The sequence below is a fragment of the Papio anubis genome, chromosome 13 (assembly GCF_008728515.1).
Source record: "Papio anubis isolate 15944 chromosome 13, Panubis1.0, whole genome shotgun sequence".
In the NCBI taxonomy this organism is placed as follows: Eukaryota; Metazoa; Chordata; class Mammalia; order Primates; family Cercopithecidae; genus Papio; species Papio anubis.
This window is the reverse complement of record NC_044988.1, coordinates 66632176-66735195: the sequence shown is the minus strand read 5'-3', so window position 1 is coordinate 66735195 and position 103020 is coordinate 66632176. Positions and strand designations below refer to the sequence as shown.

General features: G+C 40.7%; 2 protein-coding genes and 1 long non-coding RNA gene across 4 annotated transcripts; 2 read left to right on the top strand and 1 right to left on the bottom strand.

The window, feature by feature from the left end:
* The first annotated feature begins 284 nt into the window (after positions 1–284).
* On the top strand, positions 285–8385 carry LOC116270047. The gene is made up of 3 exons (XR_004177937.1): positions 285–359; positions 2584–2697; positions 8316–8385. It is a non-coding gene; the product is annotated as an uncharacterized LOC116270047 (long non-coding RNA).
* On the bottom strand, positions 369–81968 carry TDRD7 (tudor domain containing 7). Of its 2 annotated transcripts, XM_003911472.3 has the most exons (17): positions 81755–81968; positions 67480–67692; positions 65146–65287; positions 63981–64194; positions 56880–56953; positions 54318–54535; positions 35468–36054; positions 31455–31641; positions 25201–25312; positions 23341–23543; positions 22210–22344; positions 19913–19999; positions 16807–16941; positions 14453–14563; positions 12035–12537; positions 7947–8107; positions 369–831 (listed from the first exon to the last, which is right to left on the bottom strand). In XM_003911472.3, the coding sequence occupies exons 2-17, from the start codon at positions 67684–67686 to the stop codon at positions 611–613; spliced, it is 3297 nt and encodes a 1098-aa protein (XP_003911521.1). In that variant the 5' UTR covers positions 67687–67692; positions 81755–81968; the 3' UTR covers positions 369–610. The 2 variants fall into 2 exon arrangements, with proteins under 2 accessions (XP_003911521.1, XP_003911522.1); XM_003911473.4 differs by lacking the exon at positions 67480–67692 and having other exon boundaries at positions 81755–81893.
* Positions 81598–102794, top strand: LOC110741488 (translation initiation factor IF-2-like). Its single transcript, XM_031654766.1, has 6 exons — positions 81598–82135; positions 91846–91924; positions 94579–94693; positions 96777–97538; positions 102162–102329; positions 102542–102794. Exons 1-4 carry the CDS (start codon positions 81598–81600, stop codon positions 96786–96788), a joined length of 744 nt encoding a protein of 247 aa, XP_031510626.1. The 3' UTR covers positions 96789–97538; positions 102162–102329; positions 102542–102794.
* The last annotated feature ends 226 nt before the right edge of the window (positions 102795–103020 follow it).

The window sequence follows — 103020 nt, the reverse complement described above, 5'->3', positions numbered from 1 at the left end:
TGACCAAATAAAGGTACAGTGTGGCAGGGAGTGGTAGATAAGGAGGTTGGGTAGGAAGACTGTGGAAAGCCTGGGTCCTAGCCGGACTCTGTGGGCAACGAGAAGAGAAGCCACTCAGGATTCAGGCTGAGGGTCACGCTGGTTTGCCTGGGCTGCTCCTCTAGAAATGCTGATGTGTTAAGACTCAGGATAAGTCCTCACATGCTTTGGGGATCACTTGCTTTGAGATACACTACTACATCAGGGTAGAGTTCAGTCATAATAGTCTCAGCTGAACTGGAGAAGAACCCAGCTCTGCAAGGAAGACAACATGAAATGGAAGCTTTCATCTTAAGATCATTAAGCCTAGAAATTACAAGGTAGTCAGCTTTTATATTGATAAACATTTTTATTCTAATATTATAGTAATAATTCAAGTACAATTTTCTTCGAAAAGTCAACTCTGTTAAAACAAAACTTGTTAAATATCTTTCATCAAACATAAGCATATTCTTTTCAATCCCCCACAGCAGTCAGAGCCATGTAGCAGAGATAAGATTTTTTTTAAGCCTACTACATTTTGTTATTGCTAACAAATTTGAATTAGTTGTCAAGGTTTCAGAAGCAGTCATTAATTAACTTTTGAAAGCTCTATCAGATACTCTGACATAAAATCATGAATCCAGATATCGGTGTCTGGCAACGATGTGTCCACTAAATAGACCACTACTTTCCGGTCCCAAGGGTTAGCATTTTCAATGACTGTCTGCACCAGTGCCACCAGAGGTTTCTTCTCCACATGATTTCGAAACACCATCGAAGCCTCCTCAGACCACTGGTTGCACTTCACTCCTAGGAGGAAGACAGCAAGAGGGGGCAGTGAGGAGTCAAAGGAGCTTTTCTTTGATCCATTATGATGGAAAATTATTTAGTCAATCCAAAGCAGCTTAAGCATCCCAGGTTAGACTTGCCTCAACTGAAAAACGGTTACTGAACGATCTTAAACCACTCCAGCTTATAGTTTTTCTACTCTGAATGGAGTCACTCTGGAAACCTTTAACTAAAAAACAAGTTTCATTTGAGACTTAACATTGTATTATAAAATGAGGTAATAATGACTACTGCACAACCCCCATACATAAAGTATATGCATATTTAAACTAATAACAGTCAGCATAAAATGTATCATATTAAATGACATTTCTCTCATTAAAATTTTTTGTCTGATGGACCAAGTATCGTAAAAAAGAAAAAAGAATTATTGTATAATTCATTTACAGTATAGTTATTTAAAATTATACACAGCATCGTGGGAACTGAAAGTCAAGAGACTCAGTTACTATTTCCAGCTCTTCCTCTATCGGGTGGTGTGGTCTTGGGCAAATCAGCTGATCTCTCAGGCCTCACCTACGATAAAAGAACCTGGTTGGATCAGATCATGAGAAATCAAGTTAGAGAATTCTAAATTAGATTTTAAAACAAAGTTGGGACAAGAAAGTATATATTGGCCAGGCACAGTGGCTCATACCTGTAATCCCAGCACTTTGGGAAGCCAAGGCGGGTAGATATCTTGAGCTCAGGAGCTCAAGACCAGCCTGAGCAACATAGCCCCAGTCCTGTCTCTACAAAAATACAAAAGTTAGCCACGTGTGATGGCCTGTGCCTATAGTCCCAGCCACTCAGGAGGCTAAGGGAGGAGGATCGCTTGAGCCTGGGAGGTCAGGGCTGCAGTGAGCCGTGATTGTGTCACTGCACTCCAGCCTGGGTGACAAAGTGAGACTCTGTCTCAAAAAAAAAAAAAGTATATATCTTTTAAGAAACACAATTAAAATTAAGTCCACATATACTGGATTACATAAACTGTAAATTATGCCCCAAAGTAATGAAGGTATGGAAGTTTCAGACATAATTTTGTAAGACTGTAAGACTTGCTATCTGTATAGCAAATGGGCTAAATTCTTTGATTATTAATCTCCCACAAGAGAAGCCTAGAAATTTCATTTTATCTGCAGCAGCCCTGACAATCTTTGAGCCATGTTATTTAAAAAGAAAAAAGTAACCCATTGGTAAGGTAATAGATGATTCCACAGTATGGCTCCCTTTTAGGATTCAGAAAATTTTATGCACAGCCATGGTGCACTGATGCAAAGAATGCCCATGTCAAGGACAGATGTAATGAAGTAACAGCTCACTGGGAACCTTGAGAGGGTGGGCATCCAGTGCTCCCATTTGTAAGTGGGTAAGGGGTAATCCCAAGGTCCCTGGAGAATCCTTAAAGCATTCCAATTTAAACACTCAGGACATTCCCATGGGTTCCACTTAGATTCCACAGAGCTCCTTTGCATCTAGAGATATTCCTAAATATGTCAAAGGGCTTGGCTAGGTGTGAACCAAGTCTACCAAAGTGATGACTCCAATGGCCATGTCACGACCGGTGACTTCCATGAAACTTTTAGTCTATGTCACTTCTCTCTAGTGGATGCCTATGTTGGCCCAAGAGAGAGATACTCTTTACCACACATAGTTTAATAGTTCTGGTACATATGATTTCAATTAATTATAAAATGGAGGTCCTCCCTTCAAAATGGATAATGTTATGCCCAGGAAGACTTTGTGATTTAGGAGCAAGTCACTAGGAAGAAAGAAGGCTTGGCAGAGGTGAGCCTAGAAAAGGAATTGAGGACATGGATGGGACCCAACAGCAACGCTGTTTCAGATGTAAGTAGACAAAGAAACTTTCATGCATTTGGACTATGTGTTTTAGTTCACAAGGCAATTTCATATTCACTTTTTCACCTGATCCACATATTAGTTCAGTCACACAGGCAGGATAAGGATTTACTGGTAATTTTATAAATAATCATGGGGTAGGTTTAGAAGTTAAATGACTTGAATCTCGGCCTTTTGACTTCAAAAATCACACTTTTCATGGAGAAGGAAGTATACAGTGAAGAAAGGCACACACTGAAGGGGCAGAGTGCTGAGTTTAACGCTGTGGGATCTTGGACAAGATATTTAACTTCACTAAGCTGCTGTTCCCTGATGTGTATAATAGTTACAGTAACAGTACTTAAGCCTCCCAGCATGGGGAGAGTTCAATGAAATAAAGCAGTTGGTAGAACTCCTGCCTAACGATCTGGCATGTAAAAGCTTAGAAGTTGCTACTGCCTCTTTACAAGAAACAAAAAGCTGAACAAACAGAATATCAATAACTATTGCTAGGTCCATCAGAGAAGGAAGGTCACAAGGCAATTCACTGTCCCCAAAACCAGAGAGACAGACAGGAAGATACTGAGCATCAAAGCACACTACAGCAGAAACCAATGAGCAGAGGCCTGGAAGCCAGAGGAAGGAAACCTAAACTGTAATTGACAAATTGCTGGGGGTACATGTAAATAAGTCTGAGAGTTAAAAACTCCTGGGGAACCAGTTATAGGGTTCTGACTCTCACAGTGAATATCAGAGAAAAATCACCTCATGCTTCCAGTTGGGGGAGGAGAAAAGGAACATTCTGAAATGCACCAGAGCTTTTCTGTTTTTCTTAACAAGCCCTGTCCTCAGAAGAAACTATTTTACCAGAGCCTGACCTGCCAGGGTTTTATAGAGCTTAACCTTCCTGGGGGAAGGGAAATACCCAACTCCACTCCCCTCTAGCCATCCTGCTCCACCTAAGCTGGGGGGAAAAACCCTGAGGAGAAGTGGTGAAGTTCCCAGTCCAGGGGCACAGGCTCAACAAAAGACTGAGACCTAATCACAGGACGACAGAACATTCCTCACACCCTAGACACACATTACTGCTGCTACATTACAAAAGTCTTATTTACCCAGATTTCCTTTTACCCAATGTATCATGTCCACCTTTCAACAAAGAACTACAAGTGATATGGAAGGGAAAAAACACAGTTTGAAGAGACTGAGCAAGCATCAGAATCAGAGTCAGATATGGCAGGAACGCTGGAAATAATCAGACCAGGAATTTAAAACAACTATGATTAATATGTACCAGTGTTAATGGAAAAGCAGACGAAATTTAAGAACAGATGGAAAAGGGAAGCAGAAAGATAGAAATTCTAAGAAACAATAAAAAAGAAATGTGGGCTGGGTGCGGTGGCTCACACCTGTAATCCCAGCACTTTGGGAGGCCAAGGCGGGAAGATCACCAAAGTGGGCGGATCACGAGGTCAGGAGTTTGAGAACAGTCTCGTCAACATGGTGAAAAGCCTGTCTCCACTAAAAATACAAAAATTAGCCGGGTGTGGTGGCGCGCGCCTATAGTCCCAGCTGCTCAGGAGGCTGAGGCAGAAGAATTGCTTGAACTTGGGAGGCGAAGGTTGCACTGAGCCAAGATTGTGCCACTGCACTCTAGTGTGGGTGACAGAGCGAGACTCTGTCTCAAACAAACAAACAAACAAACAAACAAAACCAAAAAGAAATGCTAGAGGTCAGAAACACTATAAAAGAAAATAAGAATGTCTTGGGCTTCTTAGTAGATTGGACTTGGCTGAGGGAAGATCTCTGAGTTCAAGGATATGACAACAGAAACTTTCAAAACTGAAAAGTAAAGAGAAAAAAGACTGAAAAAAAAAACAGAACAAAAATCTAAGATCTATCAAAGGTGTAACAAATGCATAATGAGAATTTCAGAAGGAGGGAAAGGAAGAGAAACATTTGAAACAATAGTGACTGAGAATTTCTCCAAATTAATGTCACACACTAAATCATAGATCCAGGAAGCTCAGAGAACACCAAGCAAGATAAATGCCCCCACCCAAAATATATCTAGGCATATCACATTCAAACTTTAGAAAATCAAAGATAAACAAAAATCTTGAAAGAGGCCAGAAGTAAAAAAACGACCTTATCCATAGAAGAACAAAGATTCTTATCTTTGTTCTGACTTCTCAGAGAAGCATCTGACTTCTCCGAAATTATGCAGCAAGAAGAGACTAGAGTGTTGAAAGGAAAAAACCTACCAGCTAGAGTTCTGTACCTTATGAAATTATTCTTCAAAAGTAAAGGAGAAATATAGACTCTCAGACAAACAAAAATTGGGAGAATTTGTTGCCAGCAGACCTGCCTTGGAAGAAATATTAAAGAAGTTCTTCAGCAAAGGAAAATAATATAGGTCAGAAATTTAGATTGACGCAAAGAAAATCAGAGAATGAATAAGTGAAGGTAAAGTAAAACTTTTAAATTTCTTTTTCTTAATTCACCTATTAGATAGGGTTTATTCAAAATAATAGCAAAAATGTATTTGGTTCTGTATGCGTGTGTGTGTGTGTGCATGTGTGTGCATATGTGCTTATATGTAAGTGAAGTAAATGACTGCAATGATACGGGAGCCTGGAGGAAGGAATTAAGATTATTTTGTTATTATACAGTACTCAGTACTTGCACTGTCTACGAAACACTGTAATGTCACATGAAAGTGGACTTGGATTAGTTCTAACTGTATATAGCAAACTCTAGCGCACCCACTAAGAAAAGGAAAAAATAGAGGTATAATTGATATCCTAATAAAGGAGAGAAAGTGGCATTACTTAAAATTCTCAATTAAAATCACAAAAAGCAGAAAAAGTGTAGAAGACAAAAATAAGCAAAGAACAAGGAAAACAAATAGAAAACAGTAACAAATATGGTCGATGTTAATCCGACTATAATAATAATCACTTTAAATGTCAATAGTTTAAATACACCAATTAAAAGACAGAGACTGTCAGAGTAAATTAAAAAATAAGAACCAACTACATATTATCTACAAGAAGACTACTTTAACTACAAAGACACATATAGAGTAAAAGTAAAGGGATGGAGAAAGATATACCACGTTAACACTAATTGAAAGAAAGCAGGAGTAGGTATATTCCTTTCAAGCAGAGCACATTTCAGTGCAAGAAAAGTTACCAGGGATTAAGAGGGGCATTACATAACAGTAGAGGGGTCAATTCTCCAAGAAGACATACCAATCCTTAATGTACATGCACCTAACAACAAAGCATCAAAATACATGAGGTAAAAACAGATAGATCTGCAAGGAGAAATGAAAGAATCCACTCTCATAGGTAGAGATTTTAAAACCCCTTTATCAGAAATGGACAGATCCAGAAGGCATAAATGTTAAGTAAGGACATAGTTGAACTCAACAGCATCATAAGTCAACTGGATGTAATTAACATCCATAGACTACTTCATCCAAAAACAGCAGATTATACATTCTTCTCAAGCTCACATGGAACATTCACCAAGACAAACCACATTTTGGGAAATAAAACACACATTAACAATTTAAAAATAATACAATGTTTTCTCTTAGACCACAATGGAATCAAATTAGAAATCAGTAACAGAAAGATAGCTGGAAAATCCCCAAATACTTAGAGATTAAGCACAATTCTAAATAACACATGGGTCAAAGGATACATTTCAAGAGAAATTAAAAAGTATTTTGAGCTAAATGAAAATACAGCACATCAAAATTTGTGGGATGCAGTCAAAGCCGTACTTAGAGGGAAATTTGTAGCACCAAATGCATATATTAAACAGGAAGAAAGCTCTAAAGTGACTGGTAGGTCGCTTAGCATAAGCACCAATAACTCTTAGCCACAATGCTGGTGATGGGGATGATGGTGCCATGCACTCATTCTTCACAGAGAAGCCTTCTCTGGGGAGTATAACTGTCATGTTTAATAAAACATGTTGTTAGGAAAATCTGAACATTAGAAAGTGAAAATGAAAAAAAAAACCACATTAAATCTGAAGAAGGTTTGAGTCTAAAGCAGACTAACTGGTGGTCATGCTACATGAAAGTGTTATTTTTTCTTTATATCCAATTACCATGGGCATTTCCTTTGAATTCTAGTAGGAAGACACAGAGAAGCTGGCAAATATTTCAAAATAAGGCAATATATAGCCTTCCAATAAAAGCTGGTCAATAAGTAAAAGAAGAACCTATATATACAATTTCTTTCACTGCTGACATCACATCACTTCGGTCACTGTGTTCCACATATGCGGCAAGGTGCTGAGGACTGTGAGCAGCAGCAAAGGTATCAGGGAGGCACCCCTCAGCAATTTGGGCCTCAAAACCCTCTGCTAATGCTACAGGCCTCTGGGCTGAGCTTCATCCAGCTGCTCATGCTACATAATGGTAGGGTGCTCACAGGGGAGCCATCAACAGTTGCACTGCTTTCCCAAAAGGTAAAAGGGAAGTCTCATTAGACCACATTACAAAGAGGTGTCATTGTATGCCTGTTAAATTGGTTACTCACATTTTAATGATAATCAAGAGGCTGATGTGAATGTGGTGAAATTGCTCACTTGTATGCTGTTAGTTGTGCTGCAGACTGGAAACTCACTTGGTCATGAAAATGGTCATATATTCCATGACTCACGAATGTTTTAAGATTGCATAATACTCTATCATGTATTATAATTTATGCAATAATAATAAAGTATGATCCTCCTATTGGTTATTATAATAGGTTGTTTCTATTGTTTTTTGGTTCATTTTAGCTAGTATAAAGATACAGGGTTTTTCTTGATATTACAATAAAAATGTTCATCAAAAGGGAAGTATTGATTAAATAGAATTTTTGCATCCATTAAAAATAAGTAGGAAAACCATAAAATCACCCAGAAAGTCATTAGAAAACAATACTAGATGAAGAAAAGCAGAATGCAGTATTATACCTGTACTAAGATTACAGCTTTAGAAATATACTCATGCTTGAAACCAGAGACTGAAGGAGTAGGGAAAAGAGAAACAGCAGATATAATGATAGAGCATGACTGACTGTAAGAAATCATTAAAATTATCTCCATTATGGTTGCAATATTATTAGTACAAAAAAACAAAAACCCAACATATCTAAACTCAAGAGGCCAATGATTCAGTACATGCTAAGTACCCAGGACAAAATGACAATATTGCATTGTTGTAGCATGAGTTCAGATTCCACAGAAATTACCTGCAAGTTGAGCTGTGACTGCTTGGAAGGGCAGCTTTCGGAACATGTCCACTAGGGGCTGTACTTTTCTTATATTGACTAATTCGTGTTTGCCATAATCCAGCTCATACACAGACACCAGTCCATTGGTCAGGATTCCTTTTAAAAGCACCCTGTGCCACCTAGATATACATTAGATTAAAAAGGAAGAGAAAACACATAAACTCAATACCTGCTTTAAGGGCAAGAAATATTTTATAAAAAGAAAAATTAATGCAAATTATGTTTATCAAAATTTAAAACTATATTGTCAAAAAAGTTTTAAAAGCATTTCCTGCTCCTTTTTCCAAAGCTTACTATTCTCTGCTTTGCCACTGTCTTATTTGATAGAATTTGCTCATTCAAGAGACTTTTACGGGCCTCATGGAGTTAGTGAAGGAAACAGACACATGAACTGCCAACCATCACTAAGTAGAATGAAACAAACGCCATGGAGGATGACCAGGACAAAGCCAGGGGATCCCTTCACTGAAGCAGGGTGGACAGAAGATGGCCACATGTTTGGATATGGTACATGCTTGGAAGATGGAAAGAGAGAGGCAAGCAGGACCAGCTGGGGATGAAGAAATGCTTGAGAAGAAAAGCACAGAGGACTGGAGAGGGCATGGTGTTTTGGAGCAGAGCAAACCTTCCAGTATAGTTAGAGAGTGGAATGCATGGAAGAATAGAAAAGAAGTCAGACTAGGAAGGCAGGCTGGGGACAAATCAAATAGGTTTTGGACAAAAAAAGTTTGCAATTTTAATTATGCCAAGTAAGGACATTAAAAAAAGAACATAACACAGGATTCAACCCACCACCTAAAATAAAGAACCTGGAAAAGGTAGAGGAGTATGAAGGAAGTGGAGTATGGCTTCAGATCTGGAGCTCAAGGCACCAGAAGGAAATCCACAGGAATCTACTTAACCCTGCTGAAACTACATCAACATCATTAAAATGAGAAAAACCCAGACTTCAAGGTTAATATATGAAAGATCATTTTAAAGTCCTACCTACATCAACATCATTAAAATGAGAAAAACCCTAAACTTCAAGGTTAATAGATGAAAGATCATTTTAAAGTCCTATAGTCTCAAATACATGATTAAAAAGCATTACTACACGAAGGAAAGGAAGATTGTTCCTAACAGCTAAAAGAAAGTGTCTGTGGAGGTGGTCTCTGCTGCTAAATGGCGTCAATTGGCCTCTAGTTGAGGTGGCATGGTCAGTCATTCTCTGGAACAGGTTTACTAACCATAAGCCAGAAGCCCACCAGAACAGCAAGCCCTGTACCACAACACACTTCTGGACTGGGGTTGGCTGGAATGGACTTTTTCTCCAGCGCGTAAACCCCTAGTATAGGAAATCCATGCAGCTGCTATAGGATGAACTACAGAGAAGCCCCAAAACAAAAAGGTCAGCTTTCAACACTGTGACTGGGGGCTTCTGAGGGAACTCCAGAAACTTTCAGACAGGCTCAAAGTGAAGCAAGCAATACTCCATGGGTCCCAGAGACAATTGGGACACAGAAAGGATACATAATATGTACATGAGTTTTGGGGGCCAAACAGACCTGAATTAGAGTCCCATCTGGGCCATTTTCTAGTTGTGTCACCTTGGCTCTTTATTTAAGCTCTGAGCCTCGATCATCTCATGTTTAATATTTAATGTAAACTCACTTACAGAAATAATATATGGAAAGTGCCTGGGACATTACTTGGCTAATAATAGGCACTCGGCAAATGGTAGTTATCATCATTATTATTAAAACGAAGACAAGGTACTATAAATAAGAACTTGAGATCAAACTGAAGAGAAATTTTCACATGTGGAAACACTTTTGGTATAGGTTGCTAATTTGTGTAAGCACAAAAGGAGGTAAAAACACTTGGTTTCCACCAATAGCATCATCTTAATATTGTACAGGGCAAATTGGTGGTGGTCTGTGTTTTTAGTCTATAAATAAGTGGTATAGAGCAGTGAAGAGAGAGTCACCAGCAAACTGATGTGTTGTGTTTCTATTTAGTTTTCAACTTTCAAAACTAATGGCGTAAGTGAAGACTTCAGTTTTGACTAGTTTACTAAATTTCCGTACCAGCATCACCTGGAATTTGTTAAAAACAGATTCTGGAGCTCCACCTGCAGAGATTCTGATTCAGAATGCCTGGGGTAAGGAAGAATAATCTGCATTTTTAATAGGTTTTCCAAGTTGTTCTTATGCTGAGATAGATTTGGAAACCGCTATAATAAAAATATATATCTAAAATTCCTCAGTCTTAACTTACCATAGTTGGGAACAAGGTTTAGTAAATAGTCCTGAGTCTTAAGAAAAACAGAAGCTCTAAACATTTTATACTGATTCAGTTCATGAAGTTTTTAAAAAAATCAGATGATCTGTTTTTATATACAAAACATCCCTGGATTAACTGGGGCAAATTAACTAAAATCCAAGAGTCCTGGGGCAGAATGGTTCAAAGACATGGAGGGCAGAGTGGGGATTGTGAGGGCCCATCCAGTTGATGTGTTCTCCTTCCTACCCAAACCCTTTCCTCCAAGGAGGATCTCCTCACCTGTAATCATCATTAATCTGCACCCCCAGTAAATGATGAACATTAGTTTGGTTTTTAACTGTGATTGAATTATCTTACAAAGAGTTCTGATTGAGGCAAACCTACACAAACTGAATTAAACCTATTTATGTTTGTGGTCATAAATAACACAACAGTAGAAATGGCTTTTTAAAGAAGAAAAGCTTATGACATACAAGTGGTATGTTTTTCAAAATGAGAGCTATTATACTCTTCACTTTGAGAGTTAAAAATTAGTTTTTTTCTTCCATGAAAATGACAAAACTTTATACATGCCTATGTTTGCTATCTTAAAGAATTAAAACATTTCATATAAAAAAAGCAGTTTGACCTTTTAAACAGAGTTTTGGGGTGTGTGTGTGTGTGTTGGGGAGGGGTGACTGTTCTTTGTGTTCAGCATCAACAAATAAGCTTGTTCATTTCTCCTAAGCAAGCTGGCAAAGGAACAGGATGGGCATTGTGCCATTTCCCAGGGCTTCATGGCCTGAGTGGAGAGTGGAGAGTGGGGTGTCTGGGCTTCACTTGGAGGAAACCAGCACATCCTGCAGGGCTTTGGGGAGCAGGGGTGTGGACCCAAATGTGAAAATATTAGAAAAAAGAGTGAAGTGCTAAAGAAATGTAAGAGAAAGTATGTTCTCAAAGCCCCAAGGTGAAAGAGTAGTGAAATAAGCATTGTTGTTCCTTATGAAAGATGGCACAGATGCCAGGATGCAGCTGACAACATAAAGCAAGAGTCTTGCCATCTTCCAACAAGTGATTTTTCTTCTAGGAATCTCTCCCATAAATAAATAATCAGAAATGCAAAGATTTACATTCACTATTATTTATAATAGTGAAAAATATAAGGAAAAAACCTTACATAACAAAATAGAATGGTAAGTAAATTATGATTTCATTGGGAGAAGGGAATTCTGCATATCATAATTAAAATAGCCATTATAAAGGTTCCTGAAGAAATTTTATCACATGGAAAAATGTTTACAACATAATGTTAGGTGAAAAAAGCAGGTACAAAATTATATATACTAATAATATACCAACTATATAAATATGCACATATAAAATTAGAGGAAATACATAAGTAGTTTAACAAGTGTTATGTGTGGGTGGTTGATTTTAATTTCTTATGCTTTTTTATATTTTAAAAATTTTCCACAATATTTTTATTTTTAAAATAAAAAGTCATTAAATGAAAAAAACCTGGTTATTTTCCGAATAAAAATATTTTTCTAATAGAAAAATAGAAAAACATTTAAACATTCATTTTAGATATATAATTGGGTTTTAACAGGAATATGGCCAATAGATTTTTTGATAAATGACATCATTTTAAATACTAGAAAATCGCGAAAATTACTTGGTTTGTTTGACATTCAAAATTCCCATTAGTACAGTTCAAAGTCCCCCTGCCTAGATTAAGACTCTGGCATCATTTTACACATTTTTCTTAGGAGTAGAATAAAATGCTTTGTCCAAGGACCTACTTATTTTCCACTTTTGCAGCATACACTTGGTCTTTCTCCACTGCTATGTGGCGCTCTTCAGACACACTGTAATATAGAATCATCTCTTCCATCAGAACTTCCAACTTATGTATCTCCTGCCAAGGCTGGATGACAAAGTAGCCTGGGTGACAGGCCACAGGCACGTACACATCCATGTGTTCCCCTGGCTTTGATAAGTGGACAGGAGGTGGCAGTTCCTCCGTGGAGAAAGAGCTCGTGTGGTCCACCATGGACTTTTTGATGACATCTGTTAGGTTCTTTCTGAAATTCTCTCCAGCGTTGCCCAACATGGGCATGTTGCCATTTTTGCTGTCAGGAGAGCCAGCCCCACTGGATATGGCACTCAAAAACACATCCTTCTGATGCTTCCACAAGTCTGCATTTGTAATCTGGCGATTAATACTGCGATGAGGATCAGGGAAGTTCTTAGGGGTAAATAAATAAACATGTGCGATCCCTCTGGTTTCATCCACTTTTGTAACCTTTGGAAAACACAAAAAACAATATTAGAAATACAAGTTCACATTAAATTTTGAGAGGCAGTTATAGTAACCGTAATCATTAAAACACAGTATTTTGCCAAAAACCTTGCTAAAATCCATTTTATTTAAGGAAAGATAAATGATCACAGCTTGGCAATGAATGGACTCTGAAGTCAAAATAGTCTAGGAAACAGTGCAGCCTTATGGAAATAAAAAATTTACTAATCTTTAAAAAGTCTGAGAAAACTTTATAACTTGCTACAGGTCATTATCATTGAGAGGAAGGGATTCTATGTATCATGATTAAAATAGTTTAATGACATTTCAAAATACTTAAAGTAGAAATTATAAGTATGACGAACCCCCACCCCCCACGTACTCATCACCCAGCATCAATAATAAAAAACAATCACAATGATGGCAAAATGATTCATAAGCGTTCTGCTTAAGGCTGGTGTGTCCTCAAGACTGGGAAGGGAAGGAGAAAGCTCTGACATCCACCACATCTGTAAGCACCCCTCTATCAGATTCCTTGTCTGGTCCTAGTATATGTTCTCACACCCTTCCCCATCTCCAATTACATGGGAGGAGATGGACCTGGGGAGAAAAAGAGGAAGCAAGTTCCACAGAACAGGTCAAAATCAGTTTTACACTTTTTGTCCAGGAGACCTTCTGACTACCTAACCAACTTTGCTCTTTCGGCCAGAGGTGTGTTTGTATGGAAATACCACACATTAATAATTGGGATTGTACTGCTGTATGTCCCAGGGAGCTAGGTGACTGTTGGCTATTCTCATCAGCAACTCTGGTTTATCTTAGTAATGATAAAAATAAGATACTAGCCACATCTATCTTTTACCAAATAGGGCTAGAAATGAAAGGCAGGTACACAGAACTGAAGAGAGGGAGATGACAGCAAGGCAACCCATCTACAGTAATTTACTTAAAATGTTTTTTTTTCTCCAACAAGATGCCTCTATTACATTCATCTTCTGAAGTACTAATCAAATACTGACTGCAAATTCATTTTGATATTTATAATACAGAAGTACAGTTTTAAAAATTAACAAAAAGTATTTTTATTGAGTAACCATCCAATATTCTGGCTTTAGGAGCTTAAAGAGTAGCTGAGAAAACAGTGTTATCATGTGACAATTGCAGAATATGAAATAGTACATAATTAAGCATGTAATTGTACACTATAAACCCCAGAAGAATACAAAGACAGAAAAATCAGTGCTAGCTAGAATAATTTAGAGGTCTTCATGAAGACATTTTTCAAGGACATTTCATTTTAAATGTTTATATACAACAGTCATACAATTTTCATCAGTTAACAGAGAAAAATTATCTTCTTGAATTTGTATTCTTGGGTATGTGAGCAATGTTTTTGATTCAAAGATGCAAAAGTACAGAAAAAGAAACAAGAGCTAGTGAAATAAGTACAGCAGATTAAATAAACTTTAGGAAAAAGAGGCTAAAAACCACAATCATAAACAAATGATTTGTTTATAATCTATGCTACTTTATGAATAAAAAAGAAATAGAGGACTTATTTAAATGATCTTTAGAAACATTCATCAAGAGATCTGTGGTCCCCTGTTGGGGACTTAATTCCTTATCATGAAGCAAAATAGAAATGGAGAACCATCTCTTCTACATTAATAATGGGAAAAACTATAAGAAGGGTTTAAAAATAATACTGGAGACATAGGATAACTTCTTAAATAAAAAAGAATTAAGCCATAAAATATCTTACAGCTACACTTGTAGCCAATTTCCTGAACATAAAAAATGTGTTGGATGTGGAAGCATCCATTTTACAGTGAGATAAAATTCCTTCACAAAAACTAAATGAGCCCTGACAGCTGCCGGCTCCCTTTCTAAATGTATCAGGCCCAATAAGATAACTAACCTTAATGCTACAGTCCGAGCAATTCAAAACAGAATCTCTTAACCAAAGCACTGCATCTGGTGTCCACATGCCAATAGATTGTGGAAGATCTGCTAAACAGCACTTAATGGCCTGAAAAGAAAATATGATGGAAAAGTAAATACACCATGTTAAAATATCTAGTTATGTGTAACGTTAATATTATTTTCCTACAAATCAAATGTTACCAAGATAGACAGCAAGCAACAACAGCTAATAATGACAATTACAGCTCTTGGTTTGAGCATCTGCTATGTTCCCAACTCTATTTATATAACTACTATTGTCTTTACTCCTTTATGAGCCAGGGCTTACCCCCAGCACTCCATATACTTCCCACCATACAATACTTCTGCATGACAGGTGTTGCAGCCCCATTTCACAGCTGGGGAAATGGACTCAGAAAGACTGCATAAGATACCAAAGTCGCAAAGACAGGGTTGGAACTTTTATCAAGGTCTACCCTCTACCTCAACTTAAAAAAAAACAAAAAAAACTGTCATTTGGAGGAAATCTGACTCCTGCTGCTTCATTCAGCACTTCCTGAGTACCTCGTGGATACCGGGCACATTTGTTTGCCCTTTGAAGGAGGCTGTAATGAGAATTAAGGAGGGTGAGAAAAACTGAAATCCACAGGTCCCTAAAAGCCTCATTTTCCCCAGTGTTTTTTAACTCCTACTGTCATTATACAAGCATCTGTAGAATGGCTACAGCAGAGGCTAAAAAGTGACCTCAGGGATTTCCTTCAGCTTCAAGCAAACCCTTGAATCAATGGAAGCAATTTTGTGAAGGGGATGAAACTCAGTTCCAGGATTCCTTTTCCTCTCTGAGCCCCTTCCTGTCTTCCTGCTTTCCTCCCTCAGGAGCTCTAAGTCTCTCGCTCTGCTGGCTGGATGTGGTACCTTTCTTGTTGGAGAGGAGGTCACTCAGAGCAGAGACAGCACACTTGAATATCTGCAGGGGCTGGGCAGGCAACGACGAGTGAGGCAGGCCCAATGGGGCCAGCAGAGGAGAAGGCCCCAAGCTCCTTAGGAGCACTGCCCCACAAGAAGAGTGCTCAGCAGAGTCAGATTTTCCAATTTGTCAAGAGAGAAGCTAGAAGCAGGATTTTTTGTGTGAAATTTTCTAATTTTAAAATGCTGGCAACCAATTCACATTTTTAAAATACTATAAGAGCCAAGAGCCAAAACTCCGTATTTAAGGGTTGGCTTTGGCTGACAGTCCATTGGTCTGGTACTCTGATTTAGACACTTGGAGAGATGCTGTGAGCCAGAGGCTTGGGCTAGCTGGTTTTTAAGGTTCTCCCAATCAGCAGTCTTCATATTTGTCAAATAATAAACCTAGATAAGGTTATGAAAAAAAAGTTTAGTGATTGCTAATGCCGTAGCATACAGGTGGTACTGTTGCGGACTTTCAGACAGTCGCAGTGGTGGGGCAGATTCCCAACTGCCCTCCAGCCCAGGGGATCTTTTCCAGGTAAGGCTGGCCCTGCATGGCTGTTCCAACAAGAGGTATTATTAAGTCAGAGTAGCACTTAAAGGCCTATCAATTTCCAGAACTATGGCTGAGTAATGGACAGTAAAAATGATTTTGAAAAAAGCTTCTCTGTAATAGTCACAGCTAGAAAAAGCAATGGCGATGGGAGGGAGAGATATGTCAAAAGCCATGCTAATTATGGACAATGTTTTATTCACTGAGTTTGATGGCAGAAGATGTCTTCTTGAAAATATTAGTAAATGGGCATCTTGAAGTTGTAGAATACTGAATAGTTTTATTTTTTAAAAGACATTAATTTGTGCACAAAACCCTCTACTTCTCTTAAAGGTAGGGAGTAGTTCTAAAAAATTCAAAATATTCAAAATCCTTATCATCTGAACGTTCACGAATAAAGAAAGGATTGACTGAAGTTAATCTTTTAATTAAAATGTATGGTGGGGAAGTCACTAAGAAAATGATTATGTCTAAACAGATTTCCGAAGAAAATGGTTACCTAAACTAAAAACTCTAAAAATAAACATTTATATACAATATTCTGGAACTGTATATAAGTCAGTACTGGCATCTAATTATCAAAATGGAACCTGTAACTGGACAACACAGCTTAATGACTAGATGTTCTTGAAAACAAACATTTCTCAAACAACAGTCTGTAAATATGACTGGTCTTGTCTAAGTCAGCCACGTTTTACTTCTGAAAACTAGTAGACAACTACATTTGGACAATTTCCAATTTTCTTAAAAATTAATGAGACCAAAACTGAGAAGGCATCTTACAATAAGATTATGAACACATCCAAATCTGTTCCAGCAAATCTCCCAGGCTGGTAACATAGTACCTGAGGTGGTATTGCAATCATTTCTTGTAGGAACCGAGGTGGAATTTCCCTGAGCTCTGACACTTTCACAGATGTCACAGTGCCAGAGTCCAGGAACTGAACATCAAGAGCTCGGCTGCTGTGAACGTTTGTGATCTGAAATGAGATAAGTGTTGGCTAATTTATTAGCATATTCAAAAGACCAAAATGCTTCTGTGCAATTACATTTTGTACAATCCTGAATTGCATATTAAAAGCAACAGACTAACAATGTTAAAATTTTCCCTTAATGTAAAATGTATTCACTTATTATTATTATTATTATTATTTATTATTATTTTGAGACGGAGTCTTGTTCTGTCGCCCAGGCTGGAGTGCAGTGCTGCAATCTTGGCTTGCTGCAACCTCCGACTCCCGGGTTCAAGTGATTCTCCTGCCTCCGCCTCCTGAGTAGCTGGGATTACAGGTGCCCACCACCCACCCAGCTAATTTTTTTGTATTTTTTAGTAGAGATGGGGTTTCACCATGTTGGCCAGGCTGGTCTCAAACTCCTGACCTCAAAAGATCCACCCATCTTGGCCTCCCAAAGTGCTGGGATTACAGGTGTGAGCCACTGCACCCAGCCTACTAAATACTGTTTTAGAGTAGAATTGCTTTCAACACCTAGTTAATCAGTAATAATCAGCAAACTGATAATAAACTGTAAAATAAGTATAGTAATATTTATTATTTCTCCAATTCTAGGACATGATTTATTATAAAATGATTTGATACATTATTATATACTGCTGATTATAAGATAAAGTCTGTTCTCCAAAATATTACAATATAAAGGAAAAACTATTGTTTTGGGGTCAAAACAATAATTACCTTTGCAATTATTTGTATAACTATCAAGAATAAATACATGATTAAACATAGGATCTGCTTTTCACTAATTATTTTTCCTTCCCTGACTTTCCACACATCACTAAGAGAATGAGTACTCAAACCTTTTGTCTACCTTGAAGGTAGACAATATACAATTTGAGAGTAACAAAAATAATACTAGATATTTATCTTAAGTATTTGGACATACACGAAGAAGGCTTCTTTTTGCCAAAAATGCATAACCAAAATTTAAACATGAAGATACTCAAATTGAGAGATACTTTACAACATAAAACTATTCTTCAAAAAGTCAGGAACGGCAAAGAAAGCCTGAGTAACTGCCAGACTGGAGTATACTAAGAAGGCATGACAACTAAAGACAATGTGGGATCCAGATTGGATGCTGGAGCAGAAAAAGGACTTTGTGGGACAATTTGGGAAATGTATGTTCTGTGGATTAACTAACGGTTTTGTATTAATGTCAATTTCCTGGCTTTGAAAATTGTGCAATGGTTATATAGATATTAACATTTGCAGAAGGTAAAAGGCCAATGAGACCTCTTTGTGCTATTTTTGCAACTTGTAAAAAAGGAAAATTATTTCAAAATAAAAAGTTTAAAAAGTTGGTATGCATACACTTATATATTTTAAACTAAATCACACAGAACTTTAAGATCTGAAGAATGCCATGATCTTTTCAACGAGTCATGTTTTTGAAGCTTATACCTAGGCACATATCCCTTGGTCATATGACCCGAGATTTCAGTCTTCTGACATACATTCACATTAATAGCAATAATTACTTCAAAACTGCTACTCTCATTAAAGTAGACATGACCAAGTTTTATTTAAATAATGAAAAAAATCAATTCAAGTTTTCAATATGTTGCTGCGTAGCATTTAAAAAATTCATTAAAGCAATGATTCTTACCTTTTGGGGGTTGATTTGAGAATCTTACAAAATTATGCATACTTTTCCCCCAAAATATATAATACAAGCACACAAACAATTTGCATACAATTCCAGGAGGGTTGAGGGACCCCCTGAAAGTTGAGGTCCTTGCATCTAGGTTAAGAACCTCTGTATCAAAGGAAAAAAAGAAAAAAAAAATCAAGCCAATGTTTTTCCTTAATTTTTTTTTTTCAGTTTTTTTTTTTTTTCTCTTTGGTTTTGTAGAGATGGTATCTCAGTATTGTGCACAAGCTGGTTTCAAACTCCTGACATCAAGTCATCCTCCTGCCTTGGCCTCCCAAAGTGCTGGTATTACAGGTGTGTGCCACCTCAAACTAGATGAAAAGAGACAGAGGGAGGGAAAGCAACCACAAAAATCCAAAACCTGCGTTTTTAAAAACATACAGAAACACAGGATAAACCATAACAAAATGCCTTTCAAGTGCATAACTGAGCTTGCAAGAAAATAAGACAATTGTTAGTGACTAGACATAGAAGAGTATGTGAACATTAAAGCCAAAATAGTCCTAGGCAGGAGACATGGCCTTAGATCCAGGCAGGAGGGAGGGAGGATCTGACACTGCCCCATGAAGCCATAGTTCTTAAAGGGATATACTCTCAATGGAAGGACAACTTTGGACAGCAAATAAGCAAGATCTAGTAAAACTGAAGATATGCATTCCCAATACCTAGAAACTCCATTCCTATGTATGTACCCTGGAAGACACGGACAGGAAGGTTCAAAAAATTAGGAACGACCTAAATATCCATCATCAGGAAGATGGAGTGATAACGTTGGCATATTCATAGTGTTGAATCATACAGCAGTAAAAATAGATAAACTAGAGCTACACACATCAACATGAATGAATCTCACAAACATAATGAATGAAAAAGCATGACCAATACCTCTTACTACTTATATAAAGTTTGAAAATATTTATTCATTTATATTTATTCATTTACCTTTATATTCCATACACATATTCATTAATATATTTCCACTATTTATATATAAAAATATACAGTAAAAGTGTGTATCTACAAGTACAAATACAGTAAGAATACAAATAAGTAAGAATGAGAAAAAACAAATGAAACTGGGGTGGAGGCAGAAGAAAGGAGATGTAAACTTTCTTTGACCATAACTTCGACCAGGAAACTTCAACCATACTGGTCATGTTTTATTTCATAAACTGGTGATGAGTCTGTGAGTATTTATTCCATTTTTTAAAAAAACCTATGTGTATATTTCAAATATTTCACAATAAGTTAAGATTAAAAAGCCAAGTGACTGATTTTTACCTCTACTCGTAACCATTTTCCTTTGCAATGGAAGAGGCAGATTTTCCCACAGAAGGGTAACGAAACAAAGCACTCGGAGGTCATGTGCTACAAAACAGAAATGCATGATACTCTTATTACTCTTAGCAAAGAGCATATTGCTACACCATTAGAAAAACAGATTGCTGTGGCACTGGCAGACTTAACCGACATGTAATCAGACTTCCTGTGAGCCCTTTCCCTGCAGGAAGCACGCTGCAATGGATGCAGCAAATACACAGGGTTATAATTTGTTGACATCAGTAGTTTACTCTCCCTACATGCACATGGCTCATAAATCAGCATTGTTAACATTTCTAAAAACATTAGCATAAGATCATTATGATTCACTTAGGTACTGGCTCCATCAGTTACACATGAAGAGAGGTGTTGAATCTGACAAAAAGGAGAGCAGCATGGATGAAAAGTGAGGAGGGTGCGCGAGCTGTCTGTAGGCCTATTCTTTTCATCTCTTCACATTTAGATGCAAAGATAACAGTTTTATAAATTAAATGTTCTCTCTTTTTTTTTTTTCTTTTTTTTGAGACGGAGTCTCGCTCTGTCGCCCAGGCTGGAGGGCAGTGGCCGGATCTCCGCTCACTGCAAGCTCTGCCTCCCGGGTTCACGCCATTCTCCCGCCTCAGCCTCCCGAGTAGCTGAGACTACAGGCGCCCGCCACCACGCCCGGCTAGTTTTTTGTATTTTTAGTAGAGACGGGGTTTCACCATGTTAGCCAGGATGGTCTCGATCTCCTGACCTCGTGATCCACCCGCCTCGGCCTCCCAAAGTGCTGGGATTACAGGCTTGAGCCACCGCGCCCGGCCTTTTGTATTTTTTAGTAGAGACGGGGTTTCACTGTGTTAGCCAGGATGGTCTCGATCTCCTGACCTTGTGATCCGCCCGTCTCGGCCTCCCAAAGTGCTGGGATTACAGGCTTGAGCCCCTGTGCCCGGCCCTAAATTAAACAAATTCTAAAAACAAAGAAATGTTATCAATAAAAATATGTATGTCAGTGCCAGTTAAATACCAACAAATCACAGCTGTAAAGATGAAGTCTCCTCTTCCGCTGTAGTTTGAAGTTGGGGGTACATGCCCATGGTCTCTTTCTGTTCAGGGTGTGTGTTTCTACTCTCCCCAAAGGCAATGTCTCACTTAGGTTACGAGTGCAGTAGGAAATATTGAGTCCTTTTCACCACCATAGGTTATAAGGACAACGTCCATACAAATGAGTCACTGGAGTCAGCCAAGCTGGGGGTTTCAGATTTTTCAAAGATAGACTTAAAATTAAACCTCTGTAACACAGAACAAGATAAAGCTATAGGAATGTCAGTTCCAGACTGTACTTTGAACGCGGTAAGTTTAAACTGATTCAGTGCATATTTTGGCTTACCTAATCTACATAAGACACTAGATTAGGTAGTGTAAGGGATACAGAAAATTGGTAAGGTACAGTCTATGCCCTCAAGAAGCATACACTCTAGAAAGGCAAATAAGTACCCAGATAGCTAACATGCAAACTGAACATGAATGCCCTGAGGGGCCTGATGTGCTTTGTGGGTTAGAGGGAAGGGTTCACTTCCAGGGACGAGGGGGTAAGGGCAGAAGTGGCAGTAGGGTTCAGTGATTTGGAAACCACAGCATATTCTGAAATACGACCATAATGTCCTAATGGAGGTAAGGAAACCATTTTAGAAACTTAAAGCACAATAAAACCTCTGCAGAGCTTGATTCAGAAAAAAATACTATAATTAAAGGATATGGAGCTTATTAATACAATTTGGACTGCAGAACCACATTTATCAGGTGGCAGGTTCTCAGGTCCATAAAGAGCTCAAGGAGTGATGTCTGAGGAGGAAGATGAAGGCAGAATTGAGGAGGAAAGTTTTATTATCCTCCTAAATTCCAAGGTTTCTCCTTGCCTGAGGCAGAAGAGTCAGCTGGCTCTAGCAGACGACTAGTCACAGGCAGCTGCACTGTGGCATCATCAACTGCATGTTATAAATAACACATCTACTGATTGCTGAGCACTTACTACATGACAGGCACAGTGTCCTCAGGACAATCCTATAGGGTACACACTATTGCTATCTTCGTTTTACAATGCGGAAACCAGTGTTGTGTTTTTCTTTTAAAACTCTGAAGTCTGGAGCTCTTTACCTACTATTCTAGAGATTCCATTTCGGACTACTAAAAAATTGTTCATACTTATGCAATTTAGTAAATTACTCTTGTCTGTAATTTTAGGGCTAATTTTAGAAGTAGAAGAGGTTCTGCTATACCTTGCAATGGAAGTAGTCCTCTATCTTATGTAGAAGGTCATTGAGCTTGTTCAGACCCTTACAAGGCACCTGGCAGTAGAGTGTCCCATCAGAGCAAATATTAGTTACTTTGACATTTGTGTACATGGCGTCAACCTATAACAGACAAAGGATACCTCGTGAATGCTTGAGAGCAGAATGCAGCTCTTACCTACCTAAAGGGTATCTACCTAAACATCCCATTACAAGTCTTTGCATTTTAAAATCTTTAAGTTAGAGTATATGTAAGATGAAATGCAATTTATAGCTTAAATGTACAAAACTAATCTAGATTCTTTTCTTTTTTAAAAGAAATGTCTAATATCATTTATGTCAAGCACAAAATAGACATTGTGCATACATTCCCACACTCCATTGTCTGGAAGGCCAAGACTATCTTTAACGTTGGTTTATTTTCTTATGATTTATTTAGAAAAAGAATTACATAAACCATGTTTTGCAACATTAACAGAAGTGAAAATAAACTCTCACAAAATCAAATCCTTTATCAGCCTACTTTCTAACCCGTGTCCTGAGGCCACATGAATTTGGGTAATTTTAAAAAACCATAATCAAAATTAATATTCAATTTTACCCATTTTTAGTCAAACCATAATAAAGACATTCATAGTGGTTCTACTTATTAAAACAGAAGTTTCCCATTGTTTCTATGAAGTCTTTAAAATGACCATTTTTAACATCTCATCCTATTCTCCTGAGTAGATATTCTATAATTTATTTAAAGGCTTCCTTCTTTTGGGGCATTTATGTTCTTCACATTAAAAAAATGTTAAAGCTAATAATAAACATCTTCATGGACCCAATTTTCCCTTCTTTTGTGTTATTTTTCCTTATTATCTTTACAAAATAATCTCATATAAAATCAACAGATGCTCTTTGTAGGAAATGGAAAATAAAAAATCTAGTTCCTAACAAACAATTACTCTGAACATTTTGGTATTTTTTTCCCTTCCAGCCCCACTCCCTCCTTTTTCCCCCTCAATGTAGATGTAATCTGTCTCTATCAATTGTTAGCCTAAAATATGTAATATTCTGGTGATTTTTCTCTCATACAAAATGTGTAACAAGTAACAACAGTGATCACAGTGGTACCTGCAGGTGAACCTCTAGTGACTTGTCACATATAGCCTTCAAGCAGGTGGCATTGATATTGATATCATCTTCTCCTGAGGTATCGTATAGAACAACAAGTGGAATGTCAGCTTTGTCAAGTATTTCCACTGCAAAGATCTTTCCACAAGTTAAAGACTCAACCACCTTCACTAGATCAGGGTCATCACTTAGGACTTCCAAGCCTGAAAAATATTGAATCTTTTAATTTCTACTTAATTAGCAAAATCATTTCAAGATGAATAGATGGATTGTGTCTGTTTTGACCATTATTAAAATTATAAGCCTACTGCAAAATTATTAAATTTTATATGAAAGCTTTGTCTTATAATCTTTCTCTTACCTCTTAGGTTTTAAAAAAATATAATGTAAATGCCCTTTTGAATGATACACTAAGGCAGGCAATCTTAAAACAGAGAAAAACGGATAATCAATCAATTTCCACCTTGGGAGAAACAGTCTTCACTTTATACAGGAACACATATTTAAAACCAAAAACCTAATACTTATGAGAAGCCATCAATCATGTCTTCCAGTCATATGCTTGTAATGCACTTCCTACATACATACAATTATTTTTCTTATAAAATGAACATTTATTGGAAATTGAGACAACCATATTATTTCTTTTTTACTGACCCTTAGGATACCAAAGAATCTTCTGATTTATCAAAGAGAGATTAAGTAGTGTTTAACATAACACAGGTATTAGGTGAATTTTGTTGTAGTCCAACTACTCTTTAAATTCTTAGAAAACTGTAGTTCCACATAATATATATGACAATTCTAAGTTACTGTATTAAATGAATTAAAACTAGCTCATATTTTCCCCAATGGTACTATAATGCCTATTTCCATATTTTCCTACTTTAAATCCACAAGCTAAAATTCAGACTCCTCCTGAGTTTTTTCTTTTTCTTGTTCTGTTCTCCAGACATAGAACTTTGAACTTTTCTCAAACATTTAATTTCAACACCCTAAATCCTGTTCTATGCTCTCGATACATTCTTTCCAACACCAACTTCTACAAGTTGTTAACAAGTTTTTAAAATTTCTTCAGGTTTATCTCACAGACAGATAAGAGTCAAACCCAGCTCCTGTGACATAAGAATTCATCCCGCTGAGGAGGAGGCATTTTTTCAGAGTACTCATTTTCATGAAATAATTATGATCATTTTCTGCATTTGGCTCAAGTCCCCCTGGCATGGTGCATATTTCAATGCCTTTCCTTATCATGAACATGACCAATGTGTCCTCTGTCCTTTAAGTTTATCCCTACACGGCACTCTCATACATGTGGATTCCTCTGTTTCCTTTAGGAGGAAGGAAAAGAACAATGATACATCTACTATGCCAGAAACTGCAAGTGACCTGTGATCAAACTCATGCTTGGGCATATGAGGGTGTGTCAGTCACACCCTCACAGCATCACCACAGTCCATCTCAGCAGGAAAGGGGCTGAGAGTCACCTCACAACATGCTGAACAACGTATTGAAACTGATCAAATGTCATGAAACAGCGCCTCCATCAATTGTTACTAGGGCAGTTAGAACAAGAAAAATCCCTTTAAGATGGCTAATAGACATTTTTATAAGAAACTATAATACGTTTTTATATATAACATAAAATATAAAAACATTACAACATTTTATAATGGTATCTTATAAAGAACACATTCGACATGAATTTAAACTTTTCAAGAAGTAACATATTATAACACGAGATACTTAGTCCATTTTAGGATTCAACCATCCAAATATATAACCATCCAAATATACCTTAAAAAAAATAGGTAATAACCTATTGAAAAGGAGAGAGTTTTTTAAAAAAGTTCCTCTTACCTGCAAGCTTACATTTTGTAGCTTGAAATGAGAGTGAACAAAACTTCGGGTTTAATTTGTATGCTTTGTTTTTTTCAACATTTTCACTAAAACCATAGTCAACATAGCATACCTAATGATTAAAAAAACACAATGTTTAGTTCTTTATCCTCTAACAAATCCATTTGATACATTTAATTGGCTCAATCCTATTCCATAATCAGCAAGCTGAGTGGCACAGTGGCACCTGGAAAAAGCTGGGGAGGTGCCCCTGACTTACCACAGAAGAGAAAGACTGGAGCTGAGACCAAGGAAACCAGAGCTCCTGGTTCCAGGCCCCAGTCTTCTACCTCACCCTCCCGCTTCAAAGGGAAGAACAAGACTCCTCAGCCCCGCTACCTTGCTGTTGCCAGTCTCTTAGCAGCCTATCTACCTGATTCTGCCAACTCTGCTCCCCTTCCCTTCGGTACTTTCATTATAATGCCTGCATCAGCTTATTCTTTTTTAAGTTACATATTTCCACCTGTTCCCTGGACAGCAGTGTTTGTTTCTATGGCAGGCATCATCCTTGTAGTATTTATCAGATTCTAAATCCCCAAAGCAGCATTTGTGATGCTTGCTCTCAGCTACAGTGCTTCCAGGGACCGAGATGCTTCATCAATGACAACAATGGTATCACTGCTGAACAGCATGGAATTCTAAACTGGAAAACAGGTGTACCTACTTTTTTCAAGGGCGTGAAGCTGGGTTAGGCCTTCTTTCAGCTCAGCAAAAGGCCCTAGGTCTGCTGAACAGAGGTCTGTGTTTGCAGAAACCTGCACAACTTTTCCTCACCATTAGCCCAGATTGTTAAGAGCCTGGATATTATTTTTAAGAATATTTATAGAATCTTCAGTTTAAAAGGATTATATAAACACAAAGCCTTTTTTTGAGAAAAATAAAAATCTAGAAACATTAAGCTATGGTTTAGAATAACCAAGACTCTAAGGGAAAATGTTGAAAACCTAATATGCATCTCTAATTAAAGCAGATGATGGTTATCAAAAGAAACAAAGCAGACAAAACAACAACAAAAACCAGGGCAAAGTCTTGGCCTTAATACCAAGTAACATGAGGTGGGCTCCTTTCACTGCCTCCCTGAAAATAAAGTCCACAGGCCAGCTTCTTAGTACCTAGATTATGGTACTAAACACACGAAACAAAAACCTTCCCCAGCAGAGAATCTAAGGGAAAAAAGCAGAAGACACCATTAACTCCGTGTCCTGGCCATGTGATAAGCGGGCCTGTGGGGCCTGTCTACCTTGTATCAGAAAGATCATCTCTTAGAATCCACATCTGACTCAACACTGACTTAGGCCTAGATCGCTGGCAGGGCTGCATGTCAGGCAGCTGGCCATTTAAGTGCACAAGTCTATTTCTCCAATCCCAAATTAGCACCTGTTTTTGCTTCTCATAGGCCTCAGGAGTCAGGCAGCTCTCATTTCCCTTAATAGCTATCGCCACCTACAACTGAGATTCTGTTCTTCCCAGGCCCAAAATGGAGATAACGTGGTCTGACAATAGGACATAGCATGTGAAATCATGACTCCTGGGAAATTCAGAACATATTCTTAGCACAAGAACAGATTAAAGAATAACTGCTCCAAAGCTTCAAAGTGTTTCTGAACTGTTTGTAGCTTCTTTTCTTGTTTTTAATCATACATGTTTGTATGGCAACTGCAGTTTATAAAACACTTGTCCATGCATTGTCCAGTGTGACTCTCACCACACCCTGCCCTGTGTCCTTTGCTCTGTGAGGGCTCAGTAGCCTCTCTCTCTCTCTCTCTCTCTCTCTCTCTCTCTCTCTCTCTCTAATGTCCTGGGATCAGGGTCAGTAGTCACATAATCCCGGCATAAGGCCCCAGTCCATTCCTGGTTCTCTAGCACCATCAAGTGGCCAAAGGTCTCCCAGCACTACCTATCACCCAGCAGACTGCCCTGGGAAAAGGGCCTGGGTCAGGCCAAACTGGCGCCAGCCTCAGCGGGTGACCACATCTCCTGTTTCTCCTATTCACCAAGGATCTGACAGGGAAAGCAAGGAGGGAATCAGTACTTACCACCAGACAAAGTTCAATTCAAGCGAAGCAAGACTGGTGCTAAGTAGCTGGGGTTTCTCCAAATAAAGGGAGAAATCGTCTCTGTCAGCTTCATGGGGATGTGGGGAAAAAGTTTAGGCCTGGATTGCTACAATCACTGCTGTCCCAAGAGCTTGCTGCCACACAAGATACCAAACTACCTTTTTCATTCTTTGCATCCAGCCCATAATTCTCAGCAGCAATGACGAGGCTGGTCACTCCCTTCGTCATGAGATGCTTTCTTTTTCTGGCTTCTGTGACACCACTCTCTTGGTTTTTCTTCTTTGGCCATCTTTACAGGCTTCTCTGCTCCCCTTATGCCTCCATGTAAATACTGAAAGGTATCAGGACCTGGTCCCAGGCCCCTTCTCCTCTCTACGTGTATTCCCTCTCGAGGTGATCTCACTTCACCCTGTGATTTCACACAGCACCTATATGTACGTGTATTCTCTCTCTAGGTGATCTCACCTCGCCCTGTGATTTCACACGGCACCTATATGTACGTGTATTCTCTCTCTAGGTGATCTCACCTCGCCCTGTGATTTCACACAGCATCTATATGTACGTGTATTCTCTCTCTAGGTGATGTCACCTCGCCCTGTGATTTCACACGGCACCTATATGTACGTGTATTCTCTCTCTAGGTGATGTCACCTCGCCCTGTGATTTCACACGGCACCTATATGTACATATAGTCTCTCTCTAGGTGATCTCATCTCGCCCTGTGATTTCACACAGCACCTATATGCTGATGCTTCCCAACCTGACACATCTCGAGTCCTAACTGCTCCCTGAGCTCCAAACTCATCCATGTGACATCTGATAGCTATTCTCAAACCTAGCAGGTCCTATGAAATTCTCAATTGTTCTCCACAACGGTTTTTCTGATGTCCCAGTTTCAACAAATGGCACCAATATCCAATTGCTCAAGCCCCAAACCCAGTAGCTATCTTGAATCTTCTCTTCTGCTTACCATCCACTTCCAACAAGTCAGTGTCCTGTCAGTTCTATCTCCAAATATATCCTGAATCTCTTCCACTACCACCATCTTCACTAATCCAGGTTACAAGGTAGCTGGCTATTACAACAGCCACCTAACCAGTATTACTTTTCTTCTGTGCCCTACAATCCATTCCCCACAACAGTCCTAGAATGATTTCTGAAGCATCTAAACGAGATCACATCACTCTGCCTATCTCTTGCTTCAGAGTTATTTTCTATCATAGTGCCTTGGTTATTTCCTTCATTGTACTAAAATTGTTTTGTGTGTTTACTGTATACTTGTCATCACTCTTTTCTCACTAGAATGTAAGCTTCTTGAGAACAAGGACTTGTATGTTTTGTTCTTGGCTCCAGGAAAAAGTGAAAAAGTGTATCAGGCAGATACAACATGATGAGAGTATCTGAATTTACAGATAAGCAATGAGGGAAGTTAAATAACTTTCCTAAGGCCACGCAGCTAGAAATGGCAGAGCTGAGACTCAGTTCTATCTGACATGAGAGCTTGAATTCCTGAAGTAGAAGGAGGGAGGGAGGGAAGAAAGTGATTGCCCTATAGACTTCAGACTGGGAAATATCCTTGTGGAATATCTGCATTATTTATCGGAAATATTGCTACACTGTTAATGTGTCACTAGGATTTACATATGATTCTTCTCTTCATAAGAAATCTCTGTGCCTTAAAATAGCTTAGCTTTTGTTGAACTTCCTAAGGGCCAGGGGAGTGAAATGGCCAGGAAATAGTTTATCTAGCAACGTTTAGGGATATTATCTCCTATCAACTAGAGACCCAGAGGAATGGAGGGACTTGACCAAAGGCACACACCCAGATACAGGCAGACTCAGGACTAGTGTCCAAGTCCTGTGTTCTCCATTGGCCCAGTGATCATCGTGGTCCTTAGCTTCTTCCAGGTATCAAACTTTATCTAAGTATAATTTATAATTAAACGAAAGATAAATTCAAGCATAATACAGTTTGATGGGCTTTGACCAATGTATATATCCATATAATCATCAAAATAATCAACATATAGACCATTTACACCACTCCAACAGTTTCCTCTTGCCCTTTGCAATTAGCTCCCCTCCACCTCCTGTCCCAGGCAACCACTGATCTGATTTCTATCACTGCAGATGAATTTTACCTGCCTTTTTTTTTTTTTTTTTTTTTTTTGAGATTTGAGTCTCAGCTTCTTGGCTCACCTGGCTGGAGTGTGGCCGGATCTCAGCTCTCACTGCAAAGTTCACCCCGGTTCACTTATTCTCCTGCCTCAGCCTCCCGAAAGAAGGCTGGGATCACAGGCTACCGCACTGCCTGGGCAGTTTTGTATTTTTAGTAGAGACGGGTTTCACTGTGTTAGCCAGGATGGTCTCGATCTCCTGATCTCGGATCTGCCTGCCTCGGCCTCCCAAAGTGCTGGGATTACAGGCTTGAGCCACCGTGCCCGGCTTACCTGCTCTTAGACATCATTTACACGAAATCATACACATTACTCTCTTGTGCCTGGCTTCTTTTGCTCAGCACAAAATCTGTGAGGTTTGTCCATGAAACTGCTTATATCAGTAGTAAATTCCTTTGTATTGTTGAACAGTGTTCCACTATATGAATAAACTATAATTTGTTTTTATGATTCACCTGTTGGTGAACATTTGGGCTGTGTCCAGTTTGGGGCTATTAATAATAATGCTACAACACACATGTATGTACAAGACACCTTGTGGGCCTTAGGGGTCATATGGTAAGCGTTCATAAGAAACTGGCAAACTATTTTCCAATTTTCAGATTTTTAAAGTCAGTCAAATTACTTAGAATTCGTGCCTCTGTAGATTCAGCTAGGAAATTTCCTAAATGCCTCTGCAGATGGGAAAGGGTGGCTGGGTGGTTGGGTGAGCTTACTTCTGGAGAGGGTCAGGGCCTCTCCTATTGAGCAATCTGCTAAGAAACAGCAGTATCCCTTTCTGACCTCCTAACTCCCACTTGTAGCGGAGGGGTTCAGTGGCCAGTAACTGAGGTACTTAAGCCTGGGTTCAGGGACTGGTCATTTGCACTCAGTGACACATATAGGATTACCAGCTGGCAGCTGATAGTGGCACACGGAATAAGGTTTTGTATTATGGAACAGAGGCTGTAGAAATAGAAACATATTTCCCTGCTTGCAAAATCTAGAGAAAACCAAAAGATCTTAGGTACATTCCCCTCACAGTCTAAGAGTCCTCTGTATAAATACAAGGGACTATAGAAGTGGGGAACGAGGGTCACCCTTCTACACAGTGTCCTTCCTATCATGAAGGGCAGAAATGAACCCAAGTCTTAAAAAGTATTTCCCTTTAGGGAAGGGAGACATCTTAACACTCGAGAAAGAAAAGACTTTTTCTCCCTCCAAATTCTCTATCAAGTAGCAGGCCCATGATTCAAAGGATAAATTCCAAACAGACATACAGCTTCCACCCAGATAGAAAGAAGTGACACATTAAAAATACACTAGTACAACTGACCACACAGCACATGGAGCTAATATATAATTTCTCTGCATGTTATTTGGGTGTTCCAAGGCCCTGAGACACTACCCTCAGGGAAACTGTGCTTCTTGGTCTCTGCATTGACAGTATGAAGAGGTAAAGGGCAGAGGCTGATATCCACAAATGGAGTCAAGCCCAGAAGAGTCTGCTGGGAAGAGAGTGGCAAACGGGCCCACTGGCCTTTTCAAGAGGGTGGAGAAGGCTACGCCGGGAGCAGCTGTGGAGAAGGACCTGTGTCTTGGCTACAGAAGAGGGAGAAGAAGAATTGTCTCCTTTGGTGTGTATGGCTTCCATCACTCCAAAGTACTGGCCTTGATAAGAAGCCCACAGAGTTCTGGTCAGTATTCATTATACATCCCCCGGGAATAGGAAGTACCCTTCCCTGATTGGATAATGGGTTATGAATACTCCCATGGGGAATTTATTTTTTTTAACTAAAACTCTTGAGATAATATGACTACCACAAATTTAAAGGCTGACAGGGATAACCTTTTACAGATATTATCTTTTTAACTTCCATTGAAAACTACATATAGTTATAGGATACAACATTTAAATTTGAAAAATGTAAAAAATATCTACATTTGGAAAATAATAAGGTATTTGTATCCATAATGCTATGACAAAGTAAACAGTGCTTGCCTTTATTTTGTTCTCTTCTGTTGAGATGACCTGTGCTCGTAACCAGGCGTCCTCCTCGGCATTTACGGCCAGCAACTGCCCAACATTCACGGCCTGGACTGGTATGACCTTAGGATTCTTACTGTAATATTCCTTCATCTCATCTTCCATTAATTCCTGAGCAGCAGAATAGTCTTTGCCCACATACCTGAATCAGTTAAAAGAAGAGAACGCAAATGAAGTAACCTAGAAGAAGAAAAGCAATAGGAATTTGTTTATGTCCTTCTGTTTTCTCTGCTGCCGTCTTTGGTTCCAGCCTCAGACTTGCTTATATCAACAGGGAGGAGAATGTGTATTCAGTGAAATACTTATCTCTTGAAAAAGAAGATAAGGGGGCTGGGCACAGTGGCTCACACCTGTAATCCCAGCACTTTGGGAGGCCGAGGCGGGTGGATTACAAGGTCAGGAGTTTGAGACCAGCCTGGCCAATATGGTGAAATCCCATCTCTACTAAAAATACAAAAATTAGCTGGTGTGGAGGCGGGTGCCTGTAGTCCCAGCTACTTGGGGGGCTGAGGCAGGAGATTTGCTTGAACCCGGGAGGTGGAGGTTGCAGGTTGCAGCGAGCCAAGATCACACCACTACACTCCAGCCTGGACGACAGAGTGAGACTCCCTCTCACCCTCTCAGATAAGGGATAATGGAGATTGCACAAAACACACACCAAACAACACAGCAAACGTTTGGTCCAACATATCCCACAACAAAAAAAAAACATGGAGCAATCCAGACAACGAGAGGGCATAACAGGAAGCAGTGATAGTATCCTCAGGAAGGACAAAGCTGAGAGAAGAGTCAGGAAGGGGAGAGAGGAGGAGACATGGAAAATGGAGACACCAAGGGAGGCCTGGAGGCCAGAGAAGCGAGGGTCGACGCTGGATCTTGACTAAGGCTGCTGGAAATCTTTACAGATTACTAAGAAGAGAATCTAGAACACAGTTTTGCCCTGACAAGGGCTGGGTCAAGCTTTGAAACTGCAATGAAATTTTACTAGAGAAAAAACAAAGCTTTACGTACACTAAACACAACAATGTGACACCCCCTCCAAACTTATTAAAGAATTTGAACACATTACAACAAAATGTTGACTTCTGATACCCTTAAAAGAGGTACCATATTCTAGTCAAATGTCTCTAAAATTGTATGCTTGTTGAGAAACATTTATTTTTCAGGATTATGTCCTTATTTCCTTCTACAATTTTCTACTGTTGACAACTGTGGTCACCTTGTTCCAGTTCATGTTATCAAAACAGGCTACTGTTTTCTTGCGCTTTAGTCCTCAGAGATGATTTCATCCAGGGTCTCCTTCTAGGGTGTAAAACCTGGCATATCAAGTTTGGGTCATGTAACAGAAGCTGTTCCAGTCATAGGATCAAGGCCTTTTTAGCTGGAAGGCTATACCCTTAACAGCACCAGCATCACTTGGCCCAGGAGATGGGGGAGATGCCACAAGAATCTTGTTCTTTGTATTGTTCCAGGTTTTACCCAGGCTCCAAGTGGGCCTGTAGAGCTCTAAGAAATGGTTCCTTTAGGACTAATTCTATGTATTCTTGGTAATTATCACCAGGGCAGAAGATGCCATAGTCAAGCTATTCATTACAAGGGGCTGGGGGGGTGGGGAACACCTCAGAAAGTCCTATACAAAATGGAAACCATGTGCAATGGCTATTCTAAAATGAAATATTATATGCATATTATTGGCTTCAGAAATAACTGCAGAAGCTTTACCATACTCTTATAGTTTAAATTTATTTATTTATTTATTTTTTTGAGACAGGGTTTCACTGCTATGCTACCTAGGTTGGACTCCTGGGCTCAAGCAATCCTCCCACCTCAGTCTGCTGAGTAGTTGGGAGGATGTTGTATGTGCCACTGAGCCAGCTACTATCATTTAAATGTATTCAGCTTTGCAAATACTAAGGCATTGCCTGGAATGCAGTTGCACTCTTGGCTCTGAAGTCCTCCAGAAGGTCTGCAACTGCATCCAAGTGCCCATTTGCTGGGACCTAGAGTCTCACTGGGCCTCCTCCTAGCTCTGCTACGTAGCCCTGGGTGCTCAACTGGCAGAGGCCTGGGCTGCAGCCCTGATGTGGTGGCCTGCCAAACACAGGCTCCTGCCAGAGGGGAGGATGGTGACGAGAAATGGCTTGGGATCTGCAGGCAGCTTCTCTTCTCTTAAGCAGCCAGGAGAGAAGGAGGGCTGCACAGATAGAGGGAAGAGGGAGGGTGTTGGATGAGGCAGAGTACAGGACTGACATTACAGGTGTATGAGAGTGAGTAATGACGAGAATGAGGTCATATATTATCCTCAAATTACCTGAGCGAGGGGGGAAAAGAATGATGGATAGGTCAGTTTAGGGATGCCCTAAATATGAAGTTTTACAAAGTTAATTTTTGAGACAAGGGATTCCCATATTTGAGATGAGTGTTCTGCCATAGTACCCTCCAGGCGCTAATGAGCCAGAGATTCAGCTTCCAGTGCCTACTGCCTGCCTGGGTGAAGATGAGGGTACAGAACAGGGTTCAGTCTGGTGGAGGTTTGCAAAGTCTTGTGGGGAGGGCAGAAACCAATAACCTAGGGTCAGTCTAATGGCAGACATTACCCATCTTGCTTGCTGGTTGCCAGCCACTCTGCTGAACACATAAAATGCTGACACCAGGATTTAAATTCCTACTGGGAAAAGGTATTTAAATAATCTGAAGACCCTGGATACAATCATCCTGGAATAGATTAGAACCTTTCTACTAAAGTCTTAGAATTGATCCAGACTCCTGACAAACCTTGGTGTGAACAACAGAAACCATGTGATTGGTCCGGCCCGGTGCTTGGTCTCTGACTATGGCACCAACAATTACTGGTTAACAGATACCAAAAGATCCTGCCATGGAAGTTTCTTTATAGTATAGTTAAATGGTGAAAGGTGGCAATGTGGCCTTCAATATCTGTCCTTTCCTTCAATACAATAGTGAAACATATTGGGACCTCTAACCCTTAGCAACCTATTTATATCTTCAGGCCACACATCTTAGAATAAAAGCTTTATCCTCTCTAAACTTTCTGGAGGTTCTTCTAGTTTGAGCATCTGAAGATACTAGGTTCACTTTATTATCTCCTCAGATTTCATTTGTTCAAATGGAAGAGCTTTAAATTTTTGAGCTCTTCTTTCATTGAAGGATTCTGATTATTTTTTGTGGTTCTTCTTTGGGCCTTTCCATTTCAGTTAGGGTCTCTGGAGGAGTGACAGCCCAAACCAAAGGATCACTTGGTTGAAGGAGACCAGATTCTGTTTGCTTCAGCATTTTTCTGATCTGCCCAGACATGGCCACACCCTGGACTGGTGCCTCCAGGGGTTCAGCTACATAGATTCCCATTATTTTTCCCAAATGGAGACTGCAAATTATAGTCTGTCTGTATTTGCCATGTATTCTGCATTTTCTCCAAAAGTCCAAGACAGGTGCCTGGAGCTGGACTGTTTTTTGTTATTCTAGTTATTGTCAGCTACTTAGGCAATGATGTCTCCTCTCAGGCAACGATACTGAAAGACTCAAACAACAGATCCCCTTTGGGTCCAAGGTCTAATCTGATGTATTATACAAGGAAAGCAGCTCTGAGCTATTTTTACTTTTAGGAAATACTACATAGTCCCAGATTAAATAGTATTATGTAGCGTGTGGGGCACTTGCTTTTTCTGCGAACTAGGTATTGCTTTTGACATAATATAGTTACCATCAAGTTTTTGAAATAAATCTTTTTTCAAGTTCATATTATCATTCCAATTTTTAAAGTTATTAGTAATCTTAGGATAGTTGTATATTTTGAACATTTAACAAATATTAATACATTATTAAGCCTCACTATAACTCTACAGAACTAAGAATATATTATTTTTCCTTTAACCCTCAGCATCCATGTGAAGAATAGTCAAGTGACAACAGTATATCAGAATCCTAAAGAATTAGAAAATGAAACTTGCCTGATAACCACTTCATTTGTGTTGCTCAGTTCAACCACCAACACAGATGGTGATGCTTCAGTTGGAATCATTAAAGGAGGAACTGTTATGTCCTCCATAAAGGTATTAGCGCTTTCAGCAATGTTTTCTTCTATCTGCAAATACTCTTGTTCAACCATAGCCTTGATATCATGATCACCATGTGCTTGCCCTGCATCCGTTTGGATTTTGTCAGTGGGCAATGGAAGTTTAGCATAGAGAATGGCCTTCTGAGGATTTCCAGAAATGTAGTCTATGGTGCATACATCAGAAAGTGAGGAAAGATTTTTTAAGGCATCCTCAGGGAATTTCACTTTGTACATTTCCTCAAATGCTTTTGGGAGTGCACTGGCCCAAAGGCCACTTGTGTATTTCACCAGCAGCTCTGCCACTTTTTCTTTAAAGTCTCCTGCCACAACTGTTGGACACCCTTTCAATGGTGGTGTTTGTTTGGGAGCAGGTAGTGGGGATGGAGGTACTTTCTCAGTGTCCAGTTCACTTCTCAAAAGCTGCTTTCTCTTAGCTGGATAAAGAAGTAAATCTTGGCCACCACTGCAAGGTTTCTCCACCTGAAATTTTTAAATAAAGCAAATGACAGATATTTCAGTGACTATAAACAACCCACAAGCACATTAATGTATTTTAAATTTGAGAGTCGTGCTGTTTTCAAATTAATCAAGTGTACATTTTACTCTTTTCAATTGCTAGGAATTTAATGCATTATCTTCACCTGCAAATAACACGAGCCACATTTCAGAAATAAACAGGAAAATAAAATAGTATTAAATTCACTTGTGCGGCATCGGGACTCCAGCTGCCCTAGAAAATCACGAGTGCTCGGCCCTGCAACGCGTACTCTCATTTAGTTGTCTCTGCCAAATCCAAAACAATAGCTTACAAAACTGACTGAAAATAAGTTGTGAAAAGGTATTAAAACTGTCAGGAATAAACCGCTGGGAAGAAAACTAGAAAATATTTAGACAAAATAGGAGTGCCATCTCTCTTCTTCCTGCAATAGCCTGAGAAAACCCTTGTCTTTCCATTATTTAGAAAAAGATGCTCCAGAGATAAAGTACAGTTTTAAAACCACCACAGCAGAAAGTTGAGCTGCAAGTGTTGTCACCCTAACGAACAAATATTAAAAACACCTGGCACTTGTATATCATCCAATCTTGAATTTTTGTTTGCATGCCATTCCTGAGAGGCACAGCTTGATGACATATTTTTATGTAAGAGAAGAAAGAGAAGAGAAACCGATGTATGGCATCATTTTTATCCCTGAGTTTTAAGCCTTTCTACTACTAGAGCAGGGGTCAGCTCTACTATTAGAGCATGGCCCAATGCAGTTCATGGCTCATGAGCTAAAGAATGATTTTTATACTTTCAAATGCTTGAAAAAAATTCAAATAATTATTTCATAACTTGTAAAAATTACATGAAACTCAATATACATAAAGTTTTATTGGAACATAGTCATGCTCCTTTATTTACATATTCTCTCTGGCTGCTTTTGCTCTACAGTGGCACAGTTGAATAACTGTGATGGACTGCATCTGTCAGTTGCAGCTCTTGGCCTGCAGAGCCTACACATTTACCATGGACCTTTACAAAAGCAGTTTCTTGAACCCTGTACGAGACCATTAGACTGAAGTTAAAATTCCCTGCCTTCCAAAATGTTTCTATTTTGTTAGATCCTATTTTACCTACTCCTTAGCTGCAACTTAAATCCTTAGGGTGATAATTACAAGTTTACAGGAACCATGGTCCACCTAGAAGAACAGAATATTAAAGTATGCTGGTTAGGGAGCTTATTAGTAAAGAACACTGACTTTTTACTTCACTCTCCTCTTCATTCCTTTGCCAATGTATGCTTAAATTTCGAGGACTGAGGAAAACTTCTACACCTGGAAAGCCTAAAGCATCACTGAAAGTAGAGGTCTTATGGCACCTCCTGTAATCTGTGATGGTCTCCTGCTGGCACTCTGTGATCCCTCTAAGCGGCATGTTATATGATTGACACAGTTTATGTCCCTTATTTTAAGCCATAGGGACACAAATAGTTGGAGCATTCCACATCTTTCTCTTGATGGTTAGTCTACTTCTCTAGAGACCCATTATGCACATAATCTGAAATCTTAAAATGCCAATCTTCGCTGCGCTTTATGACACTCAATAAGATACAAGAATACAGATTAGGTATCCAGAGGTTTGAAACGCATACTTTTGGAGTCAATGGAAAAAGAAAACAGCATTATAAGTGAGTGATTAACTTGTCATATAAAACCCCAATTAGTGTAGTCAGTCATGCATCACTTAATGATGGGAATACATTCTCAGAAACGTGTTGTCCGTTTGTTGTGCAAACATCATAGCGTGTACTTATACAAACCTAAATGGTATAGTCTACTCCATGATACAGGTGCATTATAATCTTTTTTTCCTTCTTAAAAAAATGGGATAAATGTGCAAAACGTGCAGGTTTGTTACACAGGTATACATTTGCCATAGTGGTTTGCTACACTTATCAACCTGCCCTCTAACTTCCCTCCCCTCAACCACTACCCCCTAACAGGCCCTGGTATGTGTCGTTCCCCTCTCTGTATCCATGTGTTCTCAATGTTCAACTCCCACTTAGGAGTGAGAACATGTGGTGTTTGGTTTTCTGTTCCTGTGTGAGTTTGCTGAGGATGATGGCTTCCAGTTTCATCCATGTCCCCACAAAGGACATGATCTCATTCCTTTCTATTGCTGCACAGTATTCCATAGTGTGTATGCACCATTTTCTTTATCCAGGCTATCACTGACGGGCATTTCGGTTGGTTCCATGTCTTTGCTATTGTAAAGAGCACTGCAATACACATACTTTGTGGCCGGGCGCGGTGGCTCACGCCTGTAATCCCAGCACTTTGGGAGGCCAAGGCGGGCAGATCATGAGGTCAGGAGTTCGAGACCAGCCTGACCAACATAGTGAAACCCTGTCTCCACTAAAAATGCAAAATATTAGCTGGGTGTGGTGGCAGGTGCCTGTAATCCCAACTACTTGGGAGGCTGCAAGAGAATCACTTGAACCTGGGAGGCGGAGGTTGCAGTGAGCAGAGATCATGCCATTGCATGCCAGCCCAGGTGACAGTGCGAGATTCTGTCTCTCTCTCTCTATATGTGTGTGTGTGTGTTTATAGTAGAATGATTTATATTCCTTTGGGTATATACCCAGTAATGGAACTGCTGGGTCAAATGTATTTCTGATTCTAGATCCTTGAGGAATCGCTGCCATAATGTCTTCCATAATGGTTGAACTAACTTTCATTCCTATCAACAGTGTAAAAGTGTTCCTATTTCTCCACAGTCTCACTAGCATTGTTTCTTGACTGTTTAATAATTGCCATTCTGACTGGCATGAGATGGTGTCTCATTATGGTTGGTTTTGATTAGCATTTCTCTGATGATCAGTGATGTTGAGCTTTTTTCATGTTTGTTGGCTGTGTAAATGTCTTCTTTTGAGAAGTGTCTGTTCATATCCTTTGCCCACTTTTTGATGGGGTTGTTTTTTTTCTTGAACGTCTGTTTAAATTCCTTGTAAATTTTAGATAATTATTAGACCTTTGTCAGATGGGTAGTTTGCAAAAATTTTCTCCCACTCTGTAGGCTTCCTGTTCACTCTGATGATAGCTTCTTTTGCTGTGCAGAAGCTCTTTAGTTTAACACCATTTATGAATTTTGGCTTTTGCTGCAATTGCTTTTGGTGTTTTTGTCATGAAGTTTTTGCCCAGGCCTATGTCCTGAATGGTGTTGCATAGGTTTTCTTCTAGGGTTTTTAAGGTTTGGGGTTTTACATTTACGTCTTTAATTCATTCTGAGTTATTTTTTGTATCATGTGTAAGGAAGGGGTCCAGTTTCAGTTTTCTGAATATGGCTAGCCAGTTTTCCCAGCATCATTTACTGAATAGGAGATCCCTTCCCCATTGCTTTTGTCAGGTTTGTTGAAGATCAGATGGCTGTAGATGTGTGGTGTTATTTCTGAGGTCTCTGTTTTGCTCCATTGGTCTATATGTCTGTTTTGGTACCAGTACCATGTTGTTTTGGTTACTATAGCCTTCTAGTATAGTCTGAAGTCAGATCGTGTAATGCCTCCAGCTTTGTTCTTTTTGCTTAGGATCGTCTTGGCTCTATGGGGTCTTCTTTGTTTCCATATGAAATTTAAAATAGTTTTTTCTAATTCTGTGAAGAATGTCAATGGTAGTTTGATGAGAATAGCACTTAATCTATAAATCACTTTGGGTAGTATGGCCATTTTCATGATATTGATTCTTCCTCTCCATGAGGATGGAATGTTTTTCCATTTGTTTGTATCCTCTCTTATTTCCTTGAGCAGTGGTTTGTAGTTCTCTTTGAAGAGGTCCTTCATGTCCCTTGTTAGATGTATTCCTAGGTATTTTATTCTCTTTGTAGCAGTTGTGAATGGGAGTTCATTCATGATTTGGCTCGCTGCTTATCTATTGTTGGTGTAAAGGAATGCCTGTAATTTTTGCATGCTGATTTTGTATCCTAAGACTTTGCTGAAGTTGCTTATCAGTTCAAGAAGCTTTTGGGCTAAGATAATGGGGTTTTCTAAATATAAAATCATGTCGTCTGCAAAGAGAGACAACTCAGCTCCCTCTCTTCCTATTTGAATACTCTTTCTTTCTTTCTTTTGCCTGATTGCCCTGGCCAGAACTTCCAATACTATGTTGAAAAGGAGTGGTGAGAGAGGGCATCCTCATCTTGTACCAGTTTTCAAAGGGAATGCCTCCAGCTTTTGTACATTCAATATGATACTGGCTGTGATTTGTCATGAATAGTTCTTATTATTTTGAAATATGTTCCATCAATACATAGTTTATTCAGAGTTTTTAACATGGAGGGATACTGAATTTTATCAAAGGCCTTTTCGGCATCTATTGAGATAATCATGTGGTTTTTGTCTTTGGTTCTGTTTATGTGATGGATTACATTTACTGATTTGCATATGTTGAACCAGGCTTGCAACCCAGGGATGAAGCTGACTTGATAGTGGTGGATAAGTTTTTTGATGTGCTGCTGGATTCAGTTTGCCAGTATTTTCTTGAGGATTTTTGCATTGATGTTCATCAGGGATATTGGCCTGAAGTTTTTTTGTTGTTGTTGCATCTCTTCTCAGTTTTGGTATCAGGATGACACTTGCTTCATAAAACGAGTTAGGGCAAAATCCCTCCTTTTCAATTGTTTGGAATAGTTTCAGAAAGAAGTATATCAGTTCCTCTTTGTATTTCTGGTAGAATTCAGCTGTGAATCCATTTGGACCCGGGTTTTTTTGGTTGGCAGGCTATTAATTACTACCTCAATTTCAGAGCTCAATATTGGTCTATTAGGGGATTCGACTTCGTCCTGGTTTAGTCTTGGTAGCGTGTATGCATCCAGGAATGTATTCATTTCTTCTAGATTTTCTAGTTTATTTGTGTGGCGGTGTTTATACTATTCTCTGATGGTAGTCTGTATTTCTGTGGGGTCAGTGGTGATATCCCCTTTATTGTTTTTTATTGTGTCTATTTGATTCTTCTCTCTCTTCTTATTAGTCTATCTAGCAGTCTATCTATTTTGTTAATCTTTAAAAACAAAAACAAAAACAAAAACCAGCTCCTGGATTTGTTGATATTTTGAAGGGTTTTTCGTGTCTCCACCTCCTTCAATTCTTCTCTGATCTTAGTTATTTCTTGACTTCTGCTAGCTTTTGGATTAGTTTGCCCTTGCCCGTCTAGCTCTTTTGTGATGTTAGGGTGTCAATTTGAGATCAAAGTTTTCTGATGTGGGCATGCAGACTATACATTTTCCTCTTAACACTGCATTAGCTGTGTCTCAGAGATTCTGGTACATTGTCTCTTTGTTCTCAATGGTTTTAAAGAACTTCTTGATTTCTGTCTTAATTTCATTATTTACCCAGGAGTCATTCAGGAGCAGGTTGTTCAATTTCCATGAAATTTCCATAAAACGGTTTTGAGAGAGTTTCTTAATCCTGAGTTCTAATCTAATTGCACAGTGGTCTCTCTTTTTTTGTGAGGGAGTCTCCCTCTGTCCCCTAGGCTGGAGTGCAGTGGCACGATCTCGGCTCATTGCAAGCTCTGCCTCCCCGGTGCATACCATTTCTCCTGCCTCAGCCTTCTGAGTAGCCAGGACTACACATGCCTGCCACCACACCCAGCTAATTTTCTGTATTTTTAGTAGACACAGGGTTTCACCGTGTTAGTCAGGATGATCTCGATCTCCTGACCTCGTGATCCACCCACCTTGGCCTTCCAAAGTGCTGGGATTACAGGCGTGAGCCACCACGCCCGGCCGAGACTGTTTTTTATAATTTCAGTTCTTTTGCATTTGCCGAACAGCATTTTACTTCCAATCATGTGGTCAATTTCAGAATAAGTGCCATGTGGTGCTGCAAAGAATGTATATTCTGTTGATTTGCGGTAGAGAGTTCTGTAAATGTCTATTAGGTCCACTTGATCCAGAGCTGAGTTCAAGTCCTGAATATCATTGTTAATTTTCTGTCTCGTTGGTCTAATATTGACAGCGGGGTGTTAACAGTCTTCCACTATTATTGTGTGGGAGTCTAAGTCTCTGTAGGTCTCTAAGAACTTGTTTCATGAACCTGCGGGCTCTGGTATTGAGTGCATATATATTTAGAATAGTTAGCTCTTCTTGTTGAATTGTTCCCTTTACCACTATGTAATGCCCTTCTTTGTCTTTTTTTAATCTCTGTTGGTTTAAAGTCTGTTTTGTCAGAGACTAGGATTGCAACCCCTGCTTTTATATTTTTTTGCTTTCCATTTGCTTGATAAATTTTCCTCCATCCCTTTGTTTTGAGCCTGTGTGTGTCTCTGCACATAAGATGGGTCTCCAGAATATGCACACTGATGGGTCTTGACTGCATATCCAATTTCCCAGTCTGTGTCTTTTAATGCATTCAGCCCATTTACATTTAAGATTAGTATTGTTATGTGTGAATCTGAGCCTGTCATCATGATGCTACTTGGTTATTTTGCACATTAGTTGAGGAGTTTCTTCATAGTGTCATTGGTCTCTATATTTTGGTATATTTTTGCAGTGGCTGGTATCAGTTTTTCCTCTCCATATTTAGTGCTTCTTTCAGGAGCTCTTGCAGGTCCTGCCCTGGTGGTAACGAAATCCCTCAGCATTTGCTTGTCTGGAAAGGATTTTATTTCTCCTTCGCTTATGGAGCTTAGTTTGGCTGGATATGAAATTCTGGGTTGAACCTCTAACCTTTTATCAAGGTTCTTAGCTTCTTTGTGTTGGGTTAGAACATGCTCCTTTAGCTCAGCATAGTTTTTTATTACCCATCATCTAAAGCCTACTTCTGCCAATTTGTCCATCTGATCCTCCACCCAGTTCTGCGCCCCTGATGGAGAGATGCTGTGATCATTTGGAGGAGAAGAGGCACTTTAGCCTTTTGGGTTTTCAGCATTTTTTCATTGATTCTCATCTTGGTGAGTTTGTCTAGTTTTGGTCTTTGAGGTTGCTGACCCTTGGATGGGGTTTTTGTGGGGGCCTTTTTTGTTGTTGATGCAGTTGCTGTCACTTTCTGCTTGTTTGTTTTTCTTTCAGGTCCCTCTTCTGTAGGGCTGCTGCAGTTTGCTGGGGCTTCACTTCAGGTACTATTCATCTGATTTGCTCCCGTGCCTGGAGATGTCACTCGAGGAGGCTGGAGAACAGTGAAGATGGGTGCCTGTTCCTTCTTCAGGGACCTCTGACCTCAAGGGCACCAACCTGATGCCAGTAGGATTGCTCCTGTATAGGGTGTCTGACAACCCCTGTTGGAGGGTCTCATCCAGTTGGGTGGCACAGGGAACAGGACCCGTTCAACGAAGCCCTTGTCCCTTGGTGGAGAGGGTGTGCTTTGCTGGGGGGAAACTCATTTGTCTTGGCTGCCTGGATTCCTCAGAACTACCAGGAGGAGAGGCTAAGTCTGCTGGTCTGCAGAGACTGTGGCCACCCCTCCCACTAGGGGCTCAGGCCCAGGAAGATCTGAATCCTGTCTGCCTCTGGCTGGAGTTACTGGAGATCCTGCAGGGAAGCCCCACCCAATGAGGAAGCATGGGTCAGTTTAGGCCTGAAGAGGAACTCTGACCGAAGACTGCCCCAGCCACTGTGTTGGGCTGTGGGGACAAGTCTTGGGACCAAGCCATCCAGCCTTCCTGGCTCCAGCAGGGGAAAAATCGCAGCCTGGAGCTATAGAAATGGGTGCCGTCCTTCCCCCACCCAGGAAGCTTAGCATGTTAGGCAGTTTCGAGTCCCAGTGTCGGCTGTTGCCCCTCCCAGTGCTGGCTGTTGCCCCTCCCTCAAGGAGCTCCAGCAGCTTAGACAGCAGGCAGCTGCAGTCAGTGCTGGTCGCCCCGCCCCTCAGTTGTTTGGTGGGCTTAAGCAGATTCCAGCTGAGAGGCTGTAAGAATCTGCGTGATCCGGCGTTGGGACGGTAGGCCCCAGTGGCGTGAGTTCACGGGTGGGATCTTCCGATCTGTAGGTTGCACAGTTCTATGGAAAAAGCACATTTTCCCCCGGCTGGGTAGCACACTCACTCACTCCCTCCCTTGGCTGGGGGGAGAGGGTTCCCCTTCCCCGTGTGGCTCTCAGATGGGCTGCCATACCATACTGTTCTTGCTTCTCTCTGTGAGTCACGCCAGCCTTCTAGTCTACTTTGATGAGAGAACCTGGATACCCTGGCTGCCAATGAAGGATTCACACACTTATTATGGTTTTTTGATGGGAGCCTCCAAAAGCCGCTGCTTCTAGTTAGCTATCTTGCCCCCCGCCCCCGCCCCCAGCTCCATTATAATCTTATGAAACCACCATGGTGTATACATACAGTTCGTCATCGACCAAAATGTTGTTATGCAGCACTTGTCTAATTTTAGATTTAGATGTGGTGGTTCTCTGCTGCCAAACCCAGAGGAGCCTGTAGAGCCCACCTTAAAACTTTTCTTCAGTTTTCACATATCAATCTCAATACTTTCTCTGAAGTGGGTGGTAGAAACTAATTTCAGTGGACGATAAACCATCTTATCTAAAATAACTTTCTAAGCCCCATCCCCTCACTGTCCATATAGCTTCTTCTAACCCAAAAGAGGGTTCTTCGGCTTTATTATCTTTTTCTTTCCAAGGAGTGTATTGAGAATCTGGGATACTTCAATGCTTAGTCTCCCCTCTCCCAGTCCCAAAACTGCCACTCTATCTGTGCCTTAGATGTGATTAGTGCCAATTACCTAATAACATACCTATCAAACCTCTAACAATGAGCTCTGACACGACCAGCACAAGTTCTTCCAAATAGGAATTGCTGTCTTAACTGAAGTTAGGGACATTATGTCCACTTTAGTCCAGGGCAAGAGCAGAATTCCCATTTTTCTGGCTTTTATTCCAGAAGAATACTTAAAGATCATCTGGAGATACTAAGCTTCCAGGGCTGTGTCTGCAGCATTTAAGTCAAACTTTGCCAGTCAGCCTATAAAGTGAATTTTTGACCAATAAGCCTGAATTTACCCAAAGTACAAACCATAGCCAAATAATCCTCTGAATTAGAAGACAGATTTTTTCCCTCAGCAGTTTTGTCATTTTTATTGTTTAAATCAGATAACCATATCCCACTCTAATGACTAGTTCCTTGAATTGTAAGCACTTTCCAGTCTTTAATAGCTTCTTCTTTTATCTCAAAATGGTTGCTTCTGTGCCTACATTCCACTTGTTCTCCAATGATCTGGCTTCCATACATTCAAATAAACACTTACTAAGATTAAACATAGGCCTAACAGGGAACCGAACCTGACTCTACCTGGAGTTGATTCAGATATTCTTCAACCCTTTAGGCAAATATTCACAGATAAATTTAGTGATATGGAAGATATGCCTGGTCCACATACTTCATTCCAATCTTTGGGGTTTGGTTTCTTTTTCTCTCTTTTTTTTTAAGGCTGGGTCTTGTTCTGTTGCCCAGGCTAGAGTGCAGTGGCGCAATCTCGACTCACTGCAACCTCCACCTCCTGGGCTCAAGCAATCCTCCTGCCTCAGCCTTCTAAGTAGTTGGGATTACAAGCATGAGCCACCATGCCAGGCCAGCTGAGGGGTTTCTCAATTCAAAGGCAACAATTCATGAAACTCCTTTTAAAGTTAAAAATATATATATAATTTAAAGCAAATATAATTCTTTTTCAGTTATGAGTATGGAAAACACAAACATGTTTTCCTATTTTCTCATTCAGCAACAATCATCAACACAAAAGACTTGTGTGACCAAATGAGTGGGGGTCTCCCCACTCCAATCAAGCAATCAACTCTGCATTGGATATCAGCTGAATTCCACCAATTCAATTCTGACACTATCTACCCGGAGACAGCGTCAGATCCCACAGGTTGAGGGCTCAGTCCCACAAGACTGTCTCCTCTTCAGACACCAGTTACAAGCCTAGGGCTCTGGAACTTCTAACCAACTGGATCAAGCTGCGGTTCCCAAGAGCCTCTCTTTAGTTTTAATTTGCTACAGTGGCTCACAGAAATCAGGGAAACATGTTTACTGGTTTACTATAAAGGATATGGCTGGGTGCAGCAGCTTACGCCTATAATCCCAGCACTTTGGGAGCCTGGGGCAGGAGGATCACTCACTTGATGCTAATAGTTGAAGACTAGCCTGGGTAACATAGTGAGAATCTCAACAAAAAAATTTAAAAAATTAGCTGGATGTGATAGTGTGCACCTATAATCCCAGCACTTTGGAAGGCTGGGGTGGGAGGACTGCTCGAGCCCAGGATGTCCAGGCTCCAGTGAGTTATGATGGTGCCACTGCACTCCAGCCTAAGGGACAGAGCAAAACCGGTCTCTAAAAAAATACACGTGTGTGTGTGGCAGATATATGTATAAATTAAAGGATATTACAAAAAATACCAAAGAAGAGATGCTTAGTGTGAGGTATGCCGGAAGGGGTATGCAGCTTCCGTGCCCTCTCTGCTACCCTACAGGAAGCTCCATATGTTCTGCTATCTGGAAGCTTTCTTCCTGCTTTGGGTTTTTATGGAGGCATCATTCCACAGGCATGATGATTAAGTCATTGGCCACTGGTGATCAACCTAATCTGTAGGCCTTCTACCCTCCCCAGAGGTTGGTTGGGGTTGAAAGTCTCAATCCTCTAATCATGCCTTGGTCTTTCCGGTGACTGGCCCCATCCTAAAGCTACTAGGGGTTGCCAGTCGTCACTCATTAGTTTAAACAAAAAAAAAAGACATTACTTTGAAGAGTCATTTTGGATTTTAGGAATGGTATGCCAGAGAACAGGGAAGGCCAAATATATATTTTACAATATCACCCAGCTCAAACTCTCTAAATTTTCATATGAATAGAAATTTGCTTTTCCTGGGCATTCTACTGTGATCACCATCTGTCATCTACAAAAAGTGCCACCTCTTTTTAATTTTCTGGCAAATGGGTTTAGGAAAGTGACCTACTACTATATCTATCCCACAAGAACCTTGCTAAAGATAAAGAATTGCTATAATGTGAGTTACGGTGTGGTGTCCATTATTTACTGGGCTCTGGTGCATCTGACAAGACTTACAAGTTCATCTCCTGCGTCATCTCCCAGGACAGAACAGCCATCTTATGGTCTTCACAAATGACCAAGGCAAGCCAACATCTACTTGAAACATGACTTTTATTATTTCCTTAGTGTGATAATCTACTGCTAACCATTTCAGGTAGATCTCTCAAAAGGGAACTTTTACGCATCTAGTTCCTTTAGTCCACTTGATTCAGGCACATACCTGAGGAGGGAGTCAGAAGGCTTCCTCTACTGTGGGGGAAGACTCAGGACCATACTCCTATCCTTGTCCTTCATGTTTTCTTTGTTTTGTGGCTCTGTATTTTTTTCTTTGGTTCTGAATGTCCACCCAAAAAATCCATCAGTCCAATGACTGAGAACTAGCATGACTTGTAACTTCACAGAACATGTGTACACTCCCACCCCCACCTCCAACAGGAGAGACAGGGAACATAAAAGATGAACTCCCTACACCATGGAGTCAAGCCCCTTCCTCTGCTGATCATCAGAAGATGCTGTACCTAATATGCCTTAAACTTTCTATTCCTGTAAGTTCATTATAATCAGCTTGATTTCTGCCACATTTGGAATCACAATTTGAATGAGACACTTCCCTCACACCATTCTGGGTTTCTGTAAGTTTGGAGCAGCTATACTAGGCTTGGCAGATGTGAGGCTGTGATACCGTGAAATATATATTTGGTCTTCCTTCCCAGTTTCCTAAATACAATTCCTAAAATCCTTGGAATCTCCAAAGAGCTTATCTTTTTGTATGCTAATACTGACTGAGAGCTTCAGGGTGGGGCTGCTTACCAGAAAGACCAAGGCAGGATTAGAGGGTTGAAACTTTTGGCCCCACCATTCAACTTCCAGGGAGGGAAGAGGCACTGAAGGTCAAGCTGATCACCAATGGCCAACGGTTTAATCAATCATGCCTGCGTAATGAAGCCTCCATAAAAACCCAAGAGGACGGTTTGGAGAGCTGCCTGGAGGGTGGCAGGCCCAAGGAGGGCATAGAGGCTCCATGCTGCTTCCTCCACTTACGCATTTCTTCATCTGCATTCTCGGTAATATCCTTTGAAATAAACCAGTAAATAGAACTGTTTGCCTGAGCTCTGCAAGCCACGCCAGCAAATTAATCAAACCCAAAGAGGAGGTTTTGGGAACCCCAATTTGAAGCTGGTCAGTCAGAAGTTCTGGAGGCCTGGATCTGCGCAACTAGTGTATGTGCAGAGGAGCAGCAATTTTGGGGACTGAGCCTTTACCCTGTGGGATCTGATGCTATCTCCAGGTAGACAGTGTTGGTATTAAATTAGAGGGCACCCAGCTGGTGTCCACTGCTTGGTTTGTGGGGAAAACGCCCACACTTGGTCACAGAAGCCTTCTGTGTTGATTGTTGTGGTGTGAGAGCAGAGGAAAAACATGGTTTCAGTGTTTTTCCAAAACAGGCCCAAAAACTTAAAATATTAATTTCTTCAGGAGTCTGTTTGTTCAGACAAATGAAAGTCTTCATCCTATATGCCTAGAAACTTGCTTCTTCTTAACTCTAAGGGTCTTTCTTTCTTTCTAGTTTTACCTGTGCTGTAAACTTAAAAGTTCTTGAAGCCAAACTCCTTTGAGTCTATGAAGGCTTACCTGCTAATTCTTTAGCATGGGCCTCTGAGGTAAGCTTACTCTTTCTTCTAAATTAGAATATTCTTTAGGGTTCTATAACAGAATTGGTATTGTCCAATTAAATCAAGCTTTCCACAGCATTTGTATGGGCACAGTTTTGTTTCTACAGGGTAGTAGTCCTTTTTGTTGAAGCTTTAAATTAAGTTCTAAATTTCATTTTATATGGTCACCACCCCATACAAACCTGAGAGTACAACAAAATCACATTTACCTAGAGACCTGCTTTCTAGCACTCCAAGCATTAATAATGGTTATGAGCTCAAAACAAACCAAAAACAAAGAAAAACAAAACAAAAAATAATCCCATTTTAAAACTTGACTTCAGTAGTGAATAAAAGATCCCTGAGTGCCTAGCAACAACTAAAACATTGAAGTCACTGCCCAGAAGCTTGTACCCTATGATCAGCCAGTTCACAGAAAGGTTGACCAGCTGATGACTTAAGAAGTGGCCTTTTTATGCTAAAGCTGGAAAAATCAGACAACTGAGAAAAGAGATAGGGAAATGATCCCCAATGGCATCACTGTGTCACAATGCAGATGCACTGATCAGGACAGATATGAAGCATGTAAGGGCAGCCGGTGTGGTGTACCTTGTATGCAGGAGCTAAACCCATTCAATCCACTGTTCCCTATCACTTACAACCACAACCATCTCTGCCAGAATGTACTGAGGCTAGTGATGATAAGTCCAAGATATTCAGAAATGGTTACAGTTTTTCAGTCAATTCTCTTTGAGAAAGTTAAGGTTTTGTAACATATTCCACAAAGACTTAATCAAAGATAAAGGTAAAAAGATCCTTGTAGAGGGTAACCCTTGACTGCTGACAAACCATCTACTCAGAGAAACTCTTCTCCGCCATCGTAGATGAGTCATTTAATAGACTCTATGTACTTCAAGGTCAACACTTCCACTTACTCCCACCCCTTTAACTAGGAAAGACCTTTCACCAATGCTGTCTTTAGACACACATTGCAATTATTTATATTAGGATAAATTTCAAGTCATCTTCCTTTAGCATGGCCTGAGGGTAGGCCTCTTGCTCATGTTCCTTCAGGAAGATAATGGAGTCTTCTCCTAGTTGAACATGTGCAGAACTTTTTGGAATTGCTACTTGCCAGTGGCTGTGGCTTTCAATGTGCATTGGACACGTTCCTTGCTCTCATTACCTCTGGCAGGAGTTGGGGCAGGTGCAGGGAGGGTAGGGGGACTGGAATCCATTCATGGACTGTTAAAACATCAGGAAACATCTCTTTAGCTTGGCGTTTATTTTGACTTCATTTCCTCCACTGCTCTTTATTTCTTCTCAAGTTAAAGTTTTGTGTTTCCCTCCTTAGCTTTTCCTCTGTTTGTATTCAGCTCCTTTGTAGAGCTTGCTGGGCATGTCTCTGACTGAGCAGTGGGTTTTGGCCTGCTTTAGGCTGGGGTACCTCTCAAAAATTAACAGCAGTTGCCTTTTACTAAACACCTATTATGTTTCTGATATGACATTAATAGCTGCTTTATATATTTTATCTAATTCTCACAACCACCCTATGACATGGGTAGAATTAGTGACATTTTAGAGCAGGTTGTGGCGCTGAGAGGATGGTCTATATGCTGAAAGGTATACAGCTAAGAAATGACAAGGTAAAAATCTACCTCAAAGCCCAAACTCCTTCTAGTGTACTATGGGGCCTTATGGGTAGTTTCTGTTTCAAGTTCCAGAACAGCAACTTCTCATTATTCCTCAACTTCGCTACTCTGATTTTACAACAGTGCTATTTTATCTTTTTTCTACTCAGACGTTCACTGAATTTAAATGTAAAAATTGTTCCAATCATGTGTTCATTACATATTTATTTTCACTGGTGAAAAAATGGAAAATAAGTTAGATTCCACTTAAAAAATATTATGATTATACTTCCAAGTCTTCAGTTTACCTCTTCACTTCTGCTTCTGCTGGCATTGCTATTTAGAATATATTCAACACATAGAGTATATTCAATACCATTAAGCCTGAGGATATTGATTGTTGTTTATATTCCAGTTCCTTAGAAATCCAAGTTGTTTGTTTTTACCCCAGAAGTTCCAGGCTTTTTAAAAAGGCAATTCATTTTACATGGGCTAAAAGGTGCTTTATTATGTCATACAACTAATTACCATAATTAAAGTTAAGTTAGATTCCTGAACATCCCAAAATATAAAAACATCTCTAAGTGACAGAAATTCTTGCCTCCTTTGATATTAGAGAAACTGCTATACTGATGCAACTCAGAATTTTAAGAATTTTTAAGAGTCTGCAGGATTAGATATGAAATAACTTAAAGCTCAGTGATTTCTAATGAATAGGAAAATGATATATAATAAAAACATTAAGAGTAAAACATCCTTGTAGAAGCTATGAATAATTAGTGTAATTAGGCAATTTTTCCTCATTCACAACATTTTATATTCTATAATTTTGTTGTTCACAAAATGTTATGTTTTAGAATTAAGGCTTGGTTTGCCTCCAGCCCAACTTAGAATAGCTACCTGCTGGTTGCCTATCAGTAGGTCTTGGGGCTACTGACAGAAATTCTCCTTAGCTGAGTGCATCTAGTTCTGCCCACCAGTGAGCCCCTCAGCTCTCTAACAGCTTCAGGCAAGACATGGGAGAAAGATATTGTGGCTAATGTAAGAATGGAGAGGTTTCTTTATCAGTTTCAGAGAGTAGAAATTTTCAACAAAATCTCTGGTGTTCAGCAGTCATTGTTGCAAGATTTGGAATTTAAGACAGGTTTCATGCTGTCACCCAGGCTGGAGTGCAGCGGTGCCATCATAGCTCTGCAACCTTGAATTTCTGGGCTCCAGCAATCTTCCCACCTCAGCCTCCTGAGTAGATGGAACTACAAGCATGCATCACCATACACAGCTAATTTTTTTAAATTTATATTTTGTAGAGACAGAGCCTTGATATGTTGCCCAGGCTGGTCTCAAACTTCTCACCTCAAGCAATTCTCCTGCCTTGACCTCCCAAAGTGCTGGGATTACAGGCATGAGCCAATGTGCCCGACCAAGTTTTGTAATTTTTCTAGAAATCAAAGTTAGCCAGAGGCCATGGATCCTGGGTGACCTCAAGGCTGAGACCTGCTGTTTCCACCAAACGATGACTCAGTGAAGTGACCTGGCCTCTGCTTGCCTCATCAGCTTCTTCATGAGCAACTCTCCTCTTACTGAATTTCTTTCAGCTTCCTGAAAATACTATGCTTTTCTATCCCAGGGCTTTGGTGCAATCTGTTTCTTTTGTCTGAGGTGCTTTTCTCCTCCCTCTTTACCTAACTCACACTAACCCATCTGTCAGGTTTCAGTTTAACAGCCACCTCCTCTGGAAGCTTTACTTGACTCATCACACTATGCAGAGTTTCCTGTTTAGACATTCCCTCAGCATCCTGTACTTCTCCTTCATAACCATTGCAGGCTTATCATTATTTGTTCAATGTTTATTTTCTCCATTGGACAGAAAGTTCCATAAGGGCAAGGACCATGTCTGTCTTGTTTACTGTTTTATCCCTAACACCCAGGTCAGTGGCTAGCACACAGAAGCATTTTATAAATACTAGTCAAATACAACAGTTAAACAAGAGCACTATTAACAAGACCACTGCTCTAGAACAGCCAAGAGGTGTTGCTGTCCTCCTAGGACCCAATGGGAACTCTTAGAGTGCAGTGTCCTTGATCTGTAGGCTTACTGTCTTGGAATCTTTGCCTTTTCAAGACAGCTTCTGCACAATTTCCACTTCCCTCACAAGTTGTCTAGGAATACCTTGGAGCTGGCTCATCATTGTGAATAACTCTGTGTTCTCCCTAGCTTTGAAAACTCTCAGTACACATTTCACTACTGGACAGACCCAAAAGGTTAAGGACAACAGATTCAAAGCATCCTTCCACCTGCATCAAAATGTTTTCCAATATCCATGTGAAGTGGCTTACAGCATACTAATTAGAACCTCCCTGAAGATAAAATTTAAAAGCTGCTATTTGGTTCCTAAAGCTGATGCTGTGCATTCTGATATTCAAATGGAAATTCCTGTAAGTAGTACTCTGGATGGTAGCATGATGGGTGATTTTTATTTCTTTTATAACTTTATTTTTCAATCTTTTAATATATTTTATATGATTGGAGGAAAAAACGCTTAAAAAAATGCACTGCACTTAGATTTCTCCTTCAGTTACATGACAAGCCATGCAGAGAGACAAGCCATATAGAGCGATACCCATTACCAACTTCTGTCTTATCCTAAACTTTGTGCACTGCCTTGAGACTATCTAACCTTGCTTGTAGTAACATCTGTCCTAGGCATGGTATCAGTGTTTCTGCTTTGTAGCAAGGTGAAAAAAAGGAGTTATAAGAAGAGGGAAAATAACCGTTGTGTAAGTGTTTAAAGTTGTTTAAAAACAACCATGGTTTAACTGTCTAAAACTGTTTAACGACAGTCTGTTAAAAAATATTCAGAGGTTAAACAGTTTTGAAAGGTATCAATAGACATCAATATGATTAGTGTTTTCTGGCATCCCACTTCACTAAGCAAATTACCATAACCTAATACTTGGTATTGATTACATCTGAACAAAGGTAATAGACACAGTATATAGACAGGAAAGTTATATTGTGTTTCTGCTTTTGACCCTCATTGTTTGGATGGAATATAGTGATACACTGCCCAATAGGCTTGGGGGCCAAAATATATGTTAAAGAAATAAAAGCCCTCTACCAAAGCATACATAATCCTCATGCATATTTAATTCTACAAGCCTAGAAGCATCGAGTAGCTGTTAATGTGACCATTTAAAACAGTTATATTTTAAATATATTTTATGTAAGCAAAAACATTAAGAAACATCTAAAAGTTAGTTATTTTGGTGTAAGAATCCAGCTGTCTCTATCTCTGGCTGAACGAATATCTTTAATAAACTATGCTGATCCATAATCTTATAGTCACAGACTCTGAAGTAGGAATAGAAATGGAAATTGATAAACCATTTTTAATTTTTTTCTTTTTTCTAATTTCCAATTTTCTCTCTAAAGATGGCTTGTAAAAATTTTAATGTAAACACTATATAATTTCAAAATAAAAATTAAGAACTCTATATATAATTAGTCAAAATAACTAAAATTTGCTCAGCTAAAAGTCTTTAAAAATGCTCAAGAGTAAGCAAATAAAATTTGAGGCTAATAAAACAATTCTTCCCAATAAGTTCAGGTTATTAAAATGGCAAAGTTATCAGTGTTTACTGGTAACAGTTCAATCATTATAAAATGATTTACATATTATCACATATTAAATGCATTTTAAAAATGACATAAAACAAAATACATAAAAATAGCAATTACAACGTAGGCGAGCCTTCAACTTTGACATACTTCTATAAATAAGAACTGACATACGTTAATCTTAAGAGTTAAAGATTAATGAGGTAACATATGTAAAGTGCTTTGTGTTCCGGGGATAAAAGCGATATGACTAATAACTCAAGATCTCAAAGTTGGGCAGGGAGGAGGTATCAGAAGGGAGGAATAAGGAAAAACGTACCGTGCAAATATGAGGCCAGTGTTCAAACTGTTGTAAAATTCCTTGATTAAGGTCTTCTTTATATAACTCTTTGTAAAAATGTGGAAGCTTAGATATCCAAATGCCATTGTTATGCTTGTTTAGTATTTCCTTTATGCGGTTTTGAACCTCATCCATTTTATAAGTGTAAGAGGCAGGAGGCGTGACATTGGGTTTTTCAACAGTCTGATTTAAATTATCTTTAAATTAAAAAAATAATAGAATTAACCAAAATGCTTAACATTTTAGATTATCCCCATTACTTAATATTTGCATCTTCAGGTTTTGCTATAGTGTGGGCTTGTGGTAGCCAAAGGACTTAGAAGGGAGCAGGATTAGGCAGAGCAGCACCATGACAACCTCATTCTAAGTTTTAACCCTGAAATAACCAGCAGTGTTTCTTGTGGGTCAAGAAACACCCAAAGAAGGAACCTAGTCCCTTTATTTTACAAGGATGCTTCATAGTTTAAACATCAAGATGATCTTGCTATGTAAAGAATAATCAAATTATTTAACCAACTGTTTTCTACCTGCTGAGGAAGATTACATTTTATATATTAGTTTACAGGCAATACTGAATTTAAAGCTATATTCCACAGAACATAGGAATAATGCCTTAACAGATCAAATAACTTTTGATCTTATACAAGTTTTGTAGAAGATTAAAAACTGCCTGAGTTTGAATATTATGATCAATATGCACCTTTATTAATGGAAAACAAATAATTTAGCAATACACAAAAGTTAAAAAATTGATCCATCTACAATAATCATCATCCTAGCCTCAGTTTATAAATATAAATAAAAGGTTTGAAACCCACAGATAACTTTTATTTCCCCAATATCAATCATTTATCTTTCATAAGTGTGTATTTATAAAGTTTTGGCTTTATAGCTCTTTTACATTTCATTTTTACTTAAAACTTAGAATGTGAGAGTTAATATCCCCAGACAATAAAGAAATCTGAGTGTTTACTATAGCTGACAGTCCTGGAATTTTAAGAACTATGAAATTTATTCCAAACCTCTAGGAAATTACACTGAGATATAGATCTGAGTATATTAAATATTACCATCTATATGCAAAATATCTGCATATTTTAACCAGATAGTATCTCTGCTGGGATTCAGTAATTTTTATTTTAATTTGCAGGTAGAGACACTGTGATTTGGGGATGCTGCCTCTGAGAATGCCAGGAAGCCCAGAGTGAGCTATTCCTTGAAGACACTTGGATGCTGACTCTGCTCTTCCACCAAAGGGCAAGATCTGGCCTTGCTAAGTCTTCGATTGGCACACAGAAAAGAAGGCTCCAGGATATCCACATATATTTCCTATTAAGGGTATAGCTAATTTATTTAAGTTCTTCCCAAATAATGATATAAAAGGACTTGGAAGGAGGAAAAGATTAAGTTTCTCATAACTGGCCAGACCCTCCCATAATGAGAGTGTGTTAGCAGCTGCCCCACAGTTGTGTCTGCAAACGCACTTGCTCTGTGGGGCCACTGGGGCCATCTAAGTCCCTGCACCTTTTGTTAAACAAATTAAAGTAGTAATGGAGGTGTCCATCATGTAGGAGAGGTTGTGTACACATGTGTGCATATCAGCTCTGCCGGGTGAACTGCAATCCTCCTGAAGTAAGTTCTCTTGTTTCTGTAGAAATAGTTTATACTAATTTAAGCTTCTAAAAGGATATTCAACTTTACCATGTAGTCATGTTTCAGAAAATGCCTATGTAAAAATAATTCATGTAAACAAAAATATTGTTCAATTAATTTCCATTAAGAAATACTGGAGATGTGTTATTATAAAAAAAAAAAAAAAGGATTTCAACTAAGAAAGAATCACACTTAAACCAGCAAATAATGTAAAATCACACTTACATTGCACACACCATAAGCACTGATACGAAAACACTGTCTCCCTGGGTGGGTCTATGAGCAGGGGATTTACACATTGGTTGGAGAAGAAAAGGTAACCAGTGGTTGCATTTCTAACCTTCAGATTCTTTGACTTATACTATGTCTCCTATTGTTTTCTTAACAGCCTGCCTGGATTCTATAACCCAAAGAATTATTTATATTCATATTTAGATGATTAGTGGTAACTGCACACAGTTTAGGGTGCTAGCTTTTAAGTGGTAGAGTATCTGAAACTCTTTTATAAATTTAAGTACCATATTTATGCACTTTTGATCTACAGCAGATGTTTCCTTTATGTGAGGACTCAGCCTCCAAAGTCTCAGGGGTGCACCCCCTAAGAGGTGACAGGGTAAGGGACACAAGCATCTTTGCAGGCCACACATGGAGGTGACACAGAGTAGGGCTGGGGCAAGGAAGGCCTCAAGTCAGTATAATAATGATATCTTTGGGAGGCACCATTTTCTCTTAAGATCACTGCGATTCATGATGTAAAGAAATTAGGAAAAAGGGGAGGAAAGATATATTCCAAACAGCAGAAGGTGAGAGCAAATGTCAAAAGCCACCACCAGATGTTTCTTGGCTCCAGAAGCCAATACATATCTCAAAAATGTTTAGAAAACATACCACTCATTTCCTTAGTAGAGGTTCTTGAGAGATGAATCTGCAAAGGTGGCTGAAGGGACGCCTTTGGGCTAAACCTAAGGTATTAAAAAAAAAAATTGGTAAAATAAATGTAAATAGCAAAGTCTAAACCAAGTTTTAAACTCTATACTTTTCACTTAAAGTCTTAGTGGCATTTAACAGCAAAACAAGTCATTAAAATAATTTAAAATCAGAAAAAATAAAAATAAAACCTGGCATCATCTTTCATGTTTCATATTCACTCAGAGAAAAGTATGTTAAAAGCTAAATTTAAACTAGGTCTTTGAAAGCCTCTTTCAAAACTTGGATGTCAGAATTCCAATTAATCACTTATAAAAAACTGGTAAAACAGAATAAAGAAGACCATGCAAAAATAAACAGTTGGAAACAAAGAACATTTTGGAATATAACCAAAAAATGAAGGACTTGCATCACCAGATATTGAAATGCATTATGAAGTTACAACACTTAAATGAGCTGTACAGATACGTAAAATGGTAGAGAACTTAGAAACATGCAATTTGCATTATATCTTGGAACATAATGAAAGTGGCATTTCAAAACAGACAGGTGAGGGACTGGTCAAATAACTATTTGAAAAAAAGAAACAGATCCCTACCTCATACCCATAAAAATACATTTTATATAAATTGTACTGGATATATGTAGGAAGATTTTTCCAAATATGAAGACAAAGAAATAAATCACACACACACCATTTATATTCATGTCTGTTTCCCACACTAGACTCTAAGTGTCTTAATTGTTTGTGTTCTCAAGTGCCTGGGGCAGTGCTTGATACATGCAAGGCAAATGAATATTATAAGAATGACTGAATGAATAAATGACTACAACCTGCCCAGCAGTGGGTACGGGACTATAGTGGGTGATAGTGACACAGTACACATAGCTGCCAGTTTTTGAATAGTATGGAACAGTCTAAAAATTAGATCAATTCCTTGAAATGAAGCACATTTTCTTATAGTATTTTAATTCTAAAAGAAATGATTAGATTCTAGGCTACCAATAAAAGCTTACCTGGATATGCAATTATAAGACCATCCTATTTGTGTATTAAATATATCTGTGTAATAGCAGAAGATGCTAAAAACATTTCCAACTCCTACTTTTGCAGAACTGGTAGGGAGACAGTACTACTTCCCGCGCACCAGCCCAAAACATGTAAACTGGAAGCTTCCCCTGCTTTAAGTAAGCATTGAAGGCTCCAGTAGAAGGTAGAGGGATATGAGCAAAGAGTGAGAGTACACAGAAACTATGGAAGGGACTGCTATGGTTCAATCATCACCAGGTCTGCCGGAGAGGAAAGAAAAAAAGTGTATATAGCAAAAGGAAGCTCTTCAAAGGAAATTGCTGGGATGCATGAAAACGAACATAATAAAATAAGATGACAGAGGTCTAGGCAGTTTCATAACACTAAGAATAAAATATATTGTTTCTTAAAAGACAAAGAGTTAGACTGGTCCAGAAAAAACCTTCCAAATCTAAACATATGTTATTAGAGACATATTTCTAGTCCATAAATATTTAAGACATACTATGTGCCAGACATTGTGTCAGACAGTAACTGTCAATGATCAGCAAGATAAACATGCCCTATTCTCTGAGACTATACAGTATAGTTGAGAAATGGACCATGGTAAGCAGCTACTGAGATACCCTCAAAGATTCTTCCCTCCAGGTATTCACAGCCTTGTGTAATTCCTTCTCCTTGAGTAACCTGCTTCTAATCAATAGAAGACTTCAAGGCTGAAGGGATCACAAATAACTAGATTACAAAAGATTGTAGTTTCAACTTTGCTAGTATAATCTCTCCTTTGTGGCTTTGATGAAGCAAATGGCCATGCTGGGAAGAACCATGTGGCAAGAAACCGAAGATGGCCTTTGGCTAACAGCCACCTAGGGACTAATGAACAACCCAGAAGGAAGTGCATTGTGCCAATAACCATGTGAGTAGGATTGAAAGCAGATTCGTCTTTAATTGAGCCTTCAGGTCAGACCCCAGCCATGGCTGACACTTTGACAGCAGCCTCATGAGAGACCCTGAAGCAGAAGACCCAGGTTGACCATGTCTTCCTTCCTGACCCACAGAAACTATGAGGTAAGAAAATATGTCTTGTTGTAAGCTAATAACTTTGTGGTAATCTGTTATACAGCAATAGATAATTAATGTATTGACAAAATCTAAGAACAAAGTCTACTAAGTGTTATGATAAGGGCAGTAGGTGTAATAAAAGCACACAATGGAACTAATAAACCAAATTAGAAGATAGAGGTGGAAGTAGAGAGTAAAGGTTATTAGCACTTATTATGAAGTTATAATAATGTGAATACCTTGGTACTGCAGAATAGAGAGGTAATCAATTATTCTGAATGGCAAGTCCAGGAACTGAATCATATGTTTATAAGGCCTTAGTACTGGTAAAGATAGAATTGCAAACCAGCAGAGAAAGAAAGGATTGTGTAATAACTGATACAGGACATCTGGCTAACAATAAAAAAGGATTACAACTCTCACACTATACAATAAAATAAATTCTGGATGAATTAAAGACTAAAATGTAAAAAAAATGAAGCCACAATTACAAAAGAAAACAGAAGACATTTTACATAATATTGGGAGGAAATGCTTTTCTAAGCATAATACCTAAAAGTAGAAGCCACATAGTAAAAGACTGATAGCTGTAAGCATGCAACATTTTAAAGTTTTTGTATACAAAAAATACAATTATTAAACGAACTGAGAGAATACTGTCAAGATACCACAAAGGGCCAACTTCTTTAATTTATAAACCACTTTTAGATGTTAAAAGAAAAGAGCCAACAGAAAAATTACACAAAAGACAAAGACATGTAATTCACATAAGACCTATAATGGACTAATAAATACTATGACAAAAATGTAACTTCCTTAAGAATCAAAATCAAGGAAATAAAAATTAAAACATAGACTTTTTTTCACTTTTCAAAGTAGCAAAGCAAAAAACAGATGCCCAAAGTTGGCAGGCATACAAGAAAATAATCACTCTCATACTCTTCTAGAAGAAAACAAATTATTATAATCTGTTTAGAGCATAATTTAATAGGAGCCTTAATATGTATACCCTCTTACCCACACATTTTATCTCTATTAATTTATTCTACAGGAAACTAGCCATGCCAGCTTTCTAGAACTTTTCAATTTGTTAACAGGCAGGCATGAGTTCTTAACTGGAACTCTTGAGAACGAGCTTTGGGGGCTCATGAATCTACTGGTATGAGATGAGGTATGCATATGTATATGTACATGTGTGAATTTTTCTGGGAAGACCATCAATAGCTTTCATCAGCTTTTCAAGAGGTTTGGTGACCTCAAAAAGTGTAAGTGTCCTTCATAACAGGTTTAACTGCTTTTTACTACATTGATATTTCATAAGTAGATGTAAATGTTTTTGCTATTGTTCCAGTTTGATATTTTGATTTTATAACTACAAATGTTACCCATAACATCTGCCACTGGGTGGTATTTAGATTTCTCTTAAAAGGTATCTTTCAAATTGTACTATGTGCTTAAAAAAAGACTTGATTAAAATGTTTTACAACATCTCAAGCAGTCTTTAATGAAAATATGTGGCTTTTTTTTTTTTTTTTTTTTTTTTTTTAAGAGACAAGGTCTTACTCTGTTACCCAGGCTTGAGTGTAGTGGTGTGATTATAACTCATTGTACCCTGGAACTCTCAGGTTCAAGTGATCTTCCCACCTCAATCTCTCAAGCATCTGAGACTACAGGTGCACACCACTATGTCCAGGTAATTTTTTTTTTTTTTTTTAAGTAGAGATGAGGTCTCACCATGTTCCCCAGGCTGTTCTTGTACTCCTGGGTTCAAGTGATCCTCCTGCCTCAGCCTCCTAAAGTGCTGGAATTACAGGCAGGAGCTATGGTGCCCGGCCTGCTGTCAATTTGAAAACTTTGTATTCTGAAATACCTATAAATTCATGGGAAATTTCAAAAAGTGTACTTAGAGGTCCCATGTACCCTTCACTGTTTCCCCTAATAGTAAAATCTTGTATAGTATATATCAAAACCAGAATACTGGCAATGGTACAATTCAGACATTATTCAGATTTCCAGTTGCATATGGATGTGTGTGTGTAGTTCTGTGCAATTTACCACATGTACGGATTCAGGTGCCCACCAGTACAATCAACATACAGAACCATCCCATGGCTACAAGGGTTCCTCTTGCTCTCCCTGTATAGCCATACCCATCCCTTAAATTACCCAAATCCTTAACCTCTGGCAACCACTAATCTGTCATCTATCTTTATAATTTTGTCATTTCAAGAATGTTATATAAATAAAATCACACAGTATGTCGCTTTTTGAGATTGGTTTCTTTCATTCAGCATGATTCCCTTGAGATCCATCAGAGTTTCTGTGTGTATCAATAGTTCATTACTCCTTTTTACTGCAGAGACATATTCTGTGATGATGAATGTACTACAGTTTGTTGAACCATTCACTTACCAAAGGATGTCTGGGTTGTTTCTATTTTTTGGCTAATATAAATAAAGTTACAGTGAACATTTGTGGACAGGTTTTTGTGTAAACATAAGTTTTCATTTATCTGAGATAAATGTCCAGGAGCACAACTGCTGGGTCATATTATAGTTTCATGCTTTTAGTTGACAAGTAAAAATTGTATATATTTATGGTATGCAACATGATGTGATGTTTTGATAAGTGTACACTGTGGAATGGCTAAATCAAGCTGCTTAACACATGCATTACTGCACATGCTTACTTTCTGTGGTAAAAACACTTAAAATCTACTCTCTTAGCAATTTGCAAGTACACAAGTATCATTAACTATAGTCACCATGAAATACAACAGATGTATTGAACCTATTTCTCCTAACTGAAATTGTGTACATCCACAACCCCCATCCTAACCCCATTTCCCTACCTTTAGTAACTGCCATTTTACTGTTTCTATCAGTTCGACTTTTTTAGATTCCACATATAAGGTCATGTGGTTTTTCTTTCTGTGCCCAGCTTATTTCACTTAACATAACGTCTTCCAGGTTCATCTATGTTGTTGCAAATGACAGGATTTCCTCCTTTATGAAGGCTGAATAGTAAGTACTCCATTCAGTAGATATAATGCATATTCTTTATCCATTCATTCATTAACGGACACTTCAGTTGATTCCATGCCTTGGCTATTGTGAATGCTGCTGCAATGAACATGGGCAAGCAGATATCTCTTCAACTGATACTGATTTCATAGCCTTTGAATATATACCCAGTAGTGAGATTGCTGATAGTTCTTTTTAAGTTTTTGAGAAATTTCCATACTGTTTTCCATAATAGCTGTACTAGCTTACATTTACCCCAGCAGTGTATTGGGGTTCCCTTTTTCTCCACATCCTTACCAGCACTTGTTATTTTCTGTGTTTTGATAGTGGCCATACTATTGGGTGTGAGGCGGTATCTCACTGTGGTTTTAATTTGCATTTCCCTGATGATTCATGATGTTGAGTATTTTTCCATATACTTGTTGATCATTTGTATGTCTTCTTTTGAGAAATCTCTGTTCAGGTCCTTTGATTGTTTTTAAAATTAGGTTGTTTTCTTGCTATTGAGTTGAGTTCCCTATATTTTGAATATTAAGCCCTTATCAGGTATATGGTTTGCAAATATTTTCTCCCATTCCACAGCTTGTCTTTTCACTCTGTTGACTGTTTCTTTGGTGGTGCAGAAGTTTTTTAGTTTGAAGTAATCCCATTTGTCTATTTTTGCTTTTGTTGCCTGTCCTTTTAGAGTCACATCCAAAAAAATCATTCAAAATGTACTGCTGAAATGTAGGCACACAACCAGAGAAGACAATGATACTTCTGTCACATACATACTGGATTCAACAAGTACTTTGGGTCAAGATCTGTGTTTTAACTATGTATTTTCTAGACCTTATCAAAATTATAACTAATTATATATAACATTAAATGTATACCATTATAAAAATATTTTATGGTTACTTTATTAAAAATTCTGTAATATAAAAAATTAGTACCAGTTCTAACTACCCTTTTAAAAAAGTTAATTCTTCCTAAATATTCTAGTATCTGGGGGAAAGTTCTGGGGGGAAAAATTATCTTTCACAAAACAGAATTTTTGAACACCAATTTAAAGGAATATAATACAACAAAATTTGTTTTGAAAAGGCACAAGTAGGATAGAAGAATGTGATCTTGATGCATCCACATCAGGGGTCAGCAACCTTTTTCTGTAAAGGGTCCACCAATGCATATTTTGCTTTGTAGGCCATCTAGTCTCTGTACGACTACTCACTTCTGCCACTATTTTGCAAAAGCACCCAGAGGCATATACAAACAAAGAAAATGGCCATGTTCTAATAAAATTTAATTTACCAAAACAGGCAGTGGACCTGATGTGGCCCATGGATTGTAGTTTGCCATCCTCTGAGCTACCTTATAAAACCATAGTTTTGAGCCAGAAAGGAACTTCGAGATCATCTAGTTTTACACTTTCATTGGACAAATGAACAAACCACAGACCCAAGGATGAAATAACTTATTTTACCTGACTAGTGAATGGCAGCACCCAATCTAAGACTTATAGGTTGTCTTTTACTGCCAGTCTGGTATTCTGCTGCATGGATGTCTGGTGCTACTAAATAATTATGGGCATGATATTTGCAGCACAGTGGAGTGTGTAAAACTCCATCAGATTTTACTTAAACCCACAAAATTGATTGTTAAAAAAAGTTTTCTGAAAAAGTTATAAGTTATACTGAAATAGTATCTCAAAACAATTTGTGAGAGCTTTTAAATGAACTTTACAAGGAGAGACTGACAACAATGCAGATGAAATACAGAATAGAGATGCATTTAGAGAATGATGTTCAGGCAGCTAGGAAAAGCGAACTTAACTGGTAATGACACATGTCTCTACTATATGTGAATTTAGATAAAATAGAAAGTGTTTCTTTCTTAACCTGAAAATATATTTGTAACACTTTTTACCTCAGATTCACCAAACTGTGTTAGTCAAAGGTCAAATACCTGTTGTTCGTGGACATGGTCACATGCCTTTGCACTGGAGTGTCTTTGAGTGCTTCATTTCTGAGAGTTGTGTGTAGCATATAAGGAGACATTTCAGCCTCAGGCTTAACTCCAGCAGAATTTCCTTTATCTCTTAATGGTGCTGGATTAGGTTTTTTGCCAACAGAAAAATTTGAAGCAAATCCTGGTTGTCTGAGGGTTGCTTTTGGTTTTCCTATGAAGTTAGGCATACATAATGAAATCAGTTAGCATCCCCAAACCCCACTTTCATTATGACACTCCCCTGACCAGATGTTTTCTCTGGGTGTCTATTCTCAGAACAGTTTGTAAGAACATGAAGAGGCTGCCACTAGAAGGTTGGTCAATAGGAAAAGAATAGATGGGTGAGTATTCGGCAGATAAGGTTCTTCATCCATTAGACGGGCTAGTAACTCCTGCTTCTCACCAACTGAACACTTCAGTGGCGGCCACCCCATTTTCTTGCAAATAAAGCACACTCAGCTGTATCTTGGTCCTCCCATCTCTTCTCCATAAATCCAAATTCTACCCATTGTTTGAGGTCTGGGCTCAAGTCTCCCTTTTGCCATTTTCATGCAAAATGATTGCTCCCTTGTCCTAAATCTTCACTGTGGCATTTAGTCATCTACTGTTTTGTATCACCATTGAACCACTTCATGGGAATTTAGTTTTAGAACCGATTGTAAGCTCCTTGAGATAAGTGTTCGGTAAACACAGGCTGAGTTGTCTATAACATTTTTGTGTACTACATAATTCACATATTCCTGAAACTAGAGGTTTTCTACCAGAAGACATAACTTGTCAAATAAGACATAAAATCATAGGTTCTTGGTGCATCCAACATTCTGGACAAGACATTCCCTGAAATAAGCTTTAAAAAAAATAAAACTACATATTACCATAACAAGCTCAATTACAATCTGTTCTGAGTTATTTCCCACTGTGTAATTACTTCACTTAGTAAGTCATGCTCATCACGTTCACTTAAGAATTTCAAATGGAAATGCTACCTTCAGGATTTTTCCCCTGACATATGTATGTTAACAGATACAGGTATTTATCATAATACAAACAATATTTCCATAATTCCCTATGACAATGTATTCATAGACAGCCTTAAAAATGTTAGCATATAAAAAGCTCCTACCTTCTAGAAAAAATGGCATGGTTTTCTTCACTCTCATCTGACAATTAACTTGACGCCCGGTTTTCCTTTTAGAACTCCTTTGACGAGCCACAAGCTGAGCAATTCTTGCAGTTTCTGTGCAGGCCATGGCATAGCAGGTAATCTATTCATTAGAGGCAGGGGGAGAGGAGAAACATTTCTTAGATTCCGTGTTGCCTAGAGGCCAATTCTTAGAAGTGGATCTTAGTGAGCCTACATATCCCAAGTCAAGCGGTATGCAAATATTCATGTGTCTCGCTCCTTGATAATGCTAGAAGAAAACTGCATTTTCTGCAACAGGAATCGAGCATAGTCTAGTACACTGAATCATCTTTCCCACACTGAAAATTTCATTTATTTTTTAAATAGGTATTAAGCATCTACACTGTACCAGGTACAAATTACCAAACGAACCAAAAGCAACTATGATCAAACATATATCATATAATCTGTGAGGTACATTTCATTCACACTTTATACATGGGAATGCAGAGGCTTGGGAAAGTTAAGCAACCTTCCAAGTCACATGGCGAGGCTCTTTGAGTCCAAAGTATGTACTCATAACTACTATGTTGAATACAAGACTACTAAATCCTTCTCTTGCCTCTGTGATGGATATACTGGGTGACTCTGGGCAAATCTAAGTATTCTCAGCTGTAACACAGGGGTGTTTTACACCTGGTGTTTTCAAACTGTGTTCATGGGAGCCATAGAGTTCCATGGAGAAGCCTCAAGGGGCTGCCACTGGCAGGGGCATGAGAGCAAGGCAGGGCAAGCAGGCTTCCACATCCCTGAAAACACTGCAGCTCAGCTCTGTATCTTTAAAAAAAAAAACTGGTATGATACGATATTGAAAAAAGATTTGAAGATAGAGACTACAAGTCTTTGACTCTAATTTGAAATAAAAAACAGGAAAACAATGAGGCTTTATATCACAAGCTAAAATATGCTCCTACTCTTTGGCCCGGTATTTCTATTTCTGAGACTATAGTACAAGTATATAACTTGAAAAAACAAATGTGACCTACCCAAGTATATGCAACGAGGGTATTTTAATAGTCAAAATCTGGAAACGTTTAAAATGTCCAAAACAGGGGAACAAAGAGTTGAGTAAATTACAGTATAGTAACTCTATGGAGCATTAATTTATTAATTCATTCAGCTATTCATTCATTCATGCATTCAACACAGATTTATTAAGGCCTTCATCCTCAAGAAACTTATGAAGGAAAAAGAGAGAAGTAAGAAATTAAACAGAAAACAATGTGTCAAGTGTTACAACGGATGTATTACAAGGTGCAAGTAGACAGAAAGGAGGGCTTAAGTCTGTCTGGAAGGATCAGGGATGCCAAAGCATATTTTAGTATTCATATAATACTTAATTAATTTATATCTTCTCCTTAGGAAAATTATTAACTATAAGGTGAACTTCCCCTTTGACACTTTCCTGCTCCTGGTTCCCTTGTACTCCACCACTGCCTCCTCATCCCCCATACAGAGAAACCATTAAGAGAAATACATAGATCACTCCAGACCTGATCTATGTATTTACACATGTAGAAATATACCCAGGAAACTATAGTGTATGAGGGGGTGTGGGTGTTTTTGTTTCTCTTTTTAGTTGGTGGTCTGTCTACATCTACTATACAACGGGTAGGTACCAAGAAGCAAAGCTGCTAGGTCACAGTGGAAGAGCAATGACAGATCAACCGGCTACTACTAAATGGCCCATTCTATAAACTGCTTTCTTCCAGAGAGGCAGAAGGATTTAAAATGGTATAATGATATGATCATATTGGTGTGAAGGAGAGGAAAAGAACAGAAGAGAAAAGAGAACAGCAAGAAGGCCCTGGTAGTTACGAAAAGTGATGAAGGATCAGCTCCGGACTGACTAGGTCCAGATAGCAGGAATCAACATGATGAGAATTTAAAACTGTCTATTAGATTTGGTGATCACGAGGTCATTAGTGACTGTGGCAAAAACATTTGTAACAGGTTTGTAATGGGCAGGTGTGATATTTATGCACTTAAGGCCTCCAGTACAACTATTTTGTTTAGATGTTGACAATGGGTAAATAATTTTTAATTTTGTGTGGTTAAAATCTTATTTTCACAATGAAAATAATTTGAGGAATAAGACAAAAGACATAAGAACGTAGGCCATGATTTAGATGCTGATTTCTCTGTCACTACCAATTGCAAACAACTAAGCTAGTACTTTCACTTAGAATTCTATCACAGGTAGGAGGTTGGAAGTGCCAGACAGGCAATTATGAATTGGTTTGATTCTTCTGACACGCACAATTACCTTCTTACCTCTCCAGATCTACTAGTCTCTATCCTGACCACTGCTGGCACACTTCTCAGATAGGCTTCTAGTGTAGGGAAACCTAGCTGTTTGAAGGGGATCCAGTCTCCAGTCAAGGATCTGTACTCTCCTTGGAGCCGGGGTAATGCTACTCCATTCTTATGAGACTGCAGAACAGCTCGCAGCATCTTTGAAACCAGATCTCCTTCCAGCATCTTTGCCTATAAGAACACAGTAGAAGGTTACTATAATGTGGCTCATTAGTCTGTGAATTCAAATAGATTTTCAGAGCTGAAACTTGTTACTTTATAAATTATTACTGCATACTTTCTGTGCAATTACAATATGGGGAAACAACTGCCATGGTAGAGGAAAGCACAAATACCATAAGAATGCAGAGGAAAGTCAGAAGGCACAAAACCAGCCTGAAGAGGGAAGATACCAGGGAATGTTCCCAGATGCAGGCGGGGAAGCCTGAATGGAGTCCCGAAGAGCAAGATGGAATCACTCAACAAGGAGGAAGAGGGTGGGCTGTGGGGCTGGAAGTGGTATTAGCCCAAGGAAGGGAATGGGATGTGCGAGCGCACAGAGGTGAGAGCGAAGCACATGGTGTGTTACAAAAATTCCAGACAGTCAGGTGGCTGGACATGACTGAACAAAGACTCCAAGCTGAGGGCTGAGAGGGCCAGGGAGGGGCAGACCCTGAGACTACTATATTATGCTCATGTTTGCATTTTTGCCAAAGGTAACATGGGGACTTAGGGACAGTTTAAATAGCGGAACAAAATGATCAGCTCTGTACTTTACAAAGATCACTGTTCAGCAGTGGAGAAGACAAATGGGAAGGAGAAAGATTAACAAGTTGTCAGAATACTTGGAAATGTGGAGGACCACAAAACAGGGCTTTAGGAATAAACAAAAAAATTCAAATTGAGAGGTAATTAGGAGGTGGAATCAGCAGGAACTGGTATTGATTTGTATGAAGAGGTGGGCTCCAACGTTTCTAGCTTAGAAGTAAGGTAGAGAGTAATGACCCACATTGAGGTGGGTTTGCAAGAGAGGAAGAGGCCGATGCATTTTGGACACGGAGAGGTTGGAATGCTTATAGAACAGTCATGTAGATATATTCACTAGGAAATTAGGTTAGAAGTCTCAGCTGGTCATAGATTTGTTGCTCTTTGACTTATATGGGGTATTTGACATCCAGGGAGTAAAAAATAAGGTTACAGATGGACCTCTGTAGAAGGCTATCATTCAATAAATGGATAGAGAAAGACAAATCTATAAAAGGTTAAGGAAAAGGGACCAGAGAGATGGAAGAAAAAGAAGCAGTGTCACAGTGCCATATGAATAAAAGGAGGAAAGAATCATTTCCTTTGGACTAACGATTACATCTAGTTGTAGTTTGGCACAGAAAAAAATAGACAAATTCAGGAGATACATTCACAGAATAAGTAGCCTGAAAAAAATGGCTTACCCTTTTATTAAAGGAAAGAGGAAGGCAAACCATGGGCAGTTTGTTACTTTTCCTTCAACAGTGATGTTCAATAGAACTTTCTGTGAGGATGGAAATGTTTTATATTATTGTAATGTTCACAATGTCCACATATGGCTCTGAGCACTTAAAATATGGCCAGGATGACTGAGGAACTAAAATGTTACTTTAAATTAATGTGGCCACTGGCTACCATACTGGACAGCAGAAAATTCTAGACAAATAGCTATTTTCTTTCTCTGGCTTAGAAAATACAAAAGAAGAATGACATGCAGTTCTATCAATTCCATCATTTGTCTATCTTAAAAAGAAAACAAAATATCAGCCTGTTTGTCCCGCTATTAATTATAAACATAATATTGAAGTGACAGCAAGGTTTAAAAAGCAAACAAAAATCTATATAGTCATGTGCCACTTAACAGTGTTTTAGTCAACAATGGACTGCATATATAAAAAAGGTTCTATAAGATTACAATGGAGCTGAGAAATTCCTATAGCCTAGTAATATCTTGATAATCCTGGCCTTGTATGGGCCGAGGCTAATGTGTGTGTTTTTGTCTTAGTTTTTAATTTAAAAAGTTTAAAAAGTAAAAGAGGCCAGATGCAGTGGCTCACACCTGCAGTCCCAATGCTTTGGGAGGCCAAGGTGGGCAGAATCACTTGAGCCCAGGAGTTTGAGACCAGCCTGTGCAACATGGTGAAACCCCATATCTACAAAAAACATAAAAATTACCTGGGTGTAGCAGCGTATGTCTATAGTCCCAGCTACTCAGGAGGCTGTGGTGGATCACTTGAGCCCAGGAGGTCAAGACTGCAATGAGCCAAGATCACACCACTGCACTCCAGCCTGGGTGACAGAATGAGACTCTGTCAAAAAAATAAAAATAAATAAAAAGTAAAAGAAATGAAAACCTTTAATAAATTAAGTGTCGCCTAAGTGTATAGTGTTTATAAGTCTACAGTAGTGTACAGTAATGTCCTAGGCCTTCACATTCATTCACCATTCACTCACTGACTCATCCAGAGCAACTTCCAGTCCTGCAAGCTCCATTTATAGCAAGTGACCTATATAAGTATGCCATTTTTTGTTTTATATACCATATTTTTACTGTACCTTTCCTATGTTTAGATACACAAATACTTACCATTGTGTTAATGGTTGCCTATAGCATTCAGTACAGTAACATGCTGTACAGGTTTGTAGCCTGGGAGCAACAGGCTATAGCACATAGCCCAGTTGTGTGGTAGGCTCGACTGTCTAGGTTTGTGAGTCCACTCTACAATGTTTGCACAGCAATGAAACTGCCTAACAATGCATTCCTCAGAACATACCCCTGTCGTTAGGCAATGTATGACTGTATGCATTATGTACTTTCCATTACCAAACATTAACTTTTTTCAAATTATTATCACCAGGACCAACGACATTTAATTAATATTATAACCTACAAAAACCCTATACTAGATCTATATTCTTATTCTTTTAACAGATGATAGATACACACACAGATATGTGTGTGTGTATAGTCATGTGTCATTTAACAACGGGGATACATTCCGAGAAATGTGTCATTAGGCAATGTAGTTATTGTGCAAACATTATTGAGTGGACTTGCAAACCTAGATGGCATAGCCTAGTACACACCTAGGCTATATAGTATAACCTATTGCTCCCAGGCTACAAACCTGTACAGCATGCTACTATACTGAATACTGTAGGCACTTTTAACACAAGGATAAGTACTGTATGTCTAAACATACCTAAGCACAGATAAGGTACAGAAAAATATAGTATTATAATCTTACAGGACATATGATTATGCAGTCCATTGTTAACCAAAACATTGTTATTGGCACAAGACTAAATATCAAAATCTTCCTTTAGGGATAGTTAACCTAAAATAAAATTAACTCATTTTATATGTAGCATTTCTTGAGTTGTGAAAAATATACACACCTATGTAATCATACCACAATCAAGATACAGACATTCCCATCACCCAAAAAAATTCCCTCATGTGGGGTACATAATATATGTAAAAGTAAAATGTACAAAAATAGTACAAAGAATGAGAGAGAAGTCAGAGCTATACCAATGGAAGGTTCTTACACTATACATGAGGCAGTACAGTCATTTGAAAGCTGACTATGATAAAGATGGATATTGTAAACCTTATGACAACCACTAAATTTTTTTTTTTTTTTTTTTGAGACAGAGTCTCACTCCGTTGTTCAGGCTGGAGTGCAGTGGCACGATCTTGGCTCACTGCAACCTCTGCCTCCCAGGTTCACACCATTGTCCTGCCTCAGCCTCTCAAGTAGCTGGGACTACAGGCAACCGCCACCACGCCCGGCTAATTCTTTGTATTTTCAATAGAGATGGGGTTTCACCGTGTTAAGCCAGGATGGTCTCAATCTCCTGACCTCATGATCCACCCACCCTGGCCTCCCAAAGTGCTGGGATTACAGGTGTGAGCCACTGTGCCTGGCCTAAAAATTTTTAAAAAGGTATAATAATATGCCAGTAGTAAAGATAAAATATAGTAAGACAATACTTCAGCAAGCAGAAGTTAAAAAAAAATTAAACAGGAAAATGGGGGAAAAAAAGGGCAGAGAAAATAGAAAACATCCAGCAAAATGGTAGATTTAAAGCCAATCATATCAATAATTATATTAACTGTAAGTCACTGAAATAGCCCTATAAAACATTAGGGGTTGGCAGAGTGGATAAAAAAGCAAGACTTACTTATATACTACCTTCAAGAAACCCACTTTAAATATGAATGCATAGGTTAAAAGTAAAAAGATAGAAAAAGATGTACCATGCAAACACTATGACTATATAAATATCAGAATAAGGAATCTTATCAGGGATAAAGAGAGACATTACATAATGATTAAGGAGCTAATTCATCAAAAAGATAAAACAATCCTAAGCATAGGTGCACCAAACATCAGAGCTTCCAAACATACAAAATCTGATCGCTGAAAAAACTTATTCACAACTTCACAATTATCACTGGCCAAGTGTGGTGGCTCACACCTGTAATCCCAGCACTTTGGGAGGCCAAAGTGGGCAGATCACCTGAGGTCAGGAGTTCAAGACCAGTCTGGCCAACATGGTGAAACCCTACCTCTACTAAAAAATACAAAAAAACTCAGTTGGATGTGGTGGCTCATGCCTGTAATCCCAGTTACTCGGGAGGCTGAGGCAGAAGAATTGCTTGGACCCAGGCGGTAGACGTTGCAGTGAGCCAAAATCATGCCACTGCACTCCAGCCTAAACAACAGAGTGACTCCATCTCAAAAAAAAAAAAGAAAGAAAGAAAGAAAAAAAGAATATAAAAGAGCTAAACACTATCAACCAAAGTGACCTAATGATATTGACAGAACACTCCACTCCAAAGATAGCAGAATATACATTCTTTTCAAGAGCACATGTGATGTTCACCAAAATAAAATATATTCTTGAACTTAAAATGATATTCAAACAACTTAAAATAATTCATATTATAGGCCGGGCGCGGTGGCTCAAGCCTGTAATCCCAGCACTTTGGGAGGCCGAGACGGGCGGATCACGAGGTCAGGAGATTGAGACCATCCTGGTTAACACAGTGAAACCCCATCTCTACTAAAAAAATACAAAAAACTAGCCGGGCGTGGTGGCGGGCGCCTGTAGTCCCAGCTACTCGGGAGGCTGAGGCAGGAGAATGGCATGAACCCGGGAGGTGGAGCTTGCAGTGAGCTGAGATCCGGCCATTGCACTCCAGCCTGGGCGAAATAGCGAGACTCCGTCTCAAAAAAAAAAAAAAAAAAAAAAAAAAAAATTCATATTATAAAAAGTATATTCTGTGGACAGAACAAAATTAAATTAGGTATCATTAACAGAGAGATATGTGGACAATCTCCATGCAAATTTAACAAGATACTTCTAAATAACCAAGGGTCAAAGAGAAAGGCTACCTCCAAAATTAGAAAAATATTCTAAATAAACGAAGACACAATATGTAAAATTTTGCTGGATGCAGTAAAAGTATTAGAGGAAGATGTATAGCATTACATGTTTCTGTTGGAAGAAAACTGGTAAATCAATGATCTATTCTCCTACTTTGAGAACAAAAACAGAGAAATTTATATCAAAAGTAAGCAGAAGAAAGGAAACAAAGGTGAGAACAGAAATCAATTCTGAAATGATGAAACAGATCAATAATGAAGTTTAAAAACAGGAGAGAAAATAATCATGAAACTAAAACTAGTTCTTTCAAACTATCAATAAAATTGATAAACTCCTAGAAAGATAGAAAAAAAAGGCACAAATTATCATAATGCGATTGAAAAAGGGGTCATCAATACAGATCCTACAGACACTAAAAACAGAACATGATAAAACAGTTATGCCAGTAAGTTTGTAGCTTAGATGAAATGGAGAAATTTATTGAAAGACACAAATGTCAAAGCTTACTCAAGAGGAAATAAATAACCCTCAAATATCCCGAATAGCTATTAGAGAATTTGAATTTACTGTTAAAAATCTTCACACAAAGAAAACCTGAAGCCCAGGTTGCTTTGCTGGCAAATTCTACCAAACATTTATAAAAGAATCAATACTACTCTTACAGACTCTTAGAGAAAACAGAGGGAAGAGAACATTTTTGAACTCATTTTATGAGGCAAGCATTATGCTGATACAAAAACTATACAAAGACACTACATGAAAAGTATAGACCATATCCCTCATGAACATAAATGCAAAAATTCTTAACAAAACATTAGCAAATAAAATCCAACAATTAGTGAAAAGGATAAGACATAATAATCAGTTAAAGTTTATTCCAGGAATACAAGTATGGTTCAATATTCATTAAGTCAATCAATATAACTTACTACATCAACAGATTAAAGGAAATTAAACCACACAATCATATCAATAGGTGAAAAAAAGGCAGCTGACAAAATAAAAAATCTATTTATGATAAAAACTCTCAGAATATTACAATAAAAAGGGAAGTCCTTAACCTGATAAAGACCATCTGTGAAAAAACCCACATTAACATCATTACTCACAGCTAAAGAGTACTGTCTCCCTAAGACTGGGAACAGGGCAAGAATGTCCATACTCAGCACTCCCACTCATTATCACAGTGGAGGTCCTAGTCAGTGCAATAAGGCTGATTTCAAGACTTACTATAAGGCTGTATTAGTCAAAATAGTGTAATTATTATCAAAAGGACAATCATACAGATCGATAGAACAGAATATGTAATCCAGAAATAAACCCATATATGGCAAACTGATTTTTTTTTTGAGACAGGGTCTTGCTCTGTCACCCAGGTTGGAGTACAGTGGCACAATCTTGGCTCACTGTAACCTCTGCCTCCCGGGTTCAAGCGATTCTTGTGCCTCAGCCTCCCGAGTGGCTGGGATTACAGGCATGTGCCACCACGCCCGGCTAATATTTTTGTATTTTTGGCAGAGACAGGGTTTTGCCATATTGGCTAGGCTGGTCTCAAACTCCTGACCTGAAGTGATCCACCTACCTCAGCCTCCCAAAGTTCTCAAATTACGGGTGTGAGCCACTACCTCTGGTCTAGTAAACTGATTTTCAACAAAGATGCTAAGGAAATTCTCCTGACTCAGCCTCCCGAATAGCTGGGATTACAGGCACCCATCACCATGCCTGGCTAATTTTTGTATTTTTAGTAGGGTCGGGGTTTCACCATGTTGGCCAGGCTGGTCTTGAACTCCTGACCTCGTGATAAGCCCGCCTCAGCCTCCCAAAGTGCTGGGATTACAGGCATGAGCCACCACGCCCAGCCTTTCACCCCCCTTTTAATGCACGTATTCTCACAGTTAAAATCTACTTTAAAATATTTCAATAGTAAAGTTGCTAACACCTGGCCGTTGATATATTTTGATTTGGTTTTGGGAAAAGGCAGGGGACTGCAGAAGATTGTGCCTGAGCCTCCTCTTACTTGTGATCCCCAAGTTTAATGCCACTGCTCACTCATTTTCCTGGGATAAGCCCCTTCTCCTGGGCCTCAGTCTCCTTATCTGTAAGATGAGCTAGGTCAGTATTAGTTCTCAATCTTCCCCCAAGGAATGTGATACATAAGATGGAAGGCAGATGTCTACAATTCCTTCACTTTTCACCACCTCCACGGCAATTGCCCTAGTCCATGCCAGCAACATCTCTTTCCTGGAGCAGAGCAGCTGGTCTCTTAGCTGGTCTCTCTGCTTCCAGTTCACCTCCTAGAATCTATTCTCCACATATCAGCCTGAATGACCTTTTCATATAATATATACTACTATATCATGTCACTGAAAACCCTCTAATGCTTACAGTTCTGTAAGAACTGTAAGCCAAGTTCTTACAGAGCCAAAAAGGGCCCTACATAACCTGCAACCCCCACTTCTCTGACTTAAGTTCTCTTCTCTTTATCTTCACTCACCCATCCTGGGCTCCATGCTTTTCCTTAAACATCCCTGAGATGGCCTCACAACAGGGCTTTTGCACTTGCCATTCTCTCTACCTGGGACATACTGACTCCAGGGGTACATGTGGCTCACAGCCTCACTTCCTTCAGCTACAGTATTTGCTCAACTGTCACCACCACAGTAAGGCCTTCTCTGGCCACCCTATTCAAAATCAAAACTGAGATGCCAGTTTCCCTGATTTTCTCCTTAGCACTTATCACCATCCAATATTCTTCTTCATTTAATGTTTTTGTCTTTCTCCCCAACTTGAATGCAAGCTCCATGAAAGCAAGGATTTGTATCTGTTTTGTTCACTGCTGAATCCCTAGTGCCTCGCCCACAAGAGCTCAATACATACCTCTTGAAAGAATGAGTGAGAAATTCTCCATCTACCTAACACCACTCCTTTTCTCTCCTACTCACTAAAATACAGCATAATATAGGTGAGCTATTAACGGCATAACTCTGAATCCAATTTAAGTTACTAAAAAATTATCTGCAAATATTAACAATTCTTATAAACTGAACGAGACAGCCAATCGCAACACCAAACTGTAGTTGAGAATCATCAAGCAGATTATTTCTGAGCCTGTCCACTCTGAGCCAGATTAGGCCCTGTGAGGGCCACAGCATGATTGCAAGGAGCCCCCACATCCTGACAAGCAGCAGGCATGGCTTGAATATTAGTAAATGTCTCACACATACTTATAGTCCTCTTTTTCAAAGAGTGTACAGACATTGCTGAGATCCACAAACACAAACTGATATTAAATTCACAACAGCTTTTGGTAGTTATATATTTAATTGACCAATGGATACTGCAAGTACAACTACTAGTGTATGAGGTTTCACGAAATTTTTCTAAAGCTACAAAAAATGGCCTCATACTTGAGGAGACTGAGAATCAACGCTTGCCCACATGGTTGCAATCCGTAAATTAAGTTCCCTCCCCCTGTCTGCCTATTTAAAGTATGCTATCTTTCATGGAAGACTATAACTCTCTATTTGCAAACAACATTTTGAAGGGAAGGGGAATCCCTTGGAGTACAAGACTGTGGGTCTCAAAGCTGGTGAGAAGCAGTTAAATGCAGTAAAACCTGGAAGGCTAACTGTGATTGTATTCAAATGCACGACTTGCCAGTCTGATTTAAATTCCCACATTAGCAACATCACTTTAGGCAGTGAACGAAAAAGAAAGTGTAAGCTTTAAAAAAACATCATTTTCTAATCTGTATCACTTTGCAAATGCTCTGAGTTTTGTTACTTGACTCATGATGACTGTTTTTGAAACTTTCAGAAGATGGCAATTACACTCTCAAGGTATGTAAGAATACTTTATTCTAACTATAAAAATAAAGTTTAATATCTCAGACATCATCCATTAGAAGCATAAAATAAAGCATATCATGGGAATTTCAACTATTAGTGTCCCAAAGGCAAACTTTTAGGCCAGAACAAATTAAGTTTGGAAGTTTTTCTAAAGTGGCTTCTTAAATTTTTAAAGTTGCCATTTTGATCTTTCAGCTCTCTTCCTCTTCCCCCCTCATTTCTGTTCTCTAAAAGTACTGTGATAAGTAAGTTTTGGAGAATTCACGTTATTGTTATTTTGTGAATCTGAGAATGTTATGCAAGCCCAGGTGACCACAAGTGAGGCTATGTTGGGAGAAATGAAGTTGTCCATCTTCTGTTTTAGACCACGGCGTCTCAGGTTAAAACTCCCAAAAGCGTCCCTAGCCAATATGGGGGCTGCTTGAGCTGAACAAGACTCCTAAGCGCACAGTAAAATAAAACTGGGTCTGGGGAATTTTTAAATTATAGCACTTTTGATTTCAAAAACTGGCCAAAGTCAGCTAGCACAGACCCTCAGTCAAGGAGAAACTGGCCATGACAGATTGCACTTGATCTCTACTTCCCTCCTCTCACTGTTTTTCTCCTCCTGGCCTCTCTGAATAAAAGCATCAAAAGTAGAGTTATATGTGTTTAGCACAATACTTGGCAGTTAGTAGTTACTAAATAAAAAGATTTTCCTAGAAGCATGCTGTGAATGGGAAACAATCTGTAAATATATGCATTCAACAGTTAAGAGTGCAATGACACAAGCATTGGTATATTGAAGAAACGTTTTGTACGGCATTAAATTTGAAATATCAGCATTTGCCCGGATCTTCTTACTTGCCTCATTAACACACTTACAACCTGGCAGGCTTGGTAAGAACGCCAGGGGATCTCCTCCAAGATTTCTTATCTAACTTGTAGGCAGAAAGTCACCTACTGCTTTGGCAAAGGTCTAGGAGCAGATTCCCTGCCATCACAATACCACCATGTCCCTGGACCCTGCCTGGTTAGGAAAGCAGCATGGGACAGTGGGCCCAGCTCTGAATGCGGAACTAGGGGAAGTATGGAATGCTACTTGGCACCTTATCACTATCTCCTCCAAACTCTTCAGTTTAAAATAAGGAAACTGAGGCCCAAGGGAATTGTTCCAGCTCTCACATATCTTTATGACCAGAATCAAAAGAACGCAGTTTCTGGTTTCCAAACTAGGACTTTCTTTCAGACAGTTGCTCCTAATGGATGGAGGTGGCTTCTGAGAGTAAATTTTGACTCAGGAAACACTGACAGCAACCTTGGGGCATGTTTAATGACTAGTCCTTAAGTGGCATGAAACAGAGAACTGTCACGTTCTGATTTAAGAGTGTGGCACCCAAATCCAGAAGAATTGCTAACTGTTGCACTTAACATCTTTTTTTTTTTTTTTTTTTTTTTTTTTTTTGCAATGGAGTCTCGGTCTGTCACCAGGCTGGAGTCCAGTGGCGCAATCTCCGCTCACTGCAACCTCCGCCTCCCGGGTTCAGGTGATTCGCCTGCCTCAGCCTCCTGAGTAGCTAGGACTATCTTTTGTATGCTTTCGTGCTTCCCTTTTTTTCTTCGCTTATACACAACTAATCTCAAGTATCCAAGGCGCTAATAATGCACAAGAAGTGGGGTGGGAAGTTGGGGAAAGTGATGACAATCTTTAGGGAAACAAAATTTTAATAATTTAAGTGGCCTAAAATAATTCTCACTCTACTTCAAAACTACATTTTGTAAATTCATAGCTTTTCTCTTTACTATACCTGAAAATGACCCAAGAAAGTCCTGTTCTGAAGAGTCTGCTTTTGGTGTATCCCAGATAAAAGCCTTCTACCATTGATTGATCCTCCCTGGCTCAGTCATTTGCATGTTATCTGCTTCCTCTAGCTACTGGTGTCAAAGGCCTTTAGCTGAGCTAGTCTGACTTCCATCCTATGCTTTCTAAATTTCTTCTTGCTCAACTATTTCCAACTGTATTATTTGGCTCATCTTCCTCACTACATTTTTCATGTCATGAATTTAAGTTGTCGAGTGGCACTAAATCTTAAATAAGAAGAATTATTAGGGTAAACTGAAAACACCAAGTAATCTCTCTTAGCTTCTTTTAGTTAGATGTTCAATTTTGAAGTATTTGGATATCTCTTTAGTGCATATACTTCCAATCACTAGCTGCCCTTCCTCTTGAAGACACTATTTTAGCAACAGCAGGAACTTAAAGTCCCATAATGCCTGTGCTGAAACATTGTAGGCATCATCTAGGCTAACCCAAGCTCCTTATCTTACAAATCAATACACTCAGCCTCAGAGGGAAGATTTTTTCCTAAGATCTTTACCCAATAAAAGATTTCTCATCTTTAAAATGCTCTCATCTTTAAAATGCTCTTTTCTTTCTAATCATAGTCTGTTACCACCTCAATGACTCCTTCACCAACTAGTTTTTAAAGGAAAAAAGATGATTAATGCCCTCAGGTGATGGAATACTTCCTTAAGAGTTTTTTTAGGCAGTTATCTTTTTTATTCTTGTCATTTCAAGTTCCAAATTATTCGTGCATTTTAACTGCATACCATGAACGTATGTAAGGAAGGGATTTCCATAAGTCTACATACTACAGGAAAAAACCCTGAGATAATAAAGTGGCTTAGTAAGGAGTCTGTGTCTTAATCCTAGTTCTGCTACTGATTACCCGTGACAAGTCACTTCAGGTCTCTTTTTTTCACAAGGAAGAAAGGTGGCAAGAGCTATGATTCTCAACTTTCCTTGGATTCACTGAAGGCTGAACTAAGGTCCAAATATCTAACGAAAACCGCGTTTGCTTACTCATGACAAATCTGCACAGGCTAAAATGTCAAGCTTACTTTGAAGTCACACTGGGTAGCTTGCACTGATCAAGTTCTGACTGGCATATATACGTCTTCAACTAAAAACTGCAAAATTAATTACTTTTAGTTTGAAAGACAAAACTGTAAACATATTTGGCTTACATGGAAATAATGACAAGAATGAAGCTTTCAAAAGTACAGAGGTGGGAGTGGAGGGAGGAAAAAGCAGGTTTGGCACAAAGAAACAACAGTTCACATAAACATAAAATTTCACCAAGGAAATTCTCTGACAGTGTCCAGATGCAAAGCACTCTATGTCAAATCTCAATTCTTGAAAACAGCACTTGACAAACACAAATTAGGCACTCAGAGTTGGATTATAAGGTATTTTTTCTTTATATTCACATTAAGCATCCAACTAGATTATATTGCACAGACTTAAAGGAGAGGTTCTTCAAGGAGTTTAAAATCTGTTGATGCAAAATACAATAGTTCATTCAGCCATGTTCAACCTGTACACTTAAAAGGGCATTAGCAGGGGATTACATTTCATTTTCAATCTATAGAGACTGAAATCTGAAGGCACTGCCAACTGCTGCCTCACAGTCTCACCGTGTAACCAAAGAGGGAGGCTGTGTGCCACCAAAGGGCCCTGGATTGGGGCACAGGAGATGTGAGTTCTAATCCAGCTGGCCTCAGGGGCAATTCCCTATAACCCAGAACAGTACTTTGCACTGATGCTCAATGAATGTCAGCTGACTGGAAATGCAAAAATATCCACCATGTGCCAATTTATATTATACAGGAAACATAAAGATCTTTGTGTCCCTGCCCTCAAAAAACTAAAATCCAATTATGTAAAACATGGACAGTTTGTTGGGAGGAAGAGAGTGAATACTGCTTGGCAATTATTATGAGGCAAAGGATATACAGTGGTTATCTTGAAAAAGCCTTGCAAAGTAAGCCAAATATTTCTATTTGACACACAGAAAACCAGGCTCAGAGAAAGCATGTAATTTGTTCAAGATCACACAATTTGTAAAATGAGAAGCCCAGATTTCAATCCAGGTCTGCAAAGTTCACATTATTTGCAGTATGCAACACACTCACACACATCAAGGCAGCCCAGGAAGAGATAGGGATTTGGGTCTAAGTTTTACTTCTCCTACTAAGCTGTTGCATTTCTCCCTAGAGAGAACATTTCTCTGCATTTTTTTTCACCTGCACGATTGGAGAGCAGAGAGGTGTTGGCAGGAGGGTTCATGAACTGGATCTGTGGTTTTTTGGTTTGGTTTGGTTGGGCGGTTATCAGAAATCTTTTGAGCCAGGACTTGTCGTAGTATGTTTTTTTTCCCTTCCCTGCTCTTAGAAATTATTTGAGAATGGTACCTTTAGCTATTAATGGAAATATATTATACCTCTTAAGTGAATGGGAGCAGAAAGATGTGCTGCTTCCAAGCTCCCTCCTAGCAAACTGAGGCTGAGAGTGTGACCCTGCGGGGGGATGCTGCTGAAAGTTGAGACAACTTATTCACGGATCCATGTTTCCCTCCCAGCTGGGTGCTCTGCACCCACTGGGTGCTCCTGGTTTGAGAGAAATGGGGATGTGTGCCCTGCATGACTTGAGCGGCCTGCCTGGGGCTCGTCTCCAGATTATAGAGACCTTAAGAGAAGTTCGCGGTGTAAAATACTTGGGTTTAAATAGCGGAGCGCGGACATTCGTCGCTGGGGGCGGCGGCTGCGGCCTGTCGCTCCGGTAGCGGGAACCACTTCCTGGTCCGCATCTCCCGCCTGTGTCCACACCCCGCTGCTGCATTTCCCCCACGGCACAGAGCTTTAGAGGCAGCAGGAGGCTCCGTCCGACTCCCGCGTGAACGCCCGGCCCGGCCCGGAGCGGGGTCCCTTCAGAGATTTAAAACACAACGCTCTGGAACTCCAACTCCCCCGGCGCCCAGCCCGGTTCCCAGGCGTCGTGTCCGGGGCAATGCCCTGCGGCTGCAGGGAAGAGGCCCCGAGCCTGTTGGAGCCTCCGGCCCTGGCCGCGGTCCCACCGGTGACCCAGGTGCGCCGCGCCCGCCCGAAATCCCGTCCGACGTCGCCCGGCACCTGTCGCGCCCGGAGCCCGCAGGACCTGCGCTCACCTCGTTCCGGGGGCCCACGGCCCGTCCCGGCGCCTCTGGGCCCAGCTCCCGCCGCCGTCTCCGCCAAGGGCCCCGCCGCGGCCGCCGCCCACTTTCGGTTTCCCCGCACCGCTGGAGCCGCCCCGCGGCTCGGGAATCACCTCAAGCCCCCGCCCCGCCCTGCTCGGCCCCGCCCCGCTTCGCCCCGCCCCGCTTCGAGGGCAGCCTGGCCTCGGCTCTGCGCACGCGCGGACGCCTCGGTCGCGTCGGCCCACGCCGGCGTCCGCGCGTGGGAAAGGAAACCGACGCCGCCTAGCGGTTTCTGCGCGTGCCCACGCACCGGCCGGCGGCGGAAGACGCCTGCGGGGCGGGTGCGGAAGCGCCTCCTGGTGGACAACGCAGGTACGCGCTGGCCGAGCGAGCCGGGACCCAGCAGGGGGCGTGGGCGGCTCCTCCTAAGGGGCTCACCCTCCTTCCAAACAGTTCAACTCCTGCACATTATTTTCTTCCACATCTGGAGCAGTTACTTTTTATTGCCCTAGACACACACTCTGTCCGCCCATATCCTTCAGGCCTTTCTCAAGCATCACCCTTTCAATGACGGTGGGCACAGTCTCTTAACATGTCAACCTCCTTCCTTGACTTTCCCTATCCCCATTCTCAGCCTTATTTCTCCTTAGCACCTATGTAGCACACTATATGTATTTTACTTAGGCTTTTATTGTCTGCTGTCCTTCTAAAATTAAAGCTCTGTGAGCACAAGGATTTTTGTTTGGTTCCTTAACCTATTCCCAGAGCCTAGAATAGTGCCTAGCACACGATCAGCGATAAATATCTGTCAAATTTATTCATTCATTCTAAAGTTATTGAACACCTAATACCTATTTCTTCTGCACATTAACTCCACCAACCCTTATTGGGCACCTGCTTTGCATTCCTTCAGCCAACATTGAACGCTTCTCTGCACCATCGGATATGCATTTACTGGGAACTTGCTGTTTATTCAACCGGTATTTTATTACAGCTTGACTGCATTGTATAAGACATACAATAAACTGAACGTTTAAAATGTACAGTTTGATAAATTTATATATATATATATCACTGTGAGACCATCACTGCAATCAAAATCATGAACATATCCACCACCCAAAAAAGTTTTACTGTGATCCTTCGTAATTCTTATATCTTGTCCCTCCCTGTCCCTTGCCCCCTCAACTGCTCACCTGCTTTCTGTTGCTATAGATTAGCTTGCTTTTTCTAGAGTTATATATACAACTTTTATATATGGAATCGTATGTACTATCCTTTTGGGGGGCTACCTGACTTCTTTTGTTTAATAAATTATGTTCACCCATGTTGTTACATGTATCAATAGTTCATGTCTTTCTATTGCTGACGGGTATTGTAGGGATGTACCAGACCTACCACACAACCCAGCAATTCCATTCCTGGGTATTTACCCAGGAGAAATGAAAGCATATGTCCACACAAAAACCTGTACAAGAATGCTTGTGGTAGTTTTGTTGGCCACAGCCCCAAATGGAAAAAACACAAACATCCATCAGAAGGTGAATGGACAATCAACTAATACATATTGAACAACTGCTGTTAAATAACAAATTTTCATGGGTAAGCCTGTGCTTATAGAGCTTTTGATTCAGTGAAAAGATGCAGTAGGCAATAAAAAGATAAATTGGAAGTAAATCTGGAAAACCTGATATCCAGTGCTCAAACACTTGGATGTTTCCCCAAAGGCAGTGGGGAATTGTTCAAGGTTTTTGAACAGGGTTCTTCTTTGAACACTGTTCTCTTTTGTATTCCAGATCTGGTCCCTGACTGTTTGCCTAAATGTCTCTCTCTGGAATTTCTCTGCATCTCCTCTGCTCTATTTCAGTCTATTTCAGATGTCTTTCTCTGTTCTGTCCCCTCCAGTCTACTCCAAACATTGCAGTGGATTTTTAATAGACTTTGCTATGGTCTGAATGTGTGTGTCCCAACAAAATTCATGTTGAAACCTAATCCCCATTCCTGCGGTGTTGAGAGGTGGACCTTTGACAAGTCATGATGGCTTTGTTCTTGTGAATAGAATTAGTGCCCTTGGGGTTTAAGGGAGCCTTCTGCCCCTTCCACTGTATGAGGATTCAGCAAGAAGATGCCATCTTTGAGGAGGAGAACAAGTCCTCACAAGATGCCAAATCTGCTGGCACCTTGATATTAGACTTCCAAGCCTCCAGAACTGTAAGAAATAAATTTCTATTATTTATAAATTATCCAGTCTAAGATATTTTGTTATAGCAGCAGGAATGGGCCAAGACAGGCCTAAAAGACAGCCACCCCAATTTGGTCTCTGCAGTGCTCACAACATCCTGTGGCTCCACATTTTAGAAGAGAAAGATATAAAAAGCAGCTGCCAAAGGAAAGAGTGCTGGTAGTAGCAGGAAATTAAAAAAAAAATTTCGGAGTCTAATATGTAGAATAAATCATAAAATAATGTAGTTGAACCCAAGTTTGAGATCCTTTATCCTTGCAAAGATGTTCCATGTTTAGACTGTCCTATATGTATAGAAAAATGAAGCTCTGCAGGTAGTTTTTTTTTAAACCAGCTTTATTGATAGTTGACATATAATACCTATTTAAATGTACAGTTTGATGAGTTTTGACCAATGTCTTTAATTGTGTATCTACCACCACAATCAATATATGGGATTAGTTCATAATTCCAAAATTTCTCCTGTGCCCCTTTACAGTTAATTCTCTCCCCCTACCTTTATCCCCTAGCAGCTACTAATCTGAGTTTTGTCATCATAGGTTTGCCTTTTCTAGCATATCATATAAATGGAATCATGCAGGATGTAATCTTTTGTGTCTGACTTCATCACTTAGTGTAACATTTTTGAAAGTTATCCATGTTGTTGCACATAGCGGTAGTTGGTTCCTTTTTAGTGCTGAATAGTAAGCCATTGCATGGCTCTATCACAATTTGTTTATTCATTCACATTTCATGCACATTTGTGTTGTTTCCAGTTTGGGCTATTATAAATAAAGCTGTAATAACAACCATATGCAGGTCTTTGTGTGGTGATGTGGTTTTTTGGCATAAAGACTTAAGAATAGAACATCTGGTTGTGGGATAGGTATACGCTTAACTTTTTAAGAAACTGTCAAACTGTTTTCTAATGTGGCTGCACCATTTTGTACTCCCACTTTTACTCCCTCCTTGGTAATGTGTAAGACTTCCAGTTGCTCTAAATCTTCTCCAATACTTGGTATTACCTGTCTTTCTAATTTTAGCCATTCCAGTGGATGTATATGGACAGCACACTGAGCTTTCAATTTGCATTTCCCCAGAACTAATGATGTTGAGCATCTCTTCATGTGTTTATTGGCCCTTCATATGTGTTCTTGGGTAAAGTGTCTGTTCTGCAGGTAGGTTTTTTGTCCAAGACATCAGGAGGTTCTCAGAAGTGCCTGGGTATCTGCCAGAGCAAGGGCAGGTTAGGACGTTGTGGTTTTTTTGTCTTAGTGAAGTGGCCCAAGGCCCAGGGAGTTCAAGAATTCACCCCATACCCTGGATATAATTGTATTTCAGGAGAATTAAGAGATATCAGAGATGGCACAGACTGGTTACTCTATAGGCACAATGGTTCTTACCCTTTTGTAGGGAAGTCAGAATAGATGAAAGCAAATTTTGATGTATGCTGTCAGAGAGGATTTGGAGTCCTTAAAACTCCACTGTGAACCCCTGTTAAAAATTTCCCTAGAGGAAAGTGTATATCCTGGGCCCAAATAGCAGAGTTTTTGAAATGAACAGGACTCAAGTGGAAGGCATTCTTCCTCTGCAAAAGCCCAAGCATATCTTTGGACAACAGGGGCAGTGGCCAGGAGCATCTAGATCTCTTTTAAGAGAGGCAGGCATAATTTCCCATCCTCAAGGGCTGTAGAGAGGTCCTTGGTACTCTGCTTAAGGTGGCTTTTAGGGTAGGAAAGGTAGATGGGAGGGGGAATTAGTAAAAGCTGGCCACTAAGCAGAAGCCTGGCAGGTCATTGTGCCTGTCCAGAGACAAGAGAGAAGTTATCATGGAAAGGGAGTGCAAATCAAGGCCCAAGTATGGAGAAGGACGATAGCTTTGTTGGCAGCTTATCCTTGGCAGAGAAAGATGGACATATTTCCAGTGTGAAACCTCCATCCAAAGCCCTTCATGCATTTTGTCCACACCTGGGGAGCCTGTACGTTTGGAGAGTGTCACATTGGATGCAAACACCAAAATACCTGTACAAAATAGGCAGGACCAATGCTATTGGTTGAGTTGAATCTCTGTCCTTTCTCTGTTTCATCTCTCATCAGCAAGCACCATTTAGAATGAAGGTGAGATAGCAAGCATGGTCCAGGAACATGTCTGTAGTTCATTTTGTTTTTTTCTTACCTGATAGTTCTTTTAGTCTTTGCAATACAGCCCAAGAAGAATACATTCCTCATCCTTTCTCTAAGAGCCTCTCAGACTTTACAGCCACCATAGGCAGCTTTGTCACTTGTAAAATTTAGAGTGACAATTTAGACCTCTAGGTGCTATCATCTCACTTCCCTTCTTTTCTATATTGACTCCAAAAAGAAAACAAAAACCGAAACAAAACTTTCATTTCTATCAGTTTATGATCTATCAAATGAACAGCAGGGACTTGGTAATAACATTATTCAATGTCTGGAGTAGTTCCTCTCTCAGGAAGCCTTCCTCGAATCCCCCACCTGACAATCATTGCTCCTTTAGCTGAGCTTCTAGAATGCTTTGTTCCTTGAATATATTTGTAGCAGAGAGAACATAGCAAGTGGTTTTATATCTCATCTCCCTTGTGAACAACTTGAAAAGAGTTTACATTTTATTCATCTTTGGTTGCTGAGTTATTTGATTGCAAATAATTTTAACAATACCCCATTTGAAGCTAAACTACAGCATGTTCAAAATTATGTATACAGATGGAACTCAACCACATGAGTACTTTTTGCTTACATAAGGTCAGGAAAAATAGATCCATGACCAAAGGAATCTTTGGACAGATCTACTTTTGGTTAATCATTAACATCATAATCACTGCCTCTCCCATCAGCTTTAATTGCCTCATGAACAGATGCAGAGGAATTTCTAGACAACTGCATTTGTTTCAACTGAGTAAGGAGAAAAGACAAAACAAAACAAAACAAAAAACAAAAGGCAGAGATTGCCGAAGCCCTGCTAAAATCCAGGCCCTGGTAAAGCTAAGGATGTGCTGATCAAGCAAAACCCCCTAATCTGCCCACAAAGCCCTCCAAGGTGAGTCAGCTGAAAGGGCCTAATCCCCAGAAGGGACTGATCACTAAAGCTTTAGAGGCCACACAGCCACAGCACACTGGAAAACAGGGGATAATGAAAGCTTAAAGGGATATTGTGTAGAGAAAGGTCATAGAACCAACAGAGGAGGGTCTTGGCTGTCTAAGAGGTCACCTTTGCCCTCTCCTGAGTTGTAGGTCATTCATATAGCTCAGTCTTAGGACCCTCAAATAAGAATGATTCCAAGGATGTGGATATTGCTAAGAGTTAGCTGGCTTAGGGCCCCAGCTGTGGGGTGGGGCATGGAGGTGAGGTAACTAATATTTTAAGCAAAGCAATCAACCACAATATGACTGATTCTGTAATAGCCAATAAACCAGATGGCACAAGAATTATATTGCAATAGCTGCTAGGGATGAGGAAGTGTGGAGGCAGTGAGAAGAAACTATATGGGTGCAGAGGAGGTGCTCAGTATAGGTGAGCTGACACTGAAATCAAAGAAGCAGACGGTATTTGAGAAGTGTGGGCTCCGATTAGAAGTGTACTATATGGGAAGAATCACTACCCCTTAGTTGCTTTCCCTGGGATAAATAATTTAGGACTTGACCTTTTGTTAAATTGGGAGGTTGCATAGAACACCAGAGCCCTTTGGCTCTGTTTCTAGCCTCGGATTCCCTTATGTGGCAAAGTGAACACAGAAAGTAGCAAAAGAGCCTTCTCTTGGGGCTGTTTGGTCAATTTCTATACATCAGTGGTTATCTTTGGGAAATAACTACTCCCCATAGGTACTCAACCACTCTTGAGACAGTGGGCTCTGCCCCAATACACACCCCCTCCCCCGAAGCCTGGGGCTCTTTGTTTTGTGCTTTTATGAGGTTATTTTTGGTTGTCAAAAAGATCAGGTGCACCTCCTGGCATTGAGTGCGTGGGCTGGGATGGCTTGTGGTACTTCCCCCATATCAGAGAAGTTTCCCTTGTCTCAACCAACATGTGGATGTTGTGCCAGTCATTTATGTAGATGACAGACCTCTGCTTTATATATAAACACAAATTTTCCTCACAGTTTTACTATACAGTGAATTTTCCAACGCTATTTTTATCTGTGAATTTCACTTCAGGAAAGTAAATGAAGAGATTACAAAATATTTGTCATAAAACAGGGGTGCTGGGTCAGATAATACTGCTACTTGAAATCCCCCAACAGCCAACTCCACCCAGACAGAAGCTGAGCAGGATATTCTTGTTTACACCAGTAGACATAGGGATACACACATTTATCTTTACTAGAATTCTGCATCACCCCACTACAAAATTACCTCACTTGCTCTAGTGCTCACACCAGTTGAGGAAGTTAGAATCATTCTTTTTGGGGGTCTTTCTGGAGTTTACTTAGCCCCAAATTGTATTTCCCCTACCATAAGTACAAGAGATAGTCTTCTTCATCTTCCTCCCAATTCTCCCTCATCGCCTCACACAGTCTTTTTCATTTAAAACTGGACTCCTCGCTCTCAGCAGCAACTTCCTTAAAACAGGATGTTTTGTATTTGTAATTAGAAAAGTATAGCACCTGGGGGCTAGCAGTTGGCTAAGGAGAGCTAGCAAGCTGCCGGCTAGAGTGAGACAGTGCAGGAGATTTCCTCTAAGAATGTGGTTCTTAATCTGAGAGTGATACGGTGTGTCAGCACTAACGTGGTATTTTCCTCCCTTTGTACACTACAGGTTGAACTATAAGCTCACTTGTAAATATCACTGTAATTATGGGAGCTTTATTTACAAAGCAATGAAATGTGTGGGTGGGTGTGTGTCTGTGTGTGTGTGTGCAGCCTTAGGAGTGGCAGCCCACATGCCTGGTGTGACTTGCTGGAGCTAGGGTAAGCAATAAGGACTTTGTTCTTCAAATATTAGGTTTTGTGTTCTGAGTGCTGATTTCTGCTGTTGATTGTTGAGGGGCCAGCACAGAGGCTGACAGTCGTTGTTTCAACCTTCATAAGCTGAAGCAGCTTCCTGGAGATTTAAAGAGACAATACTTGTGCTCCCACCCCCACGTCTTTTGGGAGCCAGACATTTAAGGAAATCTTTGTCAGGTCACTGGTTGATTACAGAAATGATGGAACAGAAACTTTAGTGACCACACACAACAATATATATCTTGCAAAAATAGTTTTTAAAAGTCATAAATAGATGACCCAGTCCTCATAAAGTATAAGAAATCTCTGAGGCATTGAAGAATTAGATATCCAGTTAGTGCAACATGATATTTTAAATCTCTAGCTCTCAACAAACAATTACAAAACATGCAAAGAAAGAGGAAAACATGGTCCATTCACAGAAAAAAAAGAAGTTTACAGAAATCTTTTCTAAGAAAGACCAGGCATTGGAATTATTAGTCAATGGCATTAAGTCAACTGCCTTAAATATGTTTAATGAGATAAAGAAAACTATAAACAAGAACTAAAAGGAATCAGTAGAATTATATATGAACAAAGAAAGAATATCAATAAACAAATGGAAATAAAAAGGAATCAAACTGAAATTCTGGAGATGAAAATGATAATAACTGAAATGAAAAATTAACTAGAGGCATTCAACAGCAGATTTGAGCAAGTGGAAAAAAGTGTCTATGAGCTTGAAGACAGGGAAATTGAAATTATCCAGTCTGGGGAGCAGGAAGACAAAGGAATAAATAAAAGTAAACAGAGACTAAGGGCCCTATAGGACACCATCAAGTGAATCAAATTTACAATATGAGAGTTTCAGAAAGGGTACAGAGAGTGGGGAAAGAAAGAACATTTGAAGAAATAATGACTGAAAAATGTCCCAAACTTGATGAAAGAAATGAATCTACAGATCCAAGAAACTCAACAAACATCCAAGGATAAATTCCACAATCTCCTAGGATAAACTCAAAGAGCTTCACTCCAAGACATATTATAATCAAAATGTCAAAAGTCAGGGACAAAGAGAGAATCTTGAAAACAGAAAAAGAGAAATGAGTAATCACACATAAGGACTCCTCAATAAGATGAAGAGTTGCTTTCTCATCAGAAACCATGGAGACCAGCAGGCAGTGGAATGAAAAAGTGCTGAAAGGAAAAACTCAAGGGAGAATTCTCTCTCTGGCAAAACTATCTTTCAAGTGGTCACCCAACCTTGGATTCCCAAAGTGCTGGGATTACAGGCAGGTAATTATGGGAGCTTTATTTACAAAGCAGTGTGTGTGTGTGTGTGTGTGTGTGTGTGTGTGTGTGTGTGCAGCCTTAGGAGTGGTGGCCCACATTCCTGGTGTGACTTGCTGGAGTTAGGGTAAGCTTTCAAAAATGGGTATCTTTCAAAAATGAAGGATAAATTAAGACATTCACAGATAAAATCTGAGGACGTTCATTGCCAGTAGACCTGCTCTCACAAGAAATGCTAATGGGAGTCCTTGGGGCCTGAAATGAGAGGACACTAGACAGCAAATTGAAGCCATATGAAGAAATAAAGATCTCTAGTAAAGATAACTGCATAGATTAATATAAAAGCAGTATTATTGCATTTTTGGTTTGTAACTCTTTATTTCCTATGTGGTTCAGAAGACAAATACGTGAAAAGTAATTATAAATCTTTTAATGGGCACACATGTAAAATGTGTAATTTATGGCCAGGCACAGTGGCTCATGCCTGTAATCCCAGCACTTTGGGAGTCCAAGGTTGGGTGACCACTTGAAGCCAAGAATTCAAGATCAGCCTGTGCAATGTAGAGAGACCCCATATCTTAAAAAAGAAAAAAAAAATTAAATTAAAACAATTAGCCAGGCATAGTGGCACACATCTGTAGTCCCAGCTACTCAGGAGGCTGAGGTGGGAGGATTGCTTGAACCCAGGAGTTTGAGGGTGCAGTGAGCTATGATCATACCACTGCACTCCAGCCTGGATGAACAGGCAAGACCCTGTCTCAAGGGAAGAAAAGATATAAATTGTGATAACAGCAACATAAAGGTAGGAGGGGATGAACTGTATAGGAGCAGCATTTTTGTGTGCCATTGAAGCTAAGTTGGTATTAATTCAAACTATACTGTTATAAATTTAGGATGCTGCAGTGGATGGAATGTTTATTTTTTTTGTAGAGACAAGGTCTTATTATGTTGCCTAGGCTGGTCTCAAACCCCTGACCTCAAGCAGTCCTCCCACCTCGGCCTCCTAAATTGTTGGGATTACAGATGTGAGCCACTAGGCCTGGCTTGAAGTTATTTTTATCAATATCAATTTTTTTTTTTTTTTTGAGACGGAGTTTTGCTCTTTTTGCCCAGGCTGGAGTGCAATGGCGCAATCTCAGCTCACTGCAACCTCCGCCTCCCAGGTTTAAGCGATTCTCCTGCCTCAGCCTCCTGAGTAGCTGGGATTACAGGCATACACCACCACGCCTGGCTAATTTTTGTACTTTTAGCAGAGATGGGGTTTCACCATGTTGGCCAGGCTGGTCTCAAACTCCTGAACTCAGGTGATCCACCTGCCTCGGCCTCCCAAAGTGCTGGGATTACAGGTGTGAGCCACCACACCCAGCCTATACACTGGCTCTTTCTAACCTCCTCTATCAAACCCACCTCTGTTTCGGAGTCTCTGCTTCAGTGGTGCCTTCTCCTTGACACATTGTTCCCAAATGTGTGCAGGGCTGGCTCCCTCTGGTCCTTCTGCTCATAGCATAAATGTAAGGCCCCTCTGAGCCCCACCCAGTGACTTCCCAGCCCCACCTCTCAGCACCCTACTTCATTTTCTCTGCAGCACTTTCTCTTTTCTTTCACATGCCTTTGTTCATCTCCCCTCCAGACTGTGAGCTCCTGGAGAGCAGGGACCACTCGGCTGATCTCAGCACAGCATGCTGGGCCCACTGGGGCACCTGCACAGGGTGAGTGCTCAGGCATAGCTGCTGAATGAATAAATGGGAGGATTGCAGACTTTCCACCTCCCCACCTTCTGACCAGCTAAGACTGTGGAGATGATCAATACAAATAAAAGGTGCAAATCAGGCCTGAGGAAGGAGGACAGCAAGCGTGACCTCTGCAGGTCTCTTCCGTGGCCCCAGTTGCTGGTAAACCACAGTGGGCACCACGGACACAGGAGTCTCACCGCCTCCTGGTGGCCAGCCATAGCACTGCAGCCCCAGGCCAGAACGCCTCAACTTAAGTCACACACTCCAGCTGGGTGACCTTAAGGCAGTGGTTTTTTGCCTCTCCAGGAGGCAAAGAAGCAGGTCCGCAGGCTCCACGGGCAGTGTGAGGAGCCTCGGAAGCCTCCCTTGGCAGCTTTTTGCCTCCACTTCCTTTGGTGTCAGGCATCCTTATCTCGGCCAGAGCAATGCTTCCCCCTACTTCCAAATGCAGATCCAACAAGGACCAGCCTCATTCCTGTCCAGTGCTCTGGCACCCTCTGCCCTATAGCAAACCCTCATCACCCAAGCTCCACACCTCTCTCTGCTCTGAAGGATGTCCAGGGAGTGGAGAGCATTTTCCTAGGGTCTCAGAGCACAATGGGCACTGACGGATAAGCCATATCAACAGACACTTTCTGAGTATGTGGAACCCTTGGGGTCACTCACCCAAGCACCGCAATTAATACAGGAGGAAATGGAGGCTTTCTCTCCCATAGTCTCTGTCTCACTAGGGGGTAAGGCTTATCCTACTTCCAGGTGCCCAGACCAGTGGCCTGAAGACCTCGGCCCTGGCCTCTCATGGCTGTGCTGGGGCCCTTAGGGAGCCCTATGTCTGCCCTGCTCATGCCCTGAGTTCCTGGGCCGATGCTACTGACCCATAACAGAGCTGCCTCCAACCTCTTTCTTCTTTCCCTCTGGGAGGAGGCTGAGCACTGGCCTAGGAAGCTGGAGCCTTCCCTTACCTTCTAGACTCTGTGCATCTTCTGTGGTCTAAGCCAGGCCCTGTCTCTTTTGAGAATTCGGTTTCCCAAATGTATAGTGAAGGGTTGGGTGTGAAACTGCCTCAGTGTGCTCAGTGGGGATGTAGTGTCAAGCTCCATCAACGCAAGACAGAGTGTCAGGGTGGGGTGGCTCAGGTGCATATGGTGAAGAAGCCTCCCTAACTCAGGTAGATGCTGAGGGACACCACATATAACAGCCAGGCCTAGTGCCCATGGTCAGGCATGCTCCAGGGGCCCTGTGTCTGGACCAAGAAGAGAACATGCTGGTGAGTTCCTGCTTCACTGTGTCCACAAGTGCAGTACACAAGGGATCCCCAGGCAAGGTTGGTCTCATGCAGCCAGCTCTGTGCCTCCCACACTTGCAGGGGCCTGGGTCACATGTTCACCACTGGAGACAAGAAGTGGTGTCAGTCTCATTTAAGCACTAAGAGTGAGGGTGGGAAGGGGTAGTTCCTCAAGAAAAAAACTGAGGTGCTGTCTCCAATAGAAGATGAGTTGGATGTTAGACAGATAAAAGCACCTGATCTCAGAATCATACATGTAGACCGCATATCTACCTCTGCCACTAGGCACACGGGGATGTATATGTCCCAGAGAAGGTAGGTGTCTTGTTCAAAGTCACACAATGAGCAATGTCAAAACTCATACTTTGGTTAACATTCAATATGGCTACATATACTAAAATCCCTAAAATAATAGTGACATGTATTAGTCCGGGTTCTCTAGAGGGACAGAACTAATAGGATAGTTGTATATATAAAGGGGACTTTATTAAGTATTAACTTACACGATCACAAGGTCCCACAATAGGCCGTCTGCAAGCTAAGAAGGAAGGAGAACCAGTCCAAATTTCAAAACTGAACAACTAGGAATCTGATGTTAGAGGGCAGAAGGCATCCAGCACAGGAGAAAGATGCAGGCTGGTAGGCTAGGCCAGTCTCTCTTTTCACATTTTGCTGCCTGCTTTATATTCTAGCTGTGCTGGCAGCTGATTAGATGGTGCCCACCCAGATTAAAGGTGGGTCTGCCTTTCCCAGCCCACTGACTCAAATGTTAATCTCCTTTGGCAACACCCTCACAGACACACCCAGGATCAATACTTTACAGAGACAGGCCATCCATACTGACCTTGAACTGACCACTGCAGAAGTTTATGAATCATGTGTTTCTGTTCTTGCATCTTGTATGTGCTTTCCATCCTCAATGCGGTCTCATGGTCCAATGTGGCTGCTGGAGCTCCAGCCTTGACCGGCCACCATGTTTGCATTTCAGAGAGCAGGCAAGGCAGGGCAAAGGGGGCCCTCCCAGCTGGGTCAGTTCCATCTGAACAGTCTCCCCAGAGTCCCACACCACATTGTGGTCACATCTAATTGGCCTGAACTTAGGTCACTCTTAGCTGCAAGAGAGGTTGGGAACTTTAGTCTTTTAGTTTGGTGAATTGCTGTCCTGAATAAAACTGAGCATCTGCACATAAGAATAAGAGGAGAATGAAAACTGTGGAAACTAACACTGCTCTCTCTCTACAGTAAATGCCAAGATAGAGAGGAAGGGATGGGGTTGTTTTCAGATGAATGGGGCATTTGTTTACCTATCACAGCCCCTCTTTTCTCACTGTTTATTCATTCACAGAGAGAGAGAAAAAAGAGCTTGGTTCCAAATCAGGATATATGAATGGGACCCCTGCTTTCAATTCCCAATCAGAATGACTGGAACCACTGTGTTGGCTTTCATCTGTTTGTACCTTGTAAGTAAATCTGAGAACATCCTTTCCTATTTCATAAGTGGGGCAGGGAGGGACTGAGAGCTGTGAAGCTTTTAAGGCAAGAAGCATGTCCCTAAAAAGCTGGGTCAAAATTGAGTATCTGTACATTTTAAAAGTACAATGCGCTCACCCCAAGGACGCTTTGTCCCTCATAATAAATATTACCAGTAAAATGAATCCACCCAAAATAAAACTTAGTCCATTAAGGCTGCTATAACAAAATACCAAAAACTGGATGACATATCAATAACTGAAACTTATTCCTCACAGTTCTGGAAGCTGGGATGTCCTAGCTCAAAGTCCCAGAAGATTTGGTATCTGGTGAGGGCCAACTCCCTGGTTCATAGACAGCTGTCTTCTCGCTGTGTCCTCAGATGGCAGAAGGCAGAGAGGGAACTCTCTGTGGCTTGTTTTGTAAGGGCACTGATGCCATTCATGAGGGCTCCACCCTCACAACCTTATCACCTCCCAAAGGTCAAATCTCCAAATACCATCATACTGGGGGACAGGTTTTAAAACAGGAATTTGGGGAAACACAAACATTCAGTTTATAGCAAAAACTGATAATGGTTAAAACTGCAAGTGGTGGCTGGGCGTGGTGGCTCACGCCTGTAATCCTAGCACTTTGGGAGCCCGAGGCGGGTGGATCATGAGGTCAGGAGATCGAGACCATCTTGGCTAACACGATGAAACCCTGTCTCCACTAAAAATACAAAAAATTAGCCAGGCGTGGTGGCAGGCGCCTGTAGTCCCAGCTACTCGGGAGGCTGAGGCAGGAGAATGGCATGAACCCAGGAGGCAGAGCTTGCAGTGAGCGGAGATCGCGCCACTGCACTCCAGCCTGGGCAACAGAGTGAGACTCCATCTCATAAAAAGAAAGAAAAGAAAGAGCCAGTGTGGCTTGGGGAGTGTGGCTTGGGGGAGCTCTGGAGGAGAGAATGGGAGAGGAGGGGAATGATGGCAGGGCCAGATCCTGGGGCCTGGGAGACTAGGTGAGTTACCCATTCTTCTCACAACATTAGCCATGTGAAAGTACAAATATTTAATATCTCACAATCTGTGGATCAGGAACCTGGGCATGGCTTACCTGGGTGCCTCTGCCTGAAGGTCTCTCAGGAAGCTGGGGCTGTGGTCTCAACCGACGCTGGGCTGTGGGAGGAGCTGCCCCCAAGCTCACTCATGTGGGTATTGGCAGAACCAGTTTGGACTAAGCCTGAGTTCCTTTCTGGCTGTTGGCCTGGGTGTTCCCCAGTTCCTCGTCATGTGGGCCTCTATGTCGGATAGCTCCTGACATGCAAATTTGCTTCCTCAGTTAGATGACTGTGACAGAGGCAGCGAGAGGAGGAGGGACAGAGAAGGACAAGGAAAGGGAGGGAGAAACACAGGAGACAGCAAGGACGAGGGAATTGGCACATTTTTTTGTAACTAAATGTTGGAAGTTGCAATGGATTGAATGTTTATGTTCCCTAAAAGTCATGTGTTGTTAGCCAAATTCCCAATGTGATAATATTAGGAGACGGGGCCTTTGTAAGATAATTAGGTCATAAGGGTGGAGACCTCATGAATGGGATTAGTGCCCTTTTCAAAGGCACCCCAGGGAGTTCCTTCACCCTTTTTCAACCATCTGAGGACACAACAATAAGCTGGCAGTCTGCAACCCTGAAGAGGGACCTCGGCAAAACTGGACCATGCTGATACCCTGATTTCAGACTTCCAGCCTCCAGAACTGCAAGGAATACATTTCTGTTATTGGTGAACCACCCTGTCTGTGGCACTTTCTTATAGCAGCCCTAACGGACTCAAACAGGAGAGATAGCCTGTCACTCTGCTGTATTCTCTTAGTCAGAAGGGGAGTCACTAACCACTTTATGGTTACACGAGGGCATGAATCCCAGCAGTGAGGTTTATTGCAAGCTGCTGTGCATGCATGCAGCCTACCTACCACACAGGCTGGGATGAGACACCTGGGTCTGATTCTAAATATAACAGGAAAGCATTGGAAGGCTTTATGCCACAGGATGACCATATATGAGTTTCATTTTATGTTAACCGTCTCCTGGTGCAGAATGAGAAATGAGGCCCGAGTGGAAGTAACGTTTCCAATATTACACTGGTGGAACCTGGGCATGTCTTCAGTTGTAAGTCCATGCTGCATCCCATCCATCCTTATAATTCTTCCTTCTCTTGAGTTTGTGCATTTGTTACTTGTGACACCAACCTATGAGTGTTATGAGAATTATCTCATGTATGCCTGATGATGTCTCTGGGAAGCAGATGCTGGGATGACTTGCATTATGCAGGTTGGGAGACTGGAGAGGCTCTGAGAGGTACAGTGAGTTTTCCAGGGCACAGAAGTGGTAAGAAAAATAAAGGTTGGAATCCAGCTGTGTCTCCTGAAACCTAGGGCCCTCGCTGCATTTGGGTTTTCCCAGAGGGGCGGTGTTGGCAAAATTGTGAACAGTTAAGGAGATGACATAGAGGAGGAGGGTGAGCAGCCAATGGCTCAGAGAGACCTTTGGGAAGGGAGGTCTTTGAAGGAAGGGGCTGAGGTAATGGAACCTTGGAGAAGTGACCTAACTTCCTTGGTGATAGGCCCCAACAGAACTTAGAACTTTGATAACCAGCACTCACATTCTAGAGACAGCCCCCGTCTAGCTCTCCCGATGGGGGCCAATAAAGAGAATAAGAGGTTCTCCTGCTGTATCCCGACTTTCTGAGGCTCTGACCTCAGGAAAGCCCAGCATGAGAGCCTTTTCCATTGCCACAGACTTTTTGGTTCAGCACTCACTTCTGGCACCTCTGGTCATTTGGCAGGAAGTACCCAAAGGTAACACAGAGAAGTCCAGGCCAGGCCACAACTATGATCCCACCTGGGCAGCCCCAAACCCCTCCCCATCACCGTGTGTGTGGAGGGAGGCAGCGGAGGGAAGGCAAGGGATGAGCGTTGGGCCCTTCCTGGGCCGGAGCAGGTTGTTGGGTGTTGGAACCCCGGTGGGCCTGACAAAATGGGAAGGTGGGTGCTGGGTGAAGGACATTTCCCCAGATGTTATCCTGTGCCCCTGAGACTTCAGCTCATTTCCTCTATGCAGTTGCCCACCTGTGCCTTAACTGGGGAGCCGAATTTCTAATGTGCGTTTCCTGCTGCAGTGATGGCCAGGCAGGGAGGGCCCTGATGTCTGATGATCTGGCTGCAGGGCATCATTTTTGCAGAGCTCCATGTGGGAGATCAGTGAGGAACTGGTTGATGGGTTCAACTCCTCCATCTTCCTAGACAAGGGGTAGGTGCCCTATACCACCAATAATGACCAGTGCTGGTCTGGGGTGAGAGCGGGCATGGGGGGTGGTGGTGGTGTCTCCACTGCCAGTACCATGAGATGAACCGCATGGGTCCGGAACCCAGTTTTGTATACAAGGACTCCTGGGGTCTCTCTAGCAGGGCCTTCCGACGGAGTGGCCCACAGTTGTACCCCCGGAAATGTGGGGTCCCACTCCTCCCCCACCTGCAAATTGGTAAGGTGGAAAGACACTTCACATACTTGTAGGAATATCAGAGAAAAGACTTTTTCATTGTTTTCATATCACACTAGGCCATGAACATTTTTGCCTGTTGCTACTATTTTTGTTTTTTTAACCACCTGCCCCAGATATCCCATGTAAGAATCAGCTCCTGTGTCCATCCAGACCTGCTCCAAGCCTTAGAAATCATCAGGCTTAATAGGGTGGTTTATATATAAAAATTGGGGGGGGGGGTGTTGGTTCAGCTATTCTTTACGTGTCTCTTCAGCTTGTCACATCCCAGAACACATCATCTTAGCCCAGTAGGCCCAGAGCCTTGGCCTCACCTGTCTTCACAATATTCCATAAGGAAGGCTTTTTTTGTTTTTTGTTTTTTTTTTTTTTGCCACAGCAATTCAGCCTTTCAATGCTGGTGGACCTGGATGTGATTCCATTCTGTTGCCATTTCAGCAGGGCTGCAGGGAACATCTTATGTGTGTCCTATTAAAGAGCACTGGTTTGCTAGGGCTGCCATAACAGTACCCAAACCATGTGGCTTAAACAACAGAATTGGTTTTCTCACAATTCTGGGGCTAGAATTCTGAGATCAAGGTGTGGGCTGGGGGGGTTTCTTCTGAGGCTTCTCTCCGTGGCTTGTAGATGGCCGCCTGTTATCTCTGTGTTGACATTGTCTTTACTCTGTGCCTCTTTTTGTTGTTGTTGTTGTTCCTTTGTTTTCTTGAGACAGAATCTTGTTCTGTTGCCCAGGCTGGAGTGTGGTGGCTTGGTCTCAGCTCACTGCAACCTCCACCTCCCTACTCTGTGCCTCTTTGTGCCCTAATCTCCTCTTCTTATGAGGACATCAATCAGACTGGATTAGAGTCCACCTCAATGAACTCAACCTTAATGACCTCTTTAAAGACTATGTCTCCAAATACAGTCACATTCTGAGGTCCTGGGGGTTAGCACTTCAACATATGAATTTTGGGAGATATAATTTGGCTTATACCACATACTTATTCCCTACAGAAGATAGACTCCAGGCATGGGGTTGCTTGGTGGAAGGATATGCATATGCAAAATCTGAATCGCTTCAGCCAAATTACTTTCCAAAGAGGCTGTGGCAGTTGTGTTGCCACGGCAGTCTCCAATGATGTCTGCTTCCCTGCATCCAGCCTGACAATGAGGGATGTCATTCATTTACATTCCTGCTAATCTGGTGTCCATGTGGCAAATGCCACTGTATGCTTCCTTTGCTTTTTAATTTGCCACTTATAGGCTTGAGCCACCTGTCAGTTGTTTACCAGCCATTTGGATTTTCTCTTCCCCCAGTTGTCTGCTCATGTTCTTGTTGCTGTGACAACCCTTCTCGCACCCTGGAACCTCCAGGCATTTGCCCCTTTGCTGGATCTGGGATCCTCATAGCTCAGGTTCTCAAAACTGCCTTTATTGTAAAAGAAAGAAAATTAAGTGCCTTGCTTTGAAGTCTAAAGGACTCTCCTAGGGTGGGTGTTGTAGTCCATTTTGTGCTGCTGCAACAAAACACCATAGACTGGGCAATTTATAATGTACAGAAATTTATTTCTCACAGTTCTGGAGGCTAGGAAGTCCACAGTCAAGATGCTGGCATCTGGTGAGGGCCTTCTTGCTGCATCATCCCATGGTGGAAGGCATCACATGGCAGAAGGGCAAAGAGAGGGTGAGAGAGAGCAAGAGGGGGCAGACCCACCTTCATGATACTGATGTTAATCCACCCAGGACGGCAGAGCTCTCATGACCTAAACACCTCTTAAAGGTCCCATCTCCCAGTATGGTCACAATGGCAACTACACTTCAACATGAATTTTAGAGAACACAAACATGCACACAATAGCAGTGGGTCTACACTGAAAACTGATCTCTCAACTTAGTGGGGGCAGTGGGGTGGGGAATGAGGTTCCCTCAGATCCTCTCTTCTCCATGCCAGAAGCAGACTAAGCTTCAGGTAGCTTAGTGGGAACGTGATGCAGCCCTAGCTTTGGGCAGTTCTTAGTTCTGCCCTGTGTGACCTTGAGCAGCCATTTGACATCCCTAAGCCTGTGTTTTCTCATCTCAACAATGGGGATGTTTCCTTAGGACTCACTAGAGTGATGCTCTTCATACAAGCTCTTAATAGGGGAATGCTAACCTCTCTTGCTGTGGGCACTCACATCCCTCTTCACACACAAGTCCCCAAGGAATTGGGGCTTCCTGGTCTGAGCTCTAGCCCACGATTCTCCTGGTGGTTTTTGGTGCTGCCTCTGACTCTGTGTCCTTCCTTGTCCCACTCAGTATGAAAATGAGTTAACCCTGTACCTGGGCAAGATCTGCACAATGTGGACCCTCCAGGTGGGCACTCAGGAGCATATGGTGGCATCCCTGGACCAGGCTTCCAGAGCAGACACATACCCTACAGCACCACCTTCCTGTGTAACCACTGGGTCTTCATCTCTACCCCACAGTTCCTGGACTGGGTATTCAATAGGTGGGAGCCTGTCCCTTCCACAGCACAGCGGGGAGTCTGCCACCAGCTAGCTGTGTATCTCAGGAATTTTGCTGCACCTCACTGAGCCTCAGTTTGCTCCTCTGAGAATAAAGGTGGTAAGAGGATGAACCTCACAGGGTTCTTGCAGGGATTAAATGAGGTGAGCCATGGCAGGTGCTGACCTGGTGCTTGGCTCTGTGGAAATGGCTGCCAGATGTACTGTGGCTGTTATTTATTTTTGAACACGAAGTAGCTCTCTGCCTCACTCGTGGCCTTCCTACGTTTGGGAAAGCGTATGGAAAGCAAACCTGTTTTCCCATTTGTAAAGAGGCTTTGAGTTTCCACATGGCTGATCCCTGTGCTTGGGGTACCCGGAACAGGGATCCCCGGGGGCTGGTGGAGGGGCCCTATGCTAACTCAGATATCTGGGAAGATTCTGGTTGTGGGTCATCATGTGCTGGGTGCTCTCAGTGAACGGAGACCAAAGCTCAGCGACTCCAGTAAATCTCACGCCACATACTCAGCTTCCTGAGCTCCAGCTCAGACCAGTGACCCCTGCCTGGAGGTGTGGGGGACTGGGACTCTGAACTGAGGTGGACCATGCCTGGGTGACACTCCCCCTGTCTCCAGAAGCTGTTCAAGAAAGTGCTGCCCTATCACTGCCAGGGCTTCCTCTGGTACAACGAAACAGGAAAGCCAAGGAGCCCTGTCACCCACTGTCTGCACCTCCATCACCCAGTTCAAATGTGTGGACAACTGCATCATCACCACGTGATGCAGAGACCAGAGTGTGAAGGCCTGGGGCCAGTGCAGGGTGGTGTAGCTTTGAATCGAGGTGGCCAGGGTTTGCTGTGGTAGGCCCAGGGAGCTCCTGTCTGTGTCCCCATCCAAATCTCATCTTGAATTCCCATGTGTTGTGGGAGGGACCCAGTGGTAGGTAACTGAATCATGGGGGCAGGTCTTTCCTGTGCTTTTGTCGTGATAGTAAGTCTCACAAGCTCTGATGGTTATTATAAGGGGGAGTTTTTCTGCACAAGCTCTCTTTTTGCCTGCTGCCTTCCATGTAAGACGTGACTTGCTCCTCATCTTCCACCATGATTGTGAGGCTTCCCTAGCCTCCAATCACGTGGAACTGTAAGTTTAATTAAACCTCTTTCTTTTGTAAATTTCCCAGTCTTGGGTGTGTCTTTATCAGCAGTGTGAAAACGGACTAATATGCTCCCTCTTAGAGACTTGGGAACGGCCTCTTGTCGGCTCTCAGGTGTGTGGTCTGTGATCTAAGCCCCCACACAGTCCCTAGGCCTTCCTGTCAGGGGCGTGCTGGCCTTGACCACGTGTCTCAGAGGTGGGTGCTCACTTCCTGCTGGGCTTCTTTCCTGTGAGTGTTGCTCACTGGGTCCCAGGTGTGCCCCTACTCCCTGCCACAGCTCCCTGAGCTTCTGTCTCCTCCAGGAGGGGAGATGTCAGCAGAGGAGCTGAAGTGGAGCAGGCGGGATTCCAGCTCCCCACCTCCTGGCTCATTCTCCATGGGAGTGCTGATGCCTCAAGAACTTCTCTTCACTCTATGCCATGCTCTCTGCTCTGCAGAGCACCTCAATTCACATGGAGAGAAGTTTCCAGGTGAGCAGGCCTCTCTCTATAGGAGCACCAGGGTGGATCAGGGACATCCACAGGGCTGGGCTGGGCATTGCCTCTCAGTGAGCCTAGGAGGTGCTGGGAGGCTGTGAACCCTCAAGGTAGGGACTGGGAACCCTGGTGGGGTCTCTGAGCCTCCCTGGGATCTTAGGGCAGCTGTTCTGCTTCGAATTAGGTTACCTTTCCTTACCTGTCAGATATAGGCTGGGGCCAAATTGGAGACTGTCAAGAGCTTACCTCACAGCAACGCGTTTCTCTGATGATTGAAATCAAAACTGGTCAAAACAGACCTGCTCGGCTGAAATGGAAGTGGGGGCCCAGTGGACCAACATGAGAGTCCCCTCCCCTCCCCAGTCCCATGGGACCCTTAGGCTCAGAGGAACCTGTTGGAACCTCTCATCTAGCGTGTTTGGGTCCTGTGACTTCTTAAATAAATGGGATTTGCACTCATGCCCCTCCCCGTGATTCCCAAATTTCTCCTTCCTTCTTTCGCCTCTGCACAGGAACAGTCTCGAAAATTTTCAAGATGTGTAAGCTAGTGCACTGCACAGGATTCTGCTCACCACAGCGAAGTGGAGGAGGGGATGGGGGCAAGCCTTTGGGAGGGAGGGAACTGAGAGGGTGGAAGGACTTGACAGCGTGTGGTTTTTCAGTTTCTCATTGAGAGTTTCTTTGA

Bases quoted from the DNA above. Each gene is read 5' to 3' on its own strand.
- TDRD7 (XM_003911472.3), bottom strand. From the start codon at position 67,686: ATGCTGGAAGGAGATCTGGTTTCAAAGATGCTGCGAGCTGTTCTGCAG. The intron at 31,642-35,467 runs GCAAGTTTCATT...TAACTGATTCAG, and splicing joins ACAAATGAAGTGGTTATCAG to GTATGTGGGCAAAGACTATT. The intron at 22,345-23,340 runs GTACCACTGTGA...TGTCTGTTATAG, and splicing joins CACTAGAGGTTCACCTGCAG to GTTGACGCCATGTACACAAA.
- LOC110741488 (XM_031654766.1), top strand. From the start codon at position 81,598: ATGCCCTGCGGCTGCAGGGAAGAGGCCCCGAGCCTGTTGGAGCCTCCG. The intron at 82,136-91,845 runs GTACGCGCTGGC...TCTCCCCTCCAG, and splicing joins CCTCCTGGTGGACAACGCAG to ACTGTGAGCTCCTGGAGAGC. The intron at 91,925-94,578 runs GTGAGTGCTCAG...ATTCATTCACAG, and splicing joins CACTGGGGCACCTGCACAGG to AGAGAGAGAAAAAAGAGCTT.